At 50.1% G+C, this 142,729-nt stretch overlaps 2 protein-coding genes and 1 pseudogene across 4 annotated transcripts; all 3 read right to left on the minus strand.

The window, feature by feature from the left end:
- Positions 1-21,125: 21,125 nt before the first annotated feature.
- On the minus strand, positions 21,126-22,058 carry LOC119825010 (annotated as a pseudogene).
- A 4,006-nt stretch (positions 22,059-26,064) lies between these two features.
- Positions 26,065-92,798, minus strand: Scarb1 (scavenger receptor class B member 1). 2 transcript variants are annotated; one of them, XM_038344618.1, is made up of 13 exons: positions 92,486-92,797; positions 55,521-55,678; positions 54,519-54,660; positions 52,521-52,724; positions 50,915-51,010; positions 49,163-49,278; positions 44,741-44,907; positions 37,916-38,034; positions 35,067-35,140; positions 33,016-33,067; positions 32,157-32,303; positions 29,682-29,810; positions 26,679-26,815 (listed from the first exon to the last, which is right to left on the minus strand). In XM_038344618.1, the coding sequence occupies exons 1-12, from the start codon at positions 92,609-92,611 to the stop codon at positions 29,682-29,684; spliced, it is 1,530 nt and encodes a 509-aa protein (XP_038200546.1). In that variant the 5' UTR covers positions 92,612-92,797; the 3' UTR covers positions 26,679-26,815. The 2 variants fall into 2 exon arrangements, with proteins under 2 accessions (XP_038200547.1, XP_038200546.1); XM_038344619.1 differs by lacking the exon at positions 29,682-29,810 and having other exon boundaries at positions 26,065-26,815; positions 92,486-92,798.
- Positions 92,799-112,072: 19,274 nt separating this feature from the next.
- Positions 112,073-117,609, minus strand: LOC119825193 (gem-associated protein 8-like). 2 transcript variants are annotated; one of them, XM_038345913.1, is made up of 3 exons: positions 117,353-117,609; positions 117,152-117,222; positions 112,073-113,772 (listed from the first exon to the last, which is right to left on the minus strand). In XM_038345913.1, exon 3 carries the CDS (start codon positions 112,988-112,990, stop codon positions 112,274-112,276), a length of 717 nt encoding a protein of 238 aa, XP_038201841.1. In that variant the 5' UTR covers positions 112,991-113,772; positions 117,152-117,222; positions 117,353-117,609; the 3' UTR covers positions 112,073-112,273. The 2 variants fall into 2 exon arrangements, with proteins under 2 accessions (XP_038201841.1, XP_038201840.1); XM_038345912.1 differs by lacking the exon at positions 117,152-117,222.
- Positions 117,610-142,729: the final 25,120 nt, after the last annotated feature.

The raw sequence follows: 142,729 nt of genomic DNA on the forward strand, positions 1-142,729 counted from the left end.
GTGTGATAGTTGAGGCTCACCCATACTGGGGTGTGTTCAGATGTACCCCATGTGCACACAGTGTGAGGGTTATGAAAAGGGTTTACTCAGGTCTCTTTGAAGAGCAACACTTGGGCCAAGGCTGGGAGGCAGCAGCGTGTTCTGAGGTCGTGTCTGGATTTGGGGATGTGTGCACAGCCGAGACAAAGACCCTGAAGCAGGGACTCTGTTTTATGTTCAGGAAGCAGGGCAGAAGCTAGGACAGGGAGAGCAGCAAGTGGACCTGTGAGGTCTTGGGGACAGATCAGGTGACTATGGTACACTCTAGGGTCTTGGTCTCTTCTCTGAGCTGTCTACCCTGGCCCTGTCTGTTCTCAGCTCAGTAGCTGGCTTCTGTCATTCAGCCCGATGCTGTGGGGAGTGGTCCACTTCTCTCATCCTGGGGTGGATCAACAGTTCCCTCCTTGGGACTGGAGAGATGGTCCCATGATTAGGAGTACTGGCTGGCTTTCTGGAGGACCCAGGCTCAATTCCGGATACCTACATGGCAGCTCACAACCATCTATAACTCCAGTTCCAAGGGAATACAGTGCCCTCTTCTGTCCTATGAGGGTACTGCATACATGTGGTGCACAGACTTACATGCAGGCAAAAACACTCAATAATAAACACAAAATAAAACACAAATAAAGAAACGCTTAAGAAAAAATGTTTCTTGTGTCCCTTTGTGGGAACGTCATATTTTAGAATGAGCTGGACAGCGAAAGTCTGCAATGGAAGGCCGACGTGCAAGCCAAGTCTGTAAGCATGGGCCAGGCCAGTGTGGGCATACTAGCGGGTCTTGTGGTGCACGGGTCCATGGAGCTTGCATGGCTTGAGGGCTTGAAGTCCCAGTCAAATGAAGCAGGAGGAGGAGGGCTCTGCCCAAGGACCAGTATATTCACTGTTCCTCTCAGCAACACCAGCTGGTGCCCTTCCAGCCACCTTGGCAGGCTGAGACGGGGTGGTCAGCAAGGGACCTTAGCAACCAGAGGCATCCAGGGTTCCCCTGGATCTGCGCGAGAGTCCGGGTTGGAGTTGGGTGAGGTTGGATGGTGATGCACCTTCATCATCCCATCCCTCAGAGGTAAAGGCAGCAGCAGGAATTCAAGGGGGAGAGGGAGTACCCAGGAACTGGGGGGCTTGGGCAGGGTGGGGGATAAAGGACAGGACAGTCCCCGCAATGGCGGACACCCTCTTTGCACACACACTTCTGTCCTCTATAAACAAATGAGAGCTAAATGCATCCTCAGCTGCTGGCTGCCTCTGGGAAGATGGGAGGGTGTGCTGAGGACAAGTGGCTGAGGGGCGATTGCAAAGCCACGCCCCCATCCCCAACAGCCAGCTCTGATAGAAACTTCCGGTGCAGGAAGGGTGCCTGGCCTTTGCCAAGCCAAGCTGAAGGGAGAAGCCAGCCTCTTTGGCCCAGTGTCAATGCTTCCCTACTGTGGGAAGCCCAACCCAGAAGGTCCCAGCCCAGAAGGTCACACCCCATCCTTTGAAGTCTGAGTCAGCAGCAAAGATTCCATTTCACACCCAGATAAAGGCAAGCCTCTGAACAAACTCTGAAGGCAGCAGCCCTGCCAGCCCAGCCAGGCTCCTAAGCTTTCGGGCAGCAGAAACAAGCCAGAACCAGTTCAAAGCCAGTACAAGTGTTCCAGGATGGTCCCAGCCCAGGAAGAGGCATGGCTGGGACTGTTGATTGAATTTTACTGATGAGAAAAGGAGGATCAGAGAGGTTTTCCCATCTACCAGAGGTCACACAGCTCAGAGCCAGGAAGCTAGGAAAGGACTGGGGGTTCTCCATGGCCCTCCTTCCCTGCTGCAAGCCCACTGAAACGTCTGGCTGCCCCACCTCCATTTGCCTTTGGTTTGAGCACAGTCTTCTCTACCTGCATGGACCTTCGGTCCCAGTGTGTGGGTGGTCTCCATTCACTTACAGACCTGGTCAATCACAGCACTTATGATCATGTGATTGTCTCAGAGCTGGGCAAGTGGCCCAAGCTGGCTCCATCTAGAATCACTGGGGACAAGATATGGGCACTGAGGGAAGATTGACTTTGGCAGGCTCACAGGTGTGGAGAGACGACAAGTCTGATGTGGAGGGGTCTCCACTTAAGATGTCAACAGATGTGGTTGCCAGGGTTGCAAGGCATGCTGCAGCAATGGAGAAAACGAGCGGTGGAGTCCTGCACTGTAGGGCAAAGGAATCCTTAAAAAAAGCATGTGCGTGTGTGTGTGTGTGTGTGTGTGTGTAATGACTTACGTGTGTGTGTATGTGTAATACTTCTGTGTGCGTGTGTGTGTATGTGTAATAACTTACGTGTGTGTGTGTATGTATGTGTGTGTGTGTGTGTGTGTGTGTGTGTAATGACTTATGTGTGCATACGCTTTTGTGCAAGTGCTGGTCTGGTACTGGCAGTGTGGACCAGGTTGGTCTCGAACTCACAGAGATCCACCTGCCTCTGCCTCCCAAGTGCTGGGATTAAAGGCGTGCGCCACCACTGCTGATGCTCAGCTTTTTAAGTAGACTCTGGGATTTCACTCAAGGCCTTGTGCTGGTGCAGCAGGAGCTTTACTGATCAGGCCTTCTCCCCAGCCCCTAGGAAGCGTTTGCAGTGCCTGGATCAAACCATACCTGAAAGCATGGACTTACTTTTCCAGTCACAAGCTGATCACCCAAGTCCCTTTGGCGTAAGATGGCTTAAGGGTTTCACTCTGTTTTCCCGCAAACAGTCCTGTGGGGCTGGATTCTTTGAGAGAGAAGACAACGCCTTTACTTTGTGCCACAGCGCCTAGCTTGGCACCTGCACTAGGAACGGATGAATGCGGAAGATTGTTGATTGAATAATTTATTGATTGAACAACTGAAGAAACAACACCCCCATGCCCTCTCTAGCTGCCGCTACTGGAACGGGGGACAGAGGAACCTCTGGAGAGTCTCCAAAGGCCAGTACAGCCCCCTCTGGGGGTGTGACTTTTCAGATAGAGGCCCCTCAGGGCCTAGCCTAAGCCCGGAGACAGTGGAGAAATCCTGACCTTGGCGAAGTGCCACAGCGCCACATCCTGAGCCAGCCTTTCCAGATTAATCCAGGATGGCAGCTGCAGCGCCCCCTCTCCCCTCCCCCAGTGAATCCCATCTGAGTCATCTCAAGGCAGGAGCGGCTCGTCTGAGTTTGTAATGAGTCACTGGGGTCCTGCTCAGGAAAAGGCAGACTCGGCGTTTTCCACAGCTGCAGGCTGTGGGGAGAGCTTCACAGAGGGAGGAGACTGAGGGGAGACCCCCCCTCCTGACACAGCCTGCTTGTCCCGTCTCCAGTGCTGACTGTCACCTCAGACAATCAACAAGGCTTCTGTGGGGCTGATAAACCTAGGCATCTGCCACCTGAGACAAGAAGAGACTGTCACCTGCTGTTTTCACACTTCTTTGGTCGTCTGTTCACCCCCACGGTGTGGGGGTGTGGGCGCTCTGTAGTTGCCAGATGGCTTTGCACCCTGTCCCAGCCCCATGCCCGGGGCACCCTCTGTTCATGTCGCTCCTCCCACCAGGAGCACCGTTCTCTACACGGAGGGAGACTGAGCAGAAATGGGAAGTCCTAGAGTCACTCAGCAAACAACCCCTGAGGGCATCATGGGTAGATACATAACTTACCTCACTGTCACCAAAGGCCTAGGTTTCATGAAGGAGAAACTGAGGCACAGGTAACAGTGACAGGAAAGAGCTGTTCCCAGGGGCCAGGTGCCAAGCCGTACCAGCTCCAGTGGCTCCCACACAGGCTCCTATGGGTGGGGTCACCTCCACCCCCACACGGAGTGCCTCTGCCATCTTCCTCAGGGGGTGTATCAACACAGAAATAAATAGCCATGGGCTGGAGAGATGGCTTAGAGGTTAAGAGCACTGGCTGCTCTTCTGAAGGTCCTGACTGAGTTCAATTCCCAGCAACCACATGGTGGCTCACAACCATCTATAATGTGCAGGCAGAACACTGTATACATAATATAAATAAATAAATAAATAAATAAATAAATAAATAAATACCTGTGTAGCTGATGCTGAGCCCTGAATACTTCTTGTGCCTCAGTTTCTCCTGAGTGAAATGGAGTAACGGGGACTCCCCAGACCCCTCTGACAGCAACTCTGATGAGGACTTCAGAAGTGAGCTGGGTTCTAATGGCCTCCTTTTGAGCCAGGTGAGGTGGTCCACCCTTGTCATTCTGGTACCCAGGAGCAAGGCAGAGAGAGGGAATCACAAGTTTGAGGCCAGTCTTGGCGACATGGCCAGCCCCTACTTTGAAAGCCAAAAACAAAACAGCAATAAAACCCAGAGGACTGGAGAAATAAGTTATGAATGGGTACTGGCCGGGCTGTGGTGGCACACACCTTTAATCCTATCACTTGAGAAGCAGAGGCAGGAGTTTAAGGCCAGTCTTGTCTACAAAGTGAGTTCCAGGATTGCCAGGGTTACACACAGAGAAATTCTGTCTTGAAAAAAACAAAACAAGCAAACAAACAAACAAAAGAATGGGTACTGATCTTGCTGTGGACCTGAATTTGTTTCCCAACACCCATAATGAGCACCTCAAAATCGCCTGTAACTCAGCTCAAGGGAATCCAATGCCCTCTTCTGGCCACCATATGTACTGCACCCGCATGTACACATAGACACACACACACACACACACACACACACACACACACCACACCACATATCTTGGAAGTTGGAGGAATGGCTCAGCAGTTAAGAACACTGGCTGCTCTGGCAGAGGACCAGGTTCAGTTCCCAGGACCTATATGGTGGCTCATAGCCATCCGTAACTCCAGTCCTAGGGGATCTGATGACCAGTTCTGAACTCCATGGACACTGCAAGCACACAGTGTCAGATATGCAGCCAAAACACACATATACATAAAAAATTAATGAAAAAGTCTTTAAAAAAATATATATTTGTTGGTGGGTGATAGGTAGATGAATAGTTGTTGGTGGATGGATGGGTGAGTAGTCCCAGACAGTTCTATGCTGTATTAAGAATGTGGATGATAACCAGGCATAGTGATGCACACCTTTGATTCTAGCACTCAGGAGGCAGAGGTGAGCTAATCTCTGAGTTTGAGGCCAGACTGGGGTTTACAGAACAAATTCTAGGACAGCCAGGGCTACACAGAGAAACCCTGTCTCAAGATAGCCAGGGAACTGGGGCCCCACTGGGAGAAGACCTGCCCTTATCCGCAGGGTCCCCAACAACAAGCTGATCCTGGGGGTCCGTGGCTTTATTTGCATGCCTCTGAGGACAGGGACCTCCCTTCTCCCTGGTGTGTGTTTCAAGTCATGGCCTGAGAGTGGTCCCAGCCCCACAGACTCTGCTCACCCAGCTGGGCACTGGCACCTCTGCCCTGTGCCAAGGTCTGCCTGCACATCTGTACTCTGGCTCCAGGTGGATGATGTCAGATCCCCCAGAGTTCCCCAGACCATGCCACACCACATCATGCCACGTCACGCCACACCAAGTCAGCCATACCACGTCACACCACACCATGCCACGCCACACCACACCACACTATACCATACCATGCTATGCCACGCCACACCAGACCACATCACAACACCACGCCACGCCATACCACGCCACGCCACATCACGCCACATAGACCCTCCTTCTTCCAGAAGTTGTGTTCTGTAGAAGAGACAAATACTGCACGGACAGAGTCAAAGCAGTCCCTAGTCCTCAGCAGCTGTGATGTGGGGGAAGCAGCGAAGGAAGGAGGCACCTCAGATGGGAGTTTCCCCTCCCAGTACCAGCAGGATACTCTGGGACAGAGGATTTTCTCCCAGAAATAGAAAGAAAAAAAGAGGGCTGGAGAGAAGGCTCAGCAGCTCAGAGCAGCACTGACTGCTCTTCCAGAAGACCCGGATTTAATTCCCAGCAGACACGTAGCAGTTAACAACTGTTGAGAAATATTTGTTTAACTGTGCCAAGATGTGCTGCATTTGTTTAACTATGTAAAGATGTGCTGCATTTGTTTAACTATGTAAAGATGTGTTGCTGTTTTACCTTGCTTGCCTAAGGCACCTGACTGGTCTAATAAAAGCTGAATGCCCATTAATATGGGTGGGACTTCTGGGCAGGGAGAGTGAGTAGGAGGAAAAATCTAGGCTCAGGAAAGAAAGAAAAAGAGATGCCAGGGGCAAGACAGACAGACACAGAGGAAGCAGGAGGACATTCAGAATGAAAGAAAGGTAAAAAGCCCCAAGGCAAAACATAGATGAAGAGAAACAGGTTAAATTAATTTATAAGAGTCAATGACACAAGCCTAAGCTAAGGTCAGGCATTCATAATTAATAACAAGTCTCCGTGTCTTTATTTGGGAGCTGATTGGTGGTCCAGAGAAAATTCCAGCTACAAACAGCTGTCTGTAACTCCAAGATCTGACACCTTCACACAGACATACATGCAGGCAAAATGCCAATGCACAGAAAATACAAGAAGGAAGGGAGGGAGGGAAGGAGGGAAGGAGGGAGGGAGGAAGGCAGGCAGGAAGGCAGGCAGGCAGGAAAGAAGGAAGGAAGGAAGGAAGGAAGGAAGGAAGGAAGGAAGGAAGGAAGAAAGGAAGGAAGGAAAAAAGAATGAGGGGCAAACACTGAACTCCGTCTTACAGCCACCATCCCAGTCAGGGCCAGATCTTCCTGGGGCCTGTGGGGAGGGAGTAGGAGGAGGCTCCAGAATGGAAACTAAGACTGTTTACCTTATCGAAAGATCATAAAAACAAAACAAACAGCCTGATGAGTGCTGAGGCAGGAGGATTGATAGGTTAAGGCCAGCCCGGGCTACAATGAGAGCCTGCTCCAAAGCCCAAAATAGAAAAACAACAACAACAACAATAACAACAAACATACAGCAGACACCTCGTGACCCACAAAACCTCAAACAGCCAACTGTCTGGGCCTTCACAGGAGTACATTGTCCCCAGGTCACTTGGAGCTCACCATACTTCCTGCATGGGAGGAGGCAGAGTCAGGAACCCAGTGACTATTTCTCCTGCCCAGAGAAGAGGTCTGTGGCCGCAGGAAGACACATGTCCCCACATGGAAAGAAGGAAGTCCTAGATGGCCTCTCTCAGTCCAACTGCTCACCAGCAATTTAGAAAGCAAAGAACTCATCCTATCTGGTCCGCACGCAGAGAGTCTATGTGCAGGGTGTCCACGTGCAGAGAGTCTGTGTGCAGGGTGTCAACATGTAGAGTGTCCACGTGCAGAGTCCAACCACAGAGTGTCCACACATAGAGTGTCCATGCGCAGTGTCCACATGCAGAGTGCCCATGTGCAGTGTGGGAACTATCTTGTGGAATGAGGAGAGGGAAGGCCTGCTCCTCTCTCATGTCCTTGTCAGGGCCTGGAGTCCTCCAGTTTGGCATTACCGGGATCCAGGCGGTCACAGCCCAGCACAGGCACCAGCAGGACTCACTGTTTTGTTTGGGTTTTGGTTTTTCTAGGAGTCTTGATGTGTAGTTCTCCTGCCTCTGCTTCCTGCGGGCAGGGACTACAGATATGCATTGCCATGCCTAGCTCTATCTTGGGTTTATTCTCAGGAAGGAGGAAGGAAGAAGGAAGGTGGAAAGGAAGGGTAGATGGATGGATGGATGGAAAGATGATCGGATAGATGGGTGGATGGATGAATGAATGGGTGGATGGACAGATGGGTGGACAGACAGGTGGTGGGTGGTAGGTAAATAAATGGGTAGGTGGTGGGTAGATGGGTGAGTGGGTGGGTGAGTGGGTGGATGGGTGGATGACAGAATGTTTTCAAGACCCCAGCCTTCCGTGGAGGGCGTAGTTCTATGGGACTAAGAGGCTCCAGGTTTCTTGAGAGTGATCCCTTACGAAAGGGACTCCTAGCCCACAGGGAGGGTGGAGCCACAGTAGGAGAAAGGCAGGTCAGCCCTGCCAGATCCTGGTGGCTGTGCCAGGGACACCATGACCCGCAGCCCTGCCCTTGCCTGCTTGGATAGAGTCTCCATTGTATGTGGGTGACTGAGCTCCATGTCCCCTTCCCAGCAGGCAAAATGTAATCTGCTGTTTTTCAGAGCCACCAAGAGCTACAGAGCTGTGACATTCATTGACCTAGGCTGGGCATGGATGAGAGCCACCAGCTCCAGCTGGCTGATCCAAGGGAACATGAAAAAAATCCGAAAGCACCTTAAAGGGCCTCCTGTTGGTGTGTCCAGGCCAGTCACACCCGTGGGAAGCAGAACCTGGCCCCAGTTTGAGAATTCAGTCTAGAGGAGGGGCTGGGGCCTGGCTTCCTTTCTTTTAAGCTGTAGACCTTGGACCAGTTGCTGGACCTCTCTGTGCCTTACCATCCCCATCTGTAAGAGTCCAGGAGAAGAGCCAGGGCAGTCTATGGTTGGCATGGAGCAAGCACTAGATGCTGCCCTATTTCCCTGCCCCTCTCCAGACAAAGTTTCTTTGTGTAACAGCTCTGGCTGTCCTGGAACTTGCTTTTTGTTCAGGCTGGCCTTGAACTCACAGAGATCCACTTGCCTCTGCCCTCCCTGTCCCACAAAGGGGAATAAGGATCTTGTGCCTGGATTACAGGGTATCAAGCTCCTGGCCGGCTGCTGGGAGGGAGCCGGATAAAGATGCGGGATACATGTGAATAACTGCCAGGGGCCACCGGCCGTAGCAGGGTGAGGAGACAAATGTCCCGAGGCCATGGGCGGTACCGTCACATGCCACTGAGCACGTCTAGACAAGGAACCTGCAGCAGCCAGAACCTCCGCAGACGTGACTACAGCCCAAGAGATGGGAAGCCTTGAACTTGGCTCCTATACCAGCCTTGCAGGGAGCAGGGACAGGAGGGCCCAGACTCGGGACTCCATTCCCTGAGAAACCTGAGTGGTTACCTAGTATCCCTAGACTCGATTTCCCTATCTGTAGAATAGACGTCAATACCAGAGTCAGCAGGCAGTCTGCTTGGGTGATCTCAGACACTTTCTCTCCCCACACCTCAAATTCAGAGATTATAGGGCATCAGAGAAATGGACTGATGAGCAGCTAAGGAGGCTCAGGGAGGGGAGCCTGGGGTCCCTATGGACTTTCTTTCTGTCCTTCATTCCCCTCCTATTTTGCATTTTTTAAAAGATTTATTTATTATGTATATAGTATTCTGCCTACATATATCCTATAGGCCAGTAGAGGGCACCAGATCTTATTACAGATGGTTGTGAGCCACCATGTGGTTGCTGGGAATTGAACTCAGGACCTCTGGAAGAGCAGTCAGTGTTCTTAACCTCTGAGTCACCTCTCCATCCCTATTTTGCATTTTTTAAAACCAATTTTTTATCACTGCTTTATTTGTATGGATTGAGAGATGTGCATGGAGGTCAGAGGACAGCTTTTTGCACCATCTGCCTGCCCGTGGTGTCTTGGCACCCACAGCCATGCTGGCTGAGGTGTAAGCTGGTTTTATCTTCTATGTTTATTCTTGCTCTCTTCTGGGTGTGTATGTGAGACACTCCGAAACCTACTGGGGGTGCAGAAACAAGAATGGAGCTTGCTGAGTTCACACTGGCCTCTTCAGCATACCAGCCCTATTTTTGTGGGTTTTTTTGTTTTGTTTTGTTTGTTTTTTGTTTTGTTTAGACAGGGTTTTTCTGTGTAGTCCTGGCTGTCCTGGAACTCATTTTATAGACCAGGCTGGTCTTGAATCTACAGAGATTCAACTGCCTCTGCCTCCCAAGTGTGCCTCCCAGCATCCTCCTTGGTTACCCATCTGTCCCCTGGGGCAGAGCATAAGTCCTCACCATTTTCTTGTTCTCCGGAAAGGTTTCTGTCCCTGTGTGTTAGTGTGAGCTCTCAGTGTGAATGCAGGAACCCAGTCTCATGCTGAGTGTATTCAAAACATCCCAGAGGGCTGTGGGAATCCAGGTTCAGAGTCACCCAGGGCCCTAGAGCACTGCTAACACTGTTATGGTTTTGGTCCCTGTCCCATTAAGAGACAAGCCACGCCCATTCCCTCCCCATCCGCTGAGGCAGGCTGATCTTCAGCTTCCAGCCTGAGCTCACTCTCTTTTCCATCTTCCTCTCGGAGAGGCAGCTTCGCTTCTGCCTCTCTTCCCCCTTCTCTGTTTCTCTCTCTCTCTCTCTCTCTCTCTCTCTCTCTCTCTCTCTCTCTCTCTCTCTCTCTCTCCCTCTCCCTCTCCCTCTCCCTCTCCCTCTCCCTCTCCCTCTCCCTCTCCCTTTTCCTCTCTCCTTTAATAAAGCTTTATGTCTATTTTCTGGGTCTGTGCCGTTAACCTGCCGCTGCACCGCCTGTTCACCCGCCGCCCTGGTCACACGTGTTCCGCGAGTCTGCCCTGGTCACACATGTTCCGCGAGGCTACGCGCAGCTGCCCAGCTACTATCTTTTTAAGAACAAAAAAACACATCCCCAGGGGACGTTGCTACCGATCTGGGGACCCTGAGACAGCGTAATGAGCTTTGTGTTCTCTGCCTTCCCAGCAGGGTTCTCTGTGTGTGGTGTCATCTGAAGCTCTGTGTGTTTACCCTACACTGATGAGGTTCAGCCAGAGGTAATGTTGCCTCCAGGGACCACTGGGACAGCAGAGCTGTGCAGGGCAGTGTGACAAAGAAGAGTGATCCAACCCCATGAGTCAGTAGTCTCAAGAGAAATGCAGCCATGGGAAACACAAGAGCTCGAAGAAGGCCAGGCGATGGTGGCGCACACCTTTAATCCCAGCACTCGGGAGGCAGAGGCAGGTGGATCTTTCTGAGTTCGAGGCCAGCCTGGTCTACAGAGCGAGTTCCAGGACTGACTCCAAAATTACAAAGGAATCCATCGAGAGAGAGAGAGAGAGAGAGAGAGAGAGAGAGAGAGAGAGAGAGAGAGAGAGCGCCCAAAGAAAAAACAACCCAAAGTTACTACCCGCTCCCCAAGAATGAATGACACATCAGACATGCTTCTTCCTGTGTGACTGGGTACTGTTCATACTCTGCGGTTCCACTGGGATGGAGGACTGGAGGCTGCCATGGATGGGGGCAGGCCCCAAATCACTGCCTTCTTTTTGACAGTGACACCAGATTAACATTTACAGGAACACACATGCAAGTCAGACTGAGTCTTGGTGATGGATCTGACAGAGCTCGCTCTCTCTCTCTCTCTCTCTCTCTCTCTCTCTCTCTGATAGAAGTGCCCCTATAATATTGTTATAACCACCAACCTCAAGGGGTTGTGGGGAGACACCAAGGCTGGCCTGGCTTACTTAAACTGAGCAGCTGCCCCTCCCCGCTTCCCCTCTCTGTGTCCCAGGCAGGCACCTGCAGGAGCTCAGCAACTGCTTCCAGTGCAGCCCAGGGCAGAAGGGGTCCCATTTAGGAAGCGTGATCATTGCTTCTGAGATATTCATGGATGAGAGCCCCTAAGAGACTTTTAGAACTCTCTAGAAAGCTCTGCTGATCAGGCCTGACAGACCTCATAAACTATGTAATACTTACAGATATTGGTCTCCTTGGTCATCCAGAACTCTCCACCACCGAGCTGCTCCTCCTGACCTTGTGTGCACGCCCTCCAAGCATACAAAGCAAGGATATACAGGACAACGGCACTTTCCTGAAGTCAGCCAGACGCAGGCCATTCCAAACCTTAATTATACTTAGAATGACCATACTGTGTGTCTATAGAGCAGTGACTTGATCTCTCTGAGCCCCTGGTTCCCTATACAATAAAGCTGGCACTCAAGGTCTTAGGTGTACACCCAGGCCACAAACTCAGACCTGGTTTGAGTTTCTTTCCCCCTGATCAAGCACCAATCTCAGACCCCTGTTGTCTAGGGTGGAGGGCAATTCTGCTTCAGCCTTGGTGTGGGCATTTCTACACATTAGGGGTCAATACCAAATATCCCAGGCACCCTATGGTCACCGGAATCCCTGGGATCCCTGAGATGGCTGTGATCAAAACCATAGACCAGAAGAGCCTGTCTAGCAGCCTTGGGGACGAAGTCTAGGTCAGGGCTCTGGTTTGGCAAGTGAATCTCAGGCCATGCCGCCCACCCAGCCCCCTTTATCCCCGTGGTGTGACAATCTTTCTCACTCCCTGGTTCCAAACAGAACCAGTTCCAGCTTCTCAGGAGCCCAGCTGTGTTGGCTACGGTAGGGGTAGGGAAGTAGGGGGTGGGGGAGGGCAGCCCCGATGGCACCCAGACAATCAAATCTGTCTCCATCCCTTACTGTGTGCAGCCTCCTCCACAACAAACCCTGGGCCCTTACCTCCCCTACCCCGGGCTGCGTCCATTCTATGGGGAATGACTTCAACCCAGAGATGACAGAAGAGCCACATGGGGGGACCCAGGTCCCCAAGCAACAGTGAGGCAGACTCCCAACTGTCCCTGGCCTAGCTGCCCCGTGGGGATCCCGTGTCACAGGGAAATGAACTTTTGTTCACTCTAACCAGAGTGCAGAGTTTGCTGAACCTGCAGCTGACACACACACACACACACACACACACACACACACAGACGAGATGCAGCTCCGAGGAAGCCATCTTTTGGACCCTTCAAATCTCGGCCAGGCAAAAACAAAACTCGGGACACGGGTTGGGTGCCACCTTTGAGTAGAGGAGAAGAAGTTACAGTGGAGGTAAGGAACCCTCCGCATGCCCCTTCCAAGTGGTTTGCAGTGGGAGGGGTCTGGCGTAGAGCCAGGGAGCCATTGGGTGAGCACTTTAGCGGGACTCAACGTCACACCGCTGGCGGTCTCCAGGGTACATGGAGCTAGGTGAGCCATTTCACAGTGGCAACACGCAAGTGTCGCATACTTGCTGCATGCCAGGCAGGAGAATGCTGGGGATACTGCAGGGAAAAAAGCACCCGGTTCTAGATTCTTCATGCCTGACTTGGCTCTCTGGTGAGGAGCAAGCATGAGGTCCCCAGCAGACAGAGAGATGTGACAAAGGCCAGAGATGAGGATTAGCCCTGAGTGGGAGTAGCCGGGCAAGGCTGCATTTTCTCTTAGTAACCGTTGCTTTGCCGTTGATAACTACCTGGTAGGGCTTCCCACATCCACGTGAGCAGAAGTCAGGCATGGCCATGTGCCTGACCAGCATAGACTATAAATAGGAGTCAGGGGAGGGGAACCCCGCAAGGATCTAAGCACCAGGCTGGGGATGGGGCTAGCTTGGTGGCAGATTGCCTGCCTGGCAAGCCTGAAGCTTTGGGTTCCACCCAAGCAGTGAGTGTATGCACATGCACGTGATCATGCTCACACACACACACACACACACACACACACACACACACAAATAAAGAACAATGCCATTATTTGCCCATCAGACTTGTGTTGAGCTGTTCTTCAGAGCTCTGGGCATACAGTAGGTGCTCAGCAGAAATGTGCAAAGGGCTGGGGAGACCTTTCGGGCAGTAAAGAAGTATAGGCATGCCGCCCCGAGGCCCTAAGTTCAGATCCCCTGCACCCATGTAAAGAGTCAGATGTGCAGCTGTAGTCCCTGTGAGGGGCAGGGAGAGGTGGGTCCTTGGAGTCCGCTGACTGCCAGACTAGCTGAACCAGCAAGCTCTGGGCTTGGTGAGAGCCCCTGACTCCAAAACTAAGGAAGACATTTAGTGTTGACTTATGGTCTACACACACACACACACACACACACACACACACACACACTTACAAACATGTGCATACATATATACATGTGAATACATATATATATACACATATATACATGTGAATACACATATACACACACATGCACACACATAATCTGAGAGTGAGCTGCAAAAGGCACAGCCCCTGTCTAGGCTCCACCAGCAGCCCACAGAGGAATGAATGCCCTTCAGTCTGACTTGCAGAGAGAGGGACATGGTACAAGTCAACCCCAGCTGACCACAGCACACACGGAACTCAAGGGAACAGTGACCTTGCGGGTTTCTAGTCATGAGACTGTGGACCTCTTTGTTACCACAGTCTGCCCCCACTGATGCTGACTAATTCACATCCCTCTGGAGGAGTAGAAGCAAGGCTGGGGAATGGCCACCTAGATTGTACAAAGTCTTTGGGGACAGCTAGAGCCATGCAATGCCATAGCACACTCTCCCCAGAGGTTGGGGTCTCACCTCGACCCAGGCCCTCAAGCCTCGGTTGCAAACCCCTTCAATCAAAGTCAGTTTCAAGGTTTCCAGCTCTCTAAATGATCAGCTCAGCTGCCGCGTTCGTTAACGGCCCCGTCTGTCCAGACTGCCCGTTTTATCAGAAGCTGCCAGCAAGATAAATGGCCTCGTAACTCATTGTTCCAGCAGAGTACCTCACAGTGCCGGCGCCAGGAATAAATCACACATGATCTTCTCCAAGCTGCGTAGAGCGTGGGAGGCCGGGAGCTGCGTGGCCAGGCAGACTTTGCAGAGGATTACAAAGCTTCTATGCTGTGCCTTGGGCTGAGGCCTGCTGCTGCTGACATCCGCCTCCCTCTCCCCGGGCTTCTCATCCCTCAGAGAAGTGCTGAGGCCAGGGTGTGTGCGCTGCACACTGTGATGCCCATGGAAACTGCATCCCGTCTCTTCCAGGCTGGTCAGATAAACACAGCATTGCTCCTGTACGCAGACTGCACCCCTAAAATGTGGGTGGACAGCCTTGTTTGGAAAAGTCTTTCTCTGTGCTTGGGTGTGGGGTGATGCCTTTCTGTGTCCAGTCGTGGGATAGGCATGTGGCTTCACCTGGACTGAAGCCCTGTTAACCTGGCTGGGTTCCACCTGACGGCATTTGGTCACTTTTCTCATGGATTTGGGTCATAGCTTTCTTCCATGTAAAATGGGGCTATCGATAACATTTACCAATCACAGGTTGTATCAGTTAGTTACAGCCTCAAAGTGCTGCATAACAAAAGGGTCCCACACTCAGTGGTGCAAACAATCCAGCCTTCATCATCATATCCCCCTGCCCAAGCTGGACTTCAGTGATCTTTCTGTGTCACCTGCTTCTCACCCCAAAAGGGTATATGCATGGGACCAGGGTGTGTTATGTTGCCCACTGTGATGCAGGGGGAGAGACTATACAAGGTCTCTTAAGGACTAGACAGACAAATACAGCACTCATCATTTCTGTGAGCAGACTGTGCCCCTAAAATGAGGGGTAGAAACCTCACCATTTTGTGAACAAAGAATTGGGTCCACAGCAGGTCACTACTGTGACCACCCTCACACTAATTCTCTCAATGCCCACGCTGGGCAAGAATGCAGCCCCTGCCTGGGTATATATACATGGTGCTCAGCAAGACATGAGGCATACTCCTTACTCAAATGTGACCATGGGTGCTCCATACGCGTGGCTGTCCCCTGGCACCCATGGCAGGGCCCCGGACAAGCCAGCTGCTTAGCAAGTACCATACGGGAGACTCAGTGGCAGAAACCCCTTAATGGTCACAGTTTAATGCCTGCTCTGGCCCTTTATCTCCAGGGTAGGTGATTGTCCATCTGTCCCCTGGGGACAGCACATCCAGAGCTCTGGTGGCAGGTGAGCGTCCTCACATTTTGGGACTTCATGACCATGGAGCACACCCTGGCTGGCAAATGCTCAGCCCCCTTAATAGGGTGCAGTCAGTCAGTCACAGTCCACCCTGAGGATATCTGAGTGACCCCACCCAAATCAGGACCAGCTGGGCAAGCCCAGCCTCCCTCAATGGTCTGCAGAGACATGAGCCAAATGTCTTGTTCACTGGGATTTGGGGCGAGAAGTAATGCAGCACCATTTGTCAGTCCGTGACTGATACAAACCCCACAATGTCATTTGTCTGCCTGTCCCTCATTCAGCTTTTCCAACATACAGCCAGAAAGCAGCCACCTTGTGCTCCGGAGGAGGTCTGCTGGCCAGGCCCCTGTGGGACCTTCAGGTAGAAAAGCCGGGTGAGGGCTGTAGCTCACTGGCTGTGTTTGCCTGACAGACTTGAGGCCCTTGGTTCCATCCCCTGTAGTGAAAAAAACAATGTGGGGGGCGCTATGGCAAGGGCTTAAGACAAGTGCTTGGGAATGGGAGAGTCCAGGCTCAAGTCTATTGGAGAGATTCAGCATGGGTGATCGGGCGTGGTCACAGCAGAAATGGGAGGCCGGCCTGGAGGTGGTGTGTGGGGAAATAGTGCCCCAAGATAAAGGGGTGGGCTGAAGGCCTGACTTGCAGGGGCTGTGGGAACTGAGCTAGCTGGGTGGCGTTCAGGGCTGGGACAGGCTGTGCCAGTGGAGGTCTGAAGCGCTGAGCAGATGTGCACTTGACCATGACGATGGGCAGCGCAACATCAGCTAGGTCAGTGGTCTCACCGGACACCACTCTGGAAGCCTATGGACCCTCAGCTACTCCCCAGTGTAGACACCTGAGCCCCTCCACAGTGTAGACACCTCAGCCCCTCCACAGTGTAGACACCCCGGCCCCTCCACAGTGTAGACACCTCAGCCCCTCCCCAGTGTAGACACTCTGGCCCCTCCACAGTGTAGACACTTCAGCCCCTCCACAGTTTAGACACCTGAGCCCCTCCCCAGTGTAGACACCCCGGCCCCTCCACAGTGTAGACACTTCAGCCCCTCCACAGTGTAGGCACCTCAGCTCCTCCACAGTGTAGACACCTTAGCCTCTCCACAGTGTAGACACCACCCCGGCCCCTCCACAGTGTAGACATCACTGTCCCTCTAAGGCCGTGTGGCTTGACTTAGCAACTAGGAAACCGAGGTTGCCCAAGGACAAGCCACCCAGCAGCAGTTCAGTTCCCCAGAGACAGGGTGGTGACAGGAAGAGGGACCCTGCCAGCTGGCAGCCTCTCAGACTGCAGAAAACACTCTGCCCAGTTGGGAGCCAGGGCACCCAGGCCACCTACATGGCCACAGCCAAGAGTGGCTTTGCTGAGAGCAGGACGCAGAAGGCAGCAGTACCGCCACTTGCCATGTAGAACACAGCCCCAGCTGGTCTCCACCACGGACAAGACCCCCTCCTCCTTCAGACCCTGCCATCCATCGGCATCCATCACTCCCAAGACGGGAATGAAGCTGGGGCTGTATCACTGTCCCAGGATCTGTGTCCCCGCTCTGAAAACAAACGTCAGCTTTACGCTTGATATATCTGTGACTTTGCCGTGACATTTCCGAGGCGGCAGGAGGCCGTTCCTGGGTGACAGCGCTCTATTCCACTGACATTATCTCTTAATTATAATATGCAAGCGACGTGGAAAGATGGCCCATAAATAGCTCATTTGGGGTTCTGCTCTGCCACAGCCGCCGAGCTGCGCGTTGAGGGGCTCGCAAATGAACTGGGGCGGGAGGGGAGAGAATGGCTGCAGGGGCGGGTGGCTGCGCGTCCCGATTCAATGACAGTACGCTCAGCGGCGCGGGTGGCAGGAAGTGAAGCATCGACCGGGCTTCCACCGGTCTCCCGGGTGTCTCCATTCTCGCCCTTGTCAAAACAGCCCGCCATCGCCGATCCCGAGAAGGAGTTTAATGTCTGGCACCGAGGGACAGGCATTGATTTTTATTTTTTCCTCCCAGGAAATTAATTCTGTGAGGATTTGTAGCCCAGGCCTGAACTCAGAGAGACCCACCTGCCTCCCTGAGCGGTAGGGGCGGCAGGAGAGGAGCTACCATTACCCAGAACCCCACACGCTTCATGCAGCTACTCTCTCTGGCCATGTCTTCTGGGACAGACATGCCTTTCCCATCTGCCTGCTGTAAATACCTGCAGTGTGGAAGCCCTTGGCCTCAGAGTCTCTACTTCAGTCCTAGGTTCAAGTCCTGCTTCTGAGCAAGACAGGTTGCCTGGAACCTGCCGTGTGACCAATAGCGGCATCTGCTGGTCAAGTGTGGTATCGCAGGGCAGTTTGCCTGGGTCTGCCCCAGGTCACGGGGTTTGTTCCACATTCCTTCACACATCTGAAAACCATTTCGAACTGCCGTCAGTGTAATGTCCATCCGATGTCCCTCTCGCCCACCCTCATCTGGACCCTGGAGTGGGTGGGGCAGGAAGTGGCTTTCCTATGAGTTGGACGTGGGCATGATATGGTCATAGAGCCTTGCCCAGGGAGACACAACACCATCCAGCCTCCAGCCACAGGGCTGGCCTCCCACCCCTGCCTATTTGCTTGCCAACACTTATGTCATAGGGAAACCATGTCCTGCCCCCAAACAGCTGCTGCCCACAGTCTGAGACCACAGGGCCAAGAGCTACACAAAGCTGGGTTAGAGAGGCCTGTGTGTCATCCCTGGGTCCCTGCTCCTCAAACAGAAGACATTCCTGTGGCTGAGCAGAGGACAGATGGTAGCCACAGACACAGAGAGAGACCAGAGAGGCCACTGTGCTGTGTCTACCAGCTTACACACTAGGCCTTGCCTATTCATCCGTAGAGACATGGAGTGGGGGAGGGGTGGCTTGGTTATGGAGTCCCATATCCTAGGGGGGAGGCAGGTGACAGGTAGAAGAGAGAAATGAGCACAGTGGCCACATTGCGAGCCCTTCCTGCCTCTTGCATGCCCCTCTAAACCCTCCACGCAAGCCTGTGACCCACAAAGCGAGGACCTGCAGTGGCACAAACCTGACACCCCAGCACCTCATCCCTCTATCTATCTATCCAGCTCCCCCGAAGATGCATACATAGCCCCCAAATCCTAGGGAGCCCTTCCCACACAGGCACTTGCTGTCTCACTGCCCTGTGAACAGGTTCTGGAAGCCAAGCGCTATTTTTAGATACATGACTCTTCCTGCCCTGCCCACCACTTGCCACCTGTCTGGGACAAGTCTGTACTGGACCGGCCTGGGATCTTATCAGGGCAGCCTGGCCTGGTAAACGGGGCTCCTTCCAGACGGGCAGTTCTCAGTCCGTGGGTTGCAACCACTTTGGCAAAGCTCAGTCTCCAAAATTATTTACATTGCAGTCCATAACGGTTGGGAAAATGACGGTTATGACGTAGCAACGAAAATAATGCTATGGTTGGGGGCATCACAACGTGAGGAACTGTGTTAACAGGTCTCAGTGTGAGGAAGGTGGAGAAGCACTATGCTACACACGGCTGGGATGCAGCTTGGCACCTCAGCCTGTGACCCTCCCTTCCTCCCCAGGCTTCTGAGGTCGCCTGCCTCACACCTGCCATGCTTCCTGACTTGGGATGAAACCCTTTCCAGGGTCCCAAGAGTCGCTCAGCAGCACAGTGGGCGGACCTGGGCACTGGACAATGAAGAACAAGTGGGGGGCACTCAAGAACAAGTGGGGAGCACTCAAGAACAGGACCAGGCTGCTGGGGTACAAACATCTTTCTTTACCAGCCCGGAGACCATGAACTATGACCTCGTCTCTCGGTGCCTCAGTTTCCTCCTTGAAAAATGGGGGGAATGATGACACTAGCACCCCATATGTGAGTGTGAATGTATGCACACGTGAGTACAATGCCTGCACAGGCCATTAGATCCCCTGGAGCTACCTGATGCGGACGGTAGGAACTGAACTCCAGTCCTCTGCAAGAGCAGCCAGTGCTCTTAAATGCTGAGCTATTTCTCCAGCCCCGCCCCAATCTGCCATTTCATAGTTTCCACTTACCCCAAGGACAGCTGTGGGGCCTGAACCCCGTGTCTACTTTGAAGATGAGTATGCATGTGCCTGGCTTCCTGGGCTAAAAGAACTGTTACTATGTTCATAGACATTGTCCACAAGACGTGGCAACACCAAAGTACTTCTGTGTGTGATAGCCTTTTAAATGTAAACATATTTAATAGTGTATTTTATGCTGCCATAGCTTATTACTTTTTGTTTTTTATTTTTAATATGTCCAGAGCCTCATGAAGTAGATGTTCCTCTGCCTAGAAGCTACCACAAAAACCCAGAGTGGCTGATGACGAATTCTGGTTGAGGAGCTCCAGTGACTGGAGCCACAGTGACCCCTGATGGCCATTTTCTGTAACTGCAGCTGCTCCGAGCTATTTCATGTCCCAATTCCTATACTTGCATGCTCATAGCCTTTCTTGCACAACTGCCCTTGGCTACTGAGCCCAATCCCTCTCCCAAGGGATACCCCTGAGTCATAATTCTCTGTTTCATACATTCCTTCTAGGAAACTCAGCTCAACACGATCCCGCTGCACAGGAGAGCGCGGGGCACACGGCAGCCAACCAGACACTTGCTGAATGAGAGAGAAAAATTTAAGCACCTTCTCAGAGCTGAAAGTGTTCTGTATACACCAGGTGCCTAATAGTTATATGCTTGAAGCTTGGCATCCAAGCATTTTCACTGTAGTCCCATCTCTGGGGAGACTTTCCCAAAACCCATTTCTTTCCTATTTCCTTGCTAAGAAGCCCAGGTTGGCCTCAGCCTCCGTGGGTCACAGGCCTGCACCACCATGCATTTTTCTGTTCTATCTTCACAGATGCTACCAGAGTTTTGCAGGGCAGCGATCGTCACCCCTCTCTATGAGCTGGCATGGACAAATTCAGAGATGTAGAGAATTGCTCCAAGGCGGCCCAGTAACTAGATCAGAGATTAGCAACACAGATGCCTGTTTCCATGGCCAAAGCCCCTATCATGAGCCCTGGGTTCTAGCTTAGGGGCTCCCTCTTGCTCCTAAGCCTTTTATGGTTAAAACACTTACAAATTCTACAGATTATTAAAGCAGTGTTTCTGGCAAAGGAGGGTGCTGTGGGACATTGCTCGAGGTTACCAAACCCTGAGCCAGCCCGTGGATTTCCCACATCCCAGGAACTAGAGGACCCTGGCTCTTACAGGCACCGCTGGGCATCCCATGTGTGCAGTCCGCCCCCTAGTGACCAATCTTGGAATTGCCATGAAGCTGGTTCTGTAGGTGCAGGATGCCTATAGAAGGGATTGCCTTCGGAGGAGGGAAAAGCTACCTATGTGGTTAAGGACAAGCTGTGCCAGATGACATCTCAGAAAGACTTCTGGGTAGTTATCTGGAGAACAGAAGGCGTAGGCCACATATGGGAGCCAGGAGCAGCCAGGCAGACACTTCACATACTCCAGAGACAGAGCCTGAACACAGGAGCCACCAAGCAGGTTCCACTACCTCCTTGGCCGCCCCGTCTCCTGCAGGGACTCTAGCATTTGCTTACTGATTTTTTTTAATTCATTTCTTTTTTTTTTTTAACAGACTTAATTCACTTTTATTTTCCTTGTATAAAAACCCTTATGTGGTGGCCACAGCTGGAGCCTGGGTCCTCTGAACAGAGACTCTGGTGTGGGTTTTCACAAGATGGTCAGTGAATTCCTGATAAGGAGACTTGGTGAACACAGTCTCTTTCCAGAAGTCGGGGGTCAGGTAGCTGTAGGTCTTAGAGATGGCATCAAAGGTGGCCTTGGCAAAGTTGCCCAGGGTGGCAGTGCAGCCCCTGGCTGATGTGTAGCAGTCATCAATGCCGGCCATCATCAGTAGCTTCTTGGGCACAGGAGCGGAGACTATGCCAGTGCCTCTGGGGGCAGGGATGAGACGTACCAGCACAGAACCACAGCGGCCTGTCACTTTGCACGGAACAGTGTGGGGCTTGCCAATCTTGTTCCCCCAGTAGCCTCTCTGCACAGGGACAATGGAAAGCTTGGCCAAGATGATGGCCCGTCGGATGGCAGTGGCTTCCTCCTTGGAGCACTTGACACCGAGACCTACATGACCATTGTAGTCCCCAATAGCAACGAAAGCCTTGAACCTGGTCCGCTGGCCTGCCCTAGTCTGCTTCTGCACAGGCATGATCTTCAGAACCTCATCCTTTAGGGAAGCTCCCAGGAAAAAGTCAATAATCTCAGACTCCTTAATGGGCAGGGAGAACAGGTAGATCTCCTCTAGGGACTTGATTTTCATGTCCTTAACCAGGCGGCCCAGCTTGGTGACGGGAATCCACTTCTTGTCTTCAGCTTTACCTCCGCAAGCCCCGCAGCTTCGGCCTCGGCCACGGCCTCGGCCTCGGCCTCGACCCACGGCCAAGGCCCCTCAGACCGCTGCCGAATCCTCCGCGGAAGCCGCCACGACCTCCTAATCCTGGGCCCCTGGACCCTCCCGCTGCACCGGGGTCATCCGCCATTTGGTGTTTTCCAGAAGAAGTAATTCATTTCTTGTTTTGTAAGACAGGGGCCTTGTTCTGCAGCCCAGGTTGGCCTCTAACTTGCTACATAGTTTAATTATTCCTTGAGTGTCAGATTCCCTGCTCTCTGCCTCAGGTGTACTGTTTCTTTTTTGTTTGTTTGTTTTGTTTTTCGAGACAGGGTTTCTCTGTAGCTTTGGAGCCTGTCCTGGAACTAGCTCTTGTAGACCAGGCTGGCCTTGAACTCACAGAGATCCGCCTGCCTCTGCCTCCAGAGTGCTGGGATTAATGGCGGGCACTGCCACCACCTGGCTTCAGGTGTGTTGTTTTAAAGGGGGAGTAAGTAGAGGCGGGGTGCTAAGGTGTGTAACTTATCCATGCCCCTTGTAAGCCTCCGATAGCAAAGCATCGGAGAAGACGGGCATCGGGTGGGCACCTCCACTAGCACCCCACCACAGGACTCTGGTGCCAAGCACACACCCAGCAGGCTCTGGGCAGATATTTCTGGAACCATTTGGCCTCTAAGAAGGCTGACATGCTCTGGGGTCACATACTTGGGGTGCACTTGCCGTGTCAGGGCTGAGGGGGAGGGGACCTCAGCAACCAGAGTTAAAATCTCAAGTGTCCCAAAACACTTAGCATCAACTGGGGTGAAAAGCACCCTGGGGTGCTGAGATGGAAAGATTGAGTGTGTGGTTGTCACGCTGGGGGTGTCCTAGTTTCTAGTGCTGTGACAGCAGCAACGTGGAGGAGGAAGGGCCATACGACAGTTCCAAGTCGCCATCCACCACTTTGGGGAAGTTGAGGCAGGACCTCAAGCAGCTAGTCACATCCCGTACACAGTCAAGAGCAGAGAGAAACAAACACACCCATTCCACCTGCTTGCTCACGCTTAGCTGGCTTGCTTCTCTCTTACGCAGGGCAGGGACATCCCACTTCAGTTAACAGTCAAGGCAAATACCGAACTTGTTCCGCCCGGGGCCAGCTGGATCTCTGCAAGCCCCCTCTGAAACTTGCTTCTAGCTGATTCTATGTTGTGTCAGGCTGACAGCCATAAAGAGCCAGGACGGGGGACTTCTCATAGAAGTTAGTGTGGCGGGGACAGAGTTGATTATGAAAGTGAGGCCCGGATGAGGCAGGAGAATGGCCAGGGGTCACACACACACACACACACACACACACACACACACACACACAAACACACACACACACGGAGGTCCTCCAAGGAACCAGGAGCCACCCTGAAGGGCCTGCAGGTGTAAGAGCTGCCTGTCAACCCTCACGGGTGCCACAGAATATTGCTAGCCAGACAGGTCTAGAATCTCACAGACACATGGCTTCCTCTTCAGACAAATATAATTCTTAAAGTCAGGTGTGGCACACACCTTTAATCCCACCCTTTAATTCGGGGACAGAGGCAGGTGGATCTCTGGGAATTTGAGGACAGCCTGGTTTACATAGCAGGTTCCAGAACAGCCAAAGCTACAGAGAGACCCTGTCTTGAAAACCCAAACATTGTTCATTTATCTATTTTTATTTTTAAAGCAAAAGCCTTAAGAAATAGGGAATGGTAGCAGACACCTGCACCCTAGCCCTGGAGAGGAGGCTGAGGCAGGATTGATTGACTGGAGTTTAAGGTCGGCTTGGGCTACACGGCAAGACCCTGTCCCAAACAGACAACAAAGGAGGGGCTGGAGAGATGGTTCAGTCAGGGAAGTGCAAACACGAGGACCCGAGTTTGAGTCTTTTTTTTTTTCTTTTGTTTTTGTTTTTTGTTTTTTCAAGACAGGGTTTCTCTGTAGTTTTAGAGCCTGTCCTGGAACTAGCTCTTGTAGACCAGACTGACCTCAAACTCACAGAGATCTGCCTGCCTCTGCCTCCCGAATGCTGGGATTAAAGGCGTGCTCCACCACCACTGCCTGGCGAGTTTGAGTCTTAGTACTTTAATAAAGCTGGGTGTGGTAGACAGACAGACAAACACACACACACTACAAACCAAAAAAATGATCCGTTCCCAGGAGCCAGCAGGGGGCGCTGTAAGTGGCCATCTCCCAGATCTGGACCTCAACAGGGACCACCTGGCTTTGGGGCATCTCGAGCTCAGGCCTCTTCCACACCCCATGGGGGAACCTTCCCATGCTAGTTCCCAGCATGATGCAGATTGGGCAACCAGCTTTTGCAAGCAGGTTATTTCCACTCCCCAGCTTTCTATAAATGTGGAGAAAGATCAGTGGGCGTGCCAGCCTACTGGGTAAAAATACCCTGCATGACTGACGGCTGACAACGGATGGCATTGATCCCTGCACACTGCTCGGCAGGGGAAGAGGCCCCGAAGCCAACTGGATAGGCCTCCCGCTGTGTGGGTCCTTCTGAGAATGTTTTGGAACAAGCAAAGCTAGCTGACTGCCAAATGTTACACATTGAGAAGACGGTCACAATAAATGGGGAAGGTGGCACTGGGGAAGTGGGGTCTGACTCCAAGTTTTGCTTCTTCTTCTTTTTTTTTTTTTTTTTTGAGACAGAATCCCACTATGTAGTCCTAGCTGACCTAGAACTTTCTGTGTAAACCAGGCTGGCCTCAAAGTCACAAAGATCCATGTGCCTCTGTCTCCTCTGAGTGCTGGGATAAAAGGTGCGTGCCTTCTTTTAAGACAGGATCTTATGTATAGCACAGGCTGGCCTTGAACTCATGATGTAGCTGAAGATGACCTTGAACTTCTGATCCCCCTGCCTCTGCATCCCAGGCCTGAGATTAGAAGTGTTCATGCAATGTGGGAGGACGAAGCTTCTTGCACACTTGGAGAACAGGAGCAGAAGGTGGAAGGAGGCCGCAGGCCAGGCCGGAATTCCCACACACCCGTAAGAGCCAGGTAAAGACAAGCATCTGCCGGGCAAGAACCTCCACAGAACCCTAGCCAGCCCGTCCCAACCCACTTGAGCTTCCAGACCCCCGAGCAGGGATGTCTGCCTCCAAGTGCTCCCATCCCCTCTCTGGTGCAGTAGAAGTAGGCACAGACCAGGAAGACACAGGAAGCTGGGCACAGAGGTGCATGTCTCTGGTCCCAGCCATGCCGAGGACGAGGATGGAGGATTCCCTGAGCTTGGAAGCTCACGACCGACCACCTGAAAAGCTCAGAAAGGCTGGCTATTCCTGGTCATAGAAAATCATAAATCTGGATATGGTGGGAGCATGCCGACTACCCCAGCATTTGGGAGGCAGAAGCAGGGGGGACAACAAAAATAAAAAATATCCACCTTACATCAATGTTTATGCTGCACAGTACCATGGAGGGGTTAATGTGAGGTAGAGGGGCGGGAAGAGAAAGGTGCAAGTTGAAGAGGAAGTGCGGGGCCAGGGAGAGGGTTCAGTGGGTAAAGGAGTTTGCTGCCAAACCTGAGAAACTGAGTTTGATCCCCAGGACCCACAGAGTGAGAAAAGAACCAACTGTTGCCAACCTGCACACCCACACAACGGCAATGGCCCCCACCCAAAACTAAAATTAATTCTGGAAAAGGGAGAGGGTGCGGACCGTGGCGATCAGAGCCGCTTGGTGCATTTTTCGGTGTTCCCGGTGCAAATTTTCTTGCTTAGTTCCTAGTGAGTTCCTTAAGGGAAAAGCATGGTTTTATTCTAAACCAAGGATACCAGGGGGAAACGCCCCCCTTATTACAGTTTGAACTTGGGTCAAAACTTCTAGACTCTTCCTCCCAACCCTTTTCCTAGCTCCTCCCGGGCCATGTGGGAGACAAGGATGCTCCTGCCCTGGGCAGTGACTGCAGAAGACCCGAGGGGCTCCATAGGGCAGAGAAAGGACACAGCCAGCCTGCCGCTGGTCATCTGAGCCACGTACCACATCAGGCTTGAAGTGAAAAAGTGGCTAGGGGTGGGTGCTGGCCTGACACCAAGATACATGCTTGCAGCCAGGGGGAACACGACCTGAATGAGTGGAGTGGCCTGGACCCCAGAGCCCCAGCCCTGCCCAGCAGACAGTCATGGAAGGCAGTGTTGAATTCGTGAAAAGGTTTATTGCTTCAGTCATGAGTTCCAAAAGATGATAAAATTTCTCTTCCAGTAGAAAAAGGGGCAGATGCGGGCAATGAGCCTCCTTGTCCCCCACCGTCCAGGGAGGTGCACCAGGCAACCAGGTCAGATACCAGGGGACAAGGTGCCAGGGTAGATGGTCCACACTTCTCTACCTTTGACACCACACCTGAAAACTTAGGACCCTGAGGGGCCTGCCACCTTGGCCACTTACAGCGGCCAGTTCAGTGTTTAGGTGACATGGCAGAGACGGGAGGAAAAGGGCCAGACACAGCTCCAGGGTGCGTGTGTAGACCCGTCGGAACCTGGAACTGCTTGCCTGGCCTTGGCACTGGAGGCGAAAGTATGCCCAGCCCCTAGGAGTGACAGATCTGTCTTCTGTGGGGACTGAGGCTTTCAGCCTGAGGGAGGAAGACAGGGCAGCATGAAGTGGAGGGCCTGGGCAGGGCCAGCCCCCCACAGGAGGGGCCGGTGGCATTTGTGGTCCCTACAGCCTGGTTCACAGCCACTTAGACTCTGTCCCTGGTCCCTGAGTGTTTCTGCACACACGTCTGTGCACAGGTGTGCTGTGTGGACAGCTGTGACATCTAGGGGCTCAGGCTGTGGCACTGGCAGGCTGTCCGCTGAGAGAGTCCTCAAGAAGCGGGGTGTAGGGACCAGGTGGCTGGTCTGACCAAGCTATCAGGTTTGGGGGGCTCGTTGTGTCTTTGGAACCCTGTGGAGAAAGAAGAGAGTGAGTCACTAGCCTGTCACCTAGCCCTGCCCTGCCTGTCCCCTCCGCCCCACATCCCACCAGCACGGAACCGACCTCCTCCCCATCACAGTGCCGTGAACTGAGAGACTCTGCTCTCTTACACATGGGGACGCCTCGGTCATGTGGGTCACTGGGCTTCATCCCCTCCCTTTAGAGTTCGGGAAACTGAGGCCCGAGAGATGGGCAGGTCAGAGTGAGGAGGGCAGCGCAGAGTCCAGAGTGGGTGCATGACACTGTCACACAGGGAAACTAGGAATGGCCTAAATGTCTGTCCACAGGAAGACAAGTTTAAAATAGAGTCACACGGCAGGCCAGGACCAGCTGTTAAAAATGGCTCTTGTTCATGGAGGTGAGATACACCTTCCTACCAAATCCCTGCGATGGTGGCCTCTGGGCCTTAGCACAGGAAGGAGGAAGGGGAAAAGTACAGAGGTGGGGAGATGGCACAGATGTTCAAAGATTCAATTTGAAAAGATTAGGAAAATGATATGAACACTGGGTATCTGTCCCTGTCCGTCCTCCCCTAGGACAGAGAGGCACTGTCACCCCACATCCCAGGCCTGCTGCACCCCACAGCATGGAAGGAAACCACAGGGCAGACAGAGAGGGCTGTGGGTGTGGGAGCATCCTCTCCCCGGACCAAAACCAGTCTCCCCTTTTCCCATAAGCCACAGCACCCCAGCATGCGAGAAAGTCTCACTCAGAAGTAAAAACGGGGTGCTGGGGGTGAAACTCAGAGATGGAACACACTCAGTAAAAGGGCTCTGGCTTCAATCTCCAGCATCCATAGACAGACAGACAGAACCCGGAATATAAAGGGGGATACAAGGCATAGTAGTGGTATGTGCTTGGCATCTCAGGACTGGGGCATGAAGATTGCTTACAAGCTCAAAGCCAGTCTGAGTGACTCAGCATGCCCTTGTTGCCAGAGAGCAAAACGAGAGTTGACTGGTGCTTGGTCCTTCCCAAGGAAAATACATGCAACAAATCCACAAGGTACTGGACAGCCAGGGGAGCCAGGGCAGATTTCCCTTCCCCTCCCCCATCACTGTGTCTGACAGAGGACAATGGAGAATGGGAGACAGACCAATGAGAAAGAGAGGTTCAGAGCACTTCCCCAAAGGCCACTCAGTACCCTTGTCTGTTCACGGCACCTGGCTACAAAGCTAACCCTGCCTGCCAACCCCCACCTTACAGTAAGGCCCGGAGGGAGAGCCTTTTCCTTATTCATAGAGTCACACCCTTTGGGCTAGCAGTGGCCCTACTTTCCTTCTCTTTCAGCAATGGCAGGCGCCCCCAGAGGCCACCCCCACACCCAGGTGCAAGGCAAAGTGTGGGGCCTCACCAAGCCTTACTTCGCTAGGCAGTGAGGTGGAGTAATCCCCTCTGCAAGGACCCACGTGTCCACCCCACATGCCGAGGCTGGTCTTTGAAAGACACTGCCCTCCCTAGCCCATGGCCAGGGCTGGGGTGTCCTCTGGAGTGGGGACTCAAATCACTCTCCATAGCCCAGGGGAATCTTGAAGCCAAACAAAGACTGGACCAGGCTGGGAAAATAAAGAGGAAACCCCGGTTCTATTCGTTTTATTGGGGTCTGGACAGGGTGAAGGCTGTGCTCCATCTGGACTAAAGGGACTATCCTATCTCTGCTTGGAGCCTGCATTTGCCCCCTGGGAGTCCCCTATCTCCCACCCAGGATGCGTTCCCTGCCCTCTGGCAATACCAAATATCACCTGCAGAGGGCGCCATGGCTGGAAGGCAGCAGATACAAGACCTCACCCTCCACCCCTCCTGGAAGTCCCGTTGGATGAGAACCCTTCTTCAGCTCCACGGACACGTGGGGACCCAGTGGGCTGCAGAGGCCCAGTTTGGCCTGCCCTCCCTCCTCTGGGGAGGTGGTACCTACCAGGACAATCACACACCCACCAGAGTTCTGTTTCATTTTCTTCTCTGACAGCTGACTTTGCTGGCAGTAGCCAGCTGGCTCCCAGAATCCCAGGCGTCGAGCTGTGGCCTCCACCCTCCCAGCTCCCTCCAAAGATGTATTCACACCCCAGCAGGCTCAAGGGCTCAAATAGCAGCTTCTTCTGGGACATGACTCACCTCTGCTAACCTCAAACTGCAGGGCCATAGCTCTCCCTGCCACTTCCCAGGCAGGGACACACCCTGCAGGGCTCGGCCTCCCCTTGGCCCTGACCCTACAGGACCTGAAGGTCTTGGAGAAGCACTGCCCCGGATCCCCGCAAGGTGGGCTGCTGAGTGAGCCAGCAGGCCAGCTATACCTGTGTGGGCAGTGGGCGACTCGCAGGGACTACCCACCCCAGCACCGAACAGGGCAGACAGCTCTGGACTGTCTTATACATTCTGTGTGCTCACCCTGAGATCCTATTCCAGGCCTGGGCCCGAGTATACAGCTGGCGTTCAACCATGCTTAAATTACTTAAACACTCATATTCCAGACTGGAACCAGTGCGGCTTCTACACCAAAATACCCTCTGAGGTCCAGAAAAATACAATTTCAAACCCTCTGGGCTGCAGGAGTCTCTGGACTTCCAGGACGCCCAGGGACCTGCATTTAGCCAACCGCGTGGGATGGAGCATGGAGAAGCAACTGATCTAACTTTATCTTCTCACGGGACCTGGTAAATGACAGTCACTGACTGAAGGTTCCAGAAACTGAGGCGAGATGGGCCCCACTGTGATGATGTCGGGAGGGTGGGCTCTCCACGTGGATGACACCCAGAGAGATCTACAGGTGGAGAGGGTCGAACAGGCCGATTCGCTACAAGCAAGATGGGGGAGTGGGGGAGGGTTACCTGGTACGCACCTATAGCTTGGCTTCTTGCAGCACCTTGCCCTTGGCAGCTGGTGACATCAGAGACTCAGAGTAGGCCTGAACGGCCTCCTTATCCTGGGAGCCCTTTTTACTAGCACTCCAAAATAAAAAGCATTTCTCCTGGAAGACAACCAAGCTAGTTTATATTCCGCGCCGTGTCACTGGGGAAGGAGACCCTGGGCTCCCCAGAAGCGAAGAGGCAAGTAGAGTCCTCCACCCTACACCGTGGCGAACTGCCCCGGAAGATGGACAGAGCAGAGCATGGAGAACCACCAACAGGCAGTGAGGGGCGGAGGTGGCGGCAGTAGGGCAAATGTGGAGAGAGCTTGGGTTTCTCTGGTCTGGCTTGGGGGAGCTGGGCTGGACTTGAACCCAGGGCCTGGGGCCCACTAAGCTCACTTAACCACTTCCCCAAGTACACAGAGTTATTAATCAGGGGTAAATGATAACATAATTGTGTTCCCCTTAACAATGACGTAGGGGTGAGTATGCTATTTACCAGCCAGCAAGCAGTTGAAAAAAAAAAACTGAGACACACACACACACACACACACAGACACACACACACACACACACACACACACACGTACGTGAGGCCTAGTCTTGTAAGCACAAAGTTGGTAGGGTGTGGACTGCTGTTTTGGCCTCTGATGAAACCTGCAGAGCAATCAGCCTGGACCCCAGACCCCGAGGTGCAGTGAGAAGCCTTCTATTTCTAGATCCCTCTCTCTTCTCCAATGGTTGGTGGGAAGAGGCTGGCCCAGCTCTCACTGGGCAGCAGCCGAGAAGAGCAAAAGCTGCCTAGAAGCCCAGCCCATGGTGTCAATCAGACACTCCAGGCTACAGTCAACCTGGAGAGGCTCCCAGATGTCCCTTCGAGATGACATGAGACCAGGGCGTCAGTGCTCGGAAAGGGAAGTGGGGTGCTGGCGGCCTGTTCTTCCCACAGCAAGCAAGCAAGCAAGCACAACTTCAGAAAGAAATCCAGCCTACTGACTGGGTAGGAGCGAAAGTCGTCGGCCCCCCCCCCCAGCAGAAAGTCTGTGGCCCCAGGACATCTCCCTGTGGGTGGCTATTGACCCCCTGCCTGCAGACATTGACCCTCCCCCATCACAGCTGATCGGCACCCTGTCTGTCCTCAATTGTTCTGGCTTCAGAACGACAGCTATCAACATCCAACATCACGTGAAGAGTCTTGGCCCTGAATTTCAAGCGGTATGTTCTGCTCATTTTGTAACCCCAAGATCTATGGACACAGCCTCAAAAAAAAAAAAAAAAAAAATCTCACTACGAGTGGATGTTTGGTCCTAAGATTAGAAGGGAACTAGGGTTTTAGTCACCCCCCCCCCCCCACATACTTCCTGCTTTTAGGGGCCACATGCCCAAGGGTTACACTTTTCATTCAAATTTGCTTCCTTTCTCACATAAGTCACCCCACCCATGTCTGAGCCACACTTTTCCTTTTATTTTTTGAGACAAGCTTTCATGTAGCCCAGGCTGGCCTCAGACTTTACATGTAGCTAAGGATGGCTCTGAATGTCCAATCCTCCGGCCTCAACCTGCCTCCTAAATGCTGGGATTACAGGTGTGAGCCATCACACCCGGTGTGAAATAGTCACCAGATTTCAAAGATTAAATCTGGAAGAGACCGCAGAAAGCCTTTGTAGCGTTTATATTGATTGCACGCCTTCTCTGTTTTCTAAATATCTATTTTATGTGCGCGAATATTTTGCCTGCCTGTATACGCACCGCGTGTGTGCCTGTTACATCTCCGGGAACGAGAATTATAGATGCTTGTAAATCATCGTGCGAGTGCTGGGAATCAAACCTCAGGCCTCTGCAAGCAATAAGTGCACCCAGCCACTAAACCATCTCTCCATCTCTCCTTCCTTTCTTCCTTCCTTCCTTCCTTCCTTCCTTCCTCATCTTTTCAGTACTTGTGATTGCTGCTTTTTCTGTCACTGTTGGGGACTGAATGCAAGGCCTTGCATTTGGTAACAAGAGCACTATTGCTGAGCTAACCCTTAACTCCATATTTTGATATATTTGGGCTAAACAAAATTTCTAACTAGATACACTTGTTTCTCTTGACTTAGAAAATTCAAATTCTTGACTCCTCCCATTTCCGTCTCACACCCAGTTCTGGCCCCTCCCATTTTGTTATCTTTTACGTTGGGTAAATTGTCTTTTTTTGTTTGGTTGGTTTTCCGTTTCTTCTCTGACCAGGCCAGACCCTGCCTCCCACCTCCACCTCCAGTGGGCAGCTCCACAGAGCTTGAATCAAGAGGTACCCACTTGCTGGTCAAATGACTGGGTACTTCTCTCAGCCCAGCACCCACCGGGGAGGGTCCCTGGCCTTCCAGGACAGGCAGAGAAGAGTCACAGCAGGACGCCAGAGGAGCTAGAATGAGAGGCTGCTGCAGGAGAGAAACCCGAGCGGACAGTCCTGCCGCCCCGCCTACTTACCTGGCTGCGCAGCTGGTAGATGATGGGCACCAGCAGCAGGAGGCCGCCCAGTCCCAGCAGCACGTACTGCGCGTAGTGAAGCACCAGGGGCATCAGCACGAGCTGCGTGTAGAACGTGCTCAGGGGCTTGCCGCCCATGGCCCCGCTCTGCGGAGGGATGGATGAGTAAGTGAGGAGGGCCAGGCTGCACATTGCATCTCCCGGAACCATCCCTTGTGTCTCGCCCCTCCCAAACTCAGACCAAAGAGTCCCAGAGCCCGGTTGCTTCAAGTTCAAGAAAAACTACATTTCCCAGATGCCTTTGCTGTTGGCAGGCCGATGTGATGAGGCACTGGCCAATCAACGGGAGGTATATCAGACCCCAAAGGCCCCTCCCAAGATTCATCTCTTCACCAGTTAGAACCTAAAATTAGGACCTAAAGGGTCATGAGAAAGATCAGCTGGCCTGGTGCCGATCTCCACCCCTGGGCACCGCCTCAGACAAAGAAGAAGTGAACCTGATTAGGGGTGGGGTTGTTAGCAAACCCTGGAGATGGCTCAGTGGTTTAAAAGCACTGGCTGCTCTTCCAGGAAGCCCAGGTTCCTTTCCCAGCACCCACTTGCTGGCCCACAACCATCTGCAATTGCAGTTCCAAGGGACCGGATGCTCTTTTTGGCCTCTGTGGTTACCAGGCTTTCATGTGGAATACATACATATGTGTAGGCTAAACATCCATATGAATAACTAAATTCAGGTGCCAGAAGTTAAGCTAACATTAGCCTCAAAGTGAAATAAAATAAATAAGCCAGGCCCGCATTTCTCTCCACCTGCCTCAATACACACAGGCTCCACCCCCAGGCCGGATAGCAGAGCCCTCACCTGCTCAAACCACAGCAGGGGCAGGACCACAGGCTCAATCTTCCCTGTTTGCCTAGAGAGAAGAGGACACAAGGTGAGTGACCGAAGGTGAAGGGTGTTGTGTCGCTCGGTGGAGCCTTTAGTTGTGTGCCAGGCCTTGTTCAACCAGCAACACCTCACAAGAAAATGGGAGAGAAAGATGCAGCGGGAGCTTCGAAGGCAAGAGCTCGGTACATCTGACTACTCTTAGCCAAGTTCAAGAACAGCCTAGGCTACATGAAACCCTGGTTCAAATTAATTAATTAACTAAGGGGCGTGGCAAGAGTCAGCAGGTAACGGTGTTGGCCGCCAAGCCTGATGACCTGAGTTCCATGCCCAGGACCCACAAGGTGGAAGGAGAGAACACGCTCCCAAAAGTTGTCCTGACCTCCACGTGTGCATGGTAGCATATGGTAGCATATGGTGCCCCCTCCACCATAATAAATACATAAAAAAAACCAAAAATGAATCTCATCCCACAGAAGTCTGGGTGGCTGTGTTTACAGCTGTCTACAGCCGAACTTGATCCCCACAAGTACTTTCACATACCCCGGAGGCTAGAGGAGAAACCTACACAGGGCTGGAGAATGGTGCACTGGGTAACACTTTTGCTGTTCAAGTATATGAGCGTGAGGTCAGGTCCCGGAACCCAGATCGAAAGCTGTATGTGGCTCTGAGCCTCTGAGCCCAGGGCTGAGAGGGGTAGAGACAGGGCTGGCTAGGGCTTCAGTGGGAAACCTTGTCTCAAGGGAAGAAAGTGTGCATGAAACACACATGCACACGCACACACAGGTCACAGCCACAAGGAGCAGGCAGGCCTGAGCAGACTGCACCCTGAAGCTGAAGCTGAGGGGAAAGGGTTGTAGCAATAACACAGCACTAGACTTCGGTTCCTTACTGCGACAGCTACTGCCAGGAGCTGACGATGCTGAGAATGCTGGGGACCAGGGACAAAGATCTCCATTCCTGCCACCTCTCCGTAAATCTATGAAGATTTTAAAGAGTATTTTAAGCAGTGGAACAGATCAGTGTTTGGAAGCTGGCCTCAGGAGCTCAAGCCAGCCCACTTTGGCCTCCAGTTTCAAGAGCCAGATCTGAGTGAGCCAGATCTAGCGCTACAGGTCCAAGTTCAAGGCCACATCGGCTACAGAGTGCGTTCAAGAGGAGCCTGGGCCATTTAGCGAGACCCTGTGTCAAAATAAAAGCTGAAAAGAGGGCTGGCGGCATAACTCAGTGAGGAGAGTGCTTTTCCAGCAATGAAGAGGAGGTGTGTGTGTGTGTGTGTGTGTGTGTGTGCGCGCACGCGCGTGTGCTCGCGCTGGAGTCTAGCTGAGTCAGGGTTTCCTGGCCTCAGTTTCCTCAACAGAAGGTCAGAGCTGGGTTCTGAGTATGAGACCTGGAGGTCCTGCTGAGGAAGAGCCCATCTCTTCCTCAATCGCAGCCTTCTAAGTGGTCCCCAGGCCTTCGATCTGTGACCCTGGGCGTGATCGGCTCCAAGGCTGGACTCTATTACCAAGTCTCTACCTGGCAAATGTGGAACGGGGCAGGAGCCTTCACAGTGTCAGTCTGTGCACAAAATTAAAGTAAATCCGGGGAATGATGGTTTACAGGGCACTGACTGCTCTTCCAGAAGACCCAGGTCTTCTCAATTCTCAGCACCCACATAGTGGCTCACAACTGTCTGCAACTCCAGTTCCCTGGGACCCCACGCCCTCTTCTGGTCTCTGTGGGCATTGCACATGCATGGTGCATAGACATGCAAGCAGGCGTCTACTCTATTGCAATCTGTCTATTCTACTCCAGAGGAGGGAGACAGTTTGGGTTGACCAGTCTGGCTGATGGAGAAGAGATCTTAGGAAAGGGGGAATGCAGGAGTGTCAGGGTGCAGGCTGGGTCTCCATCCAGAGCAAAGACGTTGTCATAGGGAAGACAGAAGTGGATGGACCTTTGCCTCTTCCATGCCTTGCCTCTGCCAATGCATGGAGACTCCTGGTCCCTGATGCCTTCAGAAGCTGCGACCCCAACCTACTCACCCAATGCCCTTGACAGACTTGATGAAGAGGCTCAGCTGCAACTTCACAGAACAGTTCATGGGGATCCCAGTGACCTGGAGCAGAAAACAGTGAGGAGAGCTGTTAAGTCCATGGAGGCCATGGGGCTGGAGAGACGGCTCAGAGGTTACAAGCACTGGCTGCTTTTCCAAAGGTCCTGAGTTCAGTTCCCAGCAACCACAAGATGGCTCACAACCATCTGTAATGAGATCTGGTGCCCTCTTCTGGTGTGTGTCTACGAGAGAGAGAGAGAGAGAGAGAGAGAGAGAGAGAGAGAGAGAGAGAGAGAGAGAGAGAGAGAGAGAGAGAGAGAGCGCGAGCATGGAGGCCAGTTCCCAGCCTGCTTCAGTCCTGGGGCCCTGAGGGACTTCTCCCCCACCTGAACCAGGCAACAGGCTGGGGCAGCCACCCTTCTAGAAATTTCCCGCGCATGCACCAGGCTCTCACTCGGGAAATATATGCTTGATGAAGGGATCAGACACCTGCCATCTCAAGGTCCCCTTGTCACCAAAGGGGTGATCTCCATCTGGATTTTTGGTTTTGGTTTGGCTTTTCAAGAAGTGTTTCTCTGTAGCTTTGGGTGTCCTGGAACTTGCTGTGTAGACCAGGTTAGCCTCGAACTCACAGAGTTCTGCTAACCTCTGCCTCCTGAGTGCTGGGATTAAAGCCTTGTGCCACCCACCCCTGCCCAGCTTGTTTTGAGACAGAATTTCAAGCAGCCCAGGCTAGAATCCAGCTGGCTACGTAACCAAGGATGATCTTGATCTTGAACTCCACACCTCCCTGCCTCCACCTTTTGGGGGCTGGCTCATGCCTAACTTTACTGGTGCTGGGATGGAGCCCAGGGCTTTGTGCATGCTGGGCAAGCACTCTACCTACTGAGCTTAAATTCCTGCCCTCACACAGTGAGGCAGTGACTCCCGAGTGTGGGGCATGTGCAGTAAGGATGGCTTTTTCTTTTCTTTTGTTTTTTTTTTTTTTTTTTTTTTGAGACAGAGTTTCTCTGTAGCTTTGGAGCCTGTCCTAGAACTAACTCTTGTAGACCAGGCTGGTCTCAAACTCACAGAGATCCTCCTGCCTCTGCCTCCTGAGTGCTGGGATTAAAGGCGTGCGCCACCACTGCCTGGCTAGGATGGCTTTTTCAATCTGTTTACAACCTTTCCCACTGGCTCAGGAAGCTCAGCGCGGGGGTTGGGGGGGGGGAAGTGCGATCCAGGGTGAATAGGGTTAAGTGCACAGCAGCTTGCGGCCTTTTCTCTTGAGAAGCAGCAATGCAGGATCTGCCACATCCTAGCCGAGGTGGCAGCAAAGCACTTCCTGTACACGGCTCTATTTTAAAATGTGATGTTTAAAAAAATCACCATATGAATAATCACCAGGAGAACTGACACCCACGTCACTTCACTCGGGGAGAAAGTTCTAGAATGACATGAAAGAAGCTTGGTGAAGAGGCCTCGGTATGAGGTTCCATTCCAGCACTGGGATGGGGCTCTGTGCAGACGGTTTGCTGAGACTGCAGCTAGCCCTGCCCAGACCAGGAGACTCTTGCAAGGATGACTGAAGCTGAAGGCCACCTCTCCAGTCACAGCCACCCACAGCAGAGGGCAAGGACATCATTGCCCTTGGAGTCCAGTGCACCCAGGTCCCTCCTGTCCCCAGGGCAAAGGGAACTGGGCAAAGGGCTCCAGAAACTGGATATGGCTTTCAGACAGAGGTGCAGGGATCCTAACCCTGCATACAGAATCACCGTGGGTGGGCTGAGCAACCCTCCCCAGGAACTCTGCCAGGTTGGGTGCCCAGTGTCAGTCTTGGAACCTGAGTTCCAGGGGGTCCCCACTCCCTAAGCTAGGGTGTTGGCCTCACTGTGCCACATCCATTTGCTTAGACAGTTAATACTAGGCACCTGTGTCTTTGGGAGTCTGGAGCATAGATCTGCCCCCAGGAGAGGGGCCCACAGGACAGATCCCCAGTGAACACCCAGACCCCTATCCTGAGGGGTTTTCCCAACATAAAATATTTCCTATACATCAGGTTTCTGGCTGGGGAGTTAGGCACAAGCTGGGGGAGACATCAGACAACTTCCTCCCACGTGCTCATCCTTCCTCTGCAATAGCCCTCGGCTGTGAGCCAGGTGTGAAGATGCACTTAGAAACTGAGGCAGGAGGATTGCAAGTTGAAGGCCAGCTGAAGGCCCAGCCAGAACCAGAGCACCTCACGTGTGAGAGGTCCAGACTTCCATCCCCATCCAGTAAAGCAAAAAAGGTTTTCACAAAATGCCTTCAGGGTGTCATGGGTGCCTGGGCAAGACAGGGATCTTGAGACTCCCCAAGTTAACGGTAAGGACAGCAGCCTGACTGGACACATCCTATAGTAACCAGAGGCAGAGAGAAGGGCTGTGCATACCAGAAAGGGCCTGTGTCTGAGAGTCACCCTCCTGGCCCTGGCTAGTGGATACAAGTTAGCACAGGACAAATTCCCCGCATCGATTTCTCTGTGAGACATTGTGGCTCACACTGATGTCTTGAAAACTTTAGTGTCTTGACACTGTCAAGGGTATCTCTGGTGCAGGAGACATTCCAGCTGATATTTCTTAATTAATTTACCACCATATATCTTTTTTATAGGCCCCAATAAAAAAGTAATGACATCACTGAACTATGGAATTGGGGACCTTTGATGGCTCGAAGTTCTAGAAGTCACCACTGTGGAAGGAACTGGGCTCCCCTACCCAAGTCTGAGCCAGCTGTGCTGGGGCGGGGGGTGAGAGGGAAGAGGAACATGCAGCAACCCACAGGAACCAGCCCCAGACTCTAGCAGGACACAGGACTTACCGGATGAATGTCCAGGAACAAGGAATGCTCTTTTGGGTCAGGGTTCAGACCAAGCACGGCTTCGGAGAGCACAGGGTCCGCATTGTAGAAGTGAGGGTGTGACAGGAACAGAGGCGCACCTGGAGGAGGAGAGGGACAGGGTCGGAAGACTGGCTGGACCCCAGGCTTGCAGGACAAGGAAGGAAGGAGACCCACAGTCAGTGGGGGCATTCACAAGATGTGACAATGGTGACCAGGCAGATAGAACCCCTTCCTTCACTGTGTAAAGAAGTTGGGCACAGGTCACGAGGAGGGTGGATGGAGCCAGGGTGGCTGATTCAGTGGCAGGGGTGGGTGGAGGAGGGGAGAGGGCAGCTGCCACCAAGCGAGGGAAAGGCATGCCAGGTAGGAGTGTGGCAGAGGTGAGAGCAAGGAGGCCCCGGGGCCAGAGGTGCAAGAGGGAATCGTAGAAGATGAAAATGGAAAGGAAAATCATGGTCACATGAATTTGAGAGGGGAAGCTGCGTCCGAATGCCAACCCAGAGGCATGAACTGCTTTTGCAGGCATCATAGCTCGGGGGTGCACATGGGCAGGTCTCTGACATCACAGGAGGTAAGGGGACAGCCCTGGCAAGAGATTCCCATCAGGGACCCTGAGACAGGACCTCACCACTAATACAGCCATCCCAGGACAAGGGCCTGATGTGTGAATTACTAGTTGCATAGGGTGTCTGAATTCTTTATGGTGCTCTGTTGACTTTGAATTTTTTGAATGCTGATCAGTGAACAGCAGCTGCCGAGAGACACTAGATTATGGAAGGGGCTGCTGAATTAAATCAGCCTATGTGCCTCTGATATATTGATATCAGAATGGAAACCAGGATATGTGTTACGTTGGGGAAGAGGTTTTTCTTTTGTTCCCACAGGAGACCATCAAAATTGATAAAGATTAGATTGGAACAGCAGAGACCTCTTGATTAGGAGAGGCACTAGCTCATCAAACAGCACGGCCAAACAGGGAAACTCCCCAAAGCTAAGCTGAGGCAAGGTTTTGTTTTTGTCTTTCCAGGAGAATATAAACATCCAACTAAGGAATCTGAAGCCCACGGGACAAATGAGACATCTGAAGAAGGAGGAATCACACAGAGAAAATGCCCTAAGAAAGAACAAACTGTCCTAATGGTATAGCATACTTTCAACAGGATAAAGATCTTATAAATCTTCCCAAATGTTTGTCTTTTTTTAAAAGATTTATTTATTTATTGTGTATACAACATTCTGCCTCGCCAGATCTCAGTACAGATGGTTGTGAGCCACCATGTGGTTGCTGGGAATTGAACTCAGGACCTCCGGAAAAACAGCCAGTGCTCTTAACCTCTGAGCCATCTCTCCAGCCCCCCCAAATGTTTGTCTTTACTGTTCTCTACAGACATATAAGGCAAATGGTCTTTTTGTAATTATAATTCAATTAAAAAGTAAAGATGACCTTGGAATTGGAACGTGGCTCTTTCCTTCTCTAAACCCAAGCATGCTTTTTAAAGAAAAATCCAAAATCTCTGTCTCATGTCAAAAGAACCACCTGGTATGGATAACAGAAAAACAAACATTAGGGACTATTCTATTGCCACTAGTCTCATACTCCTTAGGTTTTATTTTGGCTCTCTAAAACTTTTCTTAAGGTATAAATATCTCAAATTTTATAAGATTAACATATATTAATTATATTAATATATATATATCTGTTATAATATTAATGGTCATACAGAGTACTAACTGATTCTAGAAATAGGTTTCATTTAACTTCCTGTATGTGATTTGGACTTGAGTCTGAAGTAGGTAACTAGGAACTAAGTCTGCATAACCCAGATGTATTTAATAGATTGTGATCCTGTAGGATCTCTAATATCTGCTGCATATGATATAAAAAATGTTTAAGTTTCCTACAGTGAACAGTGACCATTCTTAACAGTGACTTTGAAGTCTCTAAAAGGATGTTGGGGCCCCACAGTGACAAACCCACCTGGATTGTGGTAATGCCATTAAGCTGACAAACACCCCCCAAAGATCAGTTTTGTTCTACAAACTGTTCAGGACAACATCAAAATGGTCCAGCCTCACAGATCACTCCAGTCAGGACTTCAGATAAGCCTTGCATTCTGCCATCCCACCAAGACAGGACAACAGCTGGTTCTCTCAGAACTTGATCTTTATCTCATTTTCTTCAGGTTCCCCGAAAGATACCATCACCCCAGACAACAATCTAGAGAACATAATGCCCACGTTCCCAAGAGGTAGGGTGGGTGGTTTTTGGTTGGTAGGTGGGTTATGGTTGTTTAACATTGTTTAAGGAGGTTGGTTATAAATTGTTATCATCATGGTCAGGAAGAAAACTAAGCAAAAGAGATCAGAGTCTAGGATCTCGTTCTGAAAAGAAAAAATGATATAGGATTGATAGGTTAAAAGGGTAGATTACTGAATCTGCTTTTAAAGCAAAAAAGTAAATACTAGTTTCAAACAGTTTACATAGGTATGGATTTTGTATTTTTACACAAATTTAAGGTTATTTTTTTATACTGCATTATGTTTCTATGTCTTGTTTAAGATATTGTTTAAGATATTTTTAAAATGTAATGTAGAGTTCTAGTCCTTGAAAGCTATTTAGGACAATAAAGAAATACAGAAGTAGTTAGTCATCTATAACAATCAAACTTATAGTCATGTTAGGTATGTTTTCAAGGTCAATCAGAGACATATGTCAAATAGACAGATGGTCTTCAAACACTTCAGAGACCTACAGAATACGGCACTTTAATATTTTAATAACATAAGGCTTTCCATGACAGTGAGACACGTCTGCTTCTGGCAGCACCAATTTATTTCAAAAAGAGGATGATGGGTATTGAAGAAACTCCATATGGAATTTGCTTTCACTGTAGGAAAGCTTGCCATTTGGGCAAGAAACTGCTCTTGCCTTGACTGTTGACAGTGTGCTGTCCAAGTTAGACAAGCAAAACACAAAAGATGGCAACTGTGGAACTTTGTCAAGACGAGATAGGACAGTCCTTCAAAATTCCTGCTTCCCAGAAGAGTCTGTCAACTATTCTAGGCCTGTAGGCCGAAGATGGATGCCCCAGCATTGCAGAGGAACCTTGGGTGACTGTCTCAACAGCCAATGGTTTCTGTCCATTTCTATAGTTTTAGAAGTTGTTGGTTCTACACTTCTTGTTCGCTCAGGTAGTATTATATCCTTCTCAGGTCTCTGACAGAGTTGAAGGCAAAACAGTGATAGCAACAGTTTTCCTCGTTACCAAATTCTGGGAAAAAGGAAGAAGGAGCTGCCAGCCGGACACAGAGGAAGCAGGGTATGCAGGAGGAGAGGTAAAAGCCACAAGCCATGTGACAGCATGTAGACTAGAAACAGGTTATTTGAAGTTATAAGAGTTAGTTAGGGTGCTGGAGAGATGGGTAGTGATTAAGAGCACTGGCTGCTCTTCCAGAGGTCCTGAGTTCAATTCCCAGCAAACACAGATCTTTAATGAGATCTGGCGCCCGCTTCTGGCATGCAATCGTATATGTGCAGAAAGAACATTGTTTATGGAATAAATAAATGGATCTTTAAAAAAAAGTTAGTTAGAAACAAGCCTAAGCTAAGACCAAGCTTTTATAATTAATAAGAAGCCTCTGTGTCATTGCTTGAGAGCTGGTTGATGGGACAGAGGACTCATTATGGTGGAGAACAGGAGTCCCTGAGAATCCAGGTGAACCCACAGACCCTCTAAGGTCACCCATTCTTGCCTTCAGTTTGGAAAACCCCGTCTCCACCCCTCCGATCCATTCTGTGAAAGGAGACACCAGCAAACACCAGAACCCCATTTCTACAGGAGGGACACTGTGGATCCTGGAGAAATGAAGCCGCCACCTAACCACACCTGGAAGACACAGATTCCAGCAGGGTGTCATGGCTGCCGACACGGCCTGCTGCACATGGCACACCCATGTGGCTTTCTAACAACAGGTGGTGCTTCATCTTCCTTTTTTATTTTCAAACACCCTCGGAGAGACACACCCAGGCAATAAGTATAATTAATTTATAGCTTTATGATCCACGCATCCAGACTTAACTGCTCAGGATTACCCCAGTAGTCATTAAGGGACACTCCAGGAAAGGTCCCAAGACAGGGAGATGACACACGGGGAGTCCTGAGTCCAAGGAATTCTCGTGACCCAGAAGGGGAAACCTATGCGCATTCTTTATCGTCAGATAAAATGCCACAGAAAGGTGGACTCCGTCGGGTGCACCCTCACAGCATGTGCACGAATGTTCTAGAAGCACCCTTGTAATAGTGAAATGCCACGAGATAGCTCCGTGAGCCAGGAAGGGGTAGGGCAGGCGGAGCATAGTCCCACAATGGATTAGTACACAACAAGCTAGAAGCCAAATCCAATCACCCACCGTCTTGCAGATGGACCATATGGATGCGGTAGGGGCGGCATTAGGGAATAAGGGGGAAAGAACACACAGCATGACTCCATCTACATGAAGACCGGTGCAGGGCAGAGAGCCTGGAGACCAAAAATCAGGCAGTGGGCAGGAGGAGCGGGAAACACTGCACCCTACAAGGTCTGCCTCTTCGTGGGGTTGCTGTTGGCCACATGGCTGTGCTCCCTTTGCAGATTTCAAATTGCTCAGACCATTTGAGCCACCCCCTCCCCGTCCTTGTTTTTCTCCCGTTTGAAAAAGTAAGTGTTGGGGGTCAGGAAAATGGCTCAGTCAGTGAAGTGTCTCCTGCGCAACCCTGAGGACCTGAGTTCAGGTCCCCAGCACTCACATTGAAAGCCAGATGTGGCAGCACACATCTGTAGCCTCAGCACCGGGAGGCAGAGCTGTAGCCTCAGCACCGGGAGGCAGAGGCAGGTGACTCCCTAGAGCTCGCCAGGTCACAGATTAGTGAGAGCATCTGTCTCAAAAAATAAATACATAGAGAGTAATTGAGGAAGACACCCAGCTCTGGCCTCCATGCATGCAAGTGCCTGCAAACACATGCTTGTACTCACACTCCCCCTGGAAAAAAAACAAAGAACAAGCTACAGACATGGTACACTTAGACCCTCTGGCACATCTGAAATTCTGTCCCTTTCAACAGAGCTCTACAGGGATGTCAGGATGTCACTGCTCCAGTGGTGTGGTCTCGGTGACTAGACCAACTGGAGCAAGCTCTGGGACGGAGCACCAAGAGGAAGGCAGAGCTGGGGTTGTGGATACAGCTTCCTGCCCACAGGAAAGTCCTGTAGGGCTCTGCCCCGGAAACTTGAATCCCATGAACTGACACGTGCCGCAGTCAGCTGCCACCGGCCCCAGTCGTCTGTGCAGCAGGTGGCCTGGTGGGCTCTGTCTTACAAGGGGAACTTGTAGACAAAATCCGCCATTCCCTCACTTCTCTTCTTCCCGCCCCACGGCGGTATCCCCCAGCCCACTTCTCTAGTGTTCCATGCAAACAGGCTCTGAAAGTCAGACCCAGTCAGAGAGAGGTTGTGTCCCACCAACCAGGTCACCACCCTGCCTCAGGCCTTCCTGTTTCTGTCTGTGCATAGCTCAACACTTTGTGAACAATGACTGTAAGGCAGGCTGGGCATCCTGGGTGGGGGGAGGAGGCAAGGCACAAGGTTTGCAGTCCAGGGAGGGGGCAGGCAGGGAAGGGTTAAATAACTCGATAGCCTGGAGCAGGCACTAGGAAGGTGCTAAGAGAATGCACAAAGAATGCCCGGTGGGCCAAAGAGGACGGTGGGAAGATCAGGGAGGGCCTCTGAGAGGATATGAACAGAGGAAGCTTTTCATTTTAATTTGATTCACATCTGGTGAAACATGAGCTGGCAGGGGACTGAGTGGACCACAGTAGCAGGCTGGGGAAGAAGCTGGGGCGGAAGGAGAAAGAATGCGCGGGAGGGACCTGGAGTTGCCTAGGCCTGACCACCAGGTGAGGGGTGAGGGGGTGTGGCCTGGAGCTGACACCCAGGTATCCAAATAGAGCAACAGAGGTGGGCATAGCAGGGTCTGGCACACGATTGGGACTCAGAGCAGACGCCAAGGGGACACAGCCAGCACCAAGAGTCACACACCCGGCTCGGCTGAAGAGGAGAGTTTTATACAACACCAGAACCGCCAGTTGGACTCTGCCAAGCAGTTGCTTCTCTGCAGGTGAACGGCCCCAGGGGTGCTCCCACCCACATCCCAGTGGGCAAAGGAATCACAGCCGCAGCCACCAGGCTAAAGATCGGCTATCGCTCAGACTCTAGTCTCACAGTGGCCCCCAGCCAGCCAGTCTCTGGGGTCCTGAAAACATGAGCTGGGCAGAGGAGGAGGGCACAGAATGAAGCGTTTTGGCGGAGGTGGTGTCAGGGTATGTGTCTACCACCCCAGTGCTCAGACGGCAGGGGCAGGAAGGATGCCAAGTTAGAAGCAAACTTGGGCCACACAGCGCTACGGTCTCAAACTGGATAGTAGGTTGAAAGGAAGGGGCCACAAGCCAAGGAATGTGGTGCCTCCAGAAACAGGAAGGGGATGAGGGCAGACTCCTCTCCATGGCCAAGAAACAATGCCCACTGTCGGAATCTTAACCTCAGGGCTGGCCCCTTCGGACTTCGAGTGATATAGCCTGTGGCTAATGAGAGCTGGTGGGACATTTATCAGGGTGGCATTATCTTTAGTTCCCTATCTGTAGCACTGAACTCATCAGGGGTGCAGAGACCAGAGATTAATGGGACTGCAAGCCGGCAGCAGATAAAATCCTGGTGCCACCCTCTCGCCTCAGTCTGGAGGCAGGGAAGCAGTGCAGAGGAGACACTTACCAAACCTGCAGGTGCTGACGTTCTGAATGCCAGACTCGAGGCACGGACAGAAGCCTTCATTGGGTGGATAGACGGACCCATTGGCAAACAAAGTCTTGGGGGCTGTGAAGCGATAGATGGGGATGCCTTCAAACACCCCTGAATTGTGGTAGGTGAGTTTCATGGACCTGCAGGGAGAAGGCAGGGTGAAAATTATTTCCTTAGTGCTCTACTTAGCAGGAGAATCAGGGAATCAAAGTCATTCTTGGCTACACAGCAAGTTCAAGGCCAGCCTAGATAGATGATATGACACTCTGTCTCAAAAAAATCAAAATAAAATAATAATAATAAAACGTGAGCAAAGTTGCACCTGCACTGCCCACCTGGTAAATTTTCTCCTTGTTCCCCAAACAATAAAGAAAGCCAGCACTTGCACTGTCCTGGTGCACCAGGTGCGGTCCCCTGAGGTAATCTCAAGTTTACAGAGCCCCTGTCCATTTACAGTGAAATGCTATTCTCTCTCCTCTCTCCTCAAGATAGGGTTTCTCTATGGCTGTCCTGGAACGTGCTCATAGACCAGGCTGGCCTCGAACTCACAGAGATCCACCTGCCTCTGCCTCCTGAGTGCTGGGATTAAAGGTGTGCGCCACCACCGCCCGGGACCATGCTCTCTGGATAGGGACTGAAGCACAGAGGACTGTGGAAACTAGGGCTTTGGGCAATGATCTCCTGTGGATGCTGAGGCACAAGCAATCACCAGGACCCCTACTGTCAACCTGTAGTAGGATACCACCCCCTGCTTCCCTCACCCCTCCTGCCTCACTCCACCCACCAAGCGCTTCCGAGGTGCTGTTCAAACATACCCCTTCCTGCCCCAGGAACTTTGGATCCCACCTCTCCCTCAGCCTGGAATGCACACACATCAGACTTCGGCTCTCCGGGTCTCCCTTGCCCACCCTCACTCCTCTCCATCCATTCACCCCGTGGTCCAACCTCAATCATATTCCTGATTGGAAACAAGGATGGGGTGACCCACTCTGTCCATAGTCAGCACCCCGCCCCACACACACAATCTGCCCGATCCAGGGCTACACAGCAAGACCATCTCAGGGCAAATAAGAGTCCAAATGGGATGAACTCATTACATAGACCAGGCTGGCCTCAGACTCAAAGGGATCCACTTGCCTCTGCCTTGAGTGGTGAGATTAAAGGCGTGCGCTGCCACCACCTGGCTGGCACCCAGATTTCTAAGACCTGATACTAAACAAAAGCTCTTCTCAGTAATGTCTAGAATAATATTTTAGATAAATAAATTTATATATCCAACAAATAAATATCTTAGTCAAATAAAATATTATTTTCACACAGTGTGATGGTAAGTTTGGTCAATTTGACATATCTAGAATTTCCTGCAAAGAGGCTCTCAATAGGAGAGTGTCTACATCAGGCTAGCCCGTGAAACTGTTGTGATTCCCTTAATCGTTGTGGGAAGACCAAGTCCACAGTGGGTGGCACCATTCCCTAGATCTGGATCATGGCCTATATGAGAGTGGAGCCAGCTATCTGAGCCCTAGGTGTGAGCGCACTCAGTTTAACTCTCTGCTCTTGTAAGTGAACTGACTAGCTGCCTGGAGTTTGGGCTTTGGTCCCCACGCCCACCCACATGGATAGATAGTAACCTGAAATTACAAGCATGGTCTGTTTTTAAATTTATGTGGCAGCACCAACTCAGAAGATCTTATCAGGTCGATGTTAAATTCCCTGATTTTGAGCCTTGTGATTGTGTAAGAAAACACCTTTGTTTTTGGAGAAACCCCCCCCCCCCCACCAGGGTTGATGGAAAGGGATCTGGCCTGCATCCCACTCTCAAGGGATTCCAGGAGAGAGCAAACAGAGGAGTGTGTGGAGCAATGGTTCCAGAGACGAGCAAAGAGAATAGAAACACAGGGAGCAACTGGCTGCCATGTGGGTGAATGCACAAGAGTCCTGCGGTCAAGTGCTGGTCTCAGGGGGGTGCTACTGGATTGGGGAAATCTTTAAGAAGTGGGATCTATGCCTGGTTGTGGTGGCACACGCCTTTAATCCCAGCACTTGTGGGAGGGAGAGGCAGGTGGATCTCTGTGAGTTCGAGGCCAGTCTCTCCTACAGGCTAGTTCCAGGACAGCCAAGGCTACACAGAGACCCTGTCTTGAAAACAAACAAACCACGTGGGATCTAATGGTAGGGCTTCAGGTCATTCAGGGTGGCCTTGAAAGGGGCTGTGTGATCCCAGGCTCTTCCTCAGTTTCAGTCACAGGTTCATTAGAAACACTAACCTGGCTGAACCCAGGGCCTCACGTAAACCAAGCAAGTGCTGCACCACTGAGCCACACCCCTCAGAGCTCCCACCACACCACACTGCCTGCAAGATCTTCAAAAGCATCTTGAGCGTGTTCTGAAAGCTCAGAACCTGGGAGGGAAATGCATCTTTCCTTTCCCTTTGTGCCACGGGTATAGGTGTGCCATGGGTGTGTTTATATGTGTACGTGTGTGCACGTGTGTGTGTTGTGGGTCAGACACCGAGAGCGGATTTCTTTTGCAGTCACTCTTCCACCTCTTTTTTGAGATGGTCTCGCTGTGAACCCAGAGCTCACCCATTCTGCCAGGTTGAACAGCTTTCCAGCTCTCTCCCCCCTCCGCCTCCCCAGTGCTGGGTTCCTAGGCAAAGGCTGCTGCCAAGTTCTGAGGACTGAACTCAGGTTCTCTTGCTAATGGTGAATCCTTTACAGACTGAGCCTTCCCCAGCCCTGAGCCACCTCAATCACCTCTGTCATCGACAGAGGCCAGGCTGAAGATGTTTCCTCTAAGTCTGGAATCCTATTTGGGGACTGGGGCATGAGTCGAGAGAAGAGCACTTACTTAGTGTATGTGAGGCTCTGGGCTCCATTATCAGCGCGTGTGCACTCACGCACACACACACATGCACGTGCACACACACACACACGCACGTGCACACACACACAAATGGGCTGGAGAGATGGCTCAGTGGTTAAGAGCACTTACTGCTCTTCTAGAAAGACTTAAGTTCAGTTCCCAGCACCCACGCTGGGCAGCTCATCACCCACCTATAACACAAGCTCCAGGTGATCTGACACCTTCTGGCCTCCACAAGCACCCACGTGCAGGCACACAGACCCACACAAATACAATAAAAAATAGCAATACATTTTTAAAAATAACAAAGCTCAATAGATAGTTATAGTTGTTTTCCTTTGTTATGATAAAAGTAAAATGGATATAAATACTGTAACTGTAATTCTAACTTGATAACTGTTTGTTATATGTAATTTTACTATGTTAAAGTTAAAGCCTTTCTTTTTTGTTTAAACAGAAAAAGGGGAAATGATGGAGGATTCTTATTGGCTAATAAACAAACTGCCTTGGCTTTTTGATAGGGCAAGATTTAGATAGGTGGAGTAGACAGAACAGGAAGAAGGAAGTGAGGTAGATGGCTCAGACAATTGCCCTGCCTCTACAACCAGTTGCGATGAAGCCAGCCACCAGGTCAGACATGCTGAATCTTTCTGGGTAAGACACCACTCGTGGTGTTACATAGATTATTAGATATGGGTTAAAGCAAGAGATGTGAGATTTAGCTAATAAGAGGCTGGAACTAACGGGCCAGACAGTGTTTAAAAGAGTACAATTTGTGTGTTGTTATTTCGGGCGTAAAGCTAACCATGTGGGAGCCGGGCAGGACGAAAAGCAGCCCTGCCCGCAGCTCATCACTACAAAGCTCTGCTTTTGAATGTAGCCAATGGGGCACGAGCACTGAGGCACAGACTTTGCTTACCCATCACGGTTGTGCTCACATCTGGCACGGAGCACAGCTGCCTGTGTTAGCTGGAGAGGCAGACGACTCAAAGGTCAGCCCGATGAATTCCCAGGCCAAGGTCACCTCCAGCGTGGCCAGAACGGAACACCAGCTAGGGCACCACTCAGGAATGAGCCCAGAGACCCACCACGTCTCCCCAGGCCACAGTAGGGACCCTGGGATGGTGGAGCCCAAGCTACAAGGCCTCAGCACACCTCTGAGACAGGGGAGTTGGAAATTGGTAGACTGAGCAGGAACTGCACCCAGCAGTCAGTCCTGGAGACCCCAGGCCTCCAGCTCCACTTCACAGCCTCAGACCTTGACCTTTTCCTGCCATCGCTACTCTCATGACGGAGCCCTCAGCAGCCACTGGCTCAAAGCCAGCGGGGGGGGGGGTGCTGTTTAGGGGAGGTTGAGGACCCCTTAAGGTGCAAATCCTCAAGCAACCAATATCCAAAATAAATCCCCTGCCCAGTAACCCCTGTGTTTTGTTCCAGTGACAAGACAAACTGAGCCATAGGACGCAGCGGGCCAGGCCCGCACTCCCTAGGAGCAGAAGCAGAGGTAGGGAGTCCCCATGCAAGCGTTACCTGCAGGCCTCCGGGCTGAAGAATTCCAGCGAGGACTGGGGTGTCATGAACGGTGCCCACATCTGCCCGGAAGTCCCGTTGATCATGTTGCACTGCTCCGAATGCCAATAGTTGATCTGTGGGCAGACAGGATGAGATGCAGCCTGAGAGCCAGCCGATGCCTGCGCCTAAGGCATGCCTCCGTGCAGATATCACCATACTCAACCCGGGCACAGAGCAGGCTGTGTAGACAGACCATCAAGCCCAGCTTCCTGTTCCCTCCCCGCCCCCCACCAGCGGGGCCTGAACACACAGCATTGTTGGGGACTCTGTTAAGTCATCTTTACAATGGGTCTATCGCCCACATCTTCCTGCTCCCTCCCCCAAAAGTCAACATACACACCCTGCAGACAAGGGGAGCTGGGACATGCCAGGGGAGCCGTTAAGGTGACAACAGGAACAGCTGAAGACCTGGAAATGGAATCCATCGGAGTGCCTACCTCTAATCAGGGAGGCTAGCACTCTGAACCAATGCTCAAGACAGCCACAGTGGCGCACGCCTTTAATCCCAGCACTCGGGAGGCAGAGGCAGGCGGATCTCTGTGAGTTCGAGGCCAGCCTGGTCTACAAGAGCTAGCTCCAGGACAGGCTCTAAAACTACAGAGAAACCCTGTCTCGAAAAACAAAAACAAAAAACAAACAAACAAACAAAAAGAATGGTTGCTGCCTGGGTGTGGTAGTATACACATCTGTGATTTAAGCACTGGGGAGGCAATTGAGATAGGAAGATTGAAAGTTTGAAGCCAGCCTGGGATACAAAATGAGACCTTATTTCAAAATAAAAATTTAGTGGAGTGGTGGTGGCAGACGCTTTTAAACCCAGCACTTGGGAGGCAGAGGCAGGAGGATCTCTGTGAGTTTGAGGCCAGCCTGGTCGACAGCATGAGTTCTAGGATAGCTAGGGCTGTTACATAGTGAAACCCTGTCTCGAAACACCAATAAAGAGGAGGAGGAGGAGGAGGAGGAGGAGGAAGAGGAGGAGGAAGAGGAGGAAGAGGAGGAAGAGGAGCAGGGGGAGGAGGGGGAGGAGGAGGATAGGAACAGTAAGATGGCTCAGCAGGTCAAGCTTGCTGAGAATCCCCCAGTGAAGGGCTGGGGGTATGGCTTGATGGTAGAGTCTCTGCCTAGACTCTCCAAGTGAGGGCCTGGGAACAGAGTTCAGTGCCAGCACGCCTACAACAATCCCTCACTGAAGGACTGGGGGTGTGGTTGAGCGGCAGAGTCCCTGCAGAGGATGCACAAGGCCTGGGCTCCATCTTCAGTGACTGACAAACATAACAATACAAAAGCACAATATACACAAAGATGTCCTAAGGAGAAGAGCCAACTGCAAAGTAGCACACAACAGGATTTCTGTGTGTTCAAAGAAGGAAGGAAAACACATTTCTCTGGATACACAGAGGTGCGGTGGTGGGTAAAGGGCCAGGAAGCTGTTCCCACAAGCAGCACTGGGGGTTTCCGGGTGGGTCCAAGCAAGGTGCCGGGCTCCATTGTCTTATCTTTATGGGAATGTCTTCCTGTCTGCCTTGTAAACGAGAACGCAGGGCAGAAGAGTGAAGAGTTCCCAGCAGAAGCTCTCAAGGGGCAGTTCCTGGACCTGCGACGTCCCCGGGTGACCCTGACGCCCTCTCGAGAGCGCTTGCTGTACCCCAAGGCTTGTCCCCAATATAGTCCCTGCTTCAGAGGATTGGGACTGTCTCCCCTCCTGCTCACCTTGCTGAGTCCGTTCCATCTGTCCACCAGGTGAATCCTGCTGAAGTTCTGGACGCCCGTGAACACAGTGAAGACACCAGAGTCCGAGTTATTCATCTGGGGGCAGGCGGAGAACAGCGACCTTAGCCCGGGATTGGGGGCCCCACCTGTTCTTCAGCTACCATTGACTCAGTGATGGGGACAGGACCCAGGGCCTTGTACATGCTGGGCAAGTGCTTGGCCATTGGACCACACCCTCAACCTTTTTTTTTTTTAACTTCACATTTTGAGACAGGGTCTCACTAAGTTGTCCAGGCTGGTTTTGAACTTGCCATGCTCCTGCCTCATACTCCCATGTACAGAAATGACAAGCCTACTCCATCAGGCCCAGCAGTTAATTAAGAATAAAAAGGCATTTAAGTGGGGAGTAGTGGCACACATTTTAATCCTAGCACTCAGGAGGAAGAGGCAGATGGATCTCTGAGTTCAAGGCCAGCCTGGTCTACATAGTGAATTCCAGGGTAGCCATAGCTATATAGGAAGACCCTGTCTCAAAACAAAGAAAAGAAAGAAAAAAGAAAAAAAAGAAATAAAGCACTCAATACAAATTCCCCAGGGGAAAGAGTAACACGGAAGGATCTAGAAGCTCAATGGAAGAGCCAGCATGGTAGAATGGCTCAGAGGTCACAGAAGCAATAGCTCTGTTAATCCCAGATTGGCTAAGCGGAATGGCTGGGGAGCAGAACTTGGTGGAATGTTCTCTGTGTCCTCACCTGTCCCCACAGGAACCCCTATTCAAGAGTCCCAACTCAGATGTGAGGAAGAGTGGGAAGGACAGGCGCAGAAACAGGGCTTTACCTGGGGCTTCTAACACCGGACATTCAACCTGCTGCCCTTAGTCCACCTTGTTACATGTCCACCACACGGGGTCCTCACCTGGTCACTGGAGATGCGGTACCTTACCCATAGCCTGCTCTCCACAGGACTGTATATGTATTTCTATTTTACGTGTATGAATGAGTCTTTTGCCTGCATGTTATGTCTACGCATGCAGTGTCTGAGAAATCCAGAAGAGGGCGTCAGATCCAACTGGAGCTACAGAGGGTTGTGAGCCACCATGTGGATGCTGGAAATAGAATCTGGGTCCTCTTGAAGAGCAGCCAGTGCTTTTAACCACTGAGTGGTAAATTTCATCTAAGTTCCGTAAAACAGGTCCTGGAGCTGTGGGTGACTTGGTCATGCCACTGACCCTTACTTCAAGCCCATGTCATTAGCAGACCCCCTCAGAAGAAAGCTGAGCTGGAGCAGGGAGTCAGCGTCAGGGTTCAGGGACCTCAGGTTACGGATGGTCAAGACTGAGAATAAGGGGCACCTCTAAGTAGCACTTAATGGGACATTCGAGATATGTGTCTTGAGAATCCAGGCTTCCTCCAGCAGAGCCTCAAATTTCTAAGCTAAACCAGTCACACACCCCTTGAACCGGATCAAGCTACACCCGAATGCAATAGAGGCATTTTCTGTTATATGAGCTGCCAATTTCCTCTATTTTACTTAAGCTGGTTTGAGTTTAGGGTCTTCACCCGACAGCTGGCTTCCACAGCAGTCTGTGTGGACGGAAGACACTTACCCCAACAAACAGGCCAAACTTGCCCTTGATGGGGAACATCTCTGGGAAATATTTGTTGATAAAATTCACGAAGGGATCGTCGTAGCCCCACAGGATCTCACCAACTGTGCGGTTCATAAAGGCACGCTGGCCCAAGGTGGCCAGCCCCAGGGTCATCATCAGCTTCAGGCCTGCGGACTTGTCCTCCATTATTACCGAACCCCCCTGCAAAGTCAAGGACACGGGGCTAGGGAGATGGATGTGTTTCCCTCCTCCACCTTCATCAGGTGTCAGGCAAAGAGCTGGGGCCCTCAGTGTGGACCCTTCTCTGGTCCTTGTTGCCAGGGGTGTTTTCCCAGGCAGGCACGAAGCTCAGGCCAGGCATTCAGAAGCCCTCCTCAGCCGCTGTAACTGCAGAGCCACAGCTGAGGCCTGGCAGGAGCCAATGAAGCACCAGGAGATGCTCTGCAGAGCAGAGTTGGGACACAGAGAAGGAGGTCCCCAGGCTGTCCTTCAACCTGAGGGCAGTTGAGGCTGTTGCCAAGATTAGGAACAGGCCTGCCAGAGAAGAGGGCCCGCAAAGCTCTGTTCACAACTAGGATGCCAACCCCACGCTATCAGCAACACGAGCCCAGAAATGGAGCAGATTGAGACAGTCTCCCCAAACCCTGCAGTCCCCTCTTCTAGGTTTTTACCACAAGGTCTCAAGATGTAGTCCAGGTGGACTTGGAACTCAGTATCCTACCTCAGCCTCTTTGTGGGGACTCCAACCCACTTTTCATGTCTCCTCCCCACCTCGACTGGGAGTCCAGGACTTCCGCTCCCCCAGGGTCAAAGTACCCTGAGTGCAGCTGCAGATATAGTTTTTGTGTTGGCTTTCCTCTGCAGCATGCATCGGGGCCTTGGTTTTTCCAAAGGCCGCCCAACCAAAAGCCTTCTGCCTCCAGGGCAACACATAGCTGGACTTTCCAGGTATTTTCATTGAGTGTGTTATGTAGCCCCCACACCCTCACAGGTCCCCTTCATTTTCCGTAATCTACACAGGGTTTCTGTTGTTTACTGGGGGTGCCACAGCTCATATATGGAGGTCAAAGGATAACTTGTGGGAGTCTTGTGGGTCCTGGAGGTGATTAAACTCAACCACGAGGGTTAGTGGCAGGCACCTTCTACCCACTGGGTCAGCCTGCTGGCCCAGCACGAATTGCTATTGTTTTTTAATACCAAGTGCCAGATGTGGTGGTGCACACCTTAGTCCCAGCACTTGAGGTAGAGGCAGACAGATCTCCACAAGTTCAAAGTCAGCCTGGTCTACATAATGAGTTGCAGGACAGCCAGGGCTGCATAGTGAGGCTCTGTCTCAAGATAATAATAATAAACAAACAAATAAATAAAAATAAAAATAAACAAAAATTCTCCCTCCGGCCCCGTCGGTCTTGGGGACATCTCTGACAACAGACCTGGGGTTGGCAGCCAGGGAGGCTGAGGGGCAAAGCCAGCCAGCAGCTAACTGTGTTGCCTTCATGAAAGTTGGTGTTTCTGACAATTTCCTATGTCTGGGGCTGGGGGTGGGGAATCAAGAGAATCTTCCAAAAGATATGAAAGTCAGACCGTGGGGTCTGACCCTGGCCTGGTGAGGCTGGCCCAGCTGGTGTCTGGGATATTGTCCTTGGGGAAGGTCCTCCTGGCCCCTCTTTCTCTCGCTTCCTCCCCAGGGCAGCTGGGACTACTCTGACATGAGTGGGTCCCAGCATGCACTGAGGTACTTATTCAGCAACTCCCAACACAGTGTCCTCAATAAATAAATAAAAAATGCCTGCTCTTCCCGACTCCCTCCTGCCTAGTTCACGTGATCCTACCAAACTGGTCCCCAGTGGCGCTGACCTTTAGGCTTCATCAGGGACCACGATGGGGGTCCCAGAGTTTCAGATGGGAAGTAAGGCAAGGAGAAGGATGGAGTGGTCTGGAGAGGAGGGGAGAAAGTGGGGGAGGCATGGGGTAGACACAAGGCCACAGCCTCACCAGGACCAGGATGTTAGGCAATACGATGTAGTCACTCTCTGAGCCCCGGGACCTGTCGGGCTGGAAATGGAGGCTGCGGTGCTCCACGAAGGACACGGTGTCGTTGTCGTTGAAGGTGATGTTGGCCTTATGTCTGTATTCCCTGTGGAGAGACACTGGATCAGCTGGGTGTGTGGAGCCATATGGAAGCTCCCATCGGCTCCTAGCACACCCTGGCAGCCAGGGACCCCAGAGCGCTGGTGTGCTGGCCACCAAGGCCAGGTCCTTGAAGCCACCCACAGTGGGTACTATCATCTTATCATCTCCGTCTCACAGATGGGGAAACAGGCGTACAGAAGTAAAACTCGACCGGGGTGGAAGACCAAGCAGCCACTCTTGAGTCCATAGTTTCAACCGTGAGAGCCCAGGACTGGGACATGTGCCACTGAAAGCAGACACCTCTGAGCCTCAGCTTTTGCATCTGTAGGGTGCACCTCAGCAGGCGCGCACCCACTGGAAACCAAGGAGAGAGGTGCTGGCAGGCAAGCCCTCGGCCCTATGGTACGGTAAGCTGGCTTCCTTGCTCGTCCCAGTGCCACCATTCTCCCACCTCAGGGCTTTTGCATTGTTCATCCTACCGTTCCAGGGCCACTGTCCCCTCCCATCCTTGAAGTCACAAGTCTCCCCACACAGGCCCCCTAAAACACAAGCCCCCTCCGTGCTCTGTCCCTTTTCTTATGTGCCATGTTAACTGGCTTCCTGCAGCACTGCCTAACCTTCCTGACTCCATAGCAATCATTTTGCCCCTTTTGTACCCTCTGTGCCCACCCGCCCCCATGCACACACACACACACACACACACACACACACACTAGCCCAGGCCCACAGCATCACTCCACAAAGAAACCGTCAGCCATTATGGCCTCCCGCTTCTGTGCCTGGCCCACATCTGGAGCAATCTCCAAGGCTCAGCACAGCAGAACCTCCACCACCACAGCCCCACCCCACCCCACCTGGCCTCACCTGTAGACGTAGGGCCCACGCTCCCGCACTATCGGCTTCTCGCCCTTTAGGATCTCGTCGGGGTTGACCACCTCGAAGAAGTAGATGGACAAATAGAAGGGGACGGGAATCTCCTTCCACATCGCAAAGGACAGGCTGCTGGGGTCTATGCGGACATTCTGTAGGGAGACACAGAAAAGTGCATGAGGAGGGGCTTCCCAACCTAAGGTTCACAGAAGCTGCCTGAGACTGGCCCGTGCCAAGGACCCCAAAGACACACCAGAAAAGAAAGGTGGCTGTGGTGGTCTGAATGAGAATGGCCCCGTGGGCTTATGTATTTGCATGCTGAGACCCCAGCCCGTGAACTATTTGGAAGGACTAGGAGGTGTGGCCTTGTTGGAGAAGGTGTGTTGCTAGGGGTGGGCTATGAGACTTCAAAAGCCCAAAGCAGGGTGGCAGTGGTGGCGCTTGTCTTTAATCCCAGGGCACTCAGGAGGCAGAAGCAGACAGATCTCTTTGAATTCAAGGCCAGACGGGTCTACAGAGTGAGTTCCAGGATAGCCAGGGTTTGCAGAGAAAACCTGTCTAGAAAAACAAAACAAAACAAAAGCCTCCTCCAGGCCCAGGGATGTAAGGTCTCAGCTATTCCTTGAACACCATGCCCACATTACCTGCTGCCATGCTCCCCACCGTGAGGAAATGGATTAAGCCTCTGAAGCTGTAAACAAGCCTCCAGTTTCTTTTCTACGAGTTGCCTTGGTCATGGTATCTCTTCCCAGCAAAACAGAATGCTGGCTAAGACAGTGCTCTTAAGGGGAGGCGCTCTTAGGACTGGAGCCCTGCACGGGTGGCCGTGACTCGGCGGCATTTCCACTTCCATTCAGTCACTCATCCATTAAGCCATTCGCTCATTCATTCATTCATTCATTCATTCATTCATCTACATTCATTCACGGATCATTTCACTTTTCATTGTTTATTCCCTCATTCCTTTATACTAATCCATTTGTTCCTTTATCCACTCCTTCCTTCCTTCATTCATTCACTCATTCCCTCATCAAGCACGCTATGAGCAACAACCCTTGACAGGTTAGGTTCCAGGAGTGGCAGACAGCAGTGGGAACGAGACAGACTTGTCTGTCTCCAGCCTTGTGGGACTCTTACTGAATTAGGGAAACACAGGCTCTGTGCATCGGGAGGAAGGAAGCCAGTGTCATGTGACATGTTGAGAGAGCAAGGAAAGGGAAGAAGACACTGGGAAGAGGATTACTGGCAGTCACCAGCTTCGTGGGATAGAAAAAGCACCAAGCGGGGGCCGGGGTGTGGCTCAGGGCTTGTCTAGCACACAGGCAGCCTTGGCTTCAATCACAGCTGTGAAAAGCAAACAAAGTGGTTCAGGGTTGTCCTCCCAGTACTTTGGGGCGCTGAAACAGGAAGATGGTAACTTTGAGGTCAGCCTGGGATCCGTGATGAATGAGACTCTTCTCAAAACAAAACCACCAATTTTCCCAAAGGCTCTGACCCTCTGCTTTCTATAGAGCTAAGAGTCCCCGCCCCCAGCTCTTCGGAGACAGCAATGTCCAAAAGCCATCACCTTCGACTGTGTCGGAACTAGGCCTTCCAGGACAAGGACAACTATCCCGCTGTCCCCAAACAGCCAGAAACAACAGGTGGCAGGCCAGAGCTGGCAGGGCAGGCTGACACTGGACCACACTCCCCTAGGCCTAGCTTACCTCTCAGAGCCAGAGTTTGTTCTTGAATACTACAAGGCCCCGTCACGGAAGCCACGGTTGGGTCTAGCCTGTCCTCTGTGGGACTCAAAGAAAGTCAACCGTCTGCTGAGGATGAATTCCCAGCTAGGAGAGGCCACGTCACATCTTCCTACAGCTGTAGCCTCCTGTGGCTGCATTCAACCACAGCCTGAACATCTGGCACACACGGAGAGGCATTTCAGGACCCTGGTGGCGGCAGCCAGAGTGTCCCTGGGTGCCCCATGCCAGGCCTTGCCCTCTGTACTGTACTTCACACTCTTGGCCAGCACCATAGCCCTTTGATGCAGCGACTGTCATAGTCATTTTACCCTGGTGACACAGGAGGTCTTGCCATGGACCAAGCACAGTGTCCACCTCATGGGGCCACTGGAAGGTTTAAATGAGAATTGACAAGGAGCAACAGCTGGATCAGACGGGCCCCTGGCATCACATTGTCATCCAGTGAAAAGTGACCCTCCCCACTCTGCCCCACACTCAAGAAGGTGGATTCTGGCCCACTGTGACTACAGAATCGCTTTTTTTTTTCAGTCAAAGAGACCAGAGACACCAGGATATGAGATAAGATGACAGTCATGAAACTCAAGGCCAAACACAGCTGATTCTGTCAATCCATCCATCCCCCTTCCCAAGGTCAAAGATAACAGCTCTGGAACACAGAGTGGGAGAAACCAAGGTAAGTCTCCTGAGGACAGTGCTGCCCCCAAGGATCCCTTAGGCCAGTCCAGCAGGCAGAAAGGCACCTGGGAGAGCACAGTTGGGCTGGGTATTAAACACTTCTTTGAGGGGTGGCGAGACAGGTCAGTGGGAAGATAAGGGGTCAGTGCTTTTTGGGTGAGCATGACCAGAGTTCAATCCCTAGAACACACATAAAAAAGCTAGGCACAGTGGCATAGGCTTCTCATGTTATCACTGGGGAGGCAGAGACAAGGAAATCCCTAGGTCTCACTGGCTTGCCAGTCTAATCACCAAGTACCAGGCAAATGACTCTGTTTCCAAACATAAAACACAGACAGACAGACACACACACACACACACACACAGAGTCAGAGAGAGAGACAGAGAGAGAGAAAGAGACAGAGAGACAGAGAGAGTACTTCTCCCAGAGGTAAATAAGAAGCCTGAGGTCAGCACTCTGGAAGGAGAAGTAGGTAGATCTCTCTCTGTGAGTTCCAGGCCAACCAGGGCTACATAATGAAACCCTGTCTCAAAAAGAAACTACACAGGGAACTGGAGGAGTGGCTCAATGGTTAAAAACACTGATTGCTCTTCCAGAGGACCTAGGTTCAATCCCAGCACCCACATGGCAGCTCACAACACATGGCAAAACACAAATGCATTTAAAATAAATATTTTTTTAAAGCTCCTTTTAAAAAAAAGAAGAAACAAAACAATGAAGATAAACCCAGGACCAGGTGTGGGATTTCTCCCCTTAAGTTCTTTTTTCGTTTGTTTGTTTGTTTTTGTTTTTCAAGACAGGGTTTCCCTGTGTAGCTCTGTAGACCAGGCTGGCCTCAAACTCATAGAGATCCACCTGCCTCTACCTCCTCCCAAATGCTGGGATTAAAGGTGTGTGTTACCACCGCCCAGCATCCCCTCAAAATTTAGGTCAAGGAGATCTCAAACAATACAGGCACCTGATGGTAAGACTCTACTGCTGACGATACCACACACATTGGTCACAGAATTTAGAGAAATCACATTGGTGCTGACCTGGAAGCTTCCTCCCTGTTCCACTTTCACAATGCGAGAAGGCGCTATGCAGGCAGCTGGGGCTGAAAAATCCAACAGTCTCACCCAGCTGTGACCCCTGCAAGCTACCATAATAACCAGCCTGGTAAGGTATGCATGCCTTCACTCCCAGCACTCAGGATGCAGAGGCAGGAGGAGTTTGAGGCCACCCAGAGCTACGCAGTGAGACCCTATCTCGAAGGACAAAAGAAAAGCATATAAAATATAAGTTAGATGGGCTGTAGAAGAACCTGGGAGGAGCAGCACGTCTATACCATTGAAATACATTGTGTGAATGCTGTAATCTCAAAGAATAAATAAACGATGCTGTATTTAAAATGTAGGCAAGGGCTTATCCAGCATGTGCAAGGCCCTAGGTTCAATCCCTGTCACCGTGACGAAGCAGACAAAATGGGAAAAGTTAAAAGAAAAAAGATCTAGCTGTGTGTTGGGGCGCACGACTGTCGCCTCAGCGTTCAGGCAGCTCTAGCTGTGTGTTGGGGCGCACGACTGTCGCCTCAGTGTTCAGGCAGCTCTAGCTGTGTGTTGGGGTACACGACTGTTGCCTCAGCGTTCAGGCAGCTGGGGCAGAAAGTTGGCAGCCTTGCCAAGGCCAGCATGACCCTACAGCAATCGTTCATCTCACAATAGCAAGAGAACAAAACAAAGACCAAACAGGTTGTGCCAGAAAGAGGTCCCAGGGGGGAGTTCCAGCAAAGGCTGGCCAGCTAGGAGAGCGTGCCGGGCTCCGTGTCCACCCATGACAGGGGTGTTTGTAAAGTGAGGCTCTAGGAAACATCTGGAGATCCACTGGGAGATTGCCAACCTGCCTCTGGCAACACGGACAAGCCCCACGGGTGCTCACGACTGCGTGTGTGACCTGGTGGATTAAGTCAGTTCCATTCCCGGCACAGTGGATGCAATGTAGTACTACGGGGGAAGAAGAGAAGGCAGACGCAAGGCACACAGGCTGCGTGAGTCCTACTGTGTGGTGAAGGCTCCAGGACAGACAAGGCTGGCATGTCTCCATAAAGGTTTACTCATTTATGTTTTGAATCACTGCAGTTACTTATTTGAGCATGTGGGTATGGATGTGGGTTTGCACATGCCTGGGCACACATGTGGAAGTCAGAGGACAACCCGTAGAAATTGGTTTTCCCCTCCCACCATGTGGGTCCCAGAGGTTGAACTCAGGCTTGGCAGCAAGCCCACTGGCCCATCTCGCTGGCCCCTAAATTGTATATCCAAACTGAAATTCACCCATAATATTAAAAAGATAAGCTGTAAAGTCAATTAGGATGTAATTTCCCAGCAACTGTGCAAAAATAGGAAGCCCAAGCAAAATAAGCGAGGGCACAGATGAGGTACACAGCCTGGAGAGACGGCAGGTAGCCGTGTGCATGTCTGATAGGCCGCATCTGTGCAATGCCCAGTGGCTTGTAGAGCCCCTGTTCAGCGTGGAACCCAGAACACCAGCTTCCAAATGCTGCTCGTTCCCCAGGGCAACCTCCGCAGCCAGAATGACCTCCATTCTGGTGGCAGTATTTCTGACTCCTATACTCTGCCCCCTGCTCCTCTAGGGTAGATTCCTGGATTCTTTGCATGTGATGAGATCTCTTGTAGCCCAGGCTGGCCCTGAACCCTCTATGTAGTCGAGGGTGGTGACCTCAAACTCCTGATCTTCTCCTGTTTCCACCTCTGCAGTGCCGGAATTAACCATGTCATTAAATCAGGCTTCTAGTGGCTTAGATTTTTATTAATTTTTTGTTTTTAACTTGTGGGGGTCAGCTGTGGAGAGACGGATCAGTGGTTAAAGGCACCTGCTGCTCTTCCAGGAGACTGAATCTGGTTTCTAGAACACACAGAACTGCAACTCCAGCTTCCATGAGCTCCAACACCCTCTTCTGGCACCGGCACACATGAACCCCCCCCCCCCACTCCTCTTCTGAACCATTTCTCTGGCACCCTCCCCGACACACACACCATGTTTTAAATGCCAATCGCCCACATCCCAGGGATGTCACAACCCGTATCAGTAAGATCACATCCCAGAGTTTGAAAACTCTGCCCTAGAGGAATCTCAAGGTGCAAGAGCCCAGCAGAGCTGGAGAGTGCCCGCAGGCCCTCATCCGGAACAGACTAGCTCGGTTCCCCTCCCTGAGGGCTCTCAGGAAAGCTGGCAGGGCAGGCTCCCCAAAGATCCCGCTTGGCTCTTTTGGTCACAGGGGACTAGCCAGAGCCTCAGATGCCTGGGGTGAGAGCAGCTGGTTGGGGCTTCGCGAGACTAAAGTATGAAATGCCTTGAGCCCGGTGATTAATGCGGGAAGCATAATGCCAATGGCGTTGTGGCCTTTCCCTTATCTGAAGCTTGTGGTCTAATATCTTTCAAAAAAAATGTTTTTTAACTTTGGAGTTCTTTGGCTGACAAGATGACTCAGCGGGTACAGACACTCACCCCTAAGCGTGAGGGCCAGAGTTGGGTCCCCAGGACCCACATGATGGAGGGACAGCACCTACTCCAGCAAACTGCCCTCTGGCTTCTGCACACGCTCAGGCATTTGCATGCCCACCTCCCCACCAAAATGATTTTTAAAAATTTAATGAATTGACCCTGTTAACATTGACTCTGAGCCCGTTCCTCCATCTGGCCCCGGTGGCATCTCTAGCGACATGTCCTGCCATCGACCCCAACACTCCAGCAGCCCGGCATCCTTGTTCTGCCTTGGAAGCTTGCACACTCTCACCCAGACCCTTGCATGCTGTTCCTTCTGTCTTCTATGTGCTTGCCAACAAAGCCTCATAGGCGAGGCCCCCTGGGATGCTGGGTCTGTTCTCAGGAAGGCCCACACAGCTCACCCTGAGCCCCGAGCTCCCGCACCCACTCTTGTTTTTTCCGCGGCACTCCTTGTTTTCCCAGTCACGTTAATGAACTCATCCTGTGTATTGTGCTTATGTCTCCCTGCCAGGCCATAAATCCCACCAACGATGCTCACGCTGCATCAGTGAACTCTAGGCAGCGCCAAGCACCTGGCAAGACCTCAGAAGACTTGGAGGAAGGAGCTGAAGCCAATCCTGGAACACCATAATCCACCAGTGTGGGAAACGAACCCCCAGAGGACCCGGCATCCTGTGGGCACTTTTGATATAGAATGGGCTTGAGAACAGAGTTCTGATGGCTCAGCCGTAAGTATAAGGGCCTGAGGTTACCCCTGACCCCAGCACCAATACATAAAGCCAGGTGTGGTGATACATGCTTGTAGTCCCAGCACTGAAAAAGTGGAGACAGCAGGATGCCTGGGGTGAAACCCAGATCCTAGTGAGAGACCCTGCATCAGAGAGGTTTGGTTTCTAACAAGAAGCCACGTGAGATGGGATGGGACCCTCGGGAAGCGTGGCCTCACTGGGAAACAACTGTGAGGTGCAGATTCTCTTTGGCTTCTGATTTCCCCGATGCAATCTCTCTGCTCACAGATGTTTCCAGCAGCACACGGCAAGACGAAGTGGCCTCATTAGACGTAGGTGATGCCAACATCAAGACTGGATCCTTTATTATAGCAACACCAACAGAATAATATGCAGGGACTTCCTCCTCTGCCAGTAGCCATAAACTGCCTCAACCCCACTCTGCAAGTCTTGGGGACCCCCAAAATGCACTCCAAGTGCCTGAGAGATAGGAACATTGGAGCAATCTCCTTGCTCTGGACAATGAGGGACTGGGTGTTCCAATCATTTGCTTGTACCCCCAAATACATACTAGGCAAGTGGCTCAGTGCCCCAGCAGTGACCTGGGTGCTGGGGTACAGCAGAGAATAAGCGAGCTTGCCTTCCAGAGTAGAACTGGATGGGGTGGCGGGGCACCAGATAAACAAATGCTTTGGGGTCAGGCCTTTAATCCTAGCACTCGGAAGGCAGAGGCAGGCAGATCTGTGTGAGATTGAGGCCAGCCTGGACTACAGAGCAAGTTCCAGGACAGCCAGAGCTACACACAGAGAAACCCTGCCTCAATAAATAAATGAGCAAACAAATAAACAAACAAAACCAAATGTTTTGAGTCAGAGGTGAGCTCTGGGCCACCCAAACCAAAGAGAGCACAATGGCCATGGGGTGAGAGGGCGCTCTGACTGTAGCCAGGGTAATTCTCAACTAAAGGTCATCCTGCCGGATGTTAGAGCCAAACATACCTGGATCTCAGAGACTCCACGCAAAAGAAAACGAGACAGATGGAGATGATCAGAGGTGCTGGGGACCTGAGGTCTCCGTGTGGGTAACAAGACACTTTGGCACACTTCACCTCATGGACTCTCTGACCATATATCACAGGCACAAGGCACCAGGCCAGGAGCCTCTATCCCATGAAGACCACAGAGATGGAACCTCACCCAGGCTCTGTCTCCACATAGAACCACACAGGGTCTGCAGGCCACTGTTCTTAGCCTCTCCAGGGCCTTCCCAGTGGCTCAGCTCAAGTGCTGTGGTTTCATGAAGCAATCATTAATCTGACCCAGGAAATTGCAAAGCCCAACCCCTCCCCTAGGAAACACATTTTAGGCTCAAAAACACAGCTCTGGCTGGGTGGTGGTGGCGGCGGCAGTGGTGGTGACGGCGGCAGTGGTGGTGACAGCGGCGGTGGCGCACACCTTTCATCCCAGCACTTGGGAGACAGAGCCAGGCAGATCTCTTGAGTCTGAGGCCATCCTGGACTACAGAGTGAGTTCCAGGACAGCCAGCGATACACAGAGAAACCCTGTCTGCAAAGCAAACAAAAAAACAAAACACAGTTCATTGCCGATGGGCTCACCAGGCCTGGTTCAGGGTTGAGGCAGATCCTGCCCACTCTGAGCCAGCCAGTCACACTACACGAGCCCTGTGCACACAGGGAGGATGCGCCCCAGTGGACAATCCAGCCTGCAGTTTGGAGACACCATATATCGGAAGAGGCTGGAGAGACGGCTCAATGGTTAGGTTCTCTGGCCACTTTGAGGTCTGGCAGGTCCTGCAGAGTGGTCCAGTTCCCAGTACCTTCATGGCAATACATGACCATCCTTAACTTCACCTTTAAGGAACCTGCCACTCTCCTCTGGCTTCCACGCGCACTCAGGCACACATGTGGTACACAAACATACACCCAGGCACAGGTGTAGCGCCCAGACATGTACGCAGGCAAGACACTCACACACCTTTGAAAAACTCTTTAGAAGAAGTTTTACAAGGAACCTACACGCTTGCCCCCGAAACAACCGGAGGGACGGGGGTTATGGGACGGACAGAAACTGAGAGGCTGAGTCAGGCCTGACTCTTGCTCCTTCCCATCTCAGCTGCTGTTCCTCCTAAGTAGGCCTCAAATCTACCAGCTTCCAGCCCCATCCCAACCTGCCCCCAATGCTGCCTGCTCTCCCCCTGAACCAGAGAAATCATTTCATATGGAAGTCAGAGCAGCAAACTCACCTTCCCACCCTTCTGGGGGTTCCCTGGGTCTCAAGTCGAGCACCAGATCCCTGGCAGTGACCAGCGAGGTAGTCTCCCTCCCCTGCATCAGCCCAACATCACTTCTCTGTACCGCCTACCTCACTCACTCTTCACATTCCCCTAGGGTGCTCCCGAGCCCGTGGGCCCGTTGCACCAACCCTCCCATGCCTGGCACACTTGCCATCATCTCTCATCTTCCCCATCTCCTTCCACAGCCTCTGCTGAGCCCTCAGTACACAAGAGGCTGTGTACTAGGCCTGAACCACAGTGGTGAAGAAAAGGGACAGGACCAATCTTTGTAAAACAGCCCCTCTTCATCACACCCTTCCCACACCAAGAATTTCTGTGGCTTCAGGGACAAGCTCCCTCCCCCCAACATGCATCCAGAAATTCAAGTTGTGATGGAGAGAGCTACAGCAGTCACCCTGGATCCTGAGGCAGCTTTAAGACTAAAAGCCACACACAAAGGATGGCAGAGCATAAAGATCGGTGACCTATGACTTCATAAAGCTATCCCACCAACTCTGGAAATGTCCCCTAAATTCACAAGGAGCTCTATGGCATATACTAGCACGGCTAAAATGAGAAAGACTGTTAGTCACAAATGTCGGCAAGGATATGGGGCAACTAGAAGATGCACATGTTGCTGGTGGCAGTGTGTGTTGGTGCCATGGCTTTGCCTAATTGAAGCTGAATACCTGTCACTGTGACGTGGTAGTCCACTCCTATCCTGGGGAAATGTCAGCATCCACCCACAGGCTACCCATAAATGGTTTCAAGAGTTTCACCACAGTAGCTCAATACACAAGTGTGATATCCATGACCACACAGTCACACACTAGAACATTCCCTAGACGTCAAAGGGTGTGGCTGCTGAGTCCCTCGGGTTATGGGAAAACTGGTTTCTGCTCTGGTGACACACAAGGACAGGCAGACATATCTTTAAGGAAGGTAGCCTCAAGATGCATGTCTCCTGACTTCTGTCTGACTCCAGCTTGACAGGGCAGGGGACCTGTCCAGGTATAAACATCAGGGCCCCAGGGAGGAAAGATCTGCTGGCTCCATCAGAAGGTCCCTAGTGGGTACCTCACTGCCCCTCCACGGCAGCTTCAGGACTCGGGGGTCATACCAAAAGCATCCTCACTGCCAGTGGGTTTCTCTGGGGCCAGGAGCAATAAAAAACCTCAGGAAGCTCCCAGGTTGGGCATGACTGGACAAAGACATATTGGTACCTGTGTATATATCCATCACCGAGCATACTCCCTGTGCTCCCGAAGGTAGCCTGCAATAAGGGCCATCCAGATGAAATCCCGCAGGGCTGAACCCCCACAGTACTGAACATAGAGCAGATTCATACACCAAATGTGTCTGGACCGTGGGCGGCTGTCAGTGAGTGAGACCTCGTGGGAAGCCTCTGAGGCTGGCTTTTGCTCTGGGGCCTATAACTGTTTAGCAGGCTTCTGTTAAGCAGTGATTTTCCTAGACTGGAGAGCAACTCCAGTCCTCAAGTTGCAAGGGCCAGGCGCTGACATCAGAGCACTTGTGTGGTATGTGCACAGAGCCCTGGCTTCACACACACACACACACACACACACACACACACACACACACACACACACTCCATTCCAACAGGGCACAGCCCGAAGACACCCTAACCCACAGCTCACATGGTGACTGCACCCATTGCCACTCCCACTTAGCCCCAACGAAGAACAGCACAGGCTGAGAACAGTCATTCATTCATTCCATTATTCATTTAGCGGTTCATTCATTTGTTCATCCGTCCCTCCAATCGTTTTCATTCATTCCACCAGGCCCAAGCCCCTCCAAGGCCCCAAACTGGTACTGAGCACTATGAGGCAAAGTTAACCAAACTGGATTCTGCCCTCAGGGAAGGGGCTGTGAGTGGACAAGAGGATTCTGCTAGTCTGCATGACTCAGGGACAGGAGAGGAAGCACTCGAAGCGTCAGGTGCATCTGTGGGCATGCGGTGGCGGCGGCACCAGCACCCTTAGAGGGAGCACCACACAGTGCCGCATCATTAGGAAACAGCAATTAAAGCAGACTATCACCCAGTCCTGGAGCCTGTCACCCACTCCCACCTCTCTGCAATCTGTCGCTCAATCCTAGATGTCACTCAGAAAGATGAAAACAACTTAGTGATGCTTCCAGAGGCTTCTACCGCAACCCTAAACTGGAGCCTGCTGAACAGGGGCCAGTTTGCTCAGGACACGGCCTAGCAACAAGCAGCAACCAGCCATGACTCTCACCACCCTCAGGCTGAGCTGCCCTAAGTCACGGCAGAGCAGGGCCAGGGTCCCACCCTGAAAGCAGAGACAAGTCAATGCAGAACCCAGCTCGGTTTTAATGAAGGCAATCCATGTGGCAGGAAGACTGGGTGTGGCAACTCACATCTGTAATCCCTGAACTCAGGAGGCTAAAGCAAAAGGATTGCCGTGACTTCCATGACAGCATGACAGCCAGAGCCTGTCTCAAGAAAGAAGGAGGAGGAAGAGGAGAAGGAGGAGGAGGAGGAGGAGGAGGAGGAGGAGGAGGAGGAGGAGGAGGAGGAGAGAGAAGAGAAGAGAAGAGAAGAGAAGAGAAGAGAGAAGAGAAGAGAAGAGAAGAGAAGAGAAGAGAAGAGAAGAGAAGAGAAGAAAAAAATTGAGAAGCCTGGTTGCCTTCCAAGTGCCCCAAGGGATTCTAGGAGCTCCTGTTTCTTGTTCTTGGGCCAAAGTGTCAGGCTAATGACAATAGCTATCATTTAACAAGGACCAAGTCAGGTGGTGAACAGGTATCTTTTCTTGTAGTTTTTCTGACAGGTTATGCAACCCAGGCTAGCCTGGACCTCAGTGTGCAACTAGGCTGGCCTCACACCGATGATCCTCCTGTCTCTGTTTCCTGACAGCCATATGCCGGATACACACTTGACACACACAGCAGGCTGTGTTGTTTACCCACCCAAGGTTCTCTGCCCTCTAACCCCCACTAACCTATGGCTCACCTGTCGGGTAGAGAGCCCTACCTCTCAGGGAAGGTGGCTCTGACTCTAGACTGAGTGAGGCATCTCTGGGAGATTTCTAGAGAATTCTTTCAGTAGCAGCTATGGACTTTAATATTTAGAAATGTGAGAGAGGTCTCCATTGAGCCAGTGCCACACAAGGCCAGATGAGGCCATGGGGCTGGGTTGGGCCAGGGCTTCCATCCTCAGCTCCCGACCATAGCCTGGTCCCCAGACTGTTGCATGGCACCCGCATGGCCCCTTCCAGTGGCAATGCATGCAGTGGTTTGAAGCACAAGGCTATCCCAAGAAAGGCACCCACTCACAAACACCCCTATGTAGACAGTACCACAAGGGCCTCCAGCTCTGCCCTGGCTGAGGTTCAAGAATGCAGTCAGAAGTCGGCCAAACCTCAGAGGAAGGGGCAGTGGTTACAGCACCAGCTATGGCTCAGGGCCACACTTCTAGGGAATTGAGATTTTCTAAGACTTTCATCAGGCTGGAGCACAGCCACCATAGACACTGGGTCCTCCATCTACAAGCCAGAGTAAAGAGGCTTGCGACCCACGTCCCTTCAGGGGGAAACTGGCCACAACTGGCTTATTCACTCGCATTGCGGTGAAGCCTCCAGAGCTGACCACTTTTAAGCATCCACTCCCATGGCATTGGGCAACTGTCCCCACCAATGGCCACAGACTACCTCCCGTCTGCCCTTCTGAGACCGTCCCCATTCAACACTCTACCCAACCCCTTTCCCCTCTCCCCAGGACCCCACCTCACCACCTGGGTACTCTAAGGGCTCCTGCGAACAAAATCACACTGCATCTTGTTGTAGAATATTAGTTTAAGATGTGTTACATTTCTTCATGCTGTGGAACATTTGCTTAATGATGCACAGATGTGTTGCATTCTTTTTTGTTGCATTTGTTTAACTCTGTGAAGTTGTGTTACTTCACCTGTCTAAAACACCTGATTGGTCTAATAAAGAGTTGGACGGCCAATAGCAAGGCAGGAGAAAGGATAGGTAGGGCTGGCAGGCAGAATAAACAGAAGGAGCAAGAAAATGAGGAGAGGAGGATGCTAGGAGCCAGCCACCAAGCCGGCTGCCCAGCCAGTCACCGAGAAAGAAGTAAAGAAAGGTATACAGAAACAGAGAAAGATAAAAGCCCAGAGGCAAGAAATAGGATAACTTAAAAAAAACTGGTTAGAAACAAGCCAAGCTAAGGCTTTTAAAAGTAATCATAAGCCTCCATGTGTGATTTATTTGGGAGTAGGGTGGTAGGCCCCTCAAAAGAGCAAAGAGTACAAAGCAACCTACAACAAGTTACACTGGAGAGTGATTCTCTGTTTAGCTTTTCGAGACAACGGCTTCACGTGGAAGCTGCAGCTGCTTCTCCAAATACCTGTGACCTACTGGGTTTACAGAGGCTGTCCTTGTGGGTGTGCATGACCTTTGACCCTCTGCAACCTGCAGCCCGACAGGTGTCCTGAACATCACAGGTGCTACCACCACCCACGAGCGACTTTGGACAAACACTCATTTTGGTCCTTGGTCAGGTGGAAAGGCTACTGGTCCGACCCTCAAAGAGGCCTGGCTACTCCTCCTCAGCACCAGAGCCCCCTCCCCCACCAGTGTCCTGGTTATCTACGCTCACCACGGCCCTTCGTTCAACCAGATCCCCTCTCGTGCAGGTGTTGTGTGCTGCAGATAGTCCCTTAAGACCTTGTCTGTCTGTCCTGCAGTTCCAGGAACTGGGAAGGGCCCAGCATGCAATAAAGCAGTCAGCTCAATGGGAAGAAGGAATACCTGTTTCCCCAGAAGAGCCTCAGTGTCCTCCTCCTCTGTGCCTGTCTCCTCTGCGAGGCCAATAATCCCCCAAGGCTTCAGTGTGACACGAAGACACCTAAAGACGATTTAAGGCACTAAGTGTCCCTCCTGGCCTGGAGCAGGAGGCCTTGTGCTGGACTTTGTGAGTATCCCAGCTGCCAGGGAACAGACACCTTCCATTTCCACAGTGGTCCTGGGAAGGACGCGATGATACTGCGAGGCCAGGCTGTGGGGTTCTCCACAGTGGCTCCCCGCCAGCCTCTACCTTGAGACACAGCCCATCCTGTCGCTTCCCTCCCCTGTGAGGACCTGGTGGCCCTGACAGCCGACAGTCTGGCCTACTTATCTGCTCCTGGACCACAAAGCACGCAAGCCCAGACTGGGAAAGTCAGCTGTGGAGAGACCTCAAAGGCCAGGCTGCTCAACCCAAGGGCAGCCTCTTGCCCACAGCCACGGCCATTTCCCTGGCTGGCCTCCTCATCCCACCATTCTTTACCTGGCTTGACTTGTCCTCTGCGGTTGGAGGTTCCCAGGGACACCTTTGTCACACTGCTCCCCCGCCCCAGACAACACCCTAGGCATGCTAAGACTCCTGAGTCCTGACGGCTGGATGCAGGATTTAACGGCAACCACTTGCCGAGGGGGAAACTGAGTCCCTGGAAGATGAGGCCCTGCCTGAGTCAGTAGCTAGACCTGGACCAGTCGTCTTCATTCCCACTCTGCATACACAGAAGGGAGAGTTAGAGGGACAAACGAGATTTTCTAGGCCCTTTCCACTTTTAAAAGATTACAGTTATTTACTTATTATTTATTTATTTAGCAGGTGCAGGGCACAGATGTACCACAGTGCATGGGTGGAGGTCAGAGGCCAACCTGTAGGAATCTACTCTGTCCTTCCATCATGTAAGTTCCAGGGATGAGATTCAGGTTATCAGACTTGGCAGCAAGTGCCCTTCCCTGCTAAGCCATCCCACTGGCCCCCTCATCCCTCATTACCACCTCACCTGACCAGGTAGGAGGCTCAGGGCGGATGAAGACACTGAGGTAGGAGGATACCAGGAAGTTCCAGCAGCCTCAGATCTCAGCACCCACAATGGCCCAATTTTTTTTTCAAACCCATGAGGACCCCAAGCATACTTGGATTAACAAGAAGGTCAAATGTTAATGCCATCAGTGCCAACTTGACCACCTCGCTCGCTGCCCATGTTAGCCAGAAACTGGATACAATTCTGGCAGCACCAACACATTTCCCCACTTATCCCGCACACCTATGGTCCCATTGGCAAGCAGGAAACGGTGGCACAAGGAAGCCTCTCATCTTCAGCCACACGCTAGAGATCACCATCGGGGGGGAGGACCCCAATCATCCTTGGGGGTGCAGCTCTGCCAGTGGCTGCCCCCTTGATACACGCATGTGCCTGGACATGTGAACTCCAGATCCACTCCTCTGCGAGCGTCAACAAAAGTCAAAACACGAAACGTACACACGTCTTGAAGAGGGTCAGGGTGCAACCTCCAGGCAAGGGTGATGTGTCCAGATGCCAGATAAAACCTGACCTTCCCCACAGCTGTGTGGCCTCAGGCAGGTACCGTCACGTCACAGAACCTATGGACCGCCACTTGCAGAAAATGCCTTGAGTGGACCCTTGATGAGTGTGGTTCTGGCGAACATGCCTGGACCACACACGGCACAGTGCCTGGAGGAATAAGGGCTCGATGAAAGATGGTGTGTGTGTGTGCAGTGCTGGGGATAGAACGCAGAGCCTTGTGTACACTGGGCAAGTCCTCCCCATTGAACCCTGGACCGTGGTGTTTTGCTTGTTTGCTTGCTTGTTTGTTTGTTTAAGAAAGGGTCTAACTGTGAAGCTCTAATGGTGACTGAGTATAGTAAGCGCCTTCAGGGACCAAATTCTGTGTTGATCAATTTTTAATCTTTTACATACATAACCCACACCTTTGAGCTAAGCACACCTAAAGATGGCTCTTGTCTTTTAAAATTATGACCTTGTGATGGCTGGCTTTAGCCGCCAACTTGACACACCTAGAAGCACCTGGGGAGAGCTAAATTGGGTTGGCCTGTGGGCGTGTCTGTAGGGATTGTCTTGATTGGGTTAACAGACGTGGGAAGACCCAGCCCACTGTGGGTGGCCCCATTCCCTAGACAGGGGTCCTGAACTGTGTAGGAGTGGAGAAGTCGAACCGCATGAGCAAGTGCACACACATTTGTTTCTTTCTGCTCTGGACTGCGGTTGATGTGATGGGGAATTTCATTCCCAACACCTTGTGTTCAGTTTACAGCCCAGACTGGCCTTGAATTAATGATTCCCCCTTCCTCAACCTTTCATGTGCCCTCAATTTTAGTCAAGGCTGACTGTTGCCGTTAGCACCATCCCTCCTGTGTGGTGAACCCCACCCTCCCACCAAAGCTTCCCCGTCCTGGCCCCCGGTACCTGTGCGCACTTCCTGTGTTTTGTAACCCTTGGATTGGGCACCCAGATGGGTCCTGGGTCTTCCCCTTCTCTCCTTTATGTTCATCAGAGTACATAGACATGGTTTTGTCGAGACGAAGAGTCTGCGGATGTTATGACTAAGGGTTTTGAGAACAGTCTGAATGGGGGTGAGCCTTGAATTCAACAACAAATGTTCTTATCAGAAGGTGGAGGGGGGAGAGAGTGACCCATGGAGCTACAAGACAAGGGACACAGGAGCCCCCAGGAGCTGAATTGGAGAGGTATGACAGGACTCTTGGGGCCTCAGAGGAAATTCAGCCCTAGTGGCACCTTAACTCACACGTGGCTTCCAGGCACCCAGCCAGGGGGAATCAGTGGTGTCTCCAGAAACTAATAAGTCCCCTGAGAAAGCTCCGGAAGACATGGAAAGATGGTTCTGGAACAGGCCCAATGTCCTGGAGACATGCTGTTGAATGCGTACCGACTCTCTATTGACTTGGCTGATGGGAAACGCGGCTGAGGAGAGAAGGGGAAGACCCAGGACCCATCTGGGTGCCCAATCCAAGGGTTACAAAACGCAGGAAGTGCGCACAGGTACCGGGGGCCAGGACGGGGAAGACGGGGAGGGCAGGGAGGGACTATCTTGGACATAAACATGTTTTTTTTTTTTTGCAGGAAAGAACAAAAAGCCATGAACCAAAGTTACCTCTGTGCTTGGGACCCTGGGGAAGGGCAGAGTCATGCCACCTTTGTCTTCCCAAAGGGTCATTCCCCTCTGGGTTGGCTTCAAACCGACTATTAGCAGAGATAACCTTGAACTTCTAATCCTTCTGCCTCCACCCCTTAGGTGCTGAGACCTGATCATCACAGCAAATTAATGATTTTTCTCCTGCGGTTTATTTCCATAGTGGGGCTGTCTGGGCAAAAGGTACCCTGACATCCACACGCGTAGATGATGCCTGGCCAGGCCAGTGGCCCTGTGTAACCTCCGGATGGTGGTGTGGGGAAGACAATGGCACGGGCCTGTCATTCCAGCACTTGGGAAGCTGAAGCAGGAGGATTGTGAGTTTAAAGCCTGCCTAGGCTTCGGAGTGAGTTTGAGGCCAGTTTGAGTTGCATGGTGAGACTCTGGTTCAAAATAGGAACAAATCTCAAAAATGGCTGGATTTGGTTGGGTCCCAAATGCAATGACAGGTGAACTTTATAAGGAAGAGGAAGGGGCCGAGTGGCCTTTAATCCTAGCACTGTGAGGCAGAGGCAGGTGGATCTCTGTGAGTTCGAGGCCAGCCTGCCCTACAGAGCAGTCAGGGATACACACAGAAACCCTGTCTCGAAAAATTAAAAAAGAGAGAGAGAGAAGAGGAGGGGACTGGAGAGATGGCTCCGAGGATAAGAACATCAGTGTTCAGCTCCCAACACCCACACGGCACCCACATGGCGACTTGCAACCATCTGCAACTCCAGGTCCAGGGGATCCAATGCCCTCTGGCCTCCACGGGCACCAAGCACATCCACCATGCACATAAATTCATACAGTCACACACACACACACACACACACACATACACACACACACACACACACACACACACCACTAGTAACTAAATCTTGAGGAGGAGGAGGGGATGCAGGGGAGCCCATGTGGAGATGGAGACAGAGACAGGAACGTTGACTCTACCAGCTGAAGAGCTGTGAAAACCTCCAGGCGTGGAGAGGGTCACGGACCCCCAACACACAAAGTTCTCAGTTTAACCACAATTTTAGACTAGGTAACTAGCACAGGTCTCTCTAGGGGCCAAGGTACCACCACTGAAGGGAATACCCCTGACCCCAGCACTGGGCAGAGGACAAGCACACTAGTCCCTTGGCCTCCATGTATATAGTTTTGGGCCAGGTGTGGTATACATGGCATTAATCTCAGCACTTAGTAGGCTCTGTAAGTTTGAGGCCAGCCTGGTCTACATAAGAGTTTGTCTCAGAGCAAAAAAACAAGCAAAGTGGAGAGTCATTGAGAAGACCCAACGTGGACCTCAGGAATCCACATACACACCAACACAGAAAATGCGCCCTCATACACATGTGCACACATTCACAGATGAACACACACACACACACACACACACATACACACACACACACGCCCACAGGCCCTCTTCAAAGCCACAGAACTTCCAAAAGGCTGGTCGGTCACACAGCACTCGGAGAGGGTGAATGGCTGCTTGTGAAGCCAGCCTGCTAGCAGTGGGCAGCCAGTCACTTCCCCAAACATCCCAAAGGCCAATCTGAAGCCACCTACTGTGGCAGAGTCCAGGGAGTATGTGGAGTATGGCGTGTGTGGCGAGGAACTGGGAAAACCAGGGCGTCTGTCACCATGGGAACAGACGAAATCTGACAGACGTTGAGCAGGGAGTCCAGGCAACAGCCAGAAGCCAGGAATCAGATATGCACATGGCAACCCAGATAAGATAGTGATACCTAGCTGGGTGGCTGGCCGGTACTGGAGATGCCACCACCTCCCTGGACATGGCAGCTGGAGTTCACCCTGATGCTCAAATCCGTGTGGTGGAGACTGATAAAGACACCTGATGCCAGCCCCCCCCCATATACATAAATAAATACATAAGCAAAATAAACATAAAAAAATCTTGTTCTTGTGTGGTTTTTCTTGGGGACTCTTTCTATTCACCAAAGACAGGTGACCTCTGACCAAAAAGGTGTGATTCTCACCCATGCAGATGAGGGAAGCAACGTGTTTACTGGGGTCACTTTTTACAGGAGCTTGGGGTGACTCAAAGCTTCTGTGTCACTCGTCCCTCCACCGCCAGCAAATGCGTACTACTCAGGTATTCTGGGCACCCTCCTCGCTCCCACAGGAGCCAATCTTTTAAGGGTCTCAGCCACTAACCACAGAGACTCTGATCTCAAGACGGCCTTACGGTGTCCTAGCCCAAGTGTTCTGCATGGTGCGGAGGCGCGGCCTCCTATCCGCCCCAGCCGCAGGCCTCAAACTGGGACTGTCGCGGAGTTAGAGCCCGCAACGAGGTGGGAGGTTAAAGTGAAGCAATCGACTAGTCAGGGTGGCCCCTGATGCAATGTGACTGGAGTCTACAGCAAGAAGAGCTAGGACACAGACACCAAGGATGACCAGACCTCAGGGAGACAGGGACGAGGCAGGCTGCAAGCTAAGAGGGGGAGGGGAACCTTAGGAGACATGGTGGCAGCCATGGGCATCCAGCCTCCAGAACAGCCAAAAGGAAATGAGTGTTGCTCAAGTCACCCAACTGATGGCCTTTCACTGTGGTGGCCTGGTAAAGTAAGTCACCTAACCATGGTCAGAGCGGTGAGCCAACTGCTGGAGGTCACACAGCTGGCAGGAGGCTGAATCAAGCTTGGACGCCAGACAAAGGACTCTAAACCCAAGCTCACCCACTGTAGTGTGGATGGACTCCGACTGTTGAAGCAGGTTGAAGGTCACATTCAAGATCAAAGCTAGGAAGAGGATGAGCCACAGAGGAAGAGGCTGAGATCTGGGAGGACAGACGGGGAAGGAGAGAGAGGGGGGACAAGAGAAGGGAGCATGTGTCCACACACCTCACAGCCTCAAGTGCCACTATCTACCTGCCACCAACTAAAGACGGGTACTGTGAAATCAGACCTCCCCATCCTAAAGAGCTAGGACGCACAGCCATACGCTGTTACACAGACGAACCTGAAAACAAGCCTAGTGAAAGAAGCCATATCCAGGATACGAAGGAGGCCACCCTTGGCGGTGCACATCTGCGGCCTGGCATCCCAGAGACACAAGGTCTGATACCAATTCAAGTTGAGCCTGAGCTACGGAGCAAGGCTTGGTCTCAAAGCAGCAAACAACATCAGAAGCAGAACATCACAGTAAAACCAGAGCTTGTATACACTCGAGGAAAGTTCAAAACCAGACCCCGTCGGGTCTGCAGGGATTCTACAAAAGGCAAAGGACACCCGAGGGCAGGGGCTCCCTCTGGCAGGGCCACACGACCACAGGCTCCATCTTTTCACCTGGGGCTCATTTAACTTGATGAATGTTTATTATGACCTTTGCTAGAACTACGTCCTATTTCACAATAGTAAGAAACAAAGAGCGGGAGGCACGATGAGGGCTGGGAACAGAGAGGAGGAGGAAATCTCAAGGCCAGCATCTGTCAGGACCCCAGCTACAATGGAGCAGCAGCTGAGATGGGCTCTCAGCCCAGGGGAGCCAGCGGAGCCTCCTGTGCCAGGAGGCCAGATGGGACCGGGGCCAGGGCTTAGGATTCCTGCAGGGCTCAGAGGCCAGGATGGGGAAAGTAGGACAAGAGGAGCCTTCCTGGGACTCCAACTCCAATAGGCCAGCTCTGACACCCCAGGACTCTATAGCCACAAGGATGGACGTGACCCCTGGGCTGGCCCCAGTCTGGCCAGTGGAAGAGTTGGCACTTCTTGAAGCATGGAGATGGGGCTAGGAAAGCCAGGAGGCTAAAGCAGGAGCTGGTGCAGGAAACTCTAACCCATCCAGGTTCTATCGCCATCACCCCTCACCACCGTGGAGACCGGCTGCTTGCTCAGCCAGGAGAGTCCAACACCCAACACAGCAGACCCTCCTGTGCAGGGTCTGTGGGAAGAGCATCACAACTAGGGCACCCTGCCTAGACCCTGGCCAGCTCCTCAGCTCCTACAGAACAGAACTGGGAGGGGGTGACAAGAAAGGCTAGTGGCACAAATGACAGGAAGAAGGGGACCCACACAGGACAAGACTCTAAACTTAACTACAACCAAACAGGGCATGGTGGGCAAGTCTGCCACCCCAGCTACTAGGAAGGCTGAAGCAGGAGGACTGAAAGTTCAGGATCAGCCTAGACTCCAAGAGTAAGTTCAAGGCTAGCCTGGGGAACTTAATGAAACTTTGTCTCAAAATAACAAGCAAATAAAGACACTTTGCTACTGAGCCTGAGTTCAGTCCCTGAGCTAACACTGATGGAAGAATAGAAGTGGCTCCCCAGGGATGTCTGATCTCTGCATGGCGACTGCTGAGACACAGCTCAGCAGTAAGAGTGCGTACTGTTCTCGCAAAGAACCAAAGTTCAGTTTCCAGCACCCTAGCCAGGCTCACTGTAACTCCCGCCCCAGGCACCTGAGTCCATGTACACATACCCACGCAGAGAAGCATAATTAAAAGGCTTTTTAAAAAATAAGTAAGTGTAAAAGTCTTTTAAGGAAAAAAAGGACTGGGCATTGTGGCACATCAGGCAGGAGACCCTGGGTTGAGTCCCCAGACTGGCAGAAAATAAATAAGACAGGGGTTTCACGCCTTTAATCCCAGCACTCGGGAGGCAGAGGCAGGCGGATCTCTGTGAGTTCAAGACCAGCCTGGTCTACAAGAGCTAGTTCCAGGACAGGCTCCAAAGCCACAGAGAAACCCTGTCTCGAAAAACCAAAAAAAAAAAAAAAAAAAAAAGACAGGGGTTTCACATGCAGGAGCCAGCCTGTCGCTGCAGGTTGCGGGCAAAGAGGCAACTGTCCTTGACCCTAACAGAGATCTACATGTATCCTCTGCAGGCCAAGGGGTTTGGGGGAGTGCCAATGTGGCCAACTGTCCTGCATCAGCAATTTTTCCAAAACAATAATTTTTAAAAGAAAATGAAAGACTGGGCCAGAGCTGGAGCGTACCCTGGAGAGGCAGCTGGCCATGGTGGGGCAAGGCTATTCTGCAAGGCAATCGAGCAACTGCAGAATCAGCCTGAGACATCACTAACCTGGGCACGCTATGACAAAGTCTCGGAGCAGCAAGCAGAGCAGGGTTCTGTCACAAGCACAGACGACAGAGCCCCTGGGGTGTGTGTCGACACGGGCGAGTGACACCAGCTTGTTAGTCTAGGTGTTTAACAAGCACGAGCTCCTCGCCCTCATAAAGTCAGGCATAGGACATTATTCAGGACAGGGTGAGAAGGCACAGAGATTGTAAGACATTTGCCTGAAGTTACCCAGCAGGGTATCGGCAAAGCCAGAACTCAAATCTGAAATGCCAGCCTCCAAGGCCAACCCCAGACACTGTCTCTTACACGATCTTGACAGTGAGCCTTCAGGAAGGCCCGCCTCATACCTCTCCTCCAGGCAGAGGGCGAGCATGTGGGTACCCACGGGGCACAGCTCAGCTTAGAAAGGGACACTAGCAGAGGCCTCATCTCTGAGGCCCAGTTGCAGCTCCTATACTATCCCAGAAGGGTGGGGGCATGCTCTGGGGCAAGAGCCAACAGCTGCTTTGTCGGAGGCTGGAGCTGACTCCTGAGCCACATTGCAGAACATGCCCAGAGTGGATCAACGCCTCCACACTGGAGGCCGGTGCCGAGTGTAGTGAAGGTCACAGAGGCTCAGCTTCCTCCTCCCCAGTTTCATCCTGGGACCCACCCTGAGCCTCAAGGGAAGTGCAGAAAGCTTGAACTTTGGCCCTGACATCTCTCCTGCTTTATCAAAACACCTTGTCCCACTCCTGCAACCGGATGGCAGCAAGGAGAAGGTAGGTGGGAGTGTAGGAACCCTGTCTGGAAGTCACCATAGAATAACCTGCCGGCCCTCACCTACCAAGCTCCCTTCCCTCTCCCTAGTCATCCTATTTCCTAGTCAGCATCCTATTTCCCCAGCTAGCCCGGAACTGGCAGTGTAGCCCACAACAAGCCAGCACTGGCTATCAACCATCCCCGAGGCCTTGCACAGGCCATGGCTTCCTCTGAACTTTGTCATCCTTAAAGAGGGACTGGTGAGATGGCTCAGACAGCAAAGCCCTTGTGGCCAGGCCAAGTGACCTGAGTTCAACCCCTGGGCTCTACATGGTGGAAGAAGGAAACTGACCCTTGCGACTTGTTCTCTGACCTCGGCTCACGTGTGTGACACACGCGTACCCCCACATACACACACAAACAAATAAATACATGTGACCTTAACAAAAGAAAAGATGGGCCAGACGTGTTGGCACATGCCCATAATCCCAGGACTGGAAGCAGAGGCAGAAAGATTGCCAAAAGTTTGAGGCCAGCCTGGGCTACACGGTGAGACCCTGTCTCAAATAATAACACCAATAATGATGGTGATGATAAACTGGGCATGGTGCCACACGCCTTTCATCTCAGCCATCCAGAGACAGAGGCAGGCGGATCTCTGTGAGTCCAAACCAGGACTCTAGAGAGAGACCGTGTCTCAAACACCAAAATAATAATGATGATGATGAAATAACATAAAAGGAAAAGAGAGAAACCCACGTAGCTGCAGATTCAACAATCTAAGAGCTGTGAAATTGACCCTAATAAGCTGCCTCCCCCTCAAGAAAGGCTGTCCCAGGCCCAAAGAAAGCATCTCAGGTACATATCCACGAGAGGCAGAGAGAACCTGGGGACGATCAGGTGCTAACTAGGGGCCACGGGTTTCTTCCCCACCCGGGCTACCTGTCACCCTTGCTGCCCACTAACCCACGGGACGTGGGTCCATCCCAACCTGAGTTCTCCAAAGGCAGCTTCTCTTTCAGAGGACAACTTGATTCTCTTCTTCCACTACGTAGGTCCAGGATGGAACACCTGTCAGCAGGTTTGGTGGCAAGCACCTTTAGTCAGTGAGCGCCCCCCCCCCCCTTTTAAAATACAGGATCTCATGTAGCCCAGACTGGCCTGGAATTCCTGATGTAGTCAGGATGCTCTAACTCCGATTTTCTTGTTCTCGCCTCTGGAGTGCTAGGGTTACAGGTGTACAATAGCAGCCCATTTGTTTTTGTTCTTCACGCCCGTGGGCCACACCTCCCCATATGTAGAGATTGATATAGATCACTAGCAGAAGAAGCAGTTGTTCCCAGCAGGGGAACCCTAGCCCCACACGGTGCTGCCTATGAGAAAACCACAGGAGGAAGTGACCCTGCTTTGGCAATAAGCCTGGACGTACAGACTGCAGAGGGGCGCACACGGCCCACCGCAAGCCAGAGCTACTTAAGAGCGTTCACTCCCAAAGGCTGTGCACCCTAAGTCTGCTCCTCACCTCCTGATCGCTCCTGCCCTTGGTTAAGATGGGCGTGATTTATTTACCCACCGCCCACAGCAGTCCTGATAACATAGACTGGGTCTATTCCTCCTGGCCCACTGCCTTTGTGCTGGGACGTCACTAGGGAAAGCCAGCTGCATAGACATGGGGTCCACCCTGGCACAGACACCAGAGAGAAGTTTCTAGAGTCAAGAGAAAGCACATTGAGACTCAGACCCTGAGTGGTCCTTGCCAGGGACTCGGGCCACTGGGTGTGGTTTGGGACAGAGGAACTCCGGTTCATAAAGTGGCCTCAGGAGGTGGTCCCGGGAGACAGAGGCACACCAAAGCCCCATGACTTACCCACAGCCCCCCAGAACGGAGCAGAGTCAGGCTGCAAGGCTTGAGATTTTAATAATGGCCCCGGGGTCCTCCCCCTGCCTCAGCACAGCCCCAGACCAGTCAGGTCACCACTGTAGAGTGAAGCCATGTACAAAACACATAGGATCTTCATCCTGGTAAGACATCAACCAAATGAATGAGATCACTGGAGGGTGAGCTCAGGGAAAGTCCCGCAAGGAACCTCAGGGGAGGTGGGGGAAGCTGGTGGCCAGGAAATGTCTTTAAAATAAAAATCCCGCTTACAGGTGTGGGGTGCAGATTGGTGACAGAACACTTGCTGAGCATGAGTGCGTCTCTGGGTCACACCCAGACCCCACAGAACACAAACACGTGACACTTATTTTGAAACACAGGAGAGGAACTGAGTAAAAGAGGCAAGGAGAAAGCATTCGGACAGAAGGAACAGCACCTGAGGCTGGAAGAGAAGATGGGTGCATGTGCGCGCGCGCGTGTGTGGTGTGTGTGTGTGTTTGTGAGTGTGTGTGTGTAGAGGTCAGGATGCTGATTGGCCAGACAGGCAGAAGCCTGTGAAGAAGACTGATAGACCAGGGTGTGTGTGTGTACATCTCTCTGTGTGTATATGTGTATAAGTTTCTATGTTTAAGTCTGTGTATCTGTGTATGTGTCTGTGTGACTCTGTGTTTGTGTGTGTGTATATATGTCCGTGTGCATATCGGGGTATGTGTGTGTGTGTGTCTCTGTGTGTATATCGGTATGTGTGACTGTGTGTCTCTTTGTGTGTGTGTATGTGTCTGTTTGTATATCGGGGTATGAGTGTTGTATGTGTGTGTGTGTGTCTGTGTGTATATCAGGGTATGTATGTATGTGCCTGTGTGTGTCTGTGTATCTCTGTATTTGTGTGTATGTGTCTGTGTGTATTTCGGGGTGCATGTGTATGTATGTGTCTGTGTGTGTATATGTGTCTGTATGTATATTGGGGTATGTGTTTGTGTACGTGGGTATATGTGTCTGTGTGTATATCAGGGTGTGTGTGTATGTGTCTGTGTGTATATTTCGTGTGTGTGTGTGTTGGCCAGAGGACAACCTCAGGTTTGATTCCTTAGACGCTACCCACATGGATTTTTGAGATAGGGTTTCTCCTTGTCCTAGAGCGCCCCAGTTCAGCAGGGCTTTCCAGAGTCACCGAGCCCCAGGGATTCTCCTGTCTCTGCCTCCCCGGTGCTGAATTACCAGCTTTTTTGACCTGGGTTCTGGGGATCAGATTCACATCATCTCATCTGCCTGGAACCTGAACCAGCTCTTCACACCACAGCACCTGTTCATTCCTAAGAGCAGTCTGTGACAGAAAGAACTGCTAGGCCAGCCATGGCAGGGCAGTGGAACCATGGCACCCATAGCTTGGCACGGGACCTCAGAGTGCCGAGAGTCCCAGGACACCTTGTGATTCGGCTTGTCCACTTTGGCTAAATATTTGGGAACCCCAGGCCCAGTGCCAGGCATTAGTTCCAACACTGGGACAGAGAACAAACACCACAGAGGTCTTTGCCCTCCTGAGCTTAGGATTCCCATGGGGACAATGTGGCAGAAGGAAAAAGCCCAATATACAGGTACATGTCACAGCTTAACAGTATAGTGTCCTGAGTTAAAGAAAAAACAGAGTGGGATGGGGTGGAGACTGGGGCCAGGGGGGGCCTCAGTGTCAACATCGGGGGCCAGTGTGGCCTTCCCAAGCACATGCAACTTAAATGAACGTAAGTGGGCTCTCACTGGGACATGTCACAGGCCCAAGACCACAGGCCTGGCCCATGCAGAGGATGGGCAGGGAAGGTATCCAAGGGCAGGTTACTAGCCTCGTGGCAGGGGGTGGGGGGGAAGGCCCTAGGCTGTCTCTGGCCATAGTACTGGGAGCTGGAGAGAGCACCAGAGACGTTGGAAAGAAGTTCAAGAATCCAGATGAAAGGTGTACAATGACAGTAGCCAGCTCAGGAAAGGGACTCCAGGGCTCACGTGTGGGAGGCAGAGAGAACAAACGGTGGCTGCCCCCGAGGTCTTAGCTGGCAGCCACAGTATGGAAGACCACAGGCCAAGCTAACCAGGAAGGTGAGGGACAGGCCTGGAAATGAGGAGTGGTCAGGATAAGGTAAGTCACCCGGCAAGCCAGAGTCCTCCTTTGAGGACAAGAGAAAGGTGAAGACCCAAGGGGGTGGGGTGTAAGTCTGGGGTTGAGCATGGCTAGGGCACAGAGCAGTGAGTTGGGCCTGGACATATTCCAACAGAGTGTGGCTGAGGCGGGGTGAAGACTCACCAACCATGAGCATTCAGGAGTAAAAAAGGCCCCATCCCAGCAAGAACCAAAACGACATCAAGAAGCCCTACAGCTAAAGTGGCCCAAGAGCCCTTCTAGAAGCTTCCAGGGAGGGTGGAAGGAACTTCATTAAAATGCCAGGAAGCAAGCAAGGATCAGGCCACTCCTGTTCCTTCCCCTCCCCAGGCAGCTGAAGATCACAAAGCAGTAGAGGTGAGGGGGAGAGAGAAGAAAGTCCCAGGTCTAAGGAGGCCATGATTCCGAGAAAGCGTAGAGCACCCCTGCCATCCAAGGCTTGGAGTGGAAATCACCCCTGAGTAGCAACGGAGCCTCCTCAGCCCCTGAGACTCAGAGACAGGCTTAGCCAGGCTGAGCCAGGTCTGTTTTTTTATTTCTGTTTACAGCTCAGCTGGGCCTGACCCTGCCCTAGGCCAGTGATGACAAGGCCACCTGTGAGGGAGGAAGAAGGAGAGGAGAGAGGTAAAAAGGGCCACCTGTTCTGTTCTTGTTTTCTGTTTTCCATTTCTATTGACTTTTTCTTCTTTTCTTTTCTTTTTTCTTTTCTTCTGTTTTTTTTTTTTTTTTTAGGCCTGTTACACTGTAGCCCAGGGCTGGCCTGGAATTATCAATCCTCCTGCTTCGGTCTCCTCTCCTGTTTCTATTTTTGACAAAGTCTCTGGCTGAATCCTTCTCAAACTACATCTGGTGACACTGGATCTAGAGGGAAAGGTTGGGGGCTTTTCAGCTGAACTCCCGGGCCCTAAACTAAGCAATGTCAAACATCCAGAAGCAACCTGGGGAGGCGCTCATGGTGGCCTGGAGCCTCTCTTTTTCTGGCCAAGGATGTGTGAACAATCCTCTGTACTCTAGAAGCCACAGAGAGCCAGAGCTCGCAGCCTGGGCCAAGCCTCTTAGGAACCAACAAGCACCAAGTGGCCTCCCCAGAACCAGCTCCAGAGTCAGCTGCCGGGATCAAAGGCCAGTGCACAGGGTTCCAGGTAGCTGAACTCCTGGAGTTGGCTTGAATCAGGGTGAGTCACTGTGGGAGGACAGTAAGGAGTCCATCCTTCCAGGAAGGGTCCCTGAGTCCTTCCAGGAATGAAAAAGGAGAGCCTGGTTTCAATGCCAGGTAGCAGCACTTAACTACTGCACACAGTGACCACATAGTGACAATGACCCTTTTCTTTCTTCGGCAGTGATGAGGTTGGGGCCCAGTGGCTTGCACCTGCTTGGCCACCACTCTGCCATGCATGGATGGATGTCCCCCCACCCCTCAGCACATGGGATCATGCATCAGCCCATGTGTGCGTGTGTTTACGTGTGCCAGACAATGACCTGCATCCACATGTGGATGGGTTGCAACTCATGGGGTACAGAGAAACACACATATTCACATATGTCAACACCGGACCATATACCCAGCTCTATGTGTTAGTACACCTGGGGATGCCATTGTGTGGACATTCGCCAACAGGTGCTTATAGGAACAGACACACGCACTAGAGACATGAGTACTAGTGGATGTACAAGGAGCCAGGAAGGAACAGAAATAAATGCCCGAAACTAAAAATAAGCTGTCTATAGCCACATCCACAGCCCTGCAGGGAACTAAAATAGCTAGCTACACACATGCCAGGGGAACAGGAAGCCAGGCAGCCAAAAAGAGAAAGAAAACAGAAGAAATCACAGTACACCTAAGCGTCCCTACCCAGGGCCTGAAGAGCAGGGAACCTGCAGGGATACCCATCCTGACACTAAGGGCCCCAGACCGCACTGTGGGAGTGGCCCAGAGTGGCCCAGGCAGACCTTAGCCTCAAGGTCATAGGGCACCACAAGCTGGGGAAAGGCAGACCCTTCCCATTGGAGTCCTCCTGAAGGATTATGAACCTGCAGCCTTCTCAGGTAGCCATAGGACAAAGGCCTGGAATACACCCACTGGCCATGCAGATAAATGGGAGACTAATCCATGAAGGTGGCTTTGGGCCTCTCCAGTCTAGGGGAACTGTTCAAAACTCATCTATCAGCAAAGGCTACAGAAGTTATAATCTGCTGCGCCACCCAGAAGTTATAATCTATCAGCAGAGGCTATACCACCTCAGGCTTTGAGCTCACTAAAAATCTCGGTTCTGTTACCTAAATCGTTGTGACCTAGAACAAGTTACTATGTATCTATGTGCCCCTTAGTCTGTCTCCTTTTCAATGAAGGAGAAGGCCATTTAGACACTAATAAACAACTCTGAGAAACAACAGACACTCCAGGTAACAAAGTATCTACAATTGCTATCTGCCATCAGCACTGCCTTCCAAGTGCCAGGCCAAAGAGCTCTGCCCAAGGTCACAAAACAACTCACGGACAGTGTAGATATCCCAGGCTAGCCCAACTCCTGAGAGTTCCCTGGGGCTCCATAGGGAATAGTGAGAGAAGGGGACAAAATCGAGGCGAGGAGAGGTAGACAGCCATCTGCCAACATCCTAGTGCTTCCAGCCCCTCCTCTGGCCGACTTCATGTTCAGGAAAAAGAAAGAATGGCAAGGAAGGCTGGAGGGATGGCTCAGATGTTTTGTTTTGTTTTTTGTTTGGTTGGTTGGTTTTTGGTTTTTTGAAACAGGGTTTCTCTGTAGCTTTGGAGCCTGTCCTGGAACTAGCTCTTGTAGATCAGGATGGCCTCGAACTCACAGAGGTCCACTTGTTTCTGTGTCCCAAGTGCTGGGATTAAAGGCGTGTGCCACCACTGCCTAGCTCGGGATGGCTCAGATGTTAAGGGCACCACCTGCTCTTGTAGAAGACCTGGTTCGAAGTTCAGAACCCACACGTTGGGCCACAACCATCCGTTACTCCAGTTCAGGCTGCAGAACATGCCAGGACCTTTGAAATGGGATTAAGTATAGTGGACTCAAACCAGGAGGATGGCCATGGGCTGGGAGTGGCTGAGTTGAGGGAGAGAAAGGGAGACATATTGAGTGGCAATCGTAAAGCTGCTGAGAGGAATTTGGGGTTCACTTGGAGAAAGATGGGGAACGTCAAAGGATCTGAGCAGGATGGACATCGTCCCTCTAGCTGCCTATGAAAAGCTAGGTGAGACTACTACACAGAACTAAGCTGGTGGAGAGGCCACAGAGGTACGGGGTCTAAAGGGTGAGCCCCCAGGCATGTGCCGTTAAGATGTTGGTGAGCCACCTATGAGGCAGCAGGAAGCAGCAGACAGAAGCAAGCAGGGATGGACAGCCTGGGCTTCTGTACCTAAGGGACAAATGAGATGAAGGAAGCCCCAGCAGACGAATAGACCAAGCACTCAGGAGTGAGCTCAACAGGGAAACCCACTGAAGGACGGATGGCGGAGGTGTCGCAATCATGGACATGGGAAAGATTGCGTGACCCTCAGATCAAAGTGGTGGCCCCGAGGATGGGCAACTGCATGCCAGCCTGGGTTCTAGGTGAAACACCCTGGGTCTGGACACTATCACACACACTCCAGGAAAGCCACAGGGCAATCACCACCTTCAGCTGGTTCCTTAATGGCAAGGACCTGCATTACTATGCCACCTGTGCAGGCCAGTTCTATGTCAACTTGACACAGGCTATTGTCATCTGAGAGGAGGAAACCTCAACTCTGAAAAATGCCTCCATAAGACTGGGCTGTACACAAGCCTATAGAGCATTCTCTCAATTAGTGATTGATGTGGGAAGGCCCAGTCCATTGTGGGTGGGGCCACCCCAGGGCAGGTGGTCCTGGGTTCTCTAAAATAGCAGGCTGAGCAAGCCATGGAAAGAAAACTAGAAAGCAACACTCCTCCATGGCCTCTGCATCAGCTCCTGCCTCCAGGTTCCTATCCTGTTTGAGTTCCTGCCCTGTCTTCCTTTAATAATCAACAATGATGTGGAAGTGAAAGCCAAATACACTCTTCTCTCCAAGTCGCTTTGCTCATGGTGTCTCATCACAGCAACCCTAACCCTAACTAAGACACTGCCTGCTTGTTATTTTTAGTTAAATCCATAACTCTTGGATACATTCTCTTTTTGTGTTCACAGAGGCCAGGTGGGTTGGTGCAGGCCTGTTACCTCAGCACTCAGGAAACTGAGGCAGGAGAATTTCAAATAAACCTTGGGTAACACAGCAAGACCTTGCCTCAAAGCACTACGAACAAAATAATACCACTGGGGCTGGTGAGATGACTCCACAGGTAAAGGTGCTTGCTGCTAAACCTGAGGACCCGAGTTCAATCCCTGGGACCCACACAGTAGGAGGAGAGAACTGACTTCTGAAGGCTGTCCACAGGCACGCACAGGCACAGCCCCTCCACTCACACACAAACAAATGCATGTATACATTTTACGAAAAGAGTCACGGTGAGCTGGAGAGATGGCTCAATGGTTAAGAGCACTGGCTGCTCTTCCAGAGGACCTGGGTTCAATTCCTATCATCCGCATGATGACTCACAACCATCTGTAAGTCCCGATCCAGAGGATCTGATTCCCTGTTCTGATCTCTGAGGGCATTGCACACATGCAGTACACAGATGAACACACTAGGCAAACACATAAAAATACACAAAAAATAAAACAAAAATGCACAAAGAATCATGGGTCCAGCATTATCTACTTCGTGTGTCTGGTGTGAACCCTTCCATACCTTTTTCTAAATTGTTACTGAATGGACATGAATCTGTTGAAAATATAGAAAACTGTTAAGCTATTTTTATTCTTCTTATTATTATTATTATGTTTTTGCAGCACTGGGAATTGAACCCAGAGTCCTGCACATATGAGGTAAGTGCTCTATTACTGAGGTACATCCTCACCTTTCTTTCTATCTATCTATCTATCTATCTATCTATCTATCTATCTATCTATCTATCTATCTATCTATCTATCTATCTATCTATCTACCATCTATCTATCATCTATCTATCATCTATCTATCATCTATCTATCTATCTATCTATCTATCTATCATCTATCATCTATCTATCTATCTATCTATCTATCTCTATCATCTATCTATCAATCTATGTCTATCTATCATCTATCTATCTATCTATCATCTATCTATCTATCTATCTATCTATCTATCTATCTATCTATCTATCTATGTGTTTTGAGGTAGGGTCTCTCTATGTATTCCTGGCTGTCCAGGAACTCAGAAATCTGCCTGCCTCTGCCTTCTGAACTGGATTAAAAGTGTACACCAATGTGCCTAGCTTATGCTTTATTTAAAGGCAAGGTCTCACTGTTTGAATTTCTTGTACAGCCTAGGCTGGCTCTAAACTCCCTGTGCAGCCCAGGGCCAGCTTTAAATTTATATTCCTCCTGCTTCAGCCTCCAAGTAGCTGGGATGACAGGCAAGAGGCAGGGGGGAGGGGACTTTAACAGGAACAGATTTTTCTCCATCATCCATGTGTTTTCTTTCTTTTTCTTCTGTGTTTTAGACAGGGTCTCTCTGTGTAATCCCGGCAGTCCTGGAACTCACTCTGTAGACCAGGCTGACCTCAAACTCTCAGAGATCTGCCCATCTCTGCCTCCTGAGAGATGGGATTAAAGGCATGCGCCACCACCACCTGGCCCATGTGTTTTTGTAACCTGGCCCTTCTTACTTCTTTTTTGCCTCTGCCCAGCAGCTCACTGTACAGAATGGGCTCTTGCCTATGTCCTGCTCCCAATGGAGGGTAAAACAAGCATGGCACTTGAGGTCCCTCCCAGCCCACCACAGGCCATGCTCGATAACTAGCTCCCCGACCTTTGCTATGGCCCAATCCCTTATCTGTAGAAAGGAAGAATTCCGGAGCCTGGGCCTGTTTCACAACACTGTGGCTGGGTTCAAACCAGAAAGAAAGAATCAAGCAGGCTCACAGGACATTTCCAAATGCGCTTGTAAGCCGGGCGGTGGTGGCGCACGCCTTTAATCCCAGCACTCGGGAGGCAGAGACAGGTGAATCTCTGAGTTCGAGGCCAGCCTGGTCTACAAGAGCTAGTTCCAGGACAGGCTCTAGAAACTACAGGGAAACCCTGTCTCGAAAAAAACCAAAAAAAAAAAAAAAATGCGCTTGTAATCTCCCTTGTAATTTGCTAATCCCTCAGAGGAGCAAACCAGATCAGGCCCCTGTCTCTCGTTGGAAAGCCAAGCTCCCAAGTGATGGATGGGCCCCAGCTAGCACATGGTACAGTGGGCCTGCACCCTAAGCTCTGGAAACCAGTCACCTACGTGGACATCACATTCCTGTCCAACCTCATGGAGCTGAAGATATGAATCAAAGCCACCGGAGAGCCAAAGAGGGTGAAGAAAGAGGAAGTAAGGGGAAGTGAGTGGTCCCCCAGCTTGTCAGGGAGAGGAAGGATGAAATGACATCAAAATGGCTCCACAGGCTAAGAATCACACTGTGGAAGGGTCTGTGGTCTCACACAGGAGGGTATGTGTTCTCTGTAGCCTGGGACAAAGGAAGTAGCCAGTCAAGAGAGGAACAGGTAAACAAAAGGACTGGGGGGGGGGAGGGGGAAATGGCATGTTCTGCCTGTCATGCAGAAACCTTTGAACAGGGCTGGGAAGATGGCTCAGTGGGTCAAGAGCTTCTTAGAGGATCTCAGTTCTGATTTCCAGAATCCAAACAAAAGCTGAACACCTAACCAGGTGTGGCCAGATGTGTCGTACACCTTCAGTCCCAGCACTCAGGAGGCAGAGGTAGGTGGATCCCTGAATTTGAAGCCAGCCTGGTCTGCAGAGCAAATTCCAGGACAGCCAGGGCAACACAGAGAAACTCTGTCTCAAACAAACAAAAATAACAACAACAAAAAACAAACAAAAAAAGCTGAGCACAACAGTACACATTGGGAAGCCCAGCACTGGGGCAGGTGGAGCAGGCAGATCCCAGGGACTCACAGCCAGTGTCTAGCAGAGAAGGTACACCCCACATCCAAATGAGAGAGCCTGTCTCAAAAAATAAGGGGAGACCAATTGAGGAAGACACCCAGCATCGACCTCTAGCCTCTGCTTGTGTGGCCCCCTCTCTGCCACACACACATACATACACCATACACACTTTTAGCACTAACACAGAATAGAGAAACCATACTACTTAAGCCAGGCATGAGTGGTGCACATTTTAACCCCAGCACTCAAATGGTAGCCATACGTGGATCTCACTGCGTTTGAGGCCAACTTGAGCTACATAACTGAGACCATGACTCGAAAGGAGGAGGAGGAGGAAGAGGAGGCGGAGGAAGAGGAGGAGGAAGAGGAGGAAGAGGAGGAAGAAGAAGAAGAAGAAGAAGAAGAAGAAGGAGGAGGAGGAGGAGGAGGAGGAGGAGGAAAGGAAGGAAGGAAGGAAGGAAGGAAGGAAGAAAGAAAGAAAGAAAGAAAGAAAGAAAGAAAGAAAGAAAGAAAGAAAGGCAGGCATATGCTATCCAGTTCAGGTTTTGTAAAGATGGCCATCAGAACTGGCCAGGTGGCTCCATGGGCAAAGTGCTTGCTGGGCAAACAGGACATGGGTTTAAAGCCGCAGCACCACATTAAATGTTGGGTATAGTTGAGAGTACCTGGAACCCCCGGGCTATGGGAAGGCAGAGACTGGAGGACAGCTGGGGTTCGCCGGCCATCTACTGGCTCACACACACACACACACACACACACACACACACACACGTGGGCACAGACACAAATGATTGTATATACATATATTGAACAGTCTAAAAAGATACTATGCCTATGATAAATAACATCAGAAGAAATTTCTCTGTATATATGTGTGTGTTGTAAGCCAGGGCTTGTTACCTGCTGGATAACGGCTCTGCCACTGAGATATACCCCATCCTGATTTTTTTTTATAATTTATTTTTAATTTTATGACATTGGTGTTGCCTACATGTATGCCTATGTGAGGGTGTCAGATCCCCTGGAACTGGAGCTACAGATAGTTGTGAGTTCCTATGTAGGTGCTTGGAACTGAACCCAGGTCCTCTGGAAGATCACCACAAGCGATGGGTGGGTGCTGGCTGGTGATTCTATCTACGATGGTTGGAACATTAGGAGTTTCTTTTTGGGTAGTCTGTTCCTGGGTGGTCTCTGGATGGTCTCAGTTTGTGGTCTTTCTTGGAACCAGGTATTGCCTTAGGGAAAACTACTGAGACTCAGGCCTCTTTTGAGCTTGTCATGGCTATGTCCTACGTGAGCCATCTCTCCAGCCCTGTTTTGTTTTTTTCTTAAACAACCAAGTATTCCTGCCTTTTATATATAAACTTCTTTTTTTAAAAAGCATAAAACATGAAAATTCAAAAAAAAACAAGGCTTTCATTCAAGTCGCAAAGAACGAAAGTGGCCAAAGTCAACTCCGGGGTCCCTCCCTGCTCCCCTCCGCCCCCACCCTCCAGCCAGCCGCTGAAGTGAGCTTTCTTCTCCCACAGGAGGTCGGCTACACTCCAGCCAGGGCGTCTAAAGAAGCCGCTGTTTGGGGCTAGGCGTGTCTTCCTGTCTTCCTTCCTTCACGCCACTCAGCCCCCAACCAATCGCCTTTGGGATTTTCACACGTAGGGTGCTGCAAGCCGCTCACTCAAACTTAAAGCCCCAAGCTTCTAGCTGTAGGACAACTCTGCCAAACACGATTTTCCTTCTCAAAGCTCGGGGCAGATGCCCCCCGCCCCACTGACCTGACAGGCATGCGCAGTCCCAGTGCTAACACGTTAACACCCCACCACCCCCACCCCGGCAGGCATCCTTAGTCTCTGTGCCAACCCAGTAAAGAAAACACTCCTGAAGGGAGCCTGGGAACCCAATGAAGAAAACACTCCTGAAGGAAGATTTCCCCCTCACCCACAAATAGGAGGAGCAGGGGTCACCTACTCGCTCCACCCACAGCAAGCTGGGTGAGGAGCAGACAGGCAGCCCACGTGCTGGGTACGACACAGGGTCCGGTCTTGGCGTTGCCGAAACCACAGGCTGCCACTGAAGTAAGGCTGTCACCGCTACTTTGCTAGTTCTGATGCTCCAACGAAAAAGGGTTTCCCTCTACCCCCAGATACGGCAACCCCTGGGACCCTGGGACTTCTTTGCCACCAGCCCCGAGAATCTTCAGGTACAAGGGTTGAAAATCCAAAGCACGAGAAACGACAGTGTGGCCAAGAGGACTCAGAACTGCCCACCAGAACTCCAGGAAAGCCACCTGTGGCTCCATCTGGAAGGCCAGCCAAGTCCTGGGAAGTGGCAGCCATGCCTATGAAGGAGCAGCCTTAATTCATTCCATCCATTCACCTACGACGGAGCACAGTACACGAAGCCATTCTTAAATTCCCAGTAAACAAACCCGCTAAGAAGATATCAATCAACTCAGGAACAAGAGCCTCATCTATATCCCAGGTCCAGTTCTAACTGGATGTTCCCTAAAGGCCAGCCTCGGTTTCCCCTTCCGGGGTAGCTCAGCGTCTCAAAAACACCCTTAGTTGGAGTGTAATAACACGATAATCTCCAGGACTTAATGAGCTCCGGGCTCATTCGGAGAACACAGGCTCCCAGGGCAGAGTCTGTGACTTGCCGGCACCGCCCGCCTAATATATAGGTCCCCGGTTGAAAGGGCAACGAAACCTAAGGCTCATTGAGATCAAGAGGGAGGCCGGGCTGCCTGCCCTCACAGACCTGGGTACTGTCTGTCTCTGCCAGAGCGTGGGGGAAGAAAGCTGCTTAACTCTTCAGGCTGGCAGGCAGCGTGGGAGCGAGCCAGGGCATCGCTGGGGCATCTAGGCGGGAGGAGCCAGGCAGAACACCCACTGAGACCTGGGCGTCCGTGGTAGCCTTACAGAGATACAGGGGACACCAGCTGCCCACTGTCCTGACGGAGGTCACTAGGTACAGTCACCAGCCGGGATGTATAGAAGGGCTGGAGGTCAGGGCAGCAGCAATCGAAACTCAGGAACAACCAGGCCACACTTCTGCTCCAGTAAGAAGGGTCAGGCCCCTGGGACGCTGGTGACTCAGACCTCCAAGCCTCCGGGGTGAATCTGGGCCTCCCTGGTGGTGGGAAGGTGGGAAGCGCCACTGACCCACCCTGCGTCCCGCTTCCCCGGAGGACGCATCACTCACCTTCAACACCTCCTGCTTCATGAGCGAGGGCACCACGAGGATCATGACAACGCCAAGCGCAGCGCACAGCACCCCCAGGACGCCCAGCCCCACCGCCACCCAGCGCGCCCTGGCGCTGCCGCCCATGTCCGCGTGCGCGGCCCGGGCTCGCGTGGCTCAGGGCCTGAAGGGGACAGCGACAGAGACGACGGAGGCCACAGAGATGACTGAAGCCGAGGCTCACGCTTCAGCAAGGTGAGTCCCAGTCCGTGGCCAGAGCAGCAGTAGCCCTGCAGGTGGCCAGAGGCTTTATGCGCCATGGCCCGGGCAGCCCGCCCCCTCGCGCAGCGCGGGATTCCGGAGGGGGATGGGGGTGGGCGGGGAGTGGGCGGTGCTCTGGTGGTGAGTTATGGGCGTGGCCTCCATCTGAAGCGGCCCCTCCGAGTGGCGCAGCTCTCTGAACCAGCGCACCGAGTGCCAGGATCCGTGCTCTCTGTGCTTCCGAGTCTTTCGCTAGTCAAAGTAGGAACCGACGCGCTCCCCACAGAGCGCAGAAGCCCCTGACGCCGTCTGCACTGGCTACCCCCATCCCGGCACTGCTATCTCTTCTTTCCCCCCCGACTCGTGCGAATGCCTCCGGCTCCAGCATCCGCTGCCTTGCCTCAATTGCAGTCTTCTGGGCCCTGCCTTCGGGCCGCTTACGCCCTCCACTCCGAATACCGGGTCCCTCCCGACCTTTGTACACCCTCCGTTCCGTCTCTGTCCTGGCTTTTGCACGCTAGCCACTCGGAATTCCATGTCTCTCGGGACATTTGCGCATCCTCCACTCGGAATTCCGTGTCCTTCGCAATCTTTGCACACCCTCCACTCAGAATTCCAGGTCCCATACTCTTACTGGCCGACTCCGTCCAGGAAGGTATTCTGGAGTCTTATCAGACAAGAGATGCCTCGCCTGACCACTATGCTCCCTGGTGACTCTTCCTTATCACCCAGTGCCACCAGCTCAGTTGCGCTCAGTTGGGCGGTTTTTTTTTTTTTTTTCATAAACCCTACTCAGAATACCAGCAATGCGAGTTAGCTCATGCTCAGAACTCAGCCAGAGCCTCTAACCCGAAGTTTATGTGTGTCGCGACCTCTTAGGGAGCTCTAAGGACCCTCTCACAGGGGGGTTGCCTAAGACCATCGAAAATATCAGATATTTACGTTATGATTCATAACGGTAGTAAAATTATAGTTATGAAGTCGCAAAGAATAGTTTTACGGTTGGGAGGCACCACGACATGAGACTGTATTAAAGGGTCGAAGCGTTAGGAAGGCACAGAACCACTGCCCTAATCCTAACATCTCTGTGTTACTGCCAAGAAAACGAAGGCACAGGGCAACTTACTCAGTGAGGTCAAGACTGCGTCCTACTCAGGACACGAAGGGTGGATAATCGCAGCTGAGAAAACCCAGTCCCACATATGTAGAGTGTCACCACCTCCCTCTGGCAACCTCTTACAGACCAGATCCCTGGCTCCCTCAAGTGTGCTGCTACCCTGTAAAACTCCTGGCCCACACAAGGATGGCCCAGAAGTGTCCCTGGCCTCAGGTGCCCCAAGCTAATACTCCTAAGAATATGGGCTACTCTGGCTCTCGTTAAATCCCAGAAGGGCTCCTCTTGGGAACCACCTTCAGCAAAATGTCCCCAAGTCAGGATTTACTGAGTATCTGGTAAATTCTGGAGAGACGGTCAAGCATATTTCCAGCCCAGACTTTCTTCAGGAGCATGGATTGAGATCAGGCACAGAGGAACCTGGACTGTAGCAACTCCCACCCCAGAACCCCGAGGCCCCTCTGTACTTCAAGGAAGCAATCAGAACTGCTCTCCTCAGGCTGCACTCGATTGAGAGTTTTTTAAGTCATTGGTAACTGGCCAGCCTCTGCCTAGAATGTGCAGGTATGACTACAGTTGCTGGTCCCGGGCCCCACTCACTTCTTCCCCTGTGTCCACTGGACTCCCAGCATCCTGTCTGCTTTCTTCTGTGTCTCTATGTGCGCATGTTTGTGGATGCACCTGAATGTGCCATTTAGGACAGAATATCTTACTGGGAACTGGCTGGCCATCCAGCCCCAAGAATCTTCCCTCCTGACTCTGTCCCCTTCCCTGCCCCTAGCACTGGAACTACCAACATTGTTTGTCTTAGATTTATTTATTATATGTGTGCAAGTGTCTTTCCTGCATTGCCCTCAGAGGTCAGAAGAGGGCACTGGCTCTCCTGGAACTGTAATTACGGGTGCTTGTGAGCTGCCATGTGGGTGCTGGGAACTGAACCCAGACCCTCTCTGCAAGTGCTCTTAACCACTGAACCATCTCTTCAGTCCTGTGTGTTTTATTTGAATAGGTCTGCTGGGGATCAATCTCAGATCATCAGGTTCATTGCAGCAAATGATCTATCAACATCGCCAGTTCCCCAGCTTACTCTAGTCTTTACGCTTGCCGTTCTTGATTCTACAGTACTGTTTCTCTAGATTCTTCTGTGGCTGACTCCTTCTCTCCTCAAGCCAAAGCCTGCTCATCCAAGAAGGCTTTATGTCTAATCTGTTGAAAATGAGAATCCTTACAGGCATGGTAGTGCATTCCTGTAATCCCAGCACTTGGGAAGTAAAAGTGGGAGAAGTAGAAGTTCGAGACCAGCCTTGGCTACACAAGAAGTTCAAGGACAGCCTGGGCTACATGAAAACCTGTCCCAAAAAAGCCAAAGAAAGGATCTGGTGAGGTGGCTCAGCAAGTAAAGACACAAACCGGGTGGCCTGAGTTGGAATCTAGGAACCCATTGTGGCTGGAGAGGACAGACTCAGGTGCCACAGTAATAATAATTAATAAAATTCAGATTGAAAAAAAAGAAAATGAGCATTCCATTCATTTGAATTTGAAATAGTTTATATAACTCTCTAAAGAGAAAGTGTTTTTTTTTAATGGATTTTTTTTATTTGTGTGTTTGTTTTTTAAGACAGGGTTTCTCTGTGTAACAGCCCTAGCTGTCCTACAACTTGCTCTGTAGACCAGGATGACCTCAAATTCCAAGATCCACCTGCCTCTGCCTCCCAAGTGCTGAGATTAAAGGCGTGGGCCACCAGCACCTGGCTTTATTTTCTTTTTTTAATTTTTTTGGGGGGGTTGTTTGTTTTTGTTTTGTTTTGTTTAATTTTTCGAAACAAGGTTTCTCTGTAGCTTTGGAGTCTGTCCTGGAACTAGCTCTTGTAGACCAGGATGGCCCTGAACTCACAGAGATCCATCTGTCTCTGCCTCCTGAATGCTGGGATTAAAGGCCTGCCTTTTTTTAAATTTTGTGTATGTGTGCAGTTTCACAAGAAGGCCAGAAGAGGGAGTTGGATCTCCTTGAACTGGAGTTACAGGCTGTTGTGAGCCACCATGTGGGTGCTGGGAATCGAACTCAGATCCACTGCAAAAGCTTAAGTGCTCTTAACCACTGAGCCATCTCTCCAGCCCAGAAGCAGGTCTTTTTTTGAGTATCAGTGTATCCCTGGCACTTAGAACCATGCCTAACAAACTACCAAGCAGGTACTGGATAAAAAATAAGCTTTCAAGTTGGTAAAATGGTTCACTGAGTAAATGCATTTGCTTCTAAGCCTGATGAAGTAAGTTCAATCCCCAGAACCCACTTAGTGGAATTCAAGAACTGACTCCCTTAAATTGTCTTCTAACCTCCAAGATACGTACATACACAACAAAATAAATACATGTGGCTAAACATGGTGGCATACACCTTTAATGCCAGCACTGAGGAGAGACAGGTGGATTTTTGAGTTCAAGGCCAACCTGATCTAAATAGCCAGGGCTACACAGTGAGACCTTGTTTCAAAAATAAATAAACAATAAACAAATAAAAAACATGTAAAACACTTTCTTAAAGTTTAAGCAAACTTTTAGAAAACTCATTCATTCATTAATCATGGGCTCGCTGATCATTCAATTAATAAAATTTCACCAAAGGGAGCTGGAAAGATGACTCAGTGATTAAAAGCACTCGCTGCTCTTCCCGAGAACAGTTTGGCTCCCAGCACCCATGTTGGGTGGCTCACAACCATCCTTAACTCCAACTCCAAGGGTTCTGACGTCTCTGGCCTCCTTAGGCACCTGTACCCATGTACACAAATGCACACAGAGACATAATTAAAAATAAAATAAACCTTAAAAATAAGATGTCCTTGAGTCCCTTGAGGACTTCAACATCCTTCAGCTCGGGGTTGTTTCATTTCTGATGACGCTAGTGTTTCCTGGGAGTCTGCCAGTCAGCGGAAAGCTCAGGTCTGCCAGGTCCCAACATCCCCCCTCCCTGATACCCACTTGCCTTGACCAGCTCACGCAGTAGAAATTGTCTCCAAGTCTTCAAGGTCCAAATCTACGTGATGCTTACTTCAGAGAGCCCAAGGACAGGGCCAGGGCCATGCTACACTATCGTTGGATGACACACAGAGAGAACGGACATTAAAGGATGGGCAGGGCATGTGACCAGATCCTGGCCTTGCTGAGGGAAGTCAGGGAGACAACACAGGATGGCCTGGGATGGGAGAGGACACTCGATTCCAGGAGGCCTGCAGTGGAGGCCCCGAGGCCTCCCAAGAAAAGAACTGTTCTAGTTTACTTTTTTTCTTTTTCTTTGTTTTTTTGTTTTGTTTTGTTTTTCAAGACAGGACTTTTCTGTAGCTTTGGAACCTCTCCTGGAACTCTCTCTGTAGACCAGGCTGACCTCAAACTCACAGAGATCTGCCTGCCTCTGCCTCCCGAGAGCTGGGAAAGGTATATACCACCTCCACCCAGCCCTAGCTTACTTTCTATTGCTGTGATAAAACACAGACCAAGGACTTGGGGGAAGAAACAATTTGTCTTGGCTTACAGCTCACAGCTCATCCTTAGGGAAAGCCAAGGCAGGAACTCAGGACAGGGACCTGGAGCAGGAACTGATGCAGAGACCATAAAGGGATGCTGCTTCCTGGTTTGCTCCTCATGGCTTGCTCAGGTTACTTTCTTGTCCAGCCCAGGACCACCCACCTAGGAGAGTAGCACCACCCACAGTGGGCTGGACCATCCCACACCAATCATAAATCAAGAAAATGTCCACTCTTGCCCTCAGGCCAGTCTAATGGAGGTGATTCCTCAATCAGTGTCCCCTTTTCCCATGTGGCTCAAGTTTGTGTCAAGTTGACAAAACCAACCAGTATGAGGTCAGAGGAAGAGTGTAGTTAGTCATGTACTAAAGACTTCATTAGAGGGGCTGGAGAGACAAAGGTCCTGAGTTCCCAACCACCTGTAATGAGATCTGATTCCCTCTGTATACTTAATACAGACCACTGTATACTTAATAAATAAATAAATCTTTAAAAAAAATAAAATAAAGACTTCTTTAGAGGGGCCCCTTCAGTACAGAGCCTTCTGCTATCAATCAAAACACAGCTAGAAGTCAGGCCTGTCAACCCAGCTATTTGGGAAGCTGAGGCAGAAGGATCATAAGCTCAAGGCCAGCCTGGGCTACAGAATGAGGTGAAGGCTAGCAACTCAGTGAGAGCTCATTTCTAAGCATCCCAAGAGAGCAGGGTAGCCCAGCAGAAGAGCACTCACCTCACAGCGCGTAAGTGGCCCTGGGTCTATCCCCGGCGCAGAGGGAGAAAGGAAGGCATCAAAGAGCTCTGCTGGGGATGTCAAAAACCAGGCGACCCACACTGGTGGGCACCTGAGATACGGTGCAGCTCTGATGCTGGACCTGGAGGCCCCATGAGCCCCGGGCTTGCCTCCTAGGTCTGTACCCCAGAGTACAGCAGCTCCTGGATACAAAGTTCCGTTCTTGTGTCCACAGCAGCCCAGCCACCTAGCAGCCGAATGGATACATCAAACGTGGTCTGGTGGTCTGTGCACAGGTGGGGACCCTGAGTCTCTTATACATCTGACATGGGGATGGATCCAGAAAACATCAGAAAGGGAGAAACCGGACACAAGAGCACGGTTCCAAGTGTGCATGAAATGGTCATGTATGTGAATCCAAACAGAAAGAGGCTGCGTTGATGTGGAAAGTCCTTCTGTATATGTGTTGCTCTTATTGGTTAATGAGTAAAGCTACTCCGGCCTATGGCGGAGCAGAATATAGCCAGGCTGCAAGAGATATAGAGAGAGTAGGCAGAGTCAAGAAGATGCCATGTAGCTGCCGAAGGAGAAAGACCTTACTGGTAGACCACAGCCTCATGGTAATACACAGATTAATAGAAATGGGTTAATTTAAGGTGTATGAGTTAGTTAATAAGAAGCCTGAGCTAATAAGCCAAACAGTGTTGCGATTAATATAGCTTCTGTGGGTTTATTTGGGCTGAGTGGCCAGGGGAAACAAAGGAGCAGTCTCATCCTACATTGAGTGGCCTTCTAGGGAGGAGGGGAAGTAATTGCCCAGGGCTAAGCTCTCCCTTTCCCCTTCCTATTCTCTTACCATGACACTGAATCTTACAGTATATTTACCTTTAAGACAAAGTCATACTGTGTAGCCATGGCTGATCTCAAACTCAGAGATCTGCCTGCTTCTGCCTCCTGCATGCTGGGATTAAAGGCATGCACCACCATGCTTCCAATCTTATACTTTAAATGAGTGAGTTTACCATATGCAAATTATATAGTATATATTGTTTATAATAAAATTACACACACACACACACACACACACCTTTTCTTTGGATCCGTCCTATCTCAGAGTAAAGGCCCAAGTCCTCGCTCTCATTGGTAAGGTTGCCTCTAGAGCTGCCAGTTTCTACCTCAGGGACTTTGCACAGCGGCACCCTCTGTCCGCTGGACTGTTCTTCCCCAGCGGCATCCAGAGTCCCCGTGCTTGCTCAAACACCATATCAAGGACCACGTGTTTCCTGTCCACCCTTCAGTGCGCCAAAGACTGCACATCCTGGCCATCTTCTTCCCTCTGTCCATGTCCCCTTGGACTTATCTCCATTCACCAGCAGCAAATGGGCTTTTTGGCTTCTCTAGTTCCCTTCTTCCTCTGCCTCAAAAAAACCATTAAACCCTCTGCTTCCTTATTATAGTCTGGGGAAAGGAGGAGCCTGTAGAGGATTCCTGAGAACACAATGGGTGGATCTTCATCGCACACCTGGCAATGGCTCTGTTTGGTTCCTGTACCCATCTACTCCCACCCCCAGCTCCTCATCATGACCTCCCAAGGACAGAGGAGAGTCTATGCTGAAGAGCTAAGAAACAGAGTAAGAAGAGGGATGTGCCAGGCTTGGTAGCTTATGCCTGTAATCTCAGTGCTGCGGGAGGAGGATTGTTAGAAGTTTGATGCCAACCTGGGCTTCAGGGTGAGACCCTGTCTCAAGAAGAGGTAGGGAGGGGCTGGATAGACGGCTCAGAGGTTAAGAGCATTGTCTGCTCTTCCAAAGGTCCTGAGTTCAATTCCCAGCAACCACACGGTGGCTCACAACCATCTGTAATGGGGTCTGGTGTCCTCTTCTGGCCTGTAGGCATACACACAGACAGAATATTGTATACATAATAATAAATAAATAAATATTTTTTAAAAAAAGAAGAGGTAGGGAGAGACCCAACAGTGGCCCTGAAGCAGACAGATTCAAGGGTGGCGCGCGCACGTGTGTGTGTGTGTGCGTGTGTGTGTGTGTGTGTGTGTAGTATGTGTGGTATATGTATGTATCTTCTATAGCAATCTTCAAACATACCTGGTAAAAGAAGGACGTGACTACTGGAATAATAATACTTGGGAGAACAGGGTTAAACATACTATTAAGACAGATATGGTAGCACACACTTGTAATCCCCGCAATTGGGGGGGGCAGAGGAAGATGGATTTCTGTAAGTTCAAGGCCAGCCTGGTCTATCTAGTGAATTCCAGCTAAGGTTGCATCATGAGACCCAAACCAAAACCAAACAAACAGCCTCTGGCACTCTGTTATAGTCCAAAAATAGACGCCTGCCTCAGTGTGTGCCTGCCATCTTCCCTCAGGAACTTTTCTCTTCCAGGGACTGCCAGCTCCACCTCACCTTTGCCCTGCCTTCAGGACCTGCGCTATCTCCGCCTGGGTGAGGCTGGCACATAGATGCACTGTTCAGGACGAAGGTGCTTATGTGGGGAGGCTCCCATGGACTGCTGAGCTACACTCCCAACATGGGGTTGGTTCCCCATGAAGACAGCAGCAGGAGACAAGAGGATGCTACCTGGCCTCCCTACCTGGGGAGAGATAGACAAGCTTTAGTCGTTATAGCAAAAATAGGAATCAACCTCTTTGTCCATCAACAGATGGATGGATAACAAAAATTTGAATATTTTTTATAAAATGGAATACTACCAAGCTATAAAGAAAAACAAATTTAAATTTTTTCAGGGATATTTTCCTGAACTTAGTGCAGTGGTTCTCAACCTTCTTGATGCTGCGACCCCTTAATACAGTTCCTCATGGTGTGGTGACCCCAACCATAACATTATTTTTGTTTCTACTTCATGACTGTAATTTTTTTTTCTTTTTCTTTTTTTGGTTTTTTTTTTTTTTTTGAGACAGGGTTTCTCTGCAGCTTTTTTAGAGCCTGTCCTGGAACTAGCTCTTGTAGACCAGGCTGGCCTCGAACTCACAGAGATCCGCCTGCCTCTGCCTCCCGAGTGCTGGGATTAAAGGGGTGCACCACCACCGCCCGGCTTCATGACTGTAATTTTGCTACTGTTATGAATCATGATATAAATATCTTGATGGAGAACTCTCATTGGTTAATAAAGAAACTGCCTTGGCTTTTTGATAGGGCAGGATTTAGATAGGTAGAGTAGACAGAACAGAATGCTGGGAAGAAGGGAAGTTAGTCAATCGCCATGCCTCTCCTCTCTGAGACAGACGCCACGAAGCCAGCTGCCAAATCAAACATGCTGAATCTTTCCCTGTAAGCCACAACCTTGTGGTGCTACACACATTACTAAATATGGGTTAAAGCAAGATGTGAGAATTAGCTAATAAGAGGCTGAAACTAATGGGCCAGGCAGTGTTTAAATGAATACAGTTTGTGTGTTGTTATTTCGGGTGTAAAGCTAGCTGTGTGGGATCCGGGTAGGATGAAAAGCAGGCCTGCCCGCAGCTCTCACTACAATATCTGATATGCAGGATACTGGATATGTGTCCACCATGAAAGGGTCACTCGACACCTCCCAGGCAGTTACAACCAACAGGTTGAAAACCACTGATTTGGAATGTATTTATTATATTGTAAGGTCACACAATCTGTCTCTCATATGCAGAATTTAGCCAAAAATACATATGTGTATATAAGCCAACAAATGTACATTTGGATACATTATAACATGAAGAATAAGAGAGGTTAAATATAAGAGAATAGGGAAGGGTCAAATGCAAATCATGGACAAGAGTTCATACAAAGCTAAATGTGTTTCTAGTTCTCATCCTGTCATAGATGTGAAGCAGGGGTCGATAAGTGCAGAGAATATATCCTATATTGAAAGTGTAAAATTCACTCTAAAGCTTTATGGCTTCCATTTGGAATGCCGATTCTAACTGCATTTCAGAAGTTTATTGAGTTGTATAGACTTTGGGTTTGGTTGACTTTGGTTTGTGATGTTTACTTTTTCCAAGTTCTTTTTTCTTTTTTTGTTTTTTGTTTTGTTTTGGTTTGGTTTTGGTTTTATCAAGACAAGGTTTCTCTCTATAGGTTTGGAGCCTGTCCTGGAGCTAGCTCTTGTAGACAGGCTGGCCTCGAACTCACAGAGATCCACCTCCCAAGTGTTGGGATTAAAGGCATGTGCCACCACTGCCTGGCGGTTTTTTCTTTTTTATAAAAACATGTTTTACAAAAGGCCAGGCAGTGGTGGTACATGCCTTTAATTCCAGCACTCAGGAGGCAGAGGTAGGTGGATCTCTGTGAGTTGAAGGCCTGCCTGTTCAACATAGTGAGTTCTAGGACAGCCAGGGAGAGCTACATAAAGAAACCCTGTTGGGGGGGGGAGTGGAGTGGAGCTGGAGAGACAGCTGGGCTGTAAAGAGCTCTTGCTAATCTTGCAGAGCCCTTGTGCAGATCCATACACCTACCTCAGGCAGCGACTCCAGTTCCAGGGGATCTGATGCCCCCTTCTGGCCTCTGCGGTACTGCACTTGAGTGGTGCACATACAAACAGGTACACACATGTACACAAAGAAAAAGTTCATACAACTCTCGCCCATGGAAACTGTCATTCAAGGCAGCCTGAAATGCTCTTCCTGGCCATGGTTAGGACAGCAGTTCTGTAAGAGTGATCTGTTTGCTCATCAAAATCCCAGCAAAATTTTTCAATGACTTTGAAAGAACGGTACTCAACTTCATTTGGAAAAGCAAAATACCCAGGATAGCCAAAACAATCCTGGGCAATAAAAGAACTTCTGGAAGCATCACAATCCCTGACTTCAAACTCTACTACAGAGATACAGTACTGAAAACAGCCTGGTATTGGCATAAGAACAGACAGGAGGACTAATGGAACCAAATAGAAGACCTGAATATCAATCAACACATCTTCAAACACCTGATCTTTGATAAAGAAGCAAAAATTATCGAATGGAAAAAAGAAAGCATATTTAACAAGTGGTGCTGACATAACTGGATATCAATATGTAGAAAAATGAAAACAGACCCATATCTATCACCATGCACAAAACTCCAAATAGATCAAAGACCTCAACATAAAGCCAGCCATACTGAACCTCATAGAAGACAAAGTGGGAAGAACACGGTCAACAAGACAAAACGACAGCCTACAGAATGGGAAAAGATCCTCACTAACCCCACATCAGACAGAGGTCTTGATCTCCAAAATATACAAAGCACTCAAAAAATTGAACACCAAAAGATCACATAATTCAATAAAAAAAAATGGAGTACAGACCTAAACAGAGAACTCTCAACAGAGGAATCTAAAATGGCTGAAAGACACTTAAGGAAATGTTCAGCATCCTTAGTCATCAGAGAAATGCAAATTAAAACAACTCTGAGATTCCATCTTACACCTGTAAGAATGACCAAGATCAAAAACACTGATGACAACTTATGCAGGAGAGTTTGTGGGGAAAAGGGAACACTTCTGCATTGCTGGTGAGAATGCAAGCAGGTACAGCCCCTTTGGATGTCAGTGTGGCGATTTCTCAGAAAATTAGGAAACAACCTTCCTCAAGACCCAATAATACCACTTTTGGGTATATATCCAAAGGATGCTCAATTGTGCCACAAGGACATGTGCTCAACCACGTTCATAGCAGCTTTGTTTGTCATAGCCAGAACCTGGAAACAACCTAAATGTCCCTTGATCGAAGAATGGATTAGGAAAATGTGGTACATTTACACAGCAGAAAAAAATAACAACAGCTTAAATTTTGCAGGAAAATGGATAGAACTAGAAAACATTATTTTGAGTGAGGTAACCCAGACACAGAAAGACAATTATCACATGTACTCACTCATAGGTGGTTGTTAAACATAACACAAAGAAAGCCAGCCTGCAAACCACAATCCCAGAGAACTTAGACAACAATGCAGACACTAAGAGAGACTTACATAGATCTAATCTACATGGGAAGTAGAAAGTAGAAAAAGACAAGATCTCCTGAGTAAATTGGGAGCATGGGGACCTTGGGGGAGGATTAAAGGAGGGAGGGGAACAGAGAAAAATATAGAACTCAATAAATATCAATAAAAAAAGAGTGATCTGTTTTTCTTTCTGGAGGATTTGAGTGTGAGCATTGCTGATGGCGTCCTGAGTTAACCCTTCCTCTGCTATAAACAGAGACAATTGAGACAGAATACAACACTTAATGGCCTTAGGTCATTAGGTCTCTACAAACCATCCCTTGTTACCTGGAAAGACACTAACAGACAGGGAATCTCAACTACAAGAACTACCCAGCCAGAAGGCTCATACTGGACTCTGAATTAGTTCTTTGTTCTGACTCTTTCAAAAAAATTTATAATTTTTGCCAGGCAGTGGTGGCACACATCTTTAATCCCAGCACTTGGGAAACAGAGGCAGATGGGTCCGAGTTTGAGGCCAGCCTGGTCTACATGGTGAGTTCCAAGACAGCTAAGGTTACACAGAAAAACCCTGTCTCAAAAAAAGTTTAAAATTTTTATCCATGTGTAAGAGTGTTTGCATGCTTGTCTGTGTACCACATACTTGCAGTGCCCACAGAGGCCAGAAGAAGGTGTGGGATCCCCTGGAACTGGAGTTACAGATGGTTGTGGGCCACTATGTGGCAGCTGGGAATTGGACCTGGGTCTTCCGCAAGAGCAACAAGTACTCTCAACTGCCAAGCCATCTCTCTAGCCCCAGTCTGGTTCTCTTGAAGGAAGGCCTACCTACATGATCACAGAGGCCTCTAAGGATGAGTGTGTGAGGACCTGACTTTGCAAACTCCATTTTAAAGAAGGGGCTTCATCTTAAGCCATATAATAAGCAGGGACTCATCTGGGCTCCAGAAATGTGCTGCGATAGCAGAATTTGAACGGATACCCTGAAAGGAGACAGTTAAGGAACTAGGGAGCAGAGTCATAAAATGTAACGAGGCCCAGATATTCCTGGGAGGCATCCTGTCTTTGAAGATACCTTGTCAGTTAATATGTCTTTGTTAGGATTTTCGTGCCCCAAAACTGACCAATGGTTTCAGAAGCTACCTTACCCTATGCATTCCTTATCCAATCCCAAAACAACAGGAAATGAACTCCCCTTTAAAAGTTCTCCCCGTCCGTGGCTCAGGGCATTTGGGTGCTTCCCTCACCCACTCCATTGGGTGCCGGAGATGTGGTCCAAACTCGAGTTTGAATATTAAAAAAAAAACCCTCTTGTGTTTTCCATCAGAATCCAGTTCCGTGGAGTAAACACTTCTAGAAGGGTTTCGAGTAGGTGGTACTGCTGAACAGCCAAGCCCTTTCCTCACACTCTTTGCAGCCTCCTGGCCCTCAAACTTCAGGCCAGACATGGCCTGGGAGAGACGAAGCGGACACAGAGCAACAGTGTTCTATGGCATTTTCTCAGTCACCAAATGAGCCACAGCCAGTGTTGTCTCCTCCCCTCTCAAACAGACGCTGTGACCAACCGTGGTTTCAATGCGTAAGATGTGAAAGAATTAACATCAAATTGCCCCCCAAGAGATGTATTTGCACTAGGAGCACCCCTGGGGACCCTCGAGTCCCCAAGCCGTGGAGAAGCCACTGGGAGGAAACCCATCCCCACTGTCCAGCCCCTCCACCAACAGAACCTCTATGACCCCTGAGGCCACCAGCTAACTGACTGATTCAGTTTCGGCCTCGTGTTTTTGTTTTGAGAGGGAAAAGCTCTCACTCTGTAGCCCAGGCTAGCCTCCACTGGAGATCCTCCCCACCTCTGCCCCAAGTGTGGGATGACAGTCACCAGCTGGGGGCAGGCTGTCTAACTCCCCCCTCAGAAGCAGGTCAATACGAACAGCATCTGGGTTGAAGGGGTCAGTAGGAAGAGGTAGCCAGGCTGCTGAGGGTTCTCTCTGCTCCTAGCCCTAAGTGTTCTGGGCAGAGGGGCTCGCTGCGATGCAGGGGTGGAGGCAAGTTCCTTCACGTGAAGCTCCGAGGCCCCCATGAAGCCCTTAGGAGCTATTTTATAACCCACACTGAAAGCTGCGGGGGGGGGGGGAGGGGGGAGGATAAGAAAGCACTGGGAAATAAGAAAGGACTCCAATCCCTTTGCCCCAGTACAAAACACACCTGGTCATCTGGGGAGCCTCTCTGCGATGTTGAACTATAGCCTCCAGGCATTCCTGGGAAGGGTTATCGAGAGCAGGTTAGCCTCTGGCCAGGTGTGCAAGAGATTATCTCAATTAGGTTAACCCAGGTGGAAAAATCCAGCCCCAACTCTAGGCCTATCACGGGCTTGGGTGGAGGAGTACAGAGAAAGGGAGCGGTACGCCAGCAATCACTGCTCTCTGCTGCTTGGTCTACCATGGCAACCTGATTCATAATCCTGTTGTCAGGACTTTCTCCACAGGATGAACAGCACCCTCATACTGAGCGGAAACAAATTCTTTTTCCTTTAAGGTGCATTGGCAGGGTGTTGTATCACAGCAATAAAACACAGAGACGGTCACCTTTTTTTGGGGGGGGGGTTGTTGATACAGGGTCTCTGTATAGCCCTGGCTGTCTTGAAATTTACGCTGTAGACCAGGCTGGCCTCGAACTCACAGAGATGTGTACCTCTGCCTACCGAGTTCTGGAATTAAAGGCGTGCACCATTATGGCCGACTTCAGTCGCTTACACTTAACAAGCCAGACACTGTCCCAAGTGATCCAGACACGTTGACTCACTGAACCCTCAGGTCCCTGTTTGGTGAGGCTCCTAACCTGTGCAGCTCTCTCTACAGACAAGAGGTACCAGGGGTGGGGAGTGTCCAGTACTCCTCAGATCATGTCAAAGGCTCCTCCAGCCACAGGAGGGACAGCAGAGCCGTGATAACATGGCATGGCTCACCACCTGGACAGCCGCTGCTGATGCACAATGGGGGGCCCAGGACTATAGACAACACTGTGGGGAGGGGGTGATATGCCCCAGGATTTTTTGGGAGTATGACAGCAAGCATGCACCACAAATACAATTTTGGACTGTAGCTTTGATTTTGTATTTTAAGATGGGGTCTTGCTGTGTAGACCAGGCTGGCTTTGGAATTCGTGGCAATCCTTCTGCCTAAGCTTCCAGAATACTGGGATTACAGACATGCTCTGCAGCTTCCATTCCCTCTCCTTTCTTGCAGGCTGAGTTTTTACTTCCCCCTGCAGTCATGCATGTTTAAAAAAGGGAACCTAAAGTCCCAAGAAGAAAAAAAATCCTCATTGTCTAAGCCAACTTGGCTCATACCATACCTCTCACTATGATTGGCTGTGGAGAGGACATGTGAGCAAGTTCTGGCCAATAAAATGTCGAGGGAATTCTGAGAACCATTTCCTCAGTAATAAAAAAGAGCCTGCGAGTCTAGCATGTTGGTCCATGCCTGTAATCCAATAGCTGTGGAGGCAATATATAGTAAATTCAAGGCCAACCTAGACTATGCGAGGCTTTATCTTTAAAAGGTGTCTTTAGTTACCCCGTTGGTTATTCCTGTTCCTGGAGGTAGCTCAGTGAAACTGAAAAGTTTCTGTAAAGCAAAGGACACGGTCAATCAACAAGAAAAAACCAAAAGCCTACAGAATGGGAAAAGATCTTCACTAACCTCACATCAGACAGAGATCTGATCTCCAAAATATACAAAGAACTAACTCAAGAAATTGGACACCAAAAGATCACATAATTCAATAAAAAAAAAAATGGAGTACAGACCTAAACAGAGAACTCTCAACAGAGGAATCTAAAATGGCTGAAAGACACTTAAGGAAATGTTCAGCATCCTTAGTCATCAGAGAAATGCAAATTAAAACAACTCTGAGATTCCATCTTACACCTGTAAGAATGGCCAAGATCAAAAACACTGATGACAACTTATGCTGGAGAGTTTGTGGGGAAAAGGGAACACTTCTGCATTGCTGGTGGGAATGCAAGCAGGTACAACCCCTTTGGATGTCAGTGTGGCGATTTCTCAGAAAATTAGGAAACAACCTTCCTCAAGACCCAATAATACCACTTTTGGGTATATATCCAAAGGATGCTCAATTGTGCCACAAGGACATGTGCTCAACCACGTTCATAGCAGCTTTGTTTGTCATAGCCAGAACCTGGGAACAACCTAAATGTCCCTCGATCGAAGAATAGATAAGAAAAATGTGCTACATTTACACAATGGAGTACTAACACAGCAGAATAAATAACAACAGCTTGAATTTTGCAGGAAAATGGATGGAACTAGAAAACATTATTTTGAGTGAGGTAACCCAGACACAGAAAGACAATTATCACATGTACTCACTCATAGATGGTTTTGAAACATAAAGCAAAGAAAGCCAGCCTACAAACCACAATCCCAGAGAACTTAGACAACAATGCAGACACTAAGAGAGACTTACATAGATCTAATCTACATGGGAAGTAGAAAGTAGAAAAAGACAAGATCTCCTGAGTAAATTGGGAGCATGGGGACCTTGGGGGAGGATTAAAGGGGGGAGGGGAGAGGCAGGGAGGGGAGCAGAGAAAAATGTAGAGCTCAATAAATAAATGAATGAATGAATGAATGAATGAATAAATAAATCGTGTCTTTGCAGAAGCAATTCTGCCCCTCTGTTGGATGTTGGCAGCCTTCTTGTGATCAAGAGTATTTGGCTCCTGGATCTTTATCAAAAGCCTTGATTTGGACCGAGTGGTGGTGGTGCATGCCTTTAATCCCAGGACTAGGGAGGCAGAAGTGGGCAGATCTTTGCGAGTTTGAGGCCAGGAGCGAGTTCCAGGACAGGTTCCAAAGCTACAGAGAAACCCTGTCTTGAAAAATAAAACAAAAAAGAAAGAAAAGTCTTGATTCTGAAACTGGCATGGCTGAAGCCACCTCCCCTCGGAATTCTGTCTTCCTCATCATCAACATCATCTGATACTTTCTAGGTCTCCTCTCCAGGGCATCTCAATGGATGTGGGTGGAGGTAGCTGAGTTTAACCATTCAGGGAGCAACTTCCCTCTGCAGTACAGTGTTGGCCTCTGGAGATCCACAGAGAGGTCTTGCTTTTCCAGATGTTCAAGCCGGAGAATGGAAACAAAGCCAAGCACAGATAGTCACATTACCTCAATGCCAGAGAGAAAGCCTCAGGCCTTGAACACACTAACCACTAACCACAGGTCCACCATAGTTACACTCCAGGTTCTACAAATTTCTAAGGGTTACAGAGGTGGCTCAGTGGTTAAGAGCACTGACTGGCTGTTCTTGCAGAGGACCTGAGTTCAATTCCGAGCACATGAGGGCTCACAACTGCTTGTGTAACTCCAGCTCCAGGGGATGTGACGCTCTCTTCTGGCCTCTGTAGGTACTGCACTCATGTGCACGTGCTGACACCCAAGTACGTGCACACATAAAAAAATAGTTTCAGATGTGGTGCTTCTAATACTCACAGGAAGTGTTTCCCAGGCCCAGACAGGTATTAGTATACAAAGACCTCACCTAACACATTACGCGATTGGTCCAGAACTAGATATATCCTCCTGAACACTTCAAATCGGAAATGAAATCTGCCATCTGGGCTAGGGTTTCTATGACTGTGATGAGACACCATGACCATGGCAACTCTTACAAGGAAAACATGTAATTGGGGCTGGCCTACAGTTTCAGAGGTTTACTCCATTATTGCCATGGGAGAAGCATGGCAGCACGCAGGTAGGTACGGTGCTAGAGAAGGAGCTGGGAGTTCATCTTGATCCACAAGCAGTAGAAAGAGATAACTACACTAGGCCTAGCTTGAGCATGTATGAGACCTCAAAGCCCACCCCCACAGTGACACACGTACTCCAAGCCCCTACCTACTCCAACAAGACACAACTCCCAATAGTGCCATTCCCTTTGGGCCAAGCATTCAAACACAGGAGTCTGTGGGGGCCGTTCTCATACAAATCAAGTGAGACCCTGTTTATGTAACTCAACAAACTGAAGAGGGAGCTAGTATGTGGATCCCGGCATGCAAGCTCAGACGTAAGACCCTGGCCTGACAGTTCTGTTGCAAGCCCCTCAGAACTACCCAGCTATTCTGTTTTCAATTTGTTTAGTTTGTGTGTGCTCACACGCCTTTGGGTTTTCATGTGTTTGTACTGGCACACATGTGTAATGGCACACGTGTGAAGGTTGGGGCAACTTTGAGTGGCATTTCTCACCTACAACCTCGTTTGAACAGGGCCTTTTGTTCAATGCTTGGTACACCAGGCTAGTTGTCCCATCTCCATTGTGGCATGCTAGGATTACAGATGAGCAAGTGTCTGGGCTTTTGTGTGTGTCCTGGAGGTTGGAAACCCCTGGCTTGCAGGACAGAGACTTTACCCACTGAGCCACCTCCCCATCCCCTAGCTATCTTTTTAAAGATTTATTTATGTATGTGTATAAGTGCTCTGTCTTCTTGTACGTCTGCATGGCAGAAAAGGGCATCAGATCCCATTATAGTTGGTTCTGAGAATTAAACTCCAGTCCTCTGGAAGAACAACCAATACTCTTAACCTTGAGCCATCTCTCCAGCTCCTTTTTTTCCTTCCTTCCTTCCTTTCTTTTTAATTTATTTAACTTTATTTAATGTGCATTGGTGTGAAGGTGTCAGATCCCCTGGAACTGGAATTCCTGATAGTTGTAAGCTGCTGGGAATTGAACCCAGGTCCTCTGGAAGAGCAGTCAGTGCTCTTAACCACTGAGCCATCTCTGCCCTCCCCCTGCCTTTGAGACAGGATTTCTATGTGTAGCTCTGGATGTCCTGGAACTCATTCTGTAGACCAGGCTGGCCTCAAACTCCCAGAGATTCACCTGCCTCTGCCTCCTGAATGCTGGGATTAAAGACTACCTGCAACATGAATGAGTGGGCTGCTTGTCATCCTGGCCGCCTGGCTATCATACACCCAAAATAATCACACAGAACTGTATTCATTTAAACACTGCCTGGCCCATTAGCTCTAACTTCTTATTGGCTAATTTTTACATCTTAATTTAATCCATTTCTATTAATCTGTGTATCACCATGTGACTGTGGCTTGCCGGCAAGATTCTTTTTTTTATTTTACAAATAAAGTTTTATTGGAACACAGTCAAGTTCATTTGTTTACTCAGTATCCATGGCTGTTTTGGTGCTGTAAAGTCAGGGTTAGGCAGTTAGGAGACAGAGCACATGGCCTGCCAAGCCCAGAGCATTGCTCTCAGGCCTTTTAGAGAGAATGCAGGCCGACACCTCGCTGAATAACAAGTGGCATTTTTCTTACTGTACTCTTGTATCATTTTCAGAGGGATCCAAAGGGTTACAGTCAGTGAGAACATGTGGATTAGAGCCCAGAATGGGGTGCACATCTATAAGCTAGCATTTGGGAAGTGGAAGGAGGAGGATTTAAGAGTTTGAGGCTAACTTGGGTTGTATGAGAACTGGTCTAAAAAAAAAAAAAAAAAAGAATGACATGTGGCTTAAGGCTTTTGTGGCATCCAGGAAGGCCTAAAGAAGAAAATTACAAACGCAAACCATTGTATCTCTAGGCAAAAATGTCCATGAACTGAACTCTATTAGTGATGTGGAAGGGTCTTCTGTTTGAGTTGATTTCATTGGTTAATAAAGAAACTGCCTGGCTCATTTGATAGGCTGGCCCTTAGGTGGGTGGAGTAGGCAGAACAGAATGCTGGGAAGGGAAGTTAATAAATTGTCATGTCTCTCTCTGAGCCAGACGCGATGAAGCTCCGGCCCAAGATGGATGTAAGCTAGAATCTTCCTGGTAAGGCACCACTTTGTGGTGCTACACAGATTATTAGATATGAGTTAATCAAGATGTGAGTAAGAGGCTGGAACTAATGGGCCAGGCAGTGTTTAAATGAATGCAGTTTGTGTGTTGTTATTTTGGGTAAAGTTAGCCGGGCGGCGGGATGCAGCCCGTCTGCTCCTCACCACATATTAGGGAGTTAATCAAGAGCCAGTATAATATATACGATTATCACTTTATGTAAAGGGGACATTTCTTGTGTTGGCAACAGTATACCTCCTGCTGACAGAATTCTAAGTGGCTGACAGACTGTATCCACTGTGTTGGTATATAGGCCTCTTTCTCTGAAAAATGTCCAGGAGAAATGAAGAGAACACATCCAGAGGAGGCTTTCCACAAGGTCCCTGTGCCCACAACTCAGAACTTCAGAGGAATGACAGGCCAGTATTTTGGCTGCTTTTTGTCACAGTACTTGTCAAAGCTCATCTGCACAGCAGCCTCCATGGCCAGGATCTTGGGAGCACTGTCCCCATACAAGCGCTTCATCCCAGCTTGACGCCGCTCCCCAGGCTTCTCCGAGGGAGGCTCTGTGGACCGGTGGTGGTTGTAGTACAGCCCATGGTCGGCATTTACATAGTCGTCCAGGCGCTCCGTTTCTAGTTGCTGCTGTCGCCGCCGCTCTTCTCTGTGCCTCTCAGTCTCTGCAAAGTACTGGCGGAGCTCCTCGGTGATTTCCATATTGCTCAGGTCACATTCTATTTCATTATCTGAATCCGACTCCATCTCTTCCTCTTCATATGGGCCTTCATCTTCTCTTGTGGTTGCCTGGATTCTACTGCTATCATACAGAGGCTGCCCAGAGCTTTGGAGATGGGAAACACTGTAGGGAGGCTCCTGCCAGACCATGTGTTGGCCTTGATAGTTCCAAGGATGCCCAGCCTCATAAGCAACAGAGTTCCAGGGAAGAACTCCTTGAGGGTAGAACCATGGGGAAGTGAAACAGGAATTCCTGGACTTCCTGTAGACATTCTGGTGGGTTCGCATCCAAACCACTGCATGATGATAATGTCGCCAATATCTTGCATATACTGGGTGAGAATACCAAGATTCACTAGTTCTCCATTTTGAAGTCATTGCTGCTATCGCTGACTGGAGATTCCAAGTGGGCACTCGTGGGCACGCAGCTTGCAGATGTCAGGCGGTGGGCAACCACGGGCCTTACCGGCAAGATTCTAGCCAGCGTCTGTCTCAGGCAGGAGATCCATGGCGTCTGCCACTTTGCCCTTCTTCCCAGCATTCAGTTCTGTCTACTCCTCCTACCTAAGTTCTGTCCTATCAACTAGGCCAAGGCAGTTTCTTTATTCATTATCCAATGAAAGCAACACACAAGCAGAGGAAACTCTTACACCAACTACCCCTAGCTACTCTTAATACAGCAATATTCTCTTCCCACCCCAGAAAACCACGAGTCTTGTCCTGGTTGCCTCTTCCCCAGCACCCTAGAGTCTGTGAAGGCCAGAGCTGCCTGCCTCACACTGGAATGGACACTACCCATGGAACAGTTAGGCCAGAGGAGTATGCTGTGGCCACAGGGCACAGAGATGGTACCCTGGGATCAGGACTCACCCTTGTCCTGTGAAGGAGGAGTGATCAGTTTCCCTCCGGAGGCAAGAGCTGTCCCCGGGCCCCTGGCTGAGACACAGAGCTGGCACTTGGTGGAAGCGGGTTCAAAACCTGTCTCTGCAAGCCAGACACACTTTCCCCAGCTTGGATGCCATGGTGTCTCTTTGGGCAGGATGAGGTCGTGCCAAATAGATCCCAGAATGTTCACACACGAGGTCCACAGCTGGGTTGTGTTGTTTCCCGCAGGCTAGGAGACTCGGACTGCATCAAGTGTGTGTCTCCCTGATCCCAGCCTGTGCAGATAAACATGTGACTGGCACACAAAGACCTGATAATGATATCAGAGTAAATGCTCCCAAGGAAGCAATTCTACTCCCTTTGTGGTCTTTTGCAAAGAGAAGACCCAGTTACGTTCTGTCCCAACATGCCAACTCCACACTCCTCTCCCAGCCCCACAACCACACTGGCATCCTTAACCCACTCCACCCCTGCTTCAAATGCCCCTCCTGTGAAAGGCCTCAGGGTTTCCATGGCAATGTCTCCAAGCTTCAGTTCCAGCCAGTCTGAAACCACAGCTATGGCTACTGTGCCTCCTGTTTCATTTCAACACAACCTGAGTTGCTTGTTTTTCCACAGGTCTCAATAGGAGGGAGGGAGGAGAGAAAAAAGAGCCGAGGAAGGGAGGACCTGCTGGCACCTGGAACCAGAGAAGCTTTGTGAAGCCATGGTATCTGAATTGCCATCTGAAAGACAAGAAGGAGTGGGGCTGATACAATCCCTGGGAGCCCTCTGTGTTTTGCCAGCCCTCTGAAAACCTCTAGGTCTGGGGTCTGACACAAAGGTCAAGTATTATTCTAAAAGCCCCATAAGCAGCTTTGGTTCCCTCCTGAGCTGGGCCATGGTGCCACTCAGCCAGTTCCTATACCTGTGAGTCACTAGCCCGCAGGAGTTGAAGGTTAAGCTTGGTACTGGAGGGCGGTCCTCCCACGCAGGCCACACACACACACACACACACACACACACACACACAATGTTCAGGCTGTCTGGTTCCTCTCTGGCTCCCATACATCTTTCCCTCAAGGTTAACGGCAACTTGGAACCACTGCAGATGCTCCTAGGCCCCAGGACCTTGAATTAAAACTTGGGTCTCACATACCCTGAGCCGAAGTTAGTGCAATTAGAGGCATGACTCCAAGCAAGTGGGAACAAGCCCTGCTATCCCTGCCCCCTCCCCAACTGCCCTTCACGAAGCCAGAAAAGTGCCCAGGTGGGAGGGAGTGACCTCAGCAAGCTATTTACCAGGGCATAAGATCTTTACAGCCATCTCCAGAGCTGGCACCGGCTCCTCCCTAACCCCGAGACGTAGGAGTGCCAAAGGCAGGCAGATCAGAGTTCTACCACGGTGCTTCTCAGCCCACACTCCCTCTCTGAACCATACAGATTTTTCTAGCTTTGCTCTTTCTTGAAATCTTCTGCAGAACTCTGACTCCCAGACCCCGATGGATATGTCCATGTCCTGCCCGGCCCTGTCAATATTCCCTCATTTGGAAAAGGGCTCTGTAGATATGAATGAGTTGAGAAATCACATCGGGCTACATGGCCCTGATCCAAACCCTCAATGTGCCCCTAAGGAGAGAGTCCTTTCATGGAAACAGAGAGGCTGCCATTGAGAGACTGGAGAAGGGCATCTGCAAGCCAGATGTCCCTGCGCTCCCACCGGTCCTAATCCCCCATCGGCCCTGAGCCCCGCCAGTTCTGAGCCTCCACCAGCCCTGAGCCCTCACCAGGCCTGAGCCCCCACCAGGCCTGAGCACCCACGGGCCCTGAAACCCTTGGAGCTGTGATTCTCAACCTTCCTAATGTCGTGGCCCCTTTAATACAGTTCCTCACGTTGTGCTGGGTCCCCAACCATAAAATTATTTTCGTTGCTACTTCATAACTGTAATTTGGCTACTGTTATTAATCATAATGTAAAGATCTGATATTTCTGCTGATCTTAAGTGACCCTAAGAAAGGGTTGTTTTATCTCCCAATGTGGTTGAGAACCACTGCCTTAGATGCTTCCAGAGGCTTCAGGAAAGGGGGTGTGACAGTTCAGACCCTGGGACTTCACAGGGAGCAAACTAGTCCATACCTAGACTAGGAGAGAACAGTTCCTGGGTTTGTATTTGTCTTTTGATACAAGGTCTCCTGTAGTCCAGGCTAGCCTCAGACTCACTATATAGCCTAGGCTGGCCTTGAACTTTTCATCCCTTCTGCCTCCACCTCCCTTGCAAGCATGATGTGCCACCACCCTTTTCGTCAGTGGTTCTCAACGTGTGGGTCGCAACCCCTTGAGGGTCGAACAACCCTTTCATGGGGTTCACCTACGATCAGTGGAAAACACAGATATTTACATTATGATTCCTAACAGTAGCAAAATTAGTTATGAAGCAGCAATGAAAATAATTGTATGGTTGGGGTCATTACGACATGAGGAACTGTATTAAAGGGCTGCAGCATTGGAAAGATTGAGAGCCACTGGTTTATACGGTACTAGGATCAAAGCCAGCACTCTGCATGTTAAGAATTCTGCCAGCTGAGCGCTTTGCCCCTGCCCACTTTCTGACGTTTTAAATCCAGCTGTGACTTTTTATTACTGCAGACAAATTCTTTCTAGACAATCGTTTTGTTATCCCCAGCCCAGGACTTCCCCACTATGCCTTAGCTTACATTATACAGGCCTCTTCTGAGGGCCTGGGACCCCCGTGGCAGGTTCCACCCCAGTGCCTGGTTCTGGAGGTATGAAAGGACGATATTTGGGTTTTGTAGCTGGGTGAGATGGCCCATGCATATAACCCCAGGCCCCAGTCTGAAGCAGATATATGAGAGTCTGGGGCTAGCCTGGGGCTACCAGCCCCTGCTTTTCTCACTTTGCTGTTTTGTGAGTCACTGTGGAGTGTATCCTGAGGTGACATCTCACTGCTCAGGCCTCCCAGCCTGTACCTGTTTCCCCTCAACAGACATCCCAGAGTTCAGTCATCAATCCCTCCCTGCTACACACAGGTCAGCAGGCATTTCCAGATACCTTATATTAGCATTATAATGCTAGCTGTAGAACCGCCAAATAAGTAGGCGAAATCTAGCCCAGAGGCTCCTGAATTCCAGTAACTTCACACTGGACAGTCCCCTATGTGTGAGGGAACCCAGCAACTAAGTACACCTCATTTGCTTAGCCAATGTAGTGATTCGAATAAGTATGGACCCCAGGACTGGAGAGATGGCTCAAACGTTAAGAATACTGGCTGCTCTTCCAGAGGTCCTGAGTTCAATTCCCAGCAACCACATGGTGGCTCACAACTCTCTGTAATAAGATCTAGTGCCCTCTTCTGGCCTGCAAGAATGCAGGCAGAACCCTGTATACATCATTAATAATTTTTTAAAAAGGTCCCATAGGTTCATATTTGAATGCTTAATCACCAGAGAGTGGTACTATTTAAAAGGATTAGAAGGTATAGCCTTGCTAGAGAAAGTGTACCACTGGGAATGGACTTTGAGGTTTCAAAAGCTCATGCCAAGCCCAGCTCCCCTCCCTTTCTCTCTCTGCCTATGGATGAGGATGTAGAACTCTCAGCTACTTCTCTGGCACCATGTCTGCCTGCATGCTTCCCACCATGGTGATAATGAACTTACCTCTGAAAATGTCAGCAAGCCCCCAATGAAATGTTTTCCTTATACAAACAGTTGCCTTGGTCATGCTGTCTCTGCATAGCAATAGAACAATGACTAAGACAGTAAACATGGCGCACTGTAGTCTCAAGGTGTCCAGGTGACCCCAGACTGCAGTTGACTACCCAGGCCAGCATCTAAAGACATCTACCTCATGCTACCAACCTGGAGAAGAGCAAACTGCCGCATTTCAGGAGAACACATCGGAAATCAAGTTTGTTCTCATTTCCCAATGCAGAGGCTGCTGGCAGGGCGAGGTGACCCCTCTGCATTAACACTGCTCAAAGCAGGTTGGAGGCATCATGTCTGCTGGGTTCAGAGCTGTGCCATCATTTGTCTGTGTCTTGTTGGTCAAAGCACAACCTTTGGGTCATAAAGCTCTTCCATAAAAGCTGGAAGATAGCGCTTCTAGCTTTTTGCGATATGAGTGCGCATGCGTGCATGTGTGTGCGCGCGCGCGCGCGCGCGTGCGTGCGTGCACGTGCATGCGTGCGTGCGAGCGTGCACGTGCATGCGTGCGTGCGAGCGTGTATCCCAGAGGACAACTCCAGGTATTGTTCCTTAGGAGTCAATCAGCTGGTTTTTTGAGACAGACTCTCTCACTGTCCTGTGGGGCTCCAGGTTCAGCCAGGTTGTCTGACCAGGGAGCCCCCAGGGATCCTCCAGTCTCCACTACCCCAGCAGTGGGATTACAAATGTGGACCACCACGCCCGGCTTTAGACATGAGTGCTAGGAAGGCAATGCAGGTCCTCATTTTGCACAGCAGACACTTTACTAACTGAGTGGTTCCCCAGAACTTCAGGCTCTCTGAAAACGAAAGGGTATAAAAGTGTGATGATCGGGGAGCGGTCCAGAGTCCCCACAGTACCCAGCTCCGGGCCTCCCCTTCGTCAGTAACAGTCCCGCAGACCTGCATCTCAGATCAAAACATCTCCCACGGGGCAGCGCTTCCGACTTCCCCTCGTGTCTCATCTATGGACTCTGAGAAATGAAGAAGTGAAATCGGAGCTCTGCCAGCACAGAGCGCCAGGAGGAATCGAGTTCCCCTTCTTAGAAGCAATCGAGAACCCTCCAGTCACACTGGGACCAGCCAAGGCTCAGATCAGGGGCTTCTCCAGAACAGATCCATTGCCCAGAGTGGCTCAGCGACAGAGCTGGTGCTGAGCATGTCGACTCCCTCCACCCCACCCCCCTCCCAGTCACATGCCCAGCACCATAAGGGGCTGCAAAGTTAGCTCAGTGGTTAACAACACACACTGCTCTTCCAGTAGTCGGTTCTTAGAGCTTGTGTCCACAGTCTCACAATTAAATCTGCATGTTAAAGTATATTTATTAGCCGGGCGGTGGTGGCGCACGCCTTTAATCCCAGCACTCGGGAGGCAGAGGCAGGCGGATCTCTGAGTTCGAGGCCAGCCTGGTCTACAAGAGCTAGCTCCAGGACAGGCTCTAAAAAAAAAGCTGCAGAGAAACCCTGTCTCGAAAAACCAAAAAAAGAAAAAAGAAAAAAAATAAAGTATATTTATTATTTTATTTAAATTTTTTTAAATTTTATGTGCATTGCTGTTGGGCTTGCATGTGTCTGTCAGATCCCCTGGAACTACAATTACAGATAGTTGTGAGCTGCCATGTGGGTGCTGGGAATTCCCAACTGAATGCTGGGAGAGCAGCCAGTGCTTTTCACCTTTAAGCACTCTCTCCAACCCTGATTTATATTCTGTGTATATATAAATGTTTGCATGTGCCAGGCAGTAGTGGTGCACACCTTTAATCCCAAGCACTTAGGAGGCAGAGGCAGATGGATATTCGTGAGTTCGAGGCCAGCCTGATCTACAGAGCTAGTTCCAGGACAGTTAGAACTGTTATAACAGAGAACCCCTGTCTTGAAAAACACACACAAAAAAAGTCTGCATGTATATGTGTACCTTGTATGTGTCTAGTGCCCACCAAAAGGGCCAGAAGAGGGCATCAGATCCCCTGGAACTGGAGCTATAGGCAGTTGTGAGCCTGCATGTGGGGTGGGGTGGGGGTAGTACTGGGAAACCAAACTGGTCTTCTGCAAAAGCAACTCTTAACCGCAGAGCCATATCTCTAGCCCAAATCTTCAAAACTTAAAATAAGGGTTGATGAGATGGCCAGGCAGGAAAGCCCTGCTGCACAAGTTTGGCAGCCTGAGTTCGATCCCCGGGACCGTTGTGTTTCCCCAACCGGCTGAATGCTCACCGTGCAGGAAGCACATCCGGGTAGGGCCATCTTGCTGCTGAGACTCCTTGCTGACTCTCTAGGTACGAGACAGAGCAAGGCAGAAGAAATCCACTTCCACCAGAGATTGCCGCCTCTGGGACCAGAGAGATGGCTCAGTGGTAAACGAGCACTTGATATTCTTGCGGGGGACTCAAGAGTTCGGGTTCCCAGAACCCCGCTCTGTCTTCTGGTCTCGGCCAGCTCTCCACCTCACATGACACATAAAATTAAATTGAAATTAAAAGAAAGAAAGGAAGGACAGAAGGAGAGAAAGGAAGGAGGGAGGGGGGAGGGAGAGAGAGAGAGGGAGAGAGAGAGAGAGAGAGAGAGAGAGAGAGAGAGAGAGAGAGAGAAGTGCTCCTCGGACATACATTCATCTGTTCCTTGCCATGGAACACAGCAAAACCATAAAACCATTCAGGTAGAGCTCTCCCCTCAGGACCCAATCACCTCCTGAAGAACCAAGTTTGAAATTTGTGAGATGCTGTCAGGCCAGAGCATGAGGTCTTGAAAGATTTTTGTTAACTGTCTGTTCCTGATGAGAAAGGGCTATCTTTTGACAGAGTAATCCCTTCTGAAGGTGCGATCGTCCTCAGACCTGCTAAGCGCTAGTGGCTGGAAGTGCCCCCAGGGAACCATGCCAGATACCAGGATCCAAGGAAACTCAGTTCTCTTTTATAAAAGGATGTAGAGCCAGACATAGTAGCACATGTCTTTAATCCCAGGACTCGGGAGGCAGAGGCAGGAGGATTCCTGGGAGTCCTACGCCAGCCTGGTCTACAGAGTGAGTCCCAGGACAGTCAGGGATGTTGCAGAGAAATCCTGACTTAACAAAACAAAACAGAATGTAGGCAGCTGGCGGGATGATTCAGAAGGTAAAGGTGCTTGCCACAAAGGCTAGTGACCCGAGTTCCATTCCTGGGACCCACATGGTAGAAGGAAAGAGCCAATTTCTGTAAGTTGTTCTCTGACCACATGCACACAACACATTTTTTTAAAGGCTATATTCCTGCCAGGCATGGTGGTGAGTGTCCTAGTAGTCCTGGCACTATGGAGACCTAGGCAGGCAGATCTGAGTCCAAGGCCAGTCTTGTCCACATAGTGAAACCCTATCTCAAAATTTTACATATGTGTATATGGGTACACATGCCAGAGCACACATATAGAAGATCAAAGAACAACTTGCAAGTCAGTTGGTGGTGGTGTATACTCGGGAGACAGAGATAGGTGAATCTCTGCACATTCAAGGCCAGCCTGGTCTACAGAGTAAATTCTTGGACAGCCAGGGCTACACAGAGAAACTTATCTCAAAAAAAAAAAACCAAAAGAGAGAGAACTTTCAGGAATTGGTTCTCTCCTTCCACCATGCTGATCCTAGGGATGGAGTTTAGGCCATCAGGGTTGGTGGCAAGCATCTGTAGATGTGCCCAGTGAGCCCAGCGAGCCCAGCAAGCCCTCTTGCTAGTCCTACACATCCCCTTCTACGCTTCTGTTCACATCTCGTCTGCTTATTCTTCCTGACACTGTGGAGCTGCCACACAAACAGCTGGCACGTTGGGCTAAGGACTGATGCCAAGAAAACATCCTGCACATGCTCAGTACACTCGTTCCCATCCCCCGTCTCATGGGTTCAGCTCAAACATCATGTTTTGCAAGGATTTTTTTTTCCCCTCTGGACACACAACTCTATGCATTAGAGACCAGGTGCCACAGCTGATCCTGACTGGTCACCTGCACTGATTGGATTAAGGAATGCCTAAGAGATTAGTGAAGCCACCTCTGGGTGTGTTCCTGAGGGAGTTTCCAGAGCTGATTAGGTCTGACATTTAACCTGTGGATGGACTCAAAAGTTTGAAGGGACTTCTGGGAGGCAGGGCCCAATTGGTGGAACCAAATGTCTGGGACACACATGTCCTTGGGGGTGCACATCTACCTAGGGCCCTTCCTGTCACTGCTTCTTGTCTACCTTGAAACTGCTGCCTACACACTTCTTTGTTTTTGTTTTTGTTTTTGGAGACAGGGTTTCTCTGTAGCTTTGGAGCCTATCCTGGCACTCTCTCTGTAGACCAGGCTGGCCTCGAACTCACAGCGATGGGCCTGCCCCTGCCTTCCGAGTGCTGGGATTAAAGGCATGCACTGACACCACTGCCCGGCCTCACACTTCTTTCATGATGAACAGAAACCTTTGAAACACGAGCAAAATAAATCTTTGTCTTTCCCCACCCCCAGGAACAGAGTCTAGTATGTAAGGTCTCAAAGACATATCTGTTCATCGTGTCCATGGCCACATTATTTATAAACCAGAAAGTAACAACAACCCAAGAGACTCCCACCTGGTGACTGAGTATATGGCCTATCAACACTGTAGAATATTACTCAGCCTTGAAAGGAAGGAAACACTATCACTAGCTACAGTGCTGGATGAACCCTAAGGGAAAGCCAAACAAACCAGTCATAAAAAGACAAGGATGGCAAGATTTGTCCGGAGTATCTAAAGTCTTCAAACGCAGAGGGAGAGTAAGCAGAAGAGTCTCATTGCACAAATAAAGGTGCATGGCCTGTGAGGCTTCTGGTTTATTGTTTGGTTTTTTTTTTGTTGTTTTTTTTTTTTTTTTTTTTTGAGACAGGGTCTCACTATGTAGCCCTGGCTGGCCTGGAACTCATCATGTAGACCAGGTTGAGCCCCACCTAATTAAATGCATGTGCTACCACACCCAGTTAAGAGGGAGTGAAATCAGAAACAAAATTAAGTGGTTGAGAAGTTACCAAGGAAAGCAGAGCATCCTGGGTAGTAGAGCAGTAGGCACAAAGGGCCTGAGGCGGGATCTAGTCTGTTCCTGTTGGGAGAGGAGAAGAGGCCAAAGGCAGTGCTCAGGCGGGGCTGGGTGAGCAGGTACTGGATCCTGAGTTTCACACTTTAATCCTCTCAGAGGACACTAAGGGGTTGAAGAAATAAAGCCAGGGCTACAGGGAAGAGGGCAAAAGACAGATAGGCCAGGACAGGCACCAAAGCTACAGAGAAACCCTGTCTTGAAAAATACAGAAAAATAAAAAGACAGATAGGACAACCTCCGATTCTCTTGGGAAATGGTGCTGTTGGGAGGCCTGGGGCAGGGCTTGTTAAGATGCCAAACCTCATGGGATCTTCTGTAGGCACTGGCGATAACAAGGATGGCCAAGAACCAGGAGGCCATTTTGGTTTGTTGAGACAGGGTTTCTCTGTAACTTTGGAGCCTGTCCTGGAACTCACTCTGTAGACCAGGCTGGCCTCGAACTCACAGAGATCCGCCTGCCTCTGCTTCCTGAGGGCTGGGATTAAAGGCATGTGCCACTGCTGCCTAGCTCAGGAGGCTATTTTGAAGGAGAACCTGGTAGCCAATAGGAACTGGAGAGTCCAGAGAGGCATAGGAAACACTGAAGCAGACAGTCAAAAAAGTTGAAGATGCTAATGGGGAACTCCCTTTAGCCAATGGCCTTTGAGAGCTCTGGCTGCTCTTGCAGAGGACCTATGGCTTTCACCTCCTGGCCATGAGCATGCAGAGACTCCAACAGAGGCTGGGGTGGTCGATCTACACAGCATTCAGCAGGCAGTCTTCCGTTAATTAAAACGGTGGTTCTCTACCTTCCTAATGCTGTGACCCTTTAATACGTGCAGTTCCTCATGCTGTGGTGACCTCCAAAATCATAAAATTATTTTCATTGCTACTTAATAACTGTAATTTTGCTATTGTTATGAACTGTAATGTAAGTATCCAATATGCACGATGTCTGATATGTGATCCCTGTGAAAGGGTCATTCATTACCTCCCCCTGCACCCCGAAAAGGGGTCGTGACCCACAGATTGAGAACCACTGAACTGAGCTATCTAACCTACTTTTCAGTGGATAATTTCAGGGGATAGTCACATCCATGGTCCTCCCCACCATTCATCCCCAGAACTTTTCCAAGCCCTGCATCCTGAGACAGCCTCCCGCTCCACAACTACAGCCCCCCACCCCGACTCTGTTTCAGTAAGCTGGGCGCTCTAGGTGTCAGGTATGTATTCATGCTGTGTCCCTCCAAAAGGAGCTTACTTCATTAGCACAGTGTCCGGGAGGTCTATCCACTGCAACCTGGGTCAAATGTCCTTCCCTTCAAGAGCAAGTGAAGACTGGAGCATGGCTCAATGGTGGAACACTGGTCTGGCGTGAATGAGGCCCTGGGTTCCCTCAACACTTCAAGAAACAGGCAGGGACTATGGGGTGAGAGTTAGGGATGGAGCAAGTCCTGGCTTTACTTCTGTTGTCTAAACATTGACTGAAAGCAACTTAGGACAGAGAAGGGTTTTTAGTCCACTCTGCTCATACGTTCTGGTCACAGGCCATCGTTGAGGGAAGTCAGGACAGGAACCATGAGGAGGATGCGTGCGGGCTCCCTCACAGGCTCACGTTCAGCTGGCTTTCTTGTACAGTTCAGTATTGTCCCCTTTTTTCTCAATTGTTGCTGCTTTTTAATCCATGGCTGTCCGAACCAGCAATTCCAACTCCGCCACTATCAGCGGTGGTTAGGCCTGTAGCCTGAAAGAATTCTGTTCCCCCAGGCACCAACTCTTTCAAAGCTACCAAGGAATTTAATTAAACCTCTGTCCCTCTAAAGAACTTGAGAGTCAGGTTTTAGGTGGAATTCTGCTTCCCAGAGAGGCTGAATAGCTAGTAGCTCACCTCCTCTCCTTGTGTCTCTCCAAAAGTGCTCTGCTTCTCCTGATCCCTCCTTAAAATCCCTTCTCCACTTGGCTCCTCCCTACCAATGTCAGCTAGCTGCTGACGCAGCCTCCTGACCACAGGTGAATTTTATTTAATCAAATACATCTTTGCATCATCAAACAAATGTTCCAGAGTATAAACAAAAGTAATCTTAAAATAATATTCTACAACAGTCCGGGACCACCTGTGTAGGGAATGGCGCCACTCACAGTGGGTTGGGCTCTCCTACATCAGTTAACAACCAAGACCACGCCCCACAAGCAGGTCGACAGGCCAATCTGATCCAGGCAACCACTCCTTTGAGACTCTCCTCTCAGATGGCCTTAGGCTATGTCACAATGACAATTAAGGCTGCACAGGACAGGTAACAGAGCTCCACATTCTGATCCGTTCATCCCACGACGGGCAGATGTTTCTCCACTCTGGGCGGTATGAATATGGTGGTGCTGAAGACACAGACGCCATCGTGACTTTTGTTGTTGTTAAGACAAGGCTTCTCTGTGCAGCCCTGGCTGTCCTGGAACTCTCTTTGTAGACCAGGCTGGTCTCAAACTCACAGAGGTCCCCCTGCTTCTGCCTCCTGAGTACTGGGACTAAAGGAGTATACCATAGTGATTTTTCTGTCATACACTCTGGCTAATTAGACAGAGCTGGGCTGTCAGCCACTCCATACAAGGTCTCCATGAAAGGGCAGCACCTCATTAGTCCCTTCAAGTCAATAAGTCGGTTCAGGCTTTATCACAAGGTCCCCAACTAAAATTTCTCTCTCTCTCTCTCTCTCTCTCTCTCTCTCTCTCTCTCTCTCTCTCTCTCTCTCTCTCTCTCTCTCTCTCTCTCTCACACACACACACACACACACACACACACACACACACACACCATTTTAAAGATAGTCTGAGCCTTAGACTGTCCCCTGCAGTCTTGTTACCTCTGCACCCGTCCTACCTGCTGCCACAGGAGATAATGTGTCAACATGAGCCGCCCTCCCGGAGCCAAAGTCCTCCTGCATAGACCTGCTTCCAGACACGGTTTCCACATTGGAAGCGATTGTGCCAAGAATGATAATCAGCAAGGTCCTTGTTTTAGCCGAGGACACACGAGTTGACATTGAAGGTAAAGCTATCACGGCATCATTACTTTTCAAGCAGATAAGCAAAGATCAAAGTCTTGAGGCTCCTGTGTAGCCAGCCCAGGTGCAGGGACCAGTGACTACTGTGGAGGTGGCAAAAGTCCTGGAGGTATGACTAGGCATGGGATTCGTTTTGTTTTGCTCCCCCCCCCCCTTTTTTTTAAGGCAGGGGTTCGCTTGGGAGTAACTTAGTAACCCTGGCTGGAGTGGAACTGTGTAGACCAGGATGGCCTTGAATTCAGAAAGTCATCTGCTTCCACATCCCTAACACTGGGATTAAAGGCACATGCCACCACACTCACCTTTAATTTTTGAATATGTGTAAGAGCGTGTCTGTGTGTGAGCCTGTACCTGTGAATGTAAGTGCCCATGGACACCAAAAGAAAGCGTTGGAGCCCCTAGAGCTGGAGTTACAGGGTTTATTGTTTGTGGGGCTAGAGTGTAGGTGAGTAGCCGCAAAGCCTGGAAGGCCCTGGGTTTTTTATTATTATTATTATTATGTATACAATATTCTGTCTGCATGTATGCCTGAAGGCCAGAAGAGGGCACCAGACCTCATTACAGATAGTTGTGAGCCACCATGTGGTTGCTGGGAATTGAACTCAGGACCTTTGGAAGAGCAGGCAATGCTCTTAACCGCTGAGCCATCTCTCCAGCCCCAAGGCCCCGGGTTTTGATCCCCAGAACAACACTAAAAGCTTTTTCTGCTTCCTGGGTTGTAGTAGCAAATTATTATTAAAGCCACCCAAATTCTGACAGGAAAGGGTATGTGTCTAGATTTTGGTCCATTAAAACAAGCGCTGGTAGGACTGGAGGGATAGCCCAGTGGTCAGCTTTGATTATCCAGGCCCCATAGGGTGGCTTCCAAATATCAGTAACTCCAGTTCCAGGGAAATCTGATACCCGTTCTAACCTCTTTGACCATCAGGCATGCACGTGGTGCACAGACATACATGCAGGCAAAATATCCATAGAATTACATAAACATATAAGTAAACATAAAATTAAATAAGTAAATGAAAATAAACAAGACACAAGTGCTTATTAAGGAGCTGAGTGTGTGGAGATGCTGTGCATCTTCATGGCCATGGCAACCCTAGTCATAGCTTCCATCCTGCATGAAGATGGAAAATGTAAGCCAGGAACAAGTTTGATCTTAAAAATTTAATTGCTGCCGGGCGGCGGTGGCGCACGCCTTTAATCCCAGCACTCGGGAGGCAGAGGCAGGCAGATCTCTGTGAGTTCGTGGCCAGCGTGGTCTACAGAGCAAATCCTAGGACAGGCTCCAAATCTACAAAGAGAAACCCTGTCTCAAAAAAATTGAAAATAATTTTATTTTATGCATATGGGTGTTTTGCCTACATCTATAGCTATACACCATGTGTGTGCCTGGTGTCCCTAATAGGGCATCAGATCCCCTGAAACTAAGCTACAGATGGTTGTGGCTTCCATGTAGGGGCTAGGAAACTGAACTCTGGTCCTTTACAAGAACAGCCAGGGCTCTTAAGCCCTGAGACATCTCAGCAGCCACCCAAATTCCACCAACGTAAGAGGTCTAAACAGAAGCTAGTGGCACAAGATCATCACCCCAACTTCTCTAGGCTACTTACTGAACCCTCTGTGAAAAAATTTTAAATGCAGTTCATTCAGTATGATGGTTCACACCTATAATTCCAGCACCTGGGATGCTGAAGCAGGAGTACCATGAGTTCGAGAACAAGCTCGTTGTAGGAAGGTTACTTGTTTGTTCCCGGCTGCCCAGACCCCCAATAACCACCCAGAAACCATATTATTTGCAATACTGTTTGGCCAATAGTTTAAGCGTATTTCTGGCTAACTCATATCTTTTTTAAATATTTATTTATTTATTATGTATACAATATTCTGTCTGTGAGGCCATACGTCGTTAGTGGCTGGCCGGATGAACAGTACCGAGCCACACCATGCAACATTTTTGTTGCTGGAAATAGAAACAAGACAGATCTATACAGAATAATAAAAAGCCTTCTGAAACCATAGGCAGTTTTTTCCCCAGCTCTAGAGTGTACCCAGAGCCTCATGCATGCTCAGCAAGAGATCTGCTGCCGAGACACGCCAGCCCTCAAACTACTTTATTTATTCATTTACCTATCAGTTAGTCTATCAATCTCTGTGTGTGCACACGCGCATGCTCGCAAGTGTACATGACGCGGCTCACGTGTAGAAATCAGCCGCTGCTCTTATGAGTCGGTTCTCTTCTGCCACCTTGTGGCGTCTGGGATGTAATTCAGGTTGTCAGGTTTGTGGGCAAGCACCTCTACCCTCTGAGCCTTCTTGCCTCTCTCATCCACCCCAAATTATCTTCTTTTTTTTTTTTTTTTACTTTTTTTAAAAATTATTTATTGTGTATACATTGTTTTGCCTGCAGGTCAGAAGAAGGCACCATATCTCATTACAGATGGTTGTGAGCCGCCATGTGATTGTTGGGAATTGAACTCAGGACCTCTAGTAGAGCAGCCAGTGCTCTTAACCATTGAGCCACCTCTCCAGCCCCCCAAATTATCTTCTTAAACCAGCTGGGGCCAGGGCATGGTGGCATACACCTTTAAGGCCAGCACTCAGATGGTAGAGGCAGGCTAATCCCTATGAGTTCAAAGCCATTCTGGTCTACATAGTGAGTTCCAAGCCAGCTATTTCATGTTGTGAAAACCTGTCTCATACAAAAAAAAAAAGAAAGAGAGAGAGAGAGAGAGAGAGAGAGAGAGAGAGAGAGAGAGAGAGAGAGAAGAAAGAACGAACGAAAGAAAGGAAGGAAGGAAGGAAGGAAGAAAGAAAGAAAGAAAGAAAAGAAAGAAGGGGGAGAAGGGGGAGTTGGGAGGACATTCTATGTTCTGTGCCCCTGCTCCAGCAGGAGAGCACCCAGCAGCCATTGTCCTCCAAATGCAGAGGCTTTCCTGAGCCACCTCTCCTGTTGCTGGGTTTTACCGCTACATTTCACAAGCATGTATATACTTAAAAACAAACAAACAATTGTTATGATTCCAACAAAAGGACTAAAATATACCAATTGTACTTCCTCCCCAGTCCTCAAATCAGCCTGTTTCCTTCCTGTCTCGGGACATTCAACTCTACCCTAGAAGTCACTGGCTACACAGTGGACACACAATGAAGAAGCCCCTCAAACCTGTCCAAGGTGTGCAGATAGTGACTCATGACCAGGAGGCACAGTGGACTGTTGTTATGGGGTGTCAGCTTCTTGGGGCCTGAGCTCCTAGGACAGAGGGTGAGAGAAGAGCTAAGGCATGAACTGGGTACCACACTCCTTCCACCTCTGCATCTCTCAGGCCTGCTCTAAGATGCTCCAGCATGAATCTGCTGGTAGCTGTCATAAAGCACCTCCCGGAGTGTGTAGAACAGCTTGGGTGTTAACTGTGACTTGAGGTACCCATTCCAAGTAAGACCTGGAAAGATGCATGAAGAATAAAACACCGGGTCACTGAGGACTTAGAAAAAAAGTAAAATGTGCTGTTTTCCCTGACTGGACTGTGTCTGAAGGATTGGGGCCCTGCTGGGAGGCTTAGTGAACAAACTCAGGACACAGTAACATGGCTTGTCCACAAAGGGGAGCAACTTTTATTCGAATGTACTAAGCTTCAATTCCCCATTGTCTTTTTAGGACATTGGAGAGAGGGCTTCGCTCTGAAATCCAGGCTGGTCTCTAACTCATGGCAGTCTGCTGTCTCAGGCTCCCCAGTGCTGAGAAGACAGGCCTGAGCTGACATGCCTGTCTGTACTTGGACCACAGGTGCTACATGCCACATGTTATCAGGCACGTGTGATTAGCAACTAAAGCAACTGAAAGTTCTGCTCTCCTTAAGGTTATCTGATCGCACTAAATGGCGTTAGCAGAGGCACTTTAGCGGTCAGCACACTTTCACTAGATTTTATTTGTGATTTATTTGTTTATTTATTGGGTCTGTATGTGTGTGCTACAGCATATACTTGGAAGTTGGAAATAACTTGAAGGAATTGGTTTTCTCCTTTAATTTGTCAGGTCCAGGGACCAAACTCAAGTCATCAGACTTGGTAGCAAGCATCCTTGCCCACTGAGCCATCTTACAAGCCCACAGATACTAGTTTCAATGTTTATTTTTCCAACAACTATGCTAAGATGTCCGAGGCCAGGCATGTTTGACAGCTGTCAGACTCTTACCTGATGCCTGGCTGCTTTGCATGGAAGACGCTCCAGCAAGCAGTCAGCTGGGCAACCGTCAGGACAGCCTGGGTTCTCTGGCCACACCATAGACAATGAACGAAAACTATACAGTAACCACAGCTGCTGGCTGCTGAAGTGTAAATCTGGCTTCTATCCCAGCTTGGATTGGCTAAGAAAGCTCACTCCAACAGGTGGTGGTGCACGCTTTTTATCCTAGAATTTGGGAAGCAGAGGCAGGCGAATCTCTGAGCTCGGGCCTAGCCTGGTCTACAGAGCAAGTTCCAGAACAGCCAGGGCTATGCAGAGAAAACCTATCTCAAACAAACAAATAAAAAAGGAAAACAAAAAAGCTCATTCTGGATTTTTCTACCACCAGCAGCCTTGGTAAAGTCTACATATAGGTCAGAGAGGGAGTATGTCCTCATGGTGGCTCAGCTGATATCTGGAGTTAGTTCAACTTCTTTTCTGACTATGTAAAATAACCATAGCCACACAGTGGTGGTGCCTTTAATCCCAGTACTCAAGAGGCAGAGTCAGGCAGATCTCTGTAAATTCGAGGGCAGCCTAGTCTACAAGAGCTAGTTCCAGGACAGGTTCCAAAGCTACAGAAAAAAAAAACTGTCTCAAAAAAACAAAAAAGCCCAGTCCTGGCCCATACACTGAAGAAGCAGGATGTGATCTGCCCCACTGACAAAGGTACTGAGCCATGCGGCTAACATAGATAAGAATAATGGGCTAGGGGCTGGAGAGATGGCTCAGCGGTTAAGAACACTACCTGCTCTTCCAAACATCCTGAGTTCAATTCCCAGCAACCACATGGTGGCTCACAACCATCTGTAATGAGATCTGGTGCCCTCTTCTGGCCTGTAGGCATACACACAGACAGAATATTGTATACATAATAAATAAATAAATTTAAAAAAAAAGAATACTGAGAATACTGTACACATAATAAATAAATTTTTTTTTAAAAAAAAAAGAATAATGGGGGGGCTGGAGAGATGGCTCAGAGGTTAAGAGCACTGACTACTCTTCCAGAGGTCCTGAGTTCAATTCCCAGCCGCCACATGGTGGCTCACAACCATCTGTAATGAGATCTGGTGCCCTCTTCTGGCATGCAAGCATACAGGGAAGGAATGTTGTATACATAATAAATAAATCTTTAAAAAAAAGAATAATGGACTATATGAGTTATAAGAGTGAATAAGAAGCCTGAGCTAATGGGCCAATCCGTTTATAACTTTTAAAAAAAGGCTATTTAGCCCACTTTTTGATTTGGCCTGGAGATGTCCCTGGCTTCCTTCTCCTGGTGGTGCAACTTTAGGACCAATAAAAAGCTACTCTCTGCGGTCTTGCCCTGTGTTTGCTTTGAGTCTTCGTCACTAGCAAACTGTGCTGAACTGGTAACAGGGAGGGGAAATGTTAAACGGACCTCAGAGTGGCCAGATGAGTCGGAGGAAGAGTTCTAGGCAGAGAGGGCAATGATGACAGACAACAGAGGTGGTAGGGACGAGCGAAAAAGAGCAGACGCTAAGACTGAAGAACCTCCCCGGCCACCCCGAGAGCTCCAGAGAGCGAGAAGATTGAAGGGTGAAGGACCCCAGATACCTCAGGAACTGGGGGTCTTGACAGCAGCCCTGACAGCTGGTCCCAACACCCAAGCCAGGATTAGAGGATGTGACACCGACAGATGCCAGCTCACTCACGGTGACTCAGAGTAGCCAATAGCAGAGGTCGGGGTCTGTAGCAGCAGGATTTTGGAAGCCAGGAGACTAGGGGAGGGGACAGGTGGTGAACTGTCAGAGACTCAGAGACAGTAAGGAGTTCTGGCGGGCTATTAGTCAGCAGGGTACCTGTAGAACAGGATGCCTGTGAACTGTTCTGTTTTTTTGGTTGTTTGAGGGTCGATGAGAGGCAGTTACAGTCAAGGCAAACAATATAAGTTCCATTCCCAGGACCCACATAGCATAGTAGAAAGAGAGAACTTACCTCCACACGTGTGCCGAAGCACACACGCACGCGCACACACACACACCACATGAGTTCGGGAATTCAGTTAGATAATAGTGTCATGGCTGCACCTTGTGGGGCAGCAAGCTGACACCTAGATGAAAACCGTGTGAGGTTTAGGCCTGGGGTTACAGCTTGGTTGGAGAACACTCGCTTAGCATGTGAAAGGCCCTGGCTCCCATCCCCAGCACCTCACCGGAAAGAAAAAATGTGAGCTTTTTAATCCACGTTCTAATGATTCGGACAAATAAATGGGTGGATAGAGTAAGAAGTAGGTAGACTGGCTGATAGATTGATGATAGATAGATAGATAGATAGATAGATAGATAGATAGATAGATAGATAGAAGGATGGATGGGTGGAAGACAGACAGAATAGTTACTTGCCAGAACATGGTCAGAAGCGTGACGCACGGGGAACCATGCCTTGAGGAACTGTGAGAGAGGCTCCAGGAAGAAGGGCGAGGGCCTTTACCTCAGGCGCATTTTGTTCCCGGGATTGTTCTTAGACACAGTTTCACACCTCCTGCAACAAACGGTTACATTCAACTTAGAAGACAAGTTCATTCCTGTTGGACGTCAGAACACAGCTATGGAAGCCAATCCGGTGAAAGGATACGCGGAGTGCTGTCTTCAGTGCACCCTGAGTCTGGATATAAGGCCCTCTGCCTTGCTTTCATGCTTCCCCGGATAGAGTGGGTAGTGCATGCTGGGCAATTGTGTTTCAATTGGTCTATTCTGAGAAAGTTCTGGGAAAAGGTTGCTCTGTTAATACTTAGGATGTGCTTACTGGTGTTTCTGATCTCAACCTTCCTTGGATCGTTGCTTTCTTTGTTCCATTCATATAAAAAGCACACTGAAACTGAAGCAAGGTTGTCTACATATTAGACTGTACTACCCTACACCCCACTCTCTTTCTTATTTGTTTGTTTGTTTGTTCGTTCATTTATTTTTGGTTTTTTGAGACAGTGTTTCTCTGTGTAACAGTCCTGGTTTTCCTGGAACTCACTTTGTAGACCAGGCTGGCCTCGAACGCACTGAGATCCACCAGCCTCTGCCTCCCAAGTGCTGGGATTAGTTCGAGACCAGCCTGGTCTACGAGAGCTAGTTCCAGGACAGGCTCCAAAGCTACAGAGAAACCCTGCCTCGAAAAACAAAAACAAAACAAAACAAAAAACCAAGTGCTGGGATTAAAGGCGTGCACTGCCACCACCCAGTCACCCCATTCTTTTTTGTTAAGATTTATTTATTCATTATGTATACAGTATTCTCAGTACTCTGCCTGCGGGCCAGAAGAGGGCACCAGATCTCATTACAGATGGTTGTGAGCCACCATGTGGTTGCTGGGAATTGAACTCAGCAGGTGGTGCTCTTAACCACTGAGCCTTCTCTCCAGCCCCCACCTCATTCTTTAAGGTCCTCAAATCCCAGGTCTTAAAGACAGATCTGCACAGGTTGACAAAAGTTGACAGTTGCTAGCATGGCACTAACTTCCACTGTCAATCTTCTTGGATTTATAAACATATATGGCTGGACATGTGAATCAGTGAGTAGAGGCTTGCCTACGAGGCCTGGATTTAACCCCAGCACCACAGAAACAAGGCACGGTAGCACATACCTGGTACCTCGGCACTCAGGAGGTAGAGACGGGAAGATCAGGCAGGAGTTCAAGGTCATCCTCAGCTCTGTACAGAGTTCAAGGTCACCCTGGGTTACCTGAGACCCTTCCTTAAAAAAGAAAATGTAAACCAGGTGTGGTGGCTCTGTCTGCTTCCCGATCCACTGTGGGTCCAACTGGTAGCCTCCAGCTACCATAGCTGCCCACCATGCTTTCCCCACCTGACTGACTGGACCCTGAAACTAGGAACCAAAATAAACCCCTCCCCACCTTGGTTGCTTCTTGCAAGGTACTTAGTCACAGGCATGAGGGGAAAAAACCCTGATACAGATGGCTAACCAGACAGACAGATGATTGACATTTGGTTGGTGGTTAGTGGAACAATAGAAGGCTGGGAATCAAACTTACGTCCTCTGCAAGAGCAGCAAGCGCTCTTAACCACTGAGCCTTCTCTCCAGGACCTGGTGTATTTTATGTAGCACAAAATGTGAGTGAGTGGCCACATTTTCCTAGACTTTGTTTTGAGACAGGGTCTAACTATGAAGCCCTGGCTGGCCTGGAATTCACTATGTAAATCAGGCTGACCTCAGGCTCACAGAAGACTACCTGCTTCTGCCTTCTGAGTGCTGGAATTTAAGATAGATACCACCATGCCCAATCGGGATTTTTAAAAATTTATTTTAAATTTATCTGTGTTTCTCCACTTCTTACCTTTTCAATTATTCTATGTGTATGGATAATTTGGCTCTACGTATATCTGTGTATTATGCATGCCTGGTGCCTGCAGACACCAGAAGAGACCATAGTATCCCCTGGGACTAGAGTTACAGAAGCTGTGAGCCATCATATGGGTGCTGAGAGTCTAGCCCAGGTACTCTGGGATAGCAACTAGGGCTCTTAATCACTGAGCCATCTCCCCAGACCCTGTATTTTTGTTTTTTTGAGCCAAAATCTCACTCTATAGCCCAGGCTGACCTTGAACTCAGGATCCTCTTGGCTGACCTTGAACTCAGGATCCTCCTGGCTGAGCCTCTCAAGTGCTGGGTTTACAGGCAGGTGTCACCATGCCTGGCTTCCCAGACCAATCTAAGCCTTGAGGAGGGCAGAGCAGCCATGCAGAAATGAGCAAACCCCACCCCTTTCTTCCCAGTCATCTCTGTGGCTCTAGAGGGCAGATTGCCCCAGTTCTGCAATAATACTAAGGACACATGAGACCTCAGACGGATGCTGAGCAAGTGGAGACACAGATGTGGGGACTGGAAAGGCCACTCAGCAATTAAGAGCACTGGCTGCTCTTCCAGATGACCCAGGTTCTGTTCCCAGCACCCACAGGGCAGCTCACAACCATCTGTGACTCCGGTTCCAGGGGATCTGATGCCTTCTATAGCCTCTGCTGGTACTGTACTCATATACATAAAAAGGTTTTCTTTCAATTCAACTACAAAAATTAAAAACAAACAGGTGGGATTGAAGTCACCCTCCCAGTCCTTCCTCTTTTGCCATTGCCAGAGCTGTGACAGCCATCTTGTAATGCTGAGGGTCAGAAAAGAAAACTGCCAGGCATGGCCAGGCAGGGTGGTAGGTGTGTTTACTTTTATTTTTTAGAATTTTTTAAATGTATATGAGTGTTTTGCCTCTATGCATATATGTGCACCATGTGCCTGCCTGGTGCTTACAGAAGACAGAGTGATTTCCCTAGTACTAGAGTTACAGATGGTTGCGAGCCACCTCCTAGGTACTGGGAACTGAACTATGGTCCTATGCAAGAGAAACCAGTGCTTTTGGGCAGGGGGGGGGGGCAGCTGAGACAGGGTTTCTCTGTGTAGCTCTAGCTGTTTTAAAACTCACTCTGTAGCTCAGACTGGCCTTGAATTCCGAGATCAACTGTCTCTGCCTCCAGAGTGCTTTTATTAAAGGTGTGCACCACTGAGCAATCCCTCCAGCTTCTTAGTGAGCATTTTTAATACTGATCTTGAAAGACAGAGGCAGGAACTCTATTGAGTTCAGGCCAGTTGGGGCTACATAGTTAGGGCCCATTTCAAGGGGAGAGAGAAAGAGAGAGGGAGGATGGGAGGGGAAAAGGAAGGAAGGAGAAGAGAGAAAAGGAGAGGAAGATGGAGGGAGGGAAGAGGAGAGGGAGAGAGAGAAAAAAACCCACAAAGACCTTGGAGTTAGAGATCTGGGCTCTTTCCATCTGTACTTGTGTGAGAAAACTCTCACTTCTCTCCTTAGACCTCTCTTATTGTTCTTTCTTGCACACTCCTGATGCACATATCAGTGCAGAGTCTAACTGCAGAGTGTGATTTCCATGAACTCAGCTGGGTGGGGACTGTCTCTTCTCCTCTCTCCTCTCTCTCTTCTCTCATCTCCTCTCCTCTCTCCCCTCCCCACCGCTCTTTTCCCCTCCCTTCCCTTCCTCTTCTCCATGGTAACAGCTACATGTTTTAGTATTCTCCCAGATGACACAGAGGAAACTGATTCACATGAGGGAATGAAGCTGCCAATCACAGAGCATTCTGCTTGTAAAACCAGCCATTTGTGGTCCTGAGGGGTGGGCCAGTCACCTGCCACCAGCATGTCCGTGGAGGACTCATTCAGGTTGTCCTCACTACTAGTCCAGAGCCGCTGCCCACAAGCACACAAGCCATGTGTGGCTGCCTGCCTACATCCAAGTCAGAGACCTGAGGAGAGGCAGACACTTGGCTGGTGCCTTCCAACTCTTTGCCTGCTACAAGAATATAATTCTGGGGCTGGAGAGATGGCTCAGCAGTTAAGAGCGCTGGCCACTCTGGCTGCTCTTCCAGAGGACTGCTGTACTTTGTACCCACATGACAGTTGACAACTGTCTGTAACTCCGGTTTCAGGGAATGCAGCATCCTCATACAGACATACATGCAGGCAAAACCCCAGTGCACATTTAAAAAAAAGAAAATCGGGTGCTGGAGAGATGGCTCAGAGGTAAAGAACACTGGCTGTTCTTCCAGAGGTCCTGAGTTCAATTCCCAGCAACCACATGGTGGCTCACAACCATCTGTAATAAGATCTGGTATCCTCTTCTGTACTGCAGGATATATGCAGGAAGAACCCTGTGTACATAATACATAAAAAATCTTTTTAAAAAATCATTAATTAAAAAAAGAATATGATCCCACAGTTTGGTGTGCAGCCTGATGGAAGTCACTTAAGAGTTCTTAGAGGGGGCTGGAGAGATGGCCTAGAGGTTAATAGCACTGGCTGTTTTTCCAGAGATCCTGCCTTCAGTTGCCAGCAACCACATGGTGGCTCAGAGCCATCTGTAATGAGGTCTGGTGCCCTCTTCTGGCGGCCAAGCATACATGCAGGCAGAACACTATACATAATAAATAAATACATCTAAAAGAAAAAAAAAAGGATTGTTAAAGTGGAGGGCAAGATACAAGTATCTGATAGAGGAAATGGGAAGGGGGGCTCTTTACGGAGGAGGAGGGAGGTGGGTAAAATGACAATAAGGATATCTAAAAATATCCACCAAGAATCATACTATTAACTATTTACCAAAAATAAATAAATAAACCTATAATATGAATAATTCCATGTATAAATATACATATATAGTTTAAATGAACTTTTCTCATCTGGGCTAATGGCAATTCTCCCAAGAGCCAAAGACCATTTAACAAAAACTCCAATACCAGAGATGAGAAGCCCTCTTTTAAGATCTTGGCCAGGGCTGATCCAAAACATACAGCCTATTGCTGTTGCTCTTGGTTGCTTCCTAGAGGTAGAAGATGATTCCTTATTGCTGAAGACACCACACACTTCAGAAATAAGGCCCAGAGACCTCTGAGCTGAAACTAACCTGAGTGTCTCCTCCCTGAGAACTAGCTTTCATGGTTCCAGCAGGCTGCATGGAAGCTTCCAAAGAAGAGTGGCAACCAGCAGTCCCGCCTAGCTCTGATGCCTGTGAACCACATCAACGACTCCCATGGCATGATACCCAGAAGGGGGCAGTAGTAGCACCCATTACCTTGACAGTAACCCACTGCTCTCTCACTGGCTGAAGACCTACTGCAAAAAAAAAAAAAAAAAAAAAAAGAAGGAAACCTTAGCAAGGTGGTGATGGTGCATGCCTTGAATCCCAGCCCTCCAAACTCTGTGAGTTCGAGGCTTGCCTGATCTACATGGCAAGTTCCAGGACAGCCAAGGACACAAAGAAACCCTGTCTGCAAAAAGAGAAAAACCATGCCTGGTACTGGAAAACCAGCTAACCGAGTGCTAGTGAGGTCAGCTGCTGTTCTAGGCAGTCTGGTGACAGAGTGACAAGTGACAGAGTGACAGAGTGACAAGTGACAAGTGCAATGCGTAGAAGGATTGGAGGAGGGGTCACCAGGTCACAAAAAAACAACACGGAGACTTACGAACGCTTGGCTTTATCTTATGCTTGTCTCGAATTAGCTCTTATAACTTAACACATATTCTTCAAAGTGCTCATTACCTCATCTCCATTTTGCCATCCTGTTTCCTCCTTGTCTGGCTGGCCACTCTGCCTTTCTTCTTCCCAGAGTTTTCTTCATCCAGAAGTCCCTGCTATACCTCCTGCCTAGCCATTGGCCTTTTAGCTTTTCATTAACCCAACCACAGTGATAGATCTTTACACAGCATTACCAAATATCTTGGAAGAGGAAAGTTCCTCAGGAACCCCCACAAGCAGCAGGGAGGAAAAATAAGGTGGGGAGTTCCAAGAGGCAGTCACACACAATGCAAGCACACTGTCATGGAGGCTCTCTAGGGGCCACAGCTGGCAGATGCACCCAATTGTCCTTCCTTCCCTGTGCCACAAACCTGCACATTTAAAGTAAGTGTGCGTGTGTGTGACGTGTGTGTGGGGGGGTGGGGCTAGGCATGGGCTTGCCACAGTGCACATGTAAAACTCAGAGTTCAACTTTAGAGCGTGTTCTGTTCACCCACCTTTACATGGTGTCAAGGAAGGAAGTTAGGTCACCAGACTTGCTTAACAAACACCCTTACCCTAAGCCAGCTCTCCCACGCTCTTCTGCACATTTCTTTTCTTTTCTTTTCTTTTCTTTTTCTTTTATTTTGAGACAGAGTTTTTCTATAAAACAGCCCTAGCTGTCCTGGAACTAGCTCTGTAGACCAGGCTGGCCTTGAACTCACAGAGATCTGCCTGCCTCCTGAGTGCTGGGATTAAAGGCGTGAACTACCACCACCTGGCTGTTTCTTCTTATGAGATAGGTGTCCATGCAGATAGAGCATTCATATATATAAAATAAATAAAAAGGTGTACAGCAAAACATCCTGCTATTTTTATGATTTTTGCTTGTTTTTTGTGTTTTGTTTATATTTTGGTTTTTCTTTGTTTTGTTTATATTTTGAGTTTGTTTGTTCGCTTTCTTTTTTTCTTTTTTTTTCCAAGATTTATTTATTATATATACAACATTCTGCCTCCATGCCAGAAGAGGGCACCAGATCTCATTACAGATGGTTGTGAGCCACCATGTTGTTGCTGGGAATTGAACTCAGGACTTCTGGAAGAGCAGCCAGTGCTCTTAACCACTGAGCCATCTCTCCAGCCCTCTTTTTTTTTTTCTTTTCTTTTTTTCTTTTTTCTTTCTTTTTTTGGATTTTTTGTTTTGTTTTGTTTTGGTTTGGCTTGGTTTTTTGAGACAGGGTTTCTCTGCAGCTTTGAAGCCTGTCCTGGAACTAGCTCTTGTAGACCAGGCTGGCTTCGAAGTCACAGAGATCCACCTGCCTCTGTCTCCTGAGTGCTGGGATTAAAGATGTGTGGTTTTTTTTTTTTTTTTTTTTTTGGTTTTTCGAGACAGGGTTTCTCTGTAGCTTTGGAGCCTGTCCTGGAACTAGCTCTTGTAGACCAGGCTGGTCTCGAACTCACAGAGATTCGTCTGCCTCTGCCTCCCGAGTGCTGGGATTAAAGGCGTGCGCCACCACCGCCCGGCAAGACGTGTGGTTTTTTTCTATGATTTTTAATTATGTGTATGTGTGTGGGTTTGTGTATCTGAGTGTCATGTCTATAGAGTCCAGAAGAGACTTGGGTCTCTTGGAACCAGTCACAGGAGGTTGTGAACCACTGATGCAGATGCTAGGAACTGAACTTAAGTCCTATGCAAGAACAGGAGGTGTTTTTATCTGCTGAACCATTTTTTCAGTCCTCTCCTGCACTATTTATTTATTCATTTAGACAAGCTCTCAACGATGTAGGTCTGGCTGACCAGGAACTTGCTATGTAGACCAGGCTGGCCTTGAACTCAGAGATTAGCTAGCTCCTCTGAGTTTTGAGGTGGGGGGGGTTGTTTGATGTTTTAGTTATTTGAGACAGGATCTCATGCTGTAGCCCAGATGGCCTAAACAATGACCCTCCTCCCTGCCTCCTTGGTGCTAGCTTATAGTGTGCATCCTTCCCCCAACCTGGGTCCTGATTTTCTATGACTATCTCTGGGGAAGACAAGAGGCATCCTAATCTTCATCTCCTATAAAAATTCATGTCCTTAATACAGAGGACAAAAACCAGTAATGAGAGAAAAACTCAGCTTGAGTTTCCACCTCCATGAACAGTATGAGCCCAATTATGGCTGGAGCCTAAAGGTCTGCCAGAGGACATCTAGACAGCTCTCTTACTCCAAGAAGTCACAGGAATCAGGTGTCTCCTTTCATTTCTCTGGGAACTCATGTCTGCATGCCACATCTTTAACAGCCCAGCTGTAATGCTAGAAACAGGGAGCAGAGCTTCAAATGCCATTATGGAGCAGATATAGATGGGCCCCTGTGCTTTGATTTTCTTCTCCTGGAGAAGCCTCCCAGCAGGGGCTCAACAAAGCTTTTTGAACAATCACAAAATAAACCCTATTAGGGAAAAATATGTCAATTACATAGACTGTGAAAAACAACAAGGTCCCAAAAAAACTGTACAGGGTCTGGTGTAGTCCAGGTCACCTTCACTCGCTACGAGGCAGGCCTCAGCCTCCATTTCCCTCTCTGGACTTGTAGGCCTGCACCACCAGTAGTCATGTATGTGCTGGAGCTGGAACATGTACCTCCTGGCTTTACAAGCGCTGGACCCTTTGAGCCCCAGCCTTAGCTCAAGATCATCGTTCTCCAAAGTGCCTGGCACTCACTGGAGTTCCCACTGCCAGCTACAGAATCAATCCCTTTTCTGGATTTTCACATGCTCAGTTTGTACATGATCCTGGGTTCCATCCCAAGCACTAAAGCAGAAAGCCAGTGTCTGGGTCCTGCTCCACACCAGGCACTTGACCCTTTATGGAAGGCAGGCTCCCACCTGCCAGAGGCACCCAGGTTTTCTCCCATTACCCTGCTCCTGCTCCATCCTCTGCTGTCTCCTCTTGAGCCCCTCTATCCCTGCACCCCCTTCCACCTTGAGTTCCAGCTGCTGCTGCCACCGTGGCTACCAAATAATGTTAAGCTACTAATTAAAGGATTCTGTCTCAGCACTTGGACTCAGTGTTGCTAAAATTTCTTCCCTGGAGGAGATGGAAACCACAACTGCCCCTCCTCCTAACCCAAGGACAAACGGAGGTCTGAGTCCACCACAGTTCACCCAGGAAAACTAATGAGTTTATTGAATTTATTTAGAGCCTGTGTGAGGGATGGGAGCAGGAGTGTGGATGACCCCAAAAGCAGCCACAGTGGAAGACATGGATGGTGACTTCACTGTGGCTACAGAGATGAAGTTGGCTTCTCCTATTCCTTTTCTGCCTATTTTCTTCAGCTCCTCCTGGAGGCCATGTAGAGTTAGGACAGAATTTCAGTCATCTGGTTAGGAGGAGTGGCTGCATATTTAGATGATGGTCCCATGACACTCTCTGTCCCTCCTTCTATAAAGCAATAGCAGCAAGCCCAGCTGAAATCACATTGCAAGCTGGCAGTTGGTGAAGATGGTGGCAGTACGGCTTGTAAGGCAGTCCTGCACAACACTGAGGTATGAGGAGTTCCAAGACCAGCCTGGGTTACAAGAGACACCCTATTGAAGAAATGAACCTCTAGGAATTCTCTAGGTGGGAGTGATAGCTTTAGAAAAAAGGACAACTTGGGTGGAGGATGGGGGACCATACATTATGAGCAGATTAGGGGAGGAAGTGGCTAATTTTGAGATCTTTTGCCTGCTGTATGTAATCCAGGGAGTGTTGTGTAATTCAGCTGTGGTGGGGCCTTTGCCTAAGGGCTGGAAAGCAACTTTTTTGAGACAGATTTTCTGTGTTAACAGTCCTGGCTGTCCTGGACCTCCCAAGTGCTGGGGTTAAAGGCCTGTGTCACCAGCGTCACTGCAACCCTTTGGGGGTGCTGCAGCCTTCATTACTAATCCTACATGTGTCCCAATTGCTTGCCAGGACTGCCAATCTGGAAGCATCAGGCTGCTGTTGGATCCCCTTTGGAGTGGTGTACTATTCAACCCATCCTTTGACTCAACCCCACCTCTGTAAGTGAACGTCAAGATTTATTTAATGTACACATCTTTATGCCAAAAGAAAACATTCAAATCCCACTAGAGATGTTTGTGAGTTACTATATGGTTGCTGGCAACTGAACTCAGGACAGTGCTCTTAACCACTGTAAACTTTAATAACTTATTTTTAAAAATATTTATTATGTATACATTATTCTGTGTGTATAACCACAGGCCAGAAGAGGGCACTAGACCTCGTTACAGATGGTTGTGAGCCACCATGTGGTTGCTGGAATTGAACTCAGGACCTTTGGAAGAGCAGGCAATGCTCTTAACCTCTGAGCCATCTCTCCAGCCCTAATAACATTTTTATCAGCATTGATTACTATATGTCTGTGTGAAGATGCCAGGTCCCCTCTTAACTGAAGTTAGATAGTTGCAAGCTGTATGTAGGTGATTGGAACTGAACCCTCAACCTTGGTCCTAAGAGGCCAATGTTCTTAACCCCTGAGCCATCTCTCCAGTCCCTGTAAGTGAACTCTTAAGAATACCAGATGTGAAGACAAACTATGGAGTGCTTAAAGCTGTCATTCATTACAAATAGGACCCTGAGAAGCAGAGCAATTCTCTCTTCACATGCTCTTGACAGGCCTGAACTTATTAAATACATGTGTGACCCTGGCTTCCTGTTTTTGAGAAAGTTTCTCCCCTTTGCACAGGATGAAAACTGTTACATCTGACAATACTGAGGTCTGAAGTGAACTAGTAGTGTATACAATACAGTTCTCTCCCACTGTTCCTGAGGTATACCTGTGTATGCATGAAGCTGATCACACTGGAGCAGAGACAGCAGAGTTTACTGAACACTCGAAACACTAAGTATTACATACTCCCAACATGAGCAATAGGTCAGTCAGAGCTTGCTGTGCCTGAGGAAAAAAGTTCTGGGTACCACATAGTGGAAAAAATGACTCCAACCTTCAACCATGAGCAGGAACACATCTGCAAAAATTTAAAAAGCCAGGTGGTAGTGCACGCCTTTAATCCCAGCACTTGGGAGGCAGAAGGATCTCCAGAGTTCCAGGTTAGCCTAGTCTGCAGAACAAGTTCCAAGACAAGCTCCAAAGTTACACAGAGAAACCCTGTCTTGAAAACTCCCACCCCACCTCAAATTTTTATTTTCTACT

The sequence above is a fragment of the Arvicola amphibius genome, chromosome 10, assembly GCF_903992535.2.
Source record: "Arvicola amphibius chromosome 10, mArvAmp1.2, whole genome shotgun sequence".
In the NCBI taxonomy this organism is placed as follows: Eukaryota; Metazoa; Chordata; class Mammalia; order Rodentia; family Cricetidae; genus Arvicola; species Arvicola amphibius.

Excerpts from the sequence above, each read along its gene's own strand:
- Scarb1 (XM_038344618.1), bottom strand. The coding sequence starts at position 92,611 with ATGGGCGGCAGCGCCAGGGCGCGCTGGGTGGCGGTGGGGCTGGGCGTC. Across the intron at positions 44,908-49,162 it reads TTCAGCCCGGAGGCCTGCAG|GTCCATGAAACTCACCTACC; the intron begins GTAACGCTTGCA and ends TTCTCCCTGCAG. Across the intron at positions 35,141-37,915 it reads TGTTCCTGGACATTCATCCG|GTCACTGGGATCCCCATGAA; the intron begins GTAAGTCCTGTG and ends TTTCTGCTCCAG.
- LOC119825193 (XM_038345912.1), bottom strand. The coding sequence starts at position 112,990 with ATGACTTCAAAATGGAGAACTAGTGAATCTTGGTATTCTCACCCAGTA.